The sequence below is a fragment of the Camponotus vicinus genome, unplaced genomic scaffold (assembly GCF_025532165.1).
Source record: "Camponotus vicinus isolate PSW18456_S1 unplaced genomic scaffold, iyCamVici1.0 SCAF_13, whole genome shotgun sequence".
NCBI lineage: Eukaryota > Metazoa > Arthropoda > Insecta > Hymenoptera > Formicidae > Camponotus > Camponotus vicinus.
Genome location: NW_028141949.1, coordinates 7,538,545 through 7,660,440, shown reverse-complemented (window position 1 = coordinate 7,660,440; position 121,896 = coordinate 7,538,545). Strand labels below are relative to the sequence as shown.

General features: G+C 31.1%; 15 protein-coding genes across 19 annotated transcripts; 13 read left to right on the top strand and 2 right to left on the bottom strand.

Moving 5' to 3' along the window:
- Positions 1-8,836: 8,836 nt before the first annotated feature.
- LOC145964098 (uncharacterized) lies at positions 8,837-14,756 on the top strand. Of its 5 annotated transcripts, none has more exons than XM_083086505.1 (9): positions 8,837-8,948; positions 9,053-9,139; positions 10,996-11,115; positions 11,591-11,708; positions 11,916-12,177; positions 12,608-12,698; positions 13,889-14,025; positions 14,366-14,498; positions 14,578-14,756. In XM_083086505.1, the coding sequence occupies exons 3-9, from the start codon at positions 11,032-11,034 to the stop codon at positions 14,626-14,628; spliced, it is 876 nt and encodes a 291-aa protein (XP_082942631.1). In that variant the 5' UTR covers positions 8,837-8,948; positions 9,053-9,139; positions 10,996-11,031; the 3' UTR covers positions 14,629-14,756. The 5 variants fall into 5 exon arrangements, with proteins under 5 accessions (XP_082942631.1, XP_082942633.1, XP_082942630.1 ...); XM_083086506.1 differs by having other exon boundaries at positions 8,846-8,927; XM_083086508.1 differs by lacking the exons at positions 8,837-8,948; positions 9,053-9,139 and adding exons at positions 10,384-10,819; positions 12,321-12,467.
- Positions 14,757-15,859: 1,103 nt separating this feature from the next.
- Positions 15,860-22,385, top strand: LOC145964104 (odorant receptor 13a-like). Its single transcript, XM_083086514.1, has 10 exons — positions 15,860-16,451; positions 16,703-18,635; positions 18,841-18,966; positions 19,025-19,142; positions 20,084-20,345; positions 20,932-21,057; positions 21,173-21,263; positions 21,380-21,516; positions 21,588-21,720; positions 21,830-22,385. The coding sequence occupies exons 2-10, from the start codon at positions 18,492-18,494 to the stop codon at positions 21,890-21,892; spliced, it is 1,200 nt and encodes a 399-aa protein (XP_082942640.1). The 5' UTR covers positions 15,860-16,451; positions 16,703-18,491; the 3' UTR covers positions 21,893-22,385.
- Positions 22,386-24,979: 2,594 nt separating this feature from the next.
- LOC145964639 (uncharacterized) lies at positions 24,980-41,285 on the top strand. Its single transcript, XM_083087615.1, has 25 exons — positions 24,980-26,515; positions 26,570-26,796; positions 26,863-26,980; positions 27,046-27,307; positions 27,790-27,915; positions 28,006-28,096; positions 28,230-28,363; positions 28,432-28,564; positions 31,242-31,361; positions 31,442-31,559; positions 32,098-32,359; positions 32,436-32,552; positions 32,821-32,911; positions 32,997-33,133; positions 33,420-33,549; positions 33,619-33,650; positions 38,894-39,038; positions 39,112-39,231; positions 39,307-39,424; positions 39,800-40,061; positions 40,139-40,255; positions 40,532-40,622; positions 40,700-40,836; positions 41,036-41,168; positions 41,235-41,285. The coding sequence occupies exons 1-25, from the start codon at positions 26,356-26,358 to the stop codon at positions 41,283-41,285; spliced, it is 3,432 nt and encodes a 1,143-aa protein (XP_082943741.1). The 5' UTR covers positions 24,980-26,355.
- Positions 41,286-44,121: 2,836 nt separating this feature from the next.
- Positions 44,122-48,379, top strand: LOC145964084 (odorant receptor 9a-like). Its single transcript, XM_083086488.1, has 9 exons — positions 44,122-44,372; positions 44,453-44,572; positions 44,655-44,772; positions 45,106-45,367; positions 45,451-45,564; positions 47,432-47,522; positions 47,606-47,742; positions 48,048-48,180; positions 48,258-48,379. The coding sequence occupies exons 1-9, from the start codon at positions 44,229-44,231 to the stop codon at positions 48,309-48,311; spliced, it is 1,173 nt and encodes a 390-aa protein (XP_082942614.1). The 5' UTR covers positions 44,122-44,228; the 3' UTR covers positions 48,312-48,379.
- Positions 48,380-51,818: 3,439 nt separating this feature from the next.
- On the top strand, positions 51,819-54,220 carry LOC145964092 (odorant receptor 9a-like). Its single transcript, XM_083086497.1, has 9 exons — positions 51,819-51,962; positions 52,036-52,155; positions 52,231-52,348; positions 52,729-52,990; positions 53,068-53,184; positions 53,470-53,560; positions 53,635-53,771; positions 53,971-54,103; positions 54,170-54,220. The coding sequence occupies exons 1-9, from the start codon at positions 51,819-51,821 to the stop codon at positions 54,218-54,220; spliced, it is 1,173 nt and encodes a 390-aa protein (XP_082942623.1).
- A 1,338-nt stretch (positions 54,221-55,558) lies between these two features.
- Positions 55,559-58,484, top strand: LOC145964095 (putative odorant receptor 92a). Its single transcript, XM_083086500.1, has 9 exons — positions 55,559-55,702; positions 55,779-55,898; positions 55,973-56,090; positions 56,420-56,681; positions 56,755-56,871; positions 57,704-57,794; positions 57,880-58,016; positions 58,235-58,367; positions 58,434-58,484. Exons 1-9 carry the CDS (start codon positions 55,559-55,561, stop codon positions 58,482-58,484), a joined length of 1,173 nt encoding a protein of 390 aa, XP_082942626.1.
- A 1,692-nt stretch (positions 58,485-60,176) lies between these two features.
- LOC145964091 (odorant receptor 9a-like) lies at positions 60,177-69,005 on the top strand. The gene is made up of 9 exons (XM_083086496.1): positions 60,177-60,332; positions 60,679-60,798; positions 60,892-61,009; positions 61,771-62,035; positions 62,103-62,225; positions 62,377-62,467; positions 68,485-68,621; positions 68,733-68,865; positions 68,933-69,005. Exons 1-9 carry the CDS (start codon positions 60,177-60,179, stop codon positions 68,981-68,983), a joined length of 1,194 nt encoding a protein of 397 aa, XP_082942622.1. The 3' UTR covers positions 68,984-69,005.
- Positions 69,006-69,708: 703 nt separating this feature from the next.
- Positions 69,709-72,312, top strand: LOC145964086 (odorant receptor 13a-like). The gene is made up of 9 exons (XM_083086490.1): positions 69,709-69,864; positions 70,195-70,314; positions 70,385-70,502; positions 70,784-71,048; positions 71,151-71,273; positions 71,466-71,556; positions 71,693-71,829; positions 71,997-72,129; positions 72,211-72,312. Exons 1-9 carry the CDS (start codon positions 69,709-69,711, stop codon positions 72,259-72,261), a joined length of 1,194 nt encoding a protein of 397 aa, XP_082942616.1. The 3' UTR covers positions 72,262-72,312.
- A 649-nt stretch (positions 72,313-72,961) lies between these two features.
- LOC145964638 (uncharacterized) lies at positions 72,962-73,860 on the top strand. Its single transcript, XM_083087614.1, has 3 exons — positions 72,962-73,126; positions 73,478-73,597; positions 73,684-73,860. Exons 1-3 carry the CDS (start codon positions 72,962-72,964, stop codon positions 73,858-73,860), a joined length of 462 nt encoding a protein of 153 aa, XP_082943740.1.
- Positions 73,861-80,321: 6,461 nt separating this feature from the next.
- LOC145964089 (odorant receptor 13a-like) lies at positions 80,322-82,846 on the top strand. Its single transcript, XM_083086494.1, has 9 exons — positions 80,322-80,477; positions 80,796-80,915; positions 80,986-81,103; positions 81,386-81,650; positions 81,753-81,875; positions 82,042-82,132; positions 82,279-82,415; positions 82,582-82,714; positions 82,796-82,846. Exons 1-9 carry the CDS (start codon positions 80,322-80,324, stop codon positions 82,844-82,846), a joined length of 1,194 nt encoding a protein of 397 aa, XP_082942620.1.
- A 679-nt stretch (positions 82,847-83,525) lies between these two features.
- On the top strand, positions 83,526-86,198 carry LOC145964101 (odorant receptor 13a-like). The gene is made up of 9 exons (XM_083086510.1): positions 83,526-83,696; positions 84,047-84,166; positions 84,253-84,370; positions 84,742-85,024; positions 85,215-85,328; positions 85,402-85,492; positions 85,651-85,787; positions 85,955-86,087; positions 86,148-86,198. The coding sequence occupies exons 1-9, from the start codon at positions 83,532-83,534 to the stop codon at positions 86,196-86,198; spliced, it is 1,212 nt and encodes a 403-aa protein (XP_082942636.1). The 5' UTR covers positions 83,526-83,531.
- An 884-nt stretch (positions 86,199-87,082) lies between these two features.
- LOC145964090 (uncharacterized) lies at positions 87,083-90,133 on the top strand. The gene is made up of 9 exons (XM_083086495.1): positions 87,083-87,238; positions 87,538-87,657; positions 87,772-87,889; positions 88,246-88,522; positions 88,720-88,848; positions 88,937-89,027; positions 89,103-89,239; positions 89,864-89,996; positions 90,054-90,133. The coding sequence occupies exons 1-9, from the start codon at positions 87,083-87,085 to the stop codon at positions 90,102-90,104; spliced, it is 1,212 nt and encodes a 403-aa protein (XP_082942621.1). The 3' UTR covers positions 90,105-90,133.
- Positions 90,134-90,471: 338 nt separating this feature from the next.
- Positions 90,472-97,176, bottom strand: LOC145964637 (odorant receptor 13a). Its single transcript, XM_083087613.1, has 14 exons — positions 96,967-97,176; positions 96,773-96,889; positions 96,019-96,139; positions 95,566-95,705; positions 95,292-95,424; positions 94,017-94,187; positions 93,399-93,524; positions 93,199-93,319; positions 92,692-92,950; positions 92,113-92,232; positions 91,434-91,524; positions 91,128-91,264; positions 90,593-90,725; positions 90,472-90,522 (listed from the first exon to the last, which is right to left on the bottom strand). Exons 1-14 carry the CDS (start codon positions 97,128-97,130, stop codon positions 90,472-90,474), a joined length of 1,884 nt encoding a protein of 627 aa, XP_082943739.1. The 5' UTR covers positions 97,131-97,176.
- A 115-nt stretch (positions 97,177-97,291) lies between these two features.
- On the bottom strand, positions 97,292-98,883 carry LOC145964636 (uncharacterized). The gene is made up of 2 exons (XM_083087612.1): positions 98,740-98,883; positions 97,292-97,417 (listed from the first exon to the last, which is right to left on the bottom strand). Exons 1-2 carry the CDS (start codon positions 98,881-98,883, stop codon positions 97,292-97,294), a joined length of 270 nt encoding a protein of 89 aa, XP_082943738.1.
- A 5,000-nt stretch (positions 98,884-103,883) lies between these two features.
- Positions 103,884-106,463, top strand: LOC145963853 (uncharacterized). The gene is made up of 3 exons (XM_083086124.1): positions 103,884-104,819; positions 104,903-105,107; positions 105,828-106,463. The coding sequence occupies exons 1-3, from the start codon at positions 104,518-104,520 to the stop codon at positions 106,104-106,106; spliced, it is 786 nt and encodes a 261-aa protein (XP_082942250.1). The 5' UTR covers positions 103,884-104,517; the 3' UTR covers positions 106,107-106,463.
- Positions 106,464-121,896: the final 15,433 nt, after the last annotated feature.

Below are 121,896 nucleotides of genomic sequence, written 5' to 3'. Positions count from 1 at the left end.
TATTAAAAAAAAATCCAGAGACGATCTAATTCGTATGCTGGTTTAAGAAAAACCCAGAGGTGATTTAATTTTGATGCTGGCTATTCGAAAAGTATTCCAGAGGCGATTTAATTCGTGTGCTGGTTATTCAAAAAAAATCTAGAGTCGATCTAATTTGTATGTTGATTATTCAAAAAAAATTCGAGAAACGATCTTAATTTGTGTGCTGGTTACTTTCAAAAATGTTTTACATCAGATACGATTTGCATGTGCATTCTGAAAGCAAAATTTAAACGAAATTTAATTCAGAGATCATAAGGACACTGCCTCAACTAAAAGGCATATTTGATAAGAATAAAAATCCAGATAAAATGAATCATTGAACCGATTTTTACACGTTATAAGAGGATTCTTATTTTGAAAGTGTGCTATATATTGCGATAATTCTTATATAATTGTAGCATGTCATATAGCGACAAAAGCTAACAAATTATTGGAGCAAATTATACTGATCGCTGGCGATTTTTTTTTATGACACCAAGCTTCGAATGTACGATAGCCTACCCGGCTATGTGGTGTCTATTGGTGCCTAAAAAAAAATTACTTTCATTGCCGTTGCCTACAAATAATATAATATTTGAAAAGCTTCGACTTGATAGCATATGCTGTGAAATTTATGCTGCGGCTTTCACTATACTACTATAAACTATAGCCTTAGAAGGAAATCCTTGTAAGGAAAAATATTTCAATAATGTGAAATGTACAAAGCAATATTTTTTTTTAAATTATAGCAGAAAGTAAATTGTCTTTTCCAAAGTGATAAATTATTCATATATCTTACATTTATCATATCTGATCACGATATTCCAATGAATATCGTTAGAAAAAGACGCCTCAGTACAAATATCTTATTTGCATATATCGAAGAAACGAAAAAAATATATATTATGGTTGCGTCTGGAAATGGACGATGAAACCTATTATATTATCGATATAAATCTATCATTTCGATGCTTTTGAGACAAAGAATGTATTATGAAAATACTGAACCTTAAACTATTTATTCGTTTTTTAATTATGAAAATATTTATATTATTTATAAATTTTACATTACATCAATTTGCATAAAACATTTTATATTGTTAGCTTTTGATTATATCGATTTAACAAATGTCGTGCATAAATTGTAATTTGTAGATAGTTATATGCAAATATCTTTTTTATTGTATATACAGAATGTCGCAGAGTACTATACATATACAGGGCGATCCCGAAAAACGATCCGTCTATAAAATGACGTATTCCTGACACCATTCTAAGACAATTTTTCCTTTACCAAAATTTGATTTGAAGCGTAGTTTTTGAATTATTAAAGGAAGTAGTTAACGTATGACGAGTCGAATACAAGAGGCAGGCAAGGGTGGCGCGATTCACCGTCAGACGCGGATGCTTACGCGGGGCGCCTGCTGTGATCAGCTGGTAGCTATACACATACAGACACACATGCGAACACATACATTCTCTCTCTGTCTGTCTGTCAGTCTGTCTGTCTGTCTGTCTGTCTGTCTGTCTGTCTGTCTGCCTGTCTGTCTCTCTCTCTCTCTCTCTCTCTCTCTCTCTCTCTCTCTCTCTCTCTCTCTCTCTCTCTCTCTCTCTCTCTCTCTCTCTCTCTCTCTCTCTCTCCCTCCGATTTTCGATCATTGATAATAAATAGTTAAAAATAAATAGGTGAAATAGATAAATAAATAAATGAATAGATAAAATAGTTAAATAAATATTTAATATTAATATTTTATATGATAATAGTAAAAGTAATAAATATTTTAAAAACACTTATTTAATCTAATTAATTTTTAAATAGATATCATACGATGTATGGATATCACACACATTCATAATAGTAATAATATTAATATGTTAAATGTTTATTATGTTTACCGCATTCTTCAATCGAACACATGATCGCGTTCGATAGCGCCAGTAGTACATTAACCTACCGCAACCTACCATGACAAAAAACTGCTTGCAGTCGCCGAATAATTATCGTCGCATTGTCGCGTCGTCGCGTCGTGTAGTAATGTGTCCGCGCGTGTTTCTTTCATCGAGTGATTTTTAATCGCCAACAGTTATTATTCGACAGTGATTAATAGTGATTAGTGATAGAGTCATTAGTAAATTTCTCGTCTCATCGAGTGAGTAAATAAATGTGATTACGTTAAAGTTTATAAAAGAATACAGTTCATGAAAGAAGAAAAACTTTCAGTTAATAATTTAGTGTGGATTTCTTGTCTTTTGCAACGTGATATCTACGTTAAATTTGAGAACGTACGATCTATCGGAAAATTCATTTCTCCTTCAAGCAATTACAGCAATACATCAAAAGTCATCGAACAAGGTAATGATAACTATTTTTTGACGTTATGTGAAAACAGATCTCGGGAAGTCAGAGGGACAGTGTGTCAAAGGAAATTCGTGGAAAGAGAGGGGTTTTTAGTGGGTAGGGAGTACCGAGTTGGTAATTCGACTTGGTACTCGAGTCCCACATAACTCACTGGATCGACTGGTGGGTATGCATAAAATGCATTTTCCCCTCTCTCGTAAAAAAAAAAAAAAAAAAATTACAGGTGAGTGAGCGAATGAGAGAGAGAGAGAGAGAGAGAGAGAGAGAGAGAGAGAGAGAGAGAGAGAGAGAGAGAGAGACAGAGAGAGAGAGAATGTATGTGTTCGCATGTGTGTCTGTATGTGTATAGCGACCAGCTGATCGCAGCAGGCGCCCCGCGTAAGCACCCGCGTCTGACGGTGAATCGCGCCACCCTTGCCTGCCTCTTGTATTCGACCCGTCATACGTTAACTACTACCTTTAATAATTCAAAAACTACGCTTCAAATTAAATTTTGGTAAAGGAAAAATTGTCTTAGAATGGTGTCAGGAATACGTCATTTTATAGACGGATCGTTTTTCGGGATCGCCTTGTATAAGCGCTTGTGAGGAGCGCAGTAAATTGAAGAAACAAGTCCCATAGCATTTTACGATTTTCGCAATAATAGAAATTATAAAATAAATAAATTATATAATAATATTAAATAAAATCGAACGAATGTGTATCTACGTGTGTGTTTGTGTGTGTGTGTGTGTGAGAGAGAGAGAGAGAGAGAAGCGCTCGGCCGTTCGAGCTATCGCATGATCCAGTGTGTTTGGCATTTTGTCGGCGCGCGGCAAGGGGAGGGACAGCGCGGCGCGGCGATGACGTTGTAACGAATGACAACGGCATGTCCCGCTGTTCTTCCCCTTGCCACGTGCCGACGAAATGCCTAACACGCTGGACCATGCAACAGCTCGAACGGCCGAGCGTTTCTCTCTCTCTCTCACAACACACAAACACACGCAGATACACACATTCGTTCGATTTTATTTAATATTATTATATAATTTATTTATTTTATAATTTCTATTATTGCAAAAATCGTAAAATGTTATGGGACTTTTTTCTTCAATTTACTACGCTCCTCACAAACGCTTATATATGTATAGTACTCTGCGACACTCTGTATATACAATAAAAAGGATATTTGCATATAACTTTCTACAAATTTCAATTTATGCACGACATTTGTTAAATCGATATAATCAAAAGCTAACAATATAAAATGTTTTATGCAAATTGTTTGATGTAATATCGTATTCGTAAAATTTATAAGTATATAATATTTATAAATATTTTCACAATATATTTTTATTATATATATAAAGAGACATAGCTAAATGAGAGCAATGATATTAGAATTATGTTTAATATGTACGCAATAAAAACAGATCTATGCTCTAAAATCGTTGCTTGTGCGAGACGATAGAGCAGTGAAAATGCAACATATTTTTTGTTCCAATAAACACAATTAAACACAATGTAAAGAAAAGCTTTTACATTGCTCTTTCTAAAATATGCATGTCTTTTTATTCTAGACAATACTGTCGGTAACATAACTATAAGTGTTGGTAATGTACCGACACTTTTAGTTATGTTAAAATGAGGGCGTCTACCCGTCGGAGTTTGGCGGCGACTCCGGCATCCTCTTAAAGAAACACACGCGCACATACGTTATTACACGACGCGACGACGCGACAACGCGACGATATTTACCCGGCGACAACAAATAGTTTTTGGTTATGGTAAGTTACGGTAGGTTAAGGTACTAACAGCACTGTCGAACGTGAACATGTGTTTGATTGAAGAACCTACCGTAACTTATCATAACCAAAAACTATTTGCTGTCGCCGGGTAAATATCGTCGCGTTGTCGCGTCGTCGCGTCGTGTAATAACGTACAGAGAGAAGAATGAGAGGTGTCATGGCCCGCTTTTAGGTGATCCCTGAAAGCGATACGCCCTCTGTGGACCTTAAAAACGTGCACCTAAACTACGAAGCCAAGGTGCACGAATGTTCTCAGAGGGTAACATATAAGGTGCACAATTTTTGGTTCTATTCCGTGCTATGTGCACAAAATGTCGGTAGCACCAGTGCTGTATAGCAAGGTGCTTACAATATCAAATAAATTTTAATATAAATGAGAAATGACGAATTTGCGATCCTCTCACACTCTCTCTCTCTCTCTCTCTCTCTCTCTCTCTCTCTCTCTATATATATATATATATATATATATATATATATATATATATATAATTTTTTTTTTTGATATATGAATTTGCAATGAGCAGCGACATATTTTTTCTTAAGAACAATTATATGTTTTTTTTACATTAACTGATTCCTCTTATTATTCTATGCATAAAATTATTAAAGTAAAATAATCGAAAAATGAACATTTTATCAGATATTTTATAATTTATATAAAATTATGTCAACTTAAAGAATCAAATATCTCGTTAACTGTTCAATTTTTGACTATACTATCTTTATAACTTTTTACACAGAATATTGCGAAGAATCGATTTATATAAAAAAATTAGGATGGTTCCATTAAAAAATATGAAGATAATCTTAAAATTTCTAAAACGCTTCCACTTACGAAAACAATATTACTAGCATATCATGGTCCTTTTAATCGTACAATTTTCGTAATTACAATTTTTTCATATCTGTAAAAATAGCGTAGATATTTCAAGTGAGCAAAGTTTTATATACATATATGTGTGTGTGTGTGTGTGTGTGTGTGCGCGCGCGCGCGCGCGCGTGTTTGTGTGTGTGTGTGTGCGTGTATAGCGTATACGAGTTATGTGAGCAAGCGAGAAGGTAATAAGAGAAAGCGAAATGGCAATAAGAGCGAACGAGATAGCAATAGCACGAGCAACGAAGACTTGGAAATAGAGTCTTTCTTGCAGCCTGGCATACTATTTCTCTCTCGCTCGCTCCTATTACTATCTCGCTCGCTTCTGTTATTGTTTCACTCGCTCTTACGTACTCATATACTGTCATGCTCATCTCGTTATCAAATCTGCCGCTGGCAAGCGGCCGATGACAAATTATGACAAATAAATAAGTTAATTATTTTAAGATATATTTATAAGGGTATAGAAATAATTTTAATGGAATAATGAAAATTTTGCGATTAAAATAACAAACACGGTATCAATCGGATAAACGTAGTTAAATATATAATCAAAATTTTTATTATCAGACCAATTAAAAATTATCCGATTTACGTCGTGTTTGATATCATTTTAATCGCAAAAATCTCAATAATTCATTAAAATTACTTTCAAATGGATAAAATAAAAATTAGGAGTTTCAGTTTTTATTTTATAAGATGTTTACATTCGCGAGGAAGCCGAGTCCGCTTATCTTTACGACCTGTCAAGTGCGAGAGCGACAGCGAAACCGCGAGTCGAGAGCGAGCGAGATGACCTATCATCAAAGAATTCCGAAGTCTCTTACAATCGGCTTCTTCACTTCCTCTATCCATTCGCAATTTACGAGATTATAAAGTAAAAACTGAAACTTTTATTTTTTATTTTATCGATATGAAAGTAATTTTAATGAATTATTGAGATTTTTGCGATTAAAATGATATCAAACACGACGTAAATCGGATAATTTTTAATTAGTCTGATAATAAACATTTTGATTATATATATTTAAATACATTTATCCGATTGATACCGTGTTTGATGTTATTTTAATCGCAAAATTTTCATTATTCCATTAAAATTACTCGCATACCCTTATAAATATATCTTAAAATGATTAACTTATTTATTTGTCACAATTTGCCATCGGCCGCTTGCCAGCGGCAGGCTTGATAACGAGATGAACATGACAGTATATGAGTACGTAAGAGCGAGTGAAACAATAACAGAAGCGAGCGAGATAGTAATAGGAGCGAGCGAGATAGTAATAGGAGCGAGCAAGATAGAAATAGTACGAGCAACGAGGACTCGAGCTCGAGAATCGGATTTTTCTTGCGCGCTATTATTTTCCTCTCGCTCGCTCCTATTACTGTCTCGCTCGTTCCTATTATTGTCTCGCTCGTTCTTGTTGCTGTTTCGCTCGCTCTCGATTCTTGGGTCCGCTTATCATTCCGGGCTATCTATCACGACTGCCAAGTGTGACAGAGAAAGCAAGACCATGAGTAGAGAGCGAGCGAGATGACCTATCATCAAAGAGTTCCGAAGTCTCTTACAATCGGTTTCTTCGCTTCCTCTATCCATTCGCAATTCACGAAAATGTAAACATCTTATAAAATAAAAATTGAAACTTTTATTTTTAATTTCATCGGTTTGAAAGTAATTTTAATGAATTAAAGAGATTTTTGCGATTAAAATGATATCAAACACGACGTAAATCGGGTAATTTTTAATTAGTCTGATAATACAAATTTTATAATTATATTTAACTAAATTTATGCGATTTATATCGTGTTTGATATTATTTTAATCTCAAAATTCTCATTATTCCATTAAAATTACTTTCAAATGAATAAAAAATGCATTTAATTTTTTGACATATATTCGTGAATATTATAAATGAAGTCTCGTGTAAGAAACTTCGGAATCTGCGACATCGGGAATTTTTTCATTATTTATAATAATTTACGACTTTAAATTGCCATAAAATAAAAACTAAAGCTTTGATATTTTATTTGATCTTTTTGATTAAAAGGGATTAATGAAATTTTTGAAATTGAAAATTATTCTAATAAAATATTGAGTTTAATGTGATTTCAATCGTAAAAATCAAATTAATTCTAAAGTTATGTTCAGTAAGATAAATTAAGTAAAGTACAATGCAACATTTTATACAATGTAGTCTTATTTTCAAAATTATAGTTTAAATTAGACACTATTAATTTATTAAAATAAAACTATAATTATGAGAAATTAAGAGTTTTATTATATACATGTACACATTGATTTTTACGATTGAAATCACATTAAACCCAATATTTTATTAGAATAATTTTCAATTTTAAAAATTTCATTAATCCCTTTTAATCAAAAAGATCAAATAAAATATCAAAGCTTTAGTTTTTATTTTATGGCAATTTAAAGTCGTGTATTATTATAAATAATGAAAAAATTCCCGATGTCGCAGATTCCGAAGTTTCTTACATGAGACTTCATTTATAATATTCACGAATATATGTCAAAAAATTAAATGCATTTTTTATTCATTTGAAAGTAATTTTAATTGAATAATGAGAATTTTAAGATTAAAATAATATCAAACACGATATAAATCGCATAAATTTAGTTAAATATAATTATAAAATATAATTATAAAATTTTTATTATCAGACTAATTAAAAATTACCCGATTTACGTCGTGTTTGATATCATTTTAATCGCAAAAATCTCTTTAATTCATTAAAATTACTTTCAAACCGATGAAATTAAAAATAAAAGTTTCAATTTTTATTTTATAAGATGTTTACATTTTCGTGAATTGCGAATGGAGAGGAAGCGAAGAAACCGATTGTAAGAGACTTCGGAACTCTTTGATGATAGGTCATCTCGCTCGCTCTCTACTCATGGTCTTACTTTCTCTGTCACACTTGACAATCGTGATAGACAGCTCGGAAAGATAAGCGGACCCAAGAATCGAGAGCGAGCGAAACAGTAACAAGAACGAGCGAGACAATAATAGGAGTGAGCGAGACAGTAATAGGAGTGAGCGAGACAGTAATAGGAGCGAACGAGACAGTAATAGATGCGAGCGAGAGGAAAATAATAGCGCGCAAGAAAAATCTGATTCTCGAGCTCGAGTCCTCGTTGCTCGTGCTATTTCTATCTCGTTCGCTCTTATTTCACTCGTCCTTCTCGCTTCCTCACGTAACTCTCGCATCGCTTTTATGCATATATACGTACATACATACGTACATACCACACATACCCCCACCCACATATATATATATATATATATATATATATATATATATATATATATATATATATACACACATACATCTTTATTATTTAGAACTTTTATTCTTAAGAAATGTGTACGCGTTTTACATTAAAAATAATATCAAACTTTCTCTCTGTAAATATATAAATTATTTATTAATAGCCTAATAAAATATCTTATTTTCAAGTGTTGTAATCATATAATGAATAAATTTCTATATATATATATATATGAGAGAGAGAGAGAGAGTCATACAAAATTCATTAAAATTTATTTAATATACGTAAGCGTCTTGCTATACAGCACTGGTGCTACCGTCATTTTGTGCACATAGCACGGAACAGAACCAGAAATTGTGCACCTTATATGTTACCCTCTGAGAACATTCGTGCACCTTGGCTTCGTAGTTTAGGTGCACGTTTTTAAGGTCCACAGAGGGCGTATCGCTTTCAGGGATCACCTAAAAGCGGGCCATGACACCTCTCATTCTTCTCTCTGTAACGTATGTGCGCGTGTGTTTCTTTAATCGAGTGGTTTTTAATTGCCAACAGTGATTATTCGACAGTGATTGATTAGTGATAGAGTCATTGGTAAATTTCTCATCTTATCGAGTGAGTGAATGAATGTGATTATGTTGAAGTTTATAAAAGAATACAGTTTATAAAAGAAAAAAGAACTTTCGATTAATTATTTAGAGTGGATCTCTGTCCCTTAGAACGTGATATCTACGTTCAATTTGAGTGAAAGTACGATTTGTCGGAAAATTCATCTCTCAAGAAATTACAGCAATGCATCGAATAAGGTAATAATAACTATTCTTTGGTGTTGTGTGAAAACAGATTTTGGGATGTCAAATAAACAGTATTAGAGAAAATTCGCGAAAGAGAGGGGTTTTTAGTGGGTAGGGAGTATCGAGTTGGTAATTCGACTTGGTACTCGAGTCCCATAACTCACCGGACCGGCCTGTGAGTATGCATAAAATGCATTTTACCCTCTCTCGTAAAAAAAAAACTACAATATAAAAAAATAATAATAATTAAAGTGAAAATGTATAATAATAAAAAGTAAATAATAATTTAAGTAAAAGTAATAATAACCAAGTGAGTAAGCAAATGAGAGAGAGAGAGAGAGAGAGAGAGAGAGAAAGAGAGAGAGAGAGAGAGAATGAGAATGTATGTATTCGCATGTGTGTGTATGTAGCGATCAGATGATTGCAGCAGGCGCCCCGCGTAAGCACCCGCGTCTGACGGTGAATCGCGCCACCCTTGCCTGCCTCTTGTATCCGACCCTTTATAAGTTAATTACTTCCTTTAATAATTCAAAAATTAAGCGTCGGACGAAATTTTGCCAAAGGAAAAATCGTCTTAGAATTGATTCAAGAATGTGTCATTTCACGGACAATAGGGTTATTTTGAATCATCCCTGTATACGTGTTCTGTCTTATGATTTGACTTTGATCTTTCATTTTAACTTAATATGATGGTTTCTGACATCTCTATTTATATTATAACTTTAATTATATTTTTATTTTTATAACACATTCTGAAACTTTCTCTCTCTCTCTCTCTTTCTCTTTCTTTTATCAATGGTCTTATTTACAATTTATGTATATAAAACATTTTCTTAGAATTTAATACATAATCGTATGCTAGTTTAATAACTGTTTTGGTTCGAAAATTAGCTTGTTTTTATTATTTTTAATTTTTAATAAAACGACATGTGTCTTATTAAACATCAAGCGTATATATTTTATATTTTTGAAATTTTTTGTTTTTGAATGTTAAAGAACAAGATCGCTGTAATCATAGCAACTATACATTATATTTTGTAGTTTACTCTAGTGAAAATTTATAATTTTTCGTACTTTATAATTTACATAAATTTTTTTTATTCGAAAAAGTCTAGATTGTTAAGATCAAATAATATTTATGATGAGAGGAATTTGTTTTTAAGTAATATCGCGTAATTTGTACGTACCCATACATGTTGTAAAACAGTTGAGAAACTGATCTCTCTTGTTAAGTATTTGTAAAAAAAAATATAAAACAAAATAACAAGAAAGCTGTATCATTATGATAATTCCGGGTTGTCGGAAAACATTTACGAGAAAAATGCGAAAAATGAATTTTTAATCACACTATACACAAATAGGGATCCCCCCTTTATAAATCGATAATAAATGTCTACTTTTCACGACGCGGAAATATTTCACGACAACCGGAAATGATCATAATGATATATCTTTCTCGTCACTATATCCCCCCTACATTTTCCTATAGCCAAATGTTTAACAAGAGAGTGATTATTCTTATTCTGCAATCTTGTAATCGTCGGCGATATGCAAGGGGACATGTTAAGATATTACTATAGAAATCAAATCTTCTTGTCGCAGATGGGTCTTTGGCCTTATCAGTCTAAGGTGTTAAAGATATTGCTACCGTGTTTTTTAGTATTCTCCGAAGCGTCTATTTTTCCAACTCAGGTAATGCGCACGAGCGCGTTATGCATACAATTGTATAATTGTGTCATTATAGCAAACGCAATTAGCTAAGAAATATTGTTCAACATGATTCGATTTTTAATGCAATATATATTCGCAATACACTTCTTTCTTTCTCTCAGTTTTACTGATCGATATTGTGTTACCACCCTTTACAGGTACTTTTGCTGTGTAATGCTTCGAACGACTTGAGTATGGCTGTCGAAGGTATAGTTAACATTATTCTTCTCACTGGTGCCACTACGAAATTACTGAATATTGTTATAAATAATAAAAAGGTAATTCTCGATCTCAGTGAGTAATACATGTGATATGTGGGATATATGTGTAATACATAAATCGCATATATGATTTTTTTTATCAATGATGAATGTCAAAAAATATATTTTAGATGATCTCCAATTTCTGACAGAATTGTATTTTTAATTAATTTATTTTTAACTTTTTTATTTATTTATAATTTATTTATTTTATATATATGATAATAAAATATGATAATAAAATTTATTTGTATAAAAAAATATGATACTAAATACAATTTCATACACATACAGGTATATAGGTTGATCATTCTAGTGTTTTCTATAGTACACATAAAAAATCGTATATATAATTCGACACACGTGAGCTTCAATTTTTATATTTTGTGTACTACTGAATTTAGATGCATCCATTGTATTCATAAATAATAAAAATATTTATTACTTCGTTACATATAATTCTCTCAATAATTCTCTTCTTTATTATTGCAAGTTGAAATATTTGTTAGAACTGATGGATGAACATTGGCGACTTTTTCATAGTGAGTGCGAGCTTCATATTTTGAGATATTATGCTAACATTGCCCAAACATTGACAAAATATTACTCAGGTAACCGGATAATTATTTTTAAAGTGCGTTATATAGATTCCAATAATTTAACAGTCAATTACTATAAATCTGTATATTAGTGCACAAAGATAAATCAAATTTGGAAATAAATTTGTATATTATGGAAAATAATAAAAAATAAGTAAAATTATTGCAACAATGTAATATGAAAAATAGTAAGGTTATTGTAGAAATGTCTTTTTGCAGTGTACATTAACATATTCGTTGCAACGTTTATGTCAATACCGTTAATGCCAAAAATTCTAGATGTCATAATACCATTGAATGAGTCACGACCATCTATATATGTGGTAGCAGGAGATTGGGGAGTAGACAAAGAAAAATATTATTATCCAATCTTGCTGCATTCCTATCTTGCAGTTATAATTAGTACTAGATGTATGGTGAACGTAGATACTATGTATATAGCATGTGTATTACACGGTTGTAGTTTATTTAATGCTATCGGGTAAGTAATCGAGATTGTAAGATATATGTTAAATATATAATTACTTTATTTGTAATATAGTTATTAGATAGTTATTCCAGCTTGAAAAATATCTTCATGCAGATTGTCTGCGATTTTGACAATATTTAATATATTTTTTCAAGCACCCGTCTTGAAAATATATTCGATAAAGTTAAACTTGTAAAAAACGAGATACAAATGAATAAAAAACACTCAATAATAAAAGAATATGATTCTGAAGATTATCACGAAATGATTGCATGCTTAAAAAAACATCAACTTGCGATAGAGTTCGTATTACGGAAAAATTTTATCATTAATAATAATTTTATTTATATCATTCAGTTATGATTACCATATATTATATATTAAATTTTATATATATGTAGTGTAATTTCTTTATAATTAGTAACATTTTTATTATTTTTAGATTCATTAACTTCTTAGACTGTACATTTCGAAACGCGACATTTGTCATCTTGACTTTAAATGTAATGATCCTAAGTCTGGTTGGATTACAAGTAAATTATTGTGTTAATTATTAAAAATGTTTATAGAAATTACTAAAAAAATTCCGTGTTCTGCAAAATTTGATATAGTTCTTGACGTACTGTAGTCTTGTCAAAATTATATTTAGCGAACATAAATTTATATATACGTATATTTATTTATTCAGACATATATACGTACGTACACACACACACACACACACACACACACACACACGCACGCACGCACGCACGCACGCACGCACGCACGCACGCACGCACGCACGCACGCACGCACGCACGCACGCACGCACGCACGCACGCACGCACGCACGCACGCACGCACGCACGCACGCACGCACGCACGCACGCACGCACGCACGCACGCACGCACGCACGCACGCACGCACGCACGCACGCACGCACGCACACACGCACACACACGCACACACACGCACACACACACGCACGCACACACACACACACTCACACTCACACACACACACTCACACTCACACACACTCACACACACTCACACACACTCACACACACTCACTCACACTCACACACTCACACACACTCACACACACTCTCACACACTCACACACACTCACACACACTCACACACACTCACACACACTCACACACACTCACACACACTCTCACACACTCACACACACTCACACACACTCACACACACTCACACACACTCACACACTCACACACACACACACAGGGTGTTCTAAAAAGGTATGTAAAAAATTTAAAATTCAGGAAAATGGTGAATATTTTCAATATTTATTGTAGTATACTCAAGGTCACATTAAGACCAAATGTAAATAAGCCTAATTAAACGATTGTCGTCTACAATAATTAATCCTAAATTTTTCCTTGTGTAAGTAATACAGCTAACAGTATTTTCAACATAACTCCTGAAATAAGCATTTCCGCACCTATGTCCATATAACATTTTTTCATCCTTCAGGTATGAGGAATATCTCCTTAAATTTTTGACATACCTTTTTAGAACACCCTGTATATGTATAAAGTAAATATATGGTTATAAAGTAATATGTAATAAAATAATACATAATAGTAACCTATAATAAAAAAATATAAATTGGTATTGTCTCTATCGTCAATATTCGTATTATTTTGTGAAGGAAAAAGTATAGAAAAAAAAATAGAAAACACAAAAATTTTTAAATTCATTTACGTTGTAGCTTATCAACAAATTCGGACAAATACAAGAAGTAATAAGATTTGCATGCTTAGTCATAGGATCGGTTACTCATCTCTTGAGCATATGTTTACCTGGACAATTACTTTTGGATAGAAGTTTAGAAGTGTTCGATAAAGCGCAAGTATCCAAACCAAATGCTTAAATTTAAGTTACATTAATTATTATAATTACTAAATAAGTAAATATTAATTATACTATAAATATTAATTACTACTTATACAGCACAGGATATTGCAGCAATATTGCGGCAATATTGCAATGTTGTTACAAGGTTAGAACAATATTAATACTATTGTTGCAATATTCTGTGCTATATGGATATAAATATTAATTACTATAAATATTACTATAAATAATAATTATTTCGGAACAATAACACTGTATGATCGATTGAATATATAATTTCGTTTCCACAGTAATTAAAAATGTTGTCACATAAAATATTTTTGTCGTGTAGGTATAATGCACAATGGTATATGTTTTCACTGAAAACGACAAAGTTATTGAGCATACTTCTACATAGAAGTCTGATACCTTGCACATTGTCGGCTGCAAACATGTACATTATGTCGATGACTACGTTCAGTTCAGTACGTTTGTTTTATTTGTGAGAAATATTTCGTATGGTAGCCTTTATAATGTTATAACATGTTAATTCTCCCTTTTAAGGTGATGCAAACAGCCATGTCATATTTTACAACCTTTTTATCAGTCAACTAGATATGTAAACTTGCGTAAAATAGTTGCACTTATGAAAAGCGTTATATAGGAAGAGTGTTTTGATTGTTATATATTATTGTTATAGAATATATTTAAAATTATTATAATAAATGTTAATATGTACTTTACATTATTAAGAGTGCGTATTTCATTTTTAGTATCAAAGTCGTTTTACAGGATGTCAGAGCAATCTCTCGCCAAAAAAAAGCTCTTGTAGCTTACCTCAAGAGCTTTTCAAAACATTATAATAAAGTATTTTTTCATGGAGTACTTTTCGAGTTATGAGGCTTGAAATAATTTCTTAATTTTACATAAACCATAAAATATCTAGTAAAATATTCATTTTTTAATTATCTTATCTTAATACTTTTATGTACAAAATAAGGAATCAATTGGTGTAAAGAAAAATCAATTGTAAAAAAAACACATAATTGTTTCGAAAAAAAATCTTGAGGTAAGCTACAAAAACTTTTCTTTGGCGAGAAATTGCCCTGAAACCCTATATATGTATCAATATCTATATTCGTATGGAAGCAAAAAACATTTACGACGTACATTTATTAATAATTAATGTATAATATTCAACCGTGCTTTCCGACATTGTAAAAAATTTTCAAAGATATTTTCAATGTCTTCTACACTGTCAAAATTGAAACAGATATCAAGTCTTTTTCGTGATGAATGATATATAATAAAAATATTACATAAAGGTTTTTATAGTTTTTGAAAAAATCTTAGTTCGAAAATATATTATATCATTAAAATTTTCGACATTTTTTAATAATTTTTTTATTAAATAAAAAAAAATATCTTCAATTATCTTTAATCTATATGTAAATATAACTGCCAAAATCCTTTATTAGAAAATATTTTATTTTATCTGCTCTTTATATATGTGTTTAAAAATGATAGCTGATTAATTTCAACAACTTCTCGTGGAAAGCCTTGTATGTTTTATAATTATATCTTTTACATAATATTGTAGAGAATTAGAAATGATATTTCTAATTTTATAATGCAATGATAACATTATCACTTACATAAACGAGAAATGGTTATTTACACATCTTTTCACAAAATCAGTATATTTAAGTTAATTATTAATCATTTATTAAAATAAGAACATTTGTAATAACCATAATAAAACGATATTTAATTTTATATTAAAGCGAATATATTTTTTATTTTTTCAGTATTTTATGAATGTTATTGTAGAAGATTTCTATAATCATTTGCCAACTAAACGTATTATATTTTAAGTTTTAATGTAATAAAAATTTATAATTTTATAATTTACATTATTTCTCTTTATACATAAAGTTTTAGGTTAAAATAAGATCAAACGTTTGTTATGAAAAGATTTCATTTTTAGTATTGTAAAACAAGCTGAAACTGATCATTCTTTATTATATTCGAATATAAACGAAATATACAATGAAAGAAATATATTATCATGACAATTTCGGGTTGTCAAGAACCGTTTATTCGAAAAATGAATATTTAATCATAATAATACTCCATAGATCGATATTAAATACTTACTTTTCGCGACGCGCAAACATTTCCATATGCTTTATGACAACCCGAAATTATCGTAATGATATATTCTTCTCGTTACTGCGTCCGCTCTATACTTTCCCTATAATCTAATAAGGGTGTGATCAGTTTCGTCTTGCAACATGCAAGGGGACATGCTAAGATACTATTCTAGAAATCAAATTTTCTTGTCGCAGATGGGTATTTGGCCTTATCAGTCTACGGTGATAAAGATACTGCTACCGTCTTTTTTAGTAGCTGCCGAGGTATCTACTTTTGTAACACAGGTAATGTGTTATTTGTTATGTGTTATTTAATGGTAATTGTTAATTGCAAATTACATATTTTTTCTTCGAAACAACTATGTGTTTTCTTTATATCAATTGATTCTTCTCATTATTTTGTACATAAAAGTATTAAGGTGAGATAATCGAAAAATGAATATTGTACAAGATATTTTACGGTTTATGTAAAATTAAGAAATTATTTCAAGCCTCATAACTCGGAAAGTACTTAATGAAAACTAACTTAATTATAGTGTTTTGGAAAGTTCTCGAGATGAGCTGCAAGAATATGTAATAAAAAGTAGGCAGTTCCATTTAAAAAATTGAAGGTGACCTTCACGTGACCTTCAAGTAACTATTCAAGGTCAAATTAATGACACCGTCTTATGTCCCCCTTAAAATCATATAACTTTTGTCTGAAACATTTTTGCTGAAAATGCTTCGTTGAAGAATTATCGAGGTGCGTTTTCTAAAATGGGACACCCTGTATATACAAAATTATGAAATTCATATATCTTCCAGCTTATTAACAAATTAGGACAAACTCAAGAAGTGATAAGATTTGGATGCATAGCTGTAGGATCGATCACTCATCTTTTGAGCATATGTTTACAACTGGACAACTACTCCTGGACAGAAGTATAGACGTGTTTGATAAAGCGCAAGTATCCAAATCATGCTTTAATTTAAATTACATTAATTAATTACATTAATTACTATAAATTAATTATTATTCCGCAACAACACTATATGATCGATTGAACGAATGTATAATTTCATCCCTGCAGTAGCTAATTTTATCACACAAAATATTTTTATCATGTAGATATAGTGCACAATGGTACATGTTCTCGCTAAAAACAAGAAAGTTATTGAGTATACTCCTATATAGAAGTTTGGTACCTTGCACGTTGTCGGCTGCAAATATGTATGTTATGTCGATGACTACGTTTAGTTCGCTATGTACGCCTTTTTTAGAACACGCGTGATAGATCTCTTGTATAATAATTCTTATAATATTATCACAATATTAGTGCCTTCTTTTAAGGTGATGCAAACGGCCATGTCATATTTCACAACCTTTTTGTCAATCAACTAGGCATATAAACTTCCATAAAATAATCACGTTTATCTAGACTGTTAATTTTTATTATTATTATATATTATTGTTATAGAATATATTTGAAATCGTTATAATAAATATTAATATGTGTGTTTCACATATTAAGAATGCATAGTTCGTTTTTATTATCAAAGTAATCATTCAATATAATTGATATACGATATGTATCAATATTTAAATTCATATGGAAACAAAAAATATTTAAGACGTTGATCGATATGATTTTATCGATTTTATTTAATCGATATGATTTTTAATCGTGCTTTTCGACACGAAATATGAAATAAATATTTTATTCCTAGTTTTCAGCCAATAAAAAACAGTATTTTTATAAATTCTACACAATAAGCGTTTCACATCTTTTCTGAACATATTTTATAATATTTTTTTACTCTCATACGCTGTGTGTCTTACATGCTTGCTAAAACAAAATTTTTTCAGAATATTAAAAAAATTAAGTGCAGCAAAAAAGCAGTATTGCACTGACAACGAAGTTACGAATTTTTTTTCAATGTTACAAAGTCATAGATTTCTTTGATAGGAAGTGTGTTGTATGTATATATCATGCATACACAATGTTTCTTAAAGAGACAAAGGACATTTGAAGTGTTAATCGATAGCATATATATAGTCGCGTATTCTGATATAGGACATGAAATAATCATGCGTAAAATATCATCAAAGCTTTAAGCCATACAGAAAAGGAGGTGCTATTATAAATTTTATATATTCGTTTCATATGTTTTGTGAATAAAATATATCGGAGTATCTTTCATTGATGTCACGCTTATATTATTCGTCTTAAAATTTGCTCGTCGAAACAAAGATTTAACGGAATATTAAAGTAACTATAGATCATATGACATTAGCACTACTCTACTAGTAAGTATTTATGAATTCCTATTCAGTGTAGTAAAGTCATGGATTTCTTTGACACACGTTATTTCAGAATTAACAAACTTTTCTTGTCTTTCATAGGTTTATGGCCATACCAAACGTCATTTATGAAAATTCTAACTCTGTCATTTGCCATATCCGGTGTTACAATAATGAGCTGGCCACAGGTGGATATTCTTAAGATAATAATATATATTGATCGTTAAAAAAATTTAAAGAATAAATATAAAAGAGAAGTTTATTGTGAAAGAATAATAATCGCAATAATAAAGAGTCATATCTTTTTGCATCACAGAAGCAATCTAGAGTACATGTTGTATTCAAGTATATGTGAAATATAATTAATACCACAAATGTATTATTTATTGTCAGATCGCATATTTGCTGAAACATTTGGATAATTTAGATCTAGATGGTATTTTCGAGCTTATGCCAACCACATCTGGTGCATTAATATGCGCTGTGAAAATTATTAGCTTGACTCGTAATTCTGGAAAAGTATGTATGACAATTGCATCGAGCTTGTGAATTCGTTTTTGAATATACATCGCTTCAGTTTAAGGTGCTTCTGCGACAGATATACGAGGATTGGCGTGATCTGCTAACGAGCCAAGAAACGCAGATTTTAACGCGTTATGCCGATAATGCTCGAAAGTTTACATTAGTCTATTCAAGTACGAATTAAATGTATCTGTGAATCAGAGTTGGCAAATTCCACATTTTTGGATAAAATCTATATTATTTGTAAAAATCCGTATTTTTCGGTCCAAAAATTGGTCTTTTTTCTATTAAAAACGTTGAAATAAATAGAAAATCTTTTTATCGATATTCATTAATTGAAAGTGTTATCTAATTTAAAATGCTTTCTAATTTTTATCTAAAATGAAATCAAAATTAAGAAGCGACATGGAAAATAAATTAGTTTTTTATTACAAGATATTGAATAATAAATACGAATTAGATATTGGTGAAAATTTTTAATTCTATTATTATTACATTTTTTTATTAAACTAAAAATTAATATGAAATTTAGTAACATTTATATCTTCAAAGTTTTTATTTTGAAAATTTCACATATTAATTTTAATTAAAAAAGATTGTGTTATTAATTGAATTTTAATTTTTTAATATGTAGTGATTAATATATTTTATTAATTAAAGCAAAAGTAGCTCTTTGTATAAAGTTATATAAATATATGTTAGTGTTATATACATATTATTTTTATAGTTTTTGCCGGTTTATTCCGTTGGATAAAGTCCAACAGTAAAAATCGGAATTTATCATAGTTTTTTTAATTACTGGATTTTTTCGATCTTTGCTATGAATATCGATTAAAGAATATTGTTAACAATATCAGTTGAATTTTTCCTTTTGATAAAGAAAGAACAAAAAATTGTATTTTAATAGATATGTGCGAATTAAAGATAAAATAGAAATGCTAAAATGATAAAATTATGAATGAATAATCGTTAGCACATTAATATAAGTTGTAATTTATAACCGTGATTAAAATTTAATAGAATGTTTTGCTTCCTCATGTTTCTTTTTAAATAAATAAATAAAAAAATAATGAATATTATTCTTCATGATATAAATCGTTCTATCTTTGTCTAGTTTCCATAATAGGATTTGTATTTTGCTATGCCATGTTACCTCTCACCGCGCCTGTACTAGACATCATCTCGCCTCTAAATGAATCGAGACCGAAAAAAATGCCGCATGCAGCAGAATTCTTCGTGAATCAAGACAAGTATTATTATGTGCTTTTGCTAAACACATATATGGGTTACGTTGCATGCGTCTCGATCGCAGTGGCCGCCGATACTATATACGTTACTCTGGTAGAACATATTTGTGGAATGTATGACATACTGTGGTAATTAATTTCAATTATATGCAGGGTGTCTGAAAACTTTTCGCGGCCCCGAAGTGTGAAGGTAGATTGGCTCAAATTAAGAAGGAAACTCCTCTACTGTTTGGCGATATTTGCAATAATTAACGAAAAATTAATTAAAAAAGATCGGCCAATACGCATGGCTAGAAGCGCGCGGCGGCGAAGGCGGTTTCACTGTAACATAATGGCGGCGCGCGGTGAAACGGTGATTGGGGAGGGGAGGAGCGATGAGTGTGTAGGCGCGCGGCGAAGGCTCCTCCCCTCCCCAATCACCGCTTCACCACGCGCCGCCATTATGTTACAGTGAGACCGCCTTCGCCGCCGCGCGCTTCTAGCCACGCGCATTGGCCGATCTTCTTTAATTAATTTTTCGTTAATCATTGCAAATATCGCCAAACACTAGAGGACCTTCCTTCTTAATTTGAGCCAATCTACCTTCACACTTCGGGACCGCGAATAGTTTTCAGACACCCTGTATAGTCAATCTAATCATTATAATTAGGAAATTTACGTGCAGAGAATTATAGATTTTGTAATAGAAATAAATGAAAGTATTTTTTTTCTTCAGTTATCGCCTGGAGAATTTAATAACACACGATGAACTAGAATGGATCCACGATAATCATGTATACGGACATGACAAAATCGGTCAACGCATACGACGCTGCATTCAACTGCATGAAAAAATAAGATTGTTGGTGTGATAATATTTCAAGTATAACACATTTTGATTATGTATTTCCATTTAAATGTTTTCTCTAGACTTTTATTAACTTACTAAACATATATAATAATAGCTATCAATTTAGATTTATAGAGATGATGGAGTCCACGTTCGCGTTATTTCTCCTTTTCGATGTTGGATTAGGATTTATATTGCATACTTCATCGTGTGTGATGGTAATAATCTTTCCAAACTTTAATTATTTTCGAATCGCAATAAAATCTAAATATATTTTTCTCCATTGTTAATTAATGTCAAAATTTTTGAAACATGTCAATGATATCTTTTGTAGTTCGTAGTTCGTATGGGACGATCGGTTGAGATTTTGCGGTACGTGGCTCTCGTGCTTCTACAAAGTTGCCGGTTATTTTTCAACAGTTGGGCCGGGCAAGAAGTGACCGATCATAGCGCCGGAATTTCTATGGCAGCGTAAGTCATTTCGAGAGAAAGAGAGAGAAATCGCAAGTATATAATCTTTGTGAAAATGTCTGTTTTTATAGTTACAATGGAATGTGGTACAATGCACCCATAGAGGTGCAAAAATGTCTAATATTGTTGATCGCGAGAAGCCAGAAGCCTTCCCGAATAACGATCGCCAAATTATATGTCATCAATCTGGAAAGTTTTAGTAAGGTAATAATGCAAAAATATTGACATATAGAAACATAAACACTATTGACTATTCGTACGCTTTATTGTGCTGAAAATAATATTGTACAGAGGAAATAAATATTTTTTTAAGGTAATGAAAACATCAGTGTCCTACTGCACGGTAATAATTTCGCTACGCGAAATGTCTGTGTAAAAATAAGTAACTTTTTATGAGATTTCAATCATACGTTCTCTCTCTTCTAATTTTGCAAACGTCAAGAACTCAGGTGTTTGATGTAGGGTGTATCTTGTATTCATTATATAAATTTAGATAGGTAAATAAATATTATATTTATATCATTATCTATTTTAATATCACGTTCTAAATTTAAATAACAATGTTATCAATGGTATCATTGCAAAAACAGGTCGTTCAATTTTTATGCAAGTGTTCGTTGTGCTCCATCATTCATTATTGTATTCACATTTCTCTATTATTTTTAATTACTTTATTCAATTAAAAAAAAAAAGTTTGAAAGTTATATAATAGTTATGGCACATTCTATTCAATTTTTTAATTTTTTGTTAATTTACCTTATCGCTCTATGTTTGCACATACTTGTTGGACACATGTTTCATTACACGTGTTATAATTTATTTTATTATTATTATTTGTACTAAAGTTATTATATACAAAATGCTAAGTAAGTTATAATATATAAAAGAGGATGGAATTTATAATTCTTTAAGAATTTATTATTATTACATATTGACTATATATTAATTCATAATAATTCCTATTAATTAATTATATAATTATAGTATTTCATTAATTATGTATTATTATGTCTTATTATTTAATAATGGTTTAAATAATAATAATAATAATAATAATAATAATAATAATAATAATAATAATAATAATAATAATAATAATAATAATAATAATAATAATAATGATAATAATAATGATAATAATAATAACACAGGCCCACAAAAAAAAAAAGTTTGCAGTACTTTTGACCAGACATACTTTTTCTTTCGTATTTTTTGACGCTGAATCCGAATCTGCAATAAAAATGTAGCCTTCTCCTGCATATTTTTAACTTTCCTTAGAAAAACCCCATTTTTTACGTTTTTTTCGTGGTTTTTTAAAATTAAAAAAAAATGGAAGAAAGATACGATTAATTTGACTTCAGAATTGAATTCTACGGTAAAAAATACATCAAAAACCATGTCTTGAATATTTTTTTAATGAGATTTCAACCCCTCATACGGCGTTGAAAAGGCTAAAGAACCAGAAAAAGCCAACATTCATTCCAAATTTGATTAAAACGCGATTAAAATTTGATTCTACAACTTTGAAAGAGTTTATAGGCATTATAAATACTACTCTGGGGATTTTTGAGGTCGCTGATCATGAATTTGATGTCAGATTTTTTAAAAGACCACTCCCAGGAGACGTTAGTGGATAGCATACGAGATAAATTAATTGGTTTTTCTGAAAATCGATGTTTCAAATACTATTTTGGCGGTTTTCCATAACATGGTTCATGAAAACAAGGTTTATTTGGACTGTTAATTGTGAATTGGATTTGAAATTCATGATCAGCGACGCTAATAAACCCCGGTATAGTATTTTCAGCTAATTTCAAGAAAGTGTCTCATACTTTTAATGATACTGTAATTGAGATAATGCAATACTTGCTAACAAATCTGAATTTCAGTGGCGAGGTGACGGATACTAGGTGTCAACGCTTTCTCTCTCTCTTTCTCCCCCTCTCTCTCTCTCTCTCTCTCTCTCTTTCTGAAATATGTTTTACCGAATACAATTCTTTATTTGAAAAATAAGTTTTAAGTAAATCTAAATATTCTTCTGCTCGATTTTTATCAGCATAACCGATAGGAATAGATCTTTGCCATCTTAAACATAAAGTGTTAGTTTAATCTGAAGCTCAAGTTGGGGTGAAAGAAGCCCAATCACAATTGTCACTTGTATTCGAGACGTATTATGATATCTCAAACAAGTATTAGTACTCAATAGTGGTACTATCAAAAACTAATTAATTTATCCCGTATGCTATCCACTAACGTCTCCTGGGAGTGGTCTTTTAAAAAATCTGACATCAAATTCATGATCAGCAACCTCAAAAATCCCCAGAGTAGTATTTATAATGCCTATAAACTCTTTCAAAGTTGTAGAATCAAATTTTAATCGCGTTTTAATCAAATTTGGAATGAATGTTGGCTTTTTCTGGTTCTTTAGCCTTTTCAACGCCGTATGAGGGGTTGAAATCTCATTAAAAAAATATTCAAGACATGGTTTTTGATGTATTTTTTACCGTAGAATTCAATTCTGAAGTCAAATTAATCGTATCTTTCTTCCATTTTTTTTTAATTTTAAAAAACCACGAAAAAAACGTAAAAAATGGGGTTTTTCTAAGGAAAGTTAAAAATATGCAGGAGAAGGCTACATTTTTATTGCAGATTCGGATTCAGCGTCAAAAAATACGAAAGAAAAAGTATGTCTGGTCAAAAGTACTGCAAACTTTTTTTTTTGTGGGCCTGTGTAATAATAATAATAATAATAATAATAATAATAATAATAATAATAATATATAATAATAATAATAATAATATAATAATAATATATTATATATTATCAAGAGATATGATAGTGTCTCGTGCCAAGTTCATGCGAAGCATTAGCGCGGCACTCCATGTATCTATACGCGAGTCGGACAGATGAGAATAACTCAAATTATCGGATTTCAATAACGGCTGAACGAATCGAATTCTTACTAGCCTTAATCGATAGAGCGAGTTTGAATAATATAAAGAAAGTATCTTTATTTTTGTGCTGCGTGATCTATAAACAAAGATATTATAACGCAAAATTGAAATATGAAAATTTTTAATTAAGAAACGTCTTTATCATCGTCACCATCATCAACGCACATGTACACAACACATAGAAAGAGAAAACGTACATTTCCTACTCTCGACAGAAGATTGCGCTAGCGACGCTTTGCGATATTAATGACATGTGTCATTAGTGACATGTATCATTAACCGCATTTTGAGTGATAAGTAATAAAGTGCAAGTTAAATAATATAATATTAAATAATATAATAATTAAATAGTTAATTAAAAATTCGCGAGAGCCAGTAAGGTATGATAATTGGAGCACAAGGTAAATAAATATATCTATTTTACAAGCTAAATATAAATATATATAATATAGTAATATATATATATATATATATATATATATATATATATAAAAGGTAAAAAAAATACGTCAAGTACATAAAAAATATGATGATCTGGGCACGCTAAGTTTTCATAACTTACTTCGATTTAAAGACTCCAGAAAAGATAGGGATGTATGTGGGAGGAGGTCGGACGTGTCTATACGCTCATTTGATCAACGAGCAACAGAATCCATCCATGGCAACGGCATGGACACATATCATGTGGAGAGAGCATTCACACATTTTTCAGCCCAACGAATAATTGCTAGAAAACAATATTCGCAGACTAGAAAAATATGTGAGGTGCAAGTGGCTGGATCGGGAATCGAACCCGAGTCTTTCGCTTTCCGACCAACTGCTCTAGACCACTGAGTTATCCAGACCTCACACCTAATGCTGCTTTTTAACACAGTGATATGCGACTCCAGAGCGATGTTGGTATCTTGCTCGATGGATGCAATGCCGATTGCCATGGAGGATCCTTGAAAAGGTCGCTCGCTGACCAAATAAGTGCCGGTGGAGGTATTCGCGTGCACTGCATGCTAGCTTCCGACTGGCCTTTCGTAAGAAACGGCACCGGCGAGCACAACGCCGTAGAGTGACCACATCCCCCAAGATCCCTCTAGTAAATACTAAAATCCCCACTGTGCCAAATAGCAGTGGCGGATGGATCCTAAATAGGGCTGTGGCAAGCCTCCAGAAAAGATAGGGATGTATGTGGGATAGAATATTTTTTATGTACTTGACGTATTTTTTTTACCTTTGTAAGGTTTTTTTAGAGGGATAAATATTTACATAAATGTAATTTATACGTTACCATTTAAAGAACATGAGATTATTTAGAGTAGAAAGATGTATCTTCTTCGATATCCGACACTTGATTCTATGTGTTCATCTGCACATAAAAATAAATACATTAATAAAAAAATTTCTTTGATATACAACAAAATTATATATTATACATATTATTGATTATTTATTAAAGTAGGAAAGCCTTGTATTGTCAGGAAATGTTGACTCTCGATATTGATAATACCAAGAAATAAATAATGGCAAATTTCAATGTCATATATAATCGACAGCAACGAATTATATCACGCAATATACGATCGCCGTTTCATCTGTTGAAACTATAGTTAATGTATAAATCGCGTGTCACGCGAAACTAAACACGTCGTCACTTTTATTTTATTGATAATATGAAATTAAAATTGTAACATTCTTTCCGCGTATTCTTCAACTATAGGGAATATCCATCCTATTAGCAATTCTATTTAAATCGGGGTTTAACATATAACGTATAACGCTTCTTTGCCAATACAACGTATGTTCCAAGGGAATACGAAATGAGCCGCAGACACGGAAACTTTTCTTTGGCGACGAGTTATTAAAAAATTCCTCTTTAACCACCATAGGCTATCAATGGACGCCTTTGACACTAGATATTTTCGTATTAACAAGCTATTGCTATCACATGTCGGCTTGTGGCCGCTTAAATCGTCGTCTAACAAGAACATAATTCTCTATTGTACAATAGTCGGTATATTGACTTTAGCGTTGCCGCAGGTATCTCACAAATTAATATATTTTAACTAGGGACTCGTAAAAGAACTAAGTGACATATCTCCAGTATGAGTTTCTTGCAATTTTTATTTCAATCTTCCCCGTTCGAATTTTTCCCCGAAATTATATCCAAAATTATACAACTATCTTCAAATATATTACGCAGTGCTTTATCAACAGATCGCATATTTGTTCAAACATGCGACAAGTGTGAACGACTTTTACGATGTGCTACCACCTCTCACTGGCGCATGTATATGTCTCATGAAAGTGATTAGTTTGTTTCATAACTTTAACAAAGTAAGAGTGTAAATCCACCCATATCGACTAGAGAATCAGTTCCCATTCTCATTATCGTATCTTCAGTTTAGAACGCTTATTCAACATGTGCAATACGACTGCCGTCTATTAGAGAATCACGAGAATTTCCGAATTCTAAAGGAATACCTCGAGAGGAGTCGAGTGTTCACAATGACCTATTTAAGTATATCATAATAATCTGATTGTTTCTTCGAGCAATCATGTGAAAAGAGACAATTTTCTTTCCAGTTTTTATCAGCACGACAGCGACTAGTTATATCACAGCACCGCTTACGGTACCGATGCTCGACATTATCCTGGCGTCGAACGTGACGAGACCAAAAAAACTGCCGCATTCGGGCGAGTTCTTCGTGGATCTAGAAAAGTATTATTATATTCTCTTCGCGATTACGTGCCTAGGATATTATATATCCTGCACGTCAGTGATCGCGATCGATACCATCTATTTCGCATTGTTGCAACATAGCTGTGGTATGTTGGCCGTATTAAGGTAAGTAAAATGTAAAACGCTGAATTGATTTTATTTATACAGGGTGTCTGAAAACTTTTTGCAGTCCCGAAGTGTGAAGGTAGATTGGCTCAAATTAAGAAGGAAGGTCCTCTACTGTTTTGCGATATTCGCAATAATTAACGAAAAATTAATTAAAGAAGATCAGCCAATGCGCGCGGCGAAGTGGTGATTGGGGAGGGGAGGAGCCTTCGCCTACACACTCATCGCTCCTTCCCTCCCCAATCACCGCTTCACCGCGCGCCGCCATTACGTTACAGTGAGACCGCCTTCACCGCTGCGCGCTTCTAGCCACGCGCATTGGCCGATCTTCTTTAATTAATTTTTCGTTAATTATTGCGAATATCGCAAAACACTAGAGGACCTTTCTTCTTAATTTGAGCTAATCTACTTTCACACTTCGGGACCGCGAAAAGTTTTCAGACACCCTGTATGAGAGAAAACACATACACATGTATTTGCAGTCATCGTTTGGAAAATTGTATTATAAACAACAAATCGAATTGCGTCGATTGTAATGGCATATCTAAGTGGGATAAAGACGTTGAAAATATAATACAATGCATACAGCTACAAGTCAGAATAGAAAGGTTCATATAAATTCACGAGGAGTATTGAAGTTTATTGAAAAATTTTTTGTACAATAAAAATATTACTGCTTTTTTATCTATTATTAATAGATTGATCCAATTAATTGAGTCAACGTTTGCAATGTGTCTTATTATCGATGTTGGTTTAGGAGTTATATTTCAATGTACCGCGTGCGTGATGGTAATAAATATGTAATATTTACTTAATAAATTATTACTTCATATTAAAATATTGCAACATAAAGTATTCTCTCATTCGTTAGTTTAAACTTGATTTAAAACCATAGATCGCATAATTATGCATTATTGTGCAGATCGTAACTCATATGAATACTATGGAGATAATGAGATACGGTCAACTTGTGCTCCTTCAAAATTCTCGATTTTTTTTAAATAGCTGGATAGGACAGGAAATAATAGATCACAGTTCTCAGATTCCTATCGCAGCGTAAGTTGTCAATTTAATGAATTAATAACATTTTATGATATACTTAACAACTAATAATATACTTTCAGATATAATGGAATGTGGTACCAAACATCTCTGAAAGTAAAAAAAATGTTCTTGTTTCTACTAATGAAATCTCAAAAACCGTATCGCATAACTATGGCCAAATTATATGTAATCAGTTTGGAAGGTTACACTATGGTATGTCGAAATTTAATATATATAAATAAATATTATAAATATATATAAATATATATATATTAATATATATATATATATATATATATATATATATATATATATATTAATATACAGGGTGGACCATTTTAACGTTTAATGGAGAATAACTCGAAAACCAAGCCCGGGAGAGAAAAATGTTTCAGACAAAAGTTGTTTGGTTTCGAGGGGGCCATAAGATGGTATCATTGGTTTGACCTTGAAGAGTTATTTGAAGGTCACATGAAGGTCACCTTCAATTTCTTAAATGGAATCTACTATTTGTCATTGCATATTCTTATAGCTTATCTCGAGAGCTTTCTAAAACACTATAATTAAGTACCTTTTCGTTAAGTACTTTTTGAGTTATGAGGCTTGAAATAATTTCTTAATTTTACATAAATCGTAAAATTTCTTGTAAAATATTCATTTTTCGATTATCTTACCTTAATACTTTTATGTACAAAATAATGAGAGGAATCAATTGGTGTAAAGAAAACACATAGTTGTTTTTAAGAAAAAATATGGAATTGTTAATTGCAAATTACATATTTTTTCTTCAAAACAACTATGTGTTTTCTTTACACCAGTTGATTCCTCTCATTATTTTGTACGTAAAAGTATTAAGGTAAGATAATCGAAAAATGAATATTTTACAAGATATTTTACGGTTTATGTAAAATTAAGAAATTATTTCAAGCCTCATAACTCAAAAAGTACTTAACGAAAAGGTACTTAATTATAGTGTTTTGGAAAGCTCTCGAGATAAGCTATAAGAATATGCAATGACAAATAGTAGATTCCATTTAAGAAATTGAAGGTGACCTTCATGTGACCTTCAAATAACTCTTCAAGATCAAACCAATAATACCATCTTATGGCCCCCTCGAAACCAAACAACTTTTGTCTGAAACATTTTTCTCTCCCGGGCTTGGTTTTCGAGTTATTCTCCATTAAACGTTAAAATGGTCCACCCTGTATATAAATATATATATTTATATATAGTAATATACATAAATATATATAATAAATATTGAAATATATGTCATTTATATAATAAGTTATAAATAATCTTTCTCTATTATAAGATTTAAAATATATACGCAAGAAATTAAACTAACCTTTGAAAACTTATCTTTATAATAAACTTATGTATATAATAATGTTCTTACTTAACATTGTGTTACGTTTTTAAGATCATGAAAACATCTGTCTCCTATATTACGTTAATGGTATCGTTAAATTCGGGTGATATATAATCGTCTATCATCTGGAATTTTGCGATTTATGCGTCAAATATAGAAAGAAATTGTGAATAAATATTTCGATGAATAAATATCTTATAAAATATAATTGTCAAATTTTAATTTTATAATAGTTACAATTTTATAATATTCTGAATTTTTGTGCATAAAGAAATATGATTTCTATAAATTTTAATTTAATTAATATATTAATATTTTCAATATAGTTTTTAATTATTGATAGAAAATTGATTAAAGATCTAAATATATCACAAACTATATATATATAATTTATATAATTAAATAAATATTTACTTAAAACTAGTATCACGTCATCATGTAATCCAGAGACTAGTGCTTAAGGCATACATTTTATCACAAGGTAAAAGACAAGCGAATAGATTTTATCGTATATTATAATAAATTTTATACCGCAATAATATATTTTGTAAACAAGTAGAAACAAAAAGTTTAATTAAAATTATTCGAATTATTTTTGTAATCTTAATTCACATTTTAAAATAATATTGCATTATATATTATTCAAAATATTTTTTATGTGCTAATACGTACTTAATTTAATAATTTTTAAAAGATAAATGTTAAAAAGCCTTAACCATAAAATGTTATACAAATTAATCAAAAGATAAATATAAGGTCCATGTTCTCTGTAGATAACTAGTAAATATCTAACTTTTGATAGGAATGATTAATCTGATTAACCATTAATGGATTAGTTTTAATCGTTTTACGAAGATAAATCCAAATGTATATAAATTTAAATATAATTAAGTTAAAACGTTATTCTAAGCACATATTTCTTGAAGTCTTCCTTGTTTCACAGTTTTACAAATTTTATTTGATTAGTAAAGCGATAGAGCGCGAGTAACGTCAACAACAGATATATCTCAACAAATCGATCATAAGAAGTATTATGCACAAAGAAAAAACACAGCTCATTACTCGTAAATATATAATGCTCCATCTCGCATAGATTACCACGTATTTGAACGTCACTCGTTCTCTAGGTTCCGTTTTCTTTTTGAATATATTTCAAAGTGAATAAACGTGCCAGAGAGTTTTCTCCTTTTGAATATATTTCAAAGTGAATAAACGATAAGTTACGGTTAGATGTAAATATCCAACAAGTTACCCGATTTTTTTCTGACATTTTTGCTGTAGTCTAATAATGCAAAATGTCTTTCTACGACAATCGCTACTATTATCTCAATAAAACATTCCTGTCCATTCTCGGCCAATGGCCATTTCAATCGCGACTGGAGGGTAACGTGATGTTCGCCATTACAATATTGTTCATTTGCAGTTTGACAGCTTTAGAGGTGTCAGAAATGTATCATGATATATATAATAGCGATAAGAATTCGAACTGAAACTGATTGTCTTCTCATACGCTGTAGTTATTGGGCCTGATAGCCGGAATAACGAATTTGAACATCGTCATGGAGAATTCATCGCCGTTATTCATCAACAGTCTCATGTTCGTAAAGCTAATCAACTCTTTCTGTAATAAGCATAAAGTTCGTATGTTACATTTTGCCGCGTAAAGTTAATCGAGTCGTTCTGCGATTATAAACCGAACGATTTCTTCGAGCTACAGATGAGGGATCTTCTAGAGAATATCGAAGAGACTTGGAAGATGACACCAATCGGACCAGAAAGTAAAATATTACGGAATTATGCGGAGCAAAACAGAATATTAACGATACAATATGCATGTAAGTGTAATTTTAATCTTATAAATACTAAGAATTTTTGTCGTATCAGCTGGATACTGAATAACATATAGGAATTATTCTTAATATCACCGCTAACTTTTATTGAGTGATTTTTCAACTGAAATATTATAAATATTTTTTTTCTTTCTTTTACTTCATTTTATATTAAATTATTTTATATTATTTATTTTATATTAAATTATTTTATATTATTTATTTTATATTAAATTATTTTATATTATTTATTTTATGTTAAATTATTTTATATTATTTATTTTATATTAAATTATTTTATATTAAATTATTTTATATTATTTATTTTATATTAATTTATTATATATATATTAATTATTATATAATCATTTATATAATTTTATATTATTTATTTTATATTAAATTATTTTATATGTTTCGGAAATATGTAACCTTTTGTTTCGAATTAAATAATATTATCTCTATTAAATTGTCTCCCTTGTCTCTATTAAATTAAAGTAACATGGAAAGAAATTTGTAGAAAAAGAGGAATAATTCATTTCAGTTGCTCTTTATTCTTCGGGGATCTTTTATTCCACGATGCCGATCGTCGTAAGTGGAATATACTCGTTTTTACCAACGAATGAAAACTACACAGCCAGATTTCTATATCGCTTAGAACATGTTCTCGACGTGGACAAATATTTCAATCTCCTGATGCTTCATGGAATTATTAGTATATTTTATATAGTGTCGGTACCGATAGCTATCGATTGCATGTATGTCCTATGCATTCAACATGTCTGTGCATTGTTTGAGAGTATAAAGTAAGTCCGAGACTCTTTGCTTAAAAATATAACGTGTCGAAAGAATTTCTGACCGAGTAATATTCTCACGAAATAGGTACAAGATAAATCGTATACGAGGCTCCGATTTTGTGATACTCAAGCCAAATATAGTGGATGATGAAGCATATCATGTCATAATTGATTGCATAAAATCGTACAAACATGCCTTAAAGTTAATGCTCCTAGTGTTTTTAGATATAAACATCTTTAACTTAAGAGATAGAACTTATAAAGATTATTGTATGATTATTATATATATGATTTACTGATTATTTTATACGATTTTTATATAACTTACAGCTTCCTGCGATAAATTAAGTATCTTTATATCGTTTCCCTTCTTTTTACTTTAAGTTAAATTAAACAAATTACAATTAAAATATTTTTAAATTATGAAATATTTTTAAATTATCTAATATATTTATTTTATTGTTTTACAGATTTTCAGATCTACTCTCATCCGCTTACGCAACATCTTTTTTCTTTTTATTAGGAACTGCAATCTTAAGCTTAAGCTTCAATGCGGCTGAGGTAAATATTCAATAAATTTGAAAGCTTTAAACAATACTGGCCATTTTATTTGGGATATATATATGTAACAAAGATAATGTTTAAGTTGATAATGGTGAATAATCAGTTGGATGAAACTATCAGAGTTGTTTCTGCTATTATGGGACTATTGACACATATATTTTACTTGAGTTTGACGTCTCAACGATTGATCGATCACAGCAGCGAACTACAAGAAGCAATGTATGCATAAGTTGATCACTAATATTAAGAATATTGAATATTAAGAATATTGAAACAAAGTGGCTATTTTTTAAATAATTTAAAAAAATTGAAAGAAAAGAAATGTGTAAAATATTTTGCAATAATAGAAATGTGTGAAAATAGAAATATTTTATAATTACATGTATCTATATGTCTATCATGAATACTTCAACATATTTAAATTTACGATTTATAAATTAGTATCATCATTTGAGCGAATGAGGAATAAAAGGTAAATTAATGTATCAAATTTATGGATTAACAGTTATAGCTGTGAGTGGTACAAAATTTCATTAAGATCCAGACAACTGTTGAGATTCACGTTAATGCGAGCTATTAAACCATGTCAAATAAAAGCTAAGCTGTATGTAATGTCACTGGAAAACTTTAGTTCGGTACGTACATATTATTGTAAACATATATTTTGGCGATAACATGCAAAATCTTTTTCATATTATTTTCAGATACTACAAGTTTCCATGTCTTACTTTACCATGCTCACTTCTATACAATAATAATCGTTTGAAGTAATATAATATAATATGGAAATGTATTAAAGATATTGATTGCATGCTTAATTATTTAATATAATGGATAACTTAAGCACTGGTATAATGCACAATATAATACATTATTAAAAAAATATTAAATTTTAAATTGATGTTCGTTTCTACTTTTATACAAAGTGTGATTTTAATACAATGAATGATAAATATGCATGTATCTCATTATCTTGCTGTCATAATTATTAATAATTGGCGTAATCATATACAATAACAACCATATAATAAATAATAAAAGATTAATAAACATAAAATAGCGTATCTTTATCAAGTAATTAAATCAATAAAATGTTATCCTATAAAATTAATGTTTATTTATTAAAATGGATTTTAATAGACACAATATAATTTTTATTTAACATCATTATTTATTGCACTGATGCTCGATGTTATATTGATGTCAATCCTGTGTGTGTCTAAATGAAATAGAAAAGATTCACCATATTCGAAAGTTCTTTTTGGATCTGGAAAAAATTAGATATATTCCACTAGTATTATGTAATTTATTTAAATTCGTGAAATTTGTTTCAAATTCATTTAAATTCATTTACATAACATATAGAATAAAGATTATCAAAAAAAAAACAATTTAAATTATTATATAAAATTTATATAATTATATAAATTTATTTAAATCTTTTTAATACATACACATATATGCATATCTTCAGCATCTCGTAATTTTCATTTTTTTATTAATTTACAGACACGCATACTTGTGTAGCATCAGTTGATATAATAAATCACACACAGTATATGACATAGATAGATAAGGGAGGGCTTCAGTTGCCTACATTCCCGATTGCCAACTGCTTCGTTTGCGCACAACATTTTGCCGACAGCTTCTTTTGCCAACATTCCCAATTGCCTACATGTATTATTGCACACACGAAAAAAATAAAGAAACGAAAATACGATTGCACACATGATATTATTGCGCACATGACATTATTGCACACATACACATTGCACACATGACATTATTGTTCACATACACATTGCACACATGACATTATTGAACACATAAAATAAGAAAATCATTAACACTTTCCACACACGACTTTATTGCACACATGAAATTATTGTACACATACAGATTGCACACATGATATTATTGTACACATGCACATTGCACATAATCTTAATACACATATGATATTGAACACATACAAATACATTGCACACATAAAGTAAGAAAATGACTTAGCATAATTAGAATCCACGATTAAAAGTGCAGACTGATATTGGATTGCTCACAGAATCCCATCTTAAAATCTTTAATCAATTGGATGATAGGATTTCCGTATGCGACTTACTTTCGAATTCGATGAACTTTTATTTAAGCATATAGTACTAAATAAAGTCGAATGCTATAAGAGCGAATGTGCAGAAACGTTTATTTTTGATATTTTAATTTTAATTATCTTCTTAAATGAATAATATTTAAAATTTCCATTTAGAAAGAAATATTAGAATTCAAAAATATTTTGGACCTAGGACTATACTTTGAAATAAAAACGAATCTCGCTTCGCGTGGAAGTCGAAAACCCATGTGAACAGGAAAATTATAGACTTCATTTCGGGTCGCACTATATTCTGAGTGATCCACTCAGTCCTCCAAAGAATCGAGAACCTTGTGCTTACACAATCGAAAAATTCAACATAATATAAATAACATAATATAAAAATAAAATTTGAATACCTTAAGAACAAAAAACGTTTCTGCCTATTTGCATTTGTGGCATTCGACTTCATTTAGTACGTACTATATGTCTGTAAAAATTGATCAAATTCGGAGATGGATTGCATACGAAAATCTTGCCCAAAGCATCCAATTATACTTTTATTTTCTACATGAAATAATATCATGTGTGCAATGTGCATGTGTACAATAATATCATGTGTGCAATCTGTATGTGTGCAATAATTTCATGTGTTCAATGAGCATGTGTGCAATAAAGTGTGTGGAAAGTGTTAATATGATTTTCTTATTTTATGTGTGCAATAATGTCATGTGTGTAATGTGCATGTGAACAATAATGTCATGTGTGCAATGTGTACGTGCGCAATAATGTCATGTGTGCAATAGTACTTTCGTTTCTTTATTTTTTTCGTGTGTGCAATAATACATGTAGGCAATCGGGAATATTGGCAAAAGAAACTGTCGGCAAAATGTTGTGCGCAAACGAAGCAGTTGGCAATCGGGAATGTAGGCAAACGGGACTCCCCCGATAGATAACATAAGTTTTACCATATGCAGTTATATTTGTAGTCATGTAATACAAAAATTGAAATAAGGAAACCCTAAAAAAACCTTATAAAGGTAAAAAAATACGCCAAGTACATAAAAAAAATCAAAAAATCTAAAAGAATGATAAAAATAAAATATTTAAAAACCGATATGAGATCAATACTATTAGCCAAATACAATAAATTATGTGATATTAATTCGTAATCGATACTAAATGAATTAAGATTACTTTAATTCCTAAAACATTTTTTATATGATGTATATAATTTAAAAAAGTTTTACATAAATTCTAAATCGCATAAATGACCTTCAGATCGAAGTAAGATATGAAAACTTGACGTGCCCCGTATTTAAATCATATAGTTTAAAACAGGAAAAAGCTAGATTTTTGATGGGCCCAATGTAAAATTTAAAATTACACTACGGATCGCGCACGCGCGTAGCTAAATTTCGAACTTATATATCTTGTCTCCTCTGTATTACCTGGAAATCATCACATAGAGATTAGGCAAAGTGAAATCTCTTTTTTTATGAGTTTTTTTATTTTCTCTGCAAGTAAAGTTTAATTGTTGTAAGTCGGATTGAAAAGCTTCGTAGATAGTTTCTGGTCCACAGGCTGCCTGTTGCATATTCGTAGTCTAAAGCTTATTTTATAAAAATGTAAATTGTACTTACTAAATGAAAGGATTAACAAATATATATTGTATATATGTATATTGTATAATCAAATTTTTTTATTTTATTCAAGATATGTAAACGACGGAGCGGGAAGGGGGGCACGTCAAGTTTACATATCTTACTTCGATCTGAAGGTCATTTATCCGATTTAGAATTTGTGTAAAACTTTTTTAAATTATATACATCATATAAAAAATGCTTTAGGAATTAAAGTAATCTTAACTCATTTAGTATCGATTACGAATTAATATCACATAATTTATTGTACTTGGCTAATAGTATTGATCTCATATCGGTTTTTAAATATTTTATTTTTATCACTCTTTTAGATTTTTTGATTTTTTTATGTACTTGGCGTATTTTTTTACCTTTATAAGGTTTTTTTAGGGGATCTCACTGCTTTTTGTAAAAATTTATATTATTTCTACAGAAAATATATGTTAGATTTTTTAAAGATATTTTTTTATGTACTTGACGTATTTTATTTTACCGTTATAAGGTTGTTTCTAGAGGGATATCACCACCTTTTTGTAAAAATTTATATTATTTCTGCAAAAAATATATACGCATTTTTAAAAATCTTTACTAAAGGTAAGTCGCGTATTTTTACAAGGTTTCATTTTCTAGATATTAGAGTTCACTTTCAAGGGGTGATTTTTGAATATTGTTATAATACGATAAATTAGTCTCTTTAGAAGTCTTATCTAACCGCACAGTTTTTATATTTTTGTGATACCGTTTTCGAGATAGATTAGATTTTACCCCCAAGAGGTTTTTGAAAATTGTTATGCGATAAATTAATCTCTCACACGTATACACACACATATACACATATCACACGTATGCACACACATGTACATAAATGGTTTTGTTTCTTAAAGCATTTTTGCACACTAAAGCGAATAATCATATATGCGCGGTATGAACGCAGCTTGAGGGACAAAATCGCTTTGAATGTGTGCGTGCGAAGATATGTTCATGAGTCTGAACCTTATTATGAAGGAAAATGAAAAATGTCACAATTCTGACATGCGATTATCATTTCTCGGGATTGACTGCACCAATTTTATTCAAACTGGTCACAATCGAAAGCTTGTATTCACATTATACAATAAGAAAAATGCCGTTAGATTTTTAATTACGGCTTTAGTTTCTGAAATATTTCAATCGAAAGTTTATGTGACGTCATTTAACGTAAAATTCCGGATAAGCTACTTGGTAGCGCCGCGTCGAGAATAGTGCCTCTCAATGCTCGGATTCAATTTTTTATCAGTTTTTTATGTACTTAGCGTCGCGACGCTACTGCGTCGCTTGATATATATATATATATATGTTAGGTTCTAAGATCGAAAACACTTACTGAGCGAAAAAACCGACAAAAATCTGAAAAGTCAAATCGCGTTGTGGTCGATTTTTCCGCTCAGTGAGTGTTTTCGATCTTTGACCGTGACATATATAAATTAAAAATGTATTATATTGTGACATCTTGTTAAATGTATTGCTTTTCGATTCAACTGAATGCACAATCGATTTAATAATAATTTTTAGAATTAATTAATATATTTAACATTTTTTAAAATATTTAATAATTTCTTATTTTTTTAATTATAATCGATATAAACAAAATAATATGTTAATATATTATATTAGTGAAAAATAATATTTTGAGTTAAGAACAAGACTTTTTATTTTCAAAAGTTATATTAAATAAATTTACTACGATAAAAAAGTTTTAATTTGTCGTTGATATATATCAACTATTTAAGATGTACTCTGACAATATTTTGGAAATTATTCTTTACCCTGACTCTATCTTGATTGATCCATCAAACGCTTCATCTTTAAGAAGATATAAGTAAATAGTTCGAACTTTACTTGCACAAATATCTATCGTATTACCTCTTTGATTATTCCTCGTTCCCCATGTTCATTTAAATTTTATGAATATCTTCGTTTTGTAAAGCAAAAGATATATAATTTCAATCGCAATCGTATTTTGCCGATTACAAAGAATTGCGCGATTGATTGCAAAAACAATTTATTATTTATACATATGTAATGCCTTGTGCTTCGCAGAATCGCACATCATAATATATTCTCTCGCGGTTTGTCTACACAGTGCCAGATTCCTTTTTGAAACTATCCAAAGAAACACACGATAAATTACGCGAATAAGCGATTGAATATATGACAAGATATTTAACCCTCTGTCATATAGTACTTTTCTTTGATGGTTTGATAAAACAAAATGTCTTTCTACGACAATCGCTATTATTATATCAATAAAATGTTACTATCTCTCGTCGGCCAATGGCCGTTTCAATCCCGAATGGAGGGAATCGTCATGCTTGTTATAACATTGTTTCTCAGTTGCAGTTTCACGTCCTTGCAGGTGTTTAAAATATACCAGATACACACGAAAGCGATACATTAGATTCGAGATTGACTATCTGTTTCCGATATAGATTTGGGGTTTGATAGCTGGGATAAAGGATTTAAATATTATCATGGAAAATGCTTCACCATTATTTATAGACGTTTTCATTTTCATGAAGCTAATTAATTGTTTATACAATAAGGATAAAGTTCGTATATTACTTTCTGTCGTGCGAAATTAATCGGGTTGTAATTTTGAATCGTGCGATTTCTTCGAGCTATAGATGAAACATCTTTTGGAACATATCGAAGAGACCTGGAAGAGGATACAAGTAGGACCAGAGAATAAGATATTACAAAATCACGCAGAACAAAACAGAACGTTAATAATAAGATATGCATGTGAGTAATGTTTGAAGAATTTTTATAGTATTAAATAAATATTGGAGTATTATATCAAAAGTCTATGATATTTCTTAATGTCAACTTTTACTGGATATTTATATTTCAATCAAAACATCTTCTACTACATTATCAACTAATTCTTTTCCTCTGTTATTTTCTCTAATGATTGTAAAAGATTGAAATATTTGAAAGTCTTCAGTTTTAATAGTTTTCGTGCTTTAGAAATTAAATTTTTTTTTGTATTGGCTTTCAGTGAAAAAATTTAATAAAAAATTTCTTTTTTTCTTACATTTCTCTTTAAAAATTCTTACTTTTTCTTTAAAATATTGTTATTTTTGGAGCAAAATGTGAAGAAAAAATTACTCGTTATAGCAATATTATACATGTTGGGTGTCCTTTACTCTGCAATGCCCATCATTGTTAAAGCACTGTACTGGTTTTTACCTACGAATGAAACTTACGCGACCAGGTTTCTATTTCGCTTGGATCATGTTCTCGACGTGGACAAGTACTTCAATCTATTGATGCTTAATGGAATCCTCGGTATACTCTTCTTAATGTCGGTGTGGATAGCTGCCGATGGTATGTTCATACTTTGCACTCAGCATGTCTGCGCATTATTCGAGGCTGTACAGTAAGTCGAATACCGCGAATAAAATTGCAATACGCGAAAAAAATGTCTATAAACAGAATTAAATTTCAATTAAATAGGTACAATGTGAAGCGCATACAAGGCTCGGATTTTGTTATAGACGAGCCGAATATAACGGACGATGAAGCGTATCACGTTATAATTAGTTGTATCAAATCATACAAATATGCATTAAAGTTAGTTTCAGTAACATCTTTAAATAGAAATACGTGCCATTTAATTTAATGAGAAATTAAAGTGAAAACATACAATACTTCCATACAATGTTAATTGTTTTGCTGTTTTATACATAGCTTACGATATGTATTTTTGTAATTATGTAATCATCTTTTATATCTTGTTTTAATTATAATTATGTATATATATATTTTTTTAATGCGAAACGAGATTAACGAGACGTTGCATTCACTTAAATAAATCAATATATATTTGTTTCATTGTTTTATATGAAGATTTTTTGAGCTGCTCTCATCCACCTACGCAACACATTTTCTTTTTTTGCTAGGAAACGTAGTTGTAGCTGTAAGCTTCAGCATAGCTGAGGTAATTTTTCAATAAATCACTATTTGCATTTCCATTCAGTACAATGAATAAAGTCGCATATTGTTTATATTGTTAAGTTAATAATGAGGGATATTCAATTGGATGAAACTGTCAGACTCATCGCTTGTAATGTCGGATTATTATTACATATATTTTATCTAAGCTTGATGGCTCAACGAATAATCGATTATAGCGACAAATTTCAAGAAGTAATGTACGCATATAAAATAATCATTAAAATGTTGAAAAATGAGCAAATTGCATTAATTTAAAATAAATGTATAAAAGTTAAACACATTTGCGAATAACGAATTTCATATATTTATTTACATATAAGATTTGCAAATAAATGCCACTAATTGTTAAACAAATGGCAATAATATGAGTAATTAATCTGTGGGATGCATTAATAGTTACAGCTGTAACTGGTACAAGATTTCACAGAGATCCAAAAAACTATTGAGGTTTACGTTATTACGAGCTTCTAAGCCGTGTCAAATAAAAGCTGGCAAAATGTACGTAATGTCAATGGAGAATTTCAGCTCGGTACGTAGTATTATTTAAATAATTATTTGTTATAAAATACAACTATTTTTGCAATATCCTTTTCAGATCGTACAAGCCTCCATGTCTTATGTCGCGGTGCTCACATCGTTGCAATAATTATTGTATAATATAGTTATATAGTAGATTTTCTATTGTGCTATAATGAAATATATTCTTTAAAAAGTTGTAAATTTTATGCCGATATCAATTTATTTTTATGCAAAATACTTTTTTTTAATACAATAAATAATGTAAATATACACATAAGCATTTCATTACTGCAATTGACATAATTATGTTTAAACCAATTAAAAAATTAAAACGTTATAATGTTGCGGAAGGTTTTACTATGTGTAAACTACAAAAAAAAATCTTCAATGAATATACATGTACAGGGTATCTCTAAAGTCCGATCCCACTCCTGGATCTCGGAAACGGCTTTAAATATGGAAAAATGTTTTAGACAGAAGTTGTTTGACTCGAAGGGAAACATAAGATGCCATTGATTTGACCTTGAATAATTGTTTGAAGGTCACATGAAGGTGACCTTTAATTTTTTAAATGAAACCTCTTATTTTTTATTACTTATTCTTATAGTTTATCTCGAGAGCTTTCCAAAACATTATAATAAAGTATTTTTCGAGTTATGAGGCTTATAAAAATAATTTCTTAATTTTACATAAACCGTAAAATATCTAGTAAAATAATCATTTTTCAATTACCTTACCTTAATACTTCTATGTGCAAAATAATGAGAGGAATCAATTGGTGTAAAGAAAACATATAATTGTTTCTAAGAAAAAATATGTAATTTGCAATTAACAATTATTTTTTTTATTAATTTATAGACAGGTATGCTTGTAGCATCAGTTGGTATAATAAATCACACACAGTATATGACATAGATAGATAACATAGGTTTTACCATATGCAGTTATATTTGTAGTCATGTAATACAAAAATTAAAATAAGGAAATAAATTGCAGCAAAAGTTTATCTTAATTTATGCTTTAACTGTAAATTTACAAAAATATTATAGCACTTCGTTAAATTTATTATTTTTCATTTCTATTCAAACCAATTCTTATATATAACTTAATCAATTGATGTACAAAATATTTTTTAAAATTAATTAACTTTTACTGAGAAATTAATTAAATTTATATTAACTTTATTTTGTAAAGTTTCAATAAAATTTAAAAGATATATATAAAGTTAAAGTTTAAATAAAATTTAATATTTTCTAAAAAATATTTAAAATTTTTAAAAGTAATAAAATTTACTATAAAAATTAAAAAAATATTATAACAAAAGATATATATATATATATATTAGTGAAAAATTAAATTTTTTTTATTATAATAAATTTAAATAATTACATATACATATATGCACACACATATATACAGGGTGTTTCATTTTAATCCGACCAGTCGAATACCTCGAAAACCAAGCCCGGGAGAGAAAAATATTTCAGACAAAAATTGTTTGGTTTCGAGGGGGCCATAAGATGGTGACAATGATTTGACCTTGAACAGTCATTTGAAGGTCACATAAAGGTCACCTTAAATTTCTTAAATGGAATACCCTATATATTTTTGCACATTCTTGTAGCTGACATCGAGAGCTTTCCAAAACACTATAATTAAGTACCTTTTCGTTAAGTACTTTTTGAGTTATGAGGCTTGAAATAATTTCTTAATTCTACATAAACCGTAAAATATCTAGTAAAATATTCATTTTTCGATTATCTTACCTTAATACTTTTACGTACAAAATAATGAGAGGAATCAATTGGTGTAAAGAAAACACATAGTTGTTTTGAAGAAAAAATATGTAATTTGCAATTAACAATTCCATATTTTTTCTTAAAAACAACTATGTGTTTTTTTTACACCAATTGATTCCTCTCATTATTTTGTACATAAAAGTATTAAGGTAAGATAATCGAAAAGTGAATATTTTACAAGATATTTTACGGTTTATGTAAAATTAAGAAATTATTTCAACCCTCATAACTCAAAAAGTACTTAACGAAAAGGTACTTAATGATAGTGTTTTGGAAAGCTCTCGAGATAAGCTACAAGAGTGTGCAAAAATATATAGGGTGTTCTATTTAAAAAAATTGAAGTGACCTTCACGTGACCTTCAAATGACTCTTCAAGGTCAAACCAATGATACCATCTTATGGCCCCCTCGAAACCAAACAACTTTTGTCTGAAATATTTTTCTCTCCCGGGCTTGGTTTTCGAGATATTCGACTGGTCGGATTAAAATGAAACACCCTGTATATATAGAAAACAATTTAAAATATACTCCATTTAATACTATTTTTGCTTTCGCGAAGTGCACGAACCTTTTTACATACATAAAATTTAAAATTTAAATAAAATTTAGAAAAAATAAATTTATAAAATCTTATTATTGATTTTTATAAACTTAATAATATTTTACAAGATACGAAAAGTTACATACCTTCTATCTTACATACCTATATCGTCTTTTTATTTTTTTCCTCTTTCCTGCAAATAATATCTATAATGATACCCCAATGAATATAGTTAGCTAATTAATATTACAGGAAAATATTACATTTAATAGAGAAAAAGTTTCAATAATTCAAAGTTTCCTATGATGTTGATTATAGTTAAAATTAATTAATATTTAATCGTTTAAAAAGATAAGTAAACGGTTCGACCTCCAACTGCAAAGCTTGCACTTCTCTTACTATCTCTCATTCCACATGTTCGTTTAAACTTTACGAATTTCGCTTACTTTAGAAAGCAAGACAAATATAATTTCTTTTGCAATCACATGTTGCTGCACAAAGAGTTGCGCGACTATAAGAAACGATTCATTACTCATACATATGTAATGCTCTTTTGTGCTTCGCGGTATACATTATTACATACAGTATTTCCTCGCGATTTTTCGTCGTGCTAGGTTTCTTTTTGATCTATTTCCAAAGAAATAAACGATAAATTACGCCGCGATTGAATATTCGACGAGACATTTGACCGTCCGTTACAATATTTTCCTTTGATAATATGATAATACGAAATGTCTTTCTACGACAATCACTACTATTACATCAATAAAATGTTACTGTCTCTCATCGGTCAATGGCCATTTCAATCTCGACTCGAGGGTAACATAATGCTCGTCATTACGTTGTTTTTCACTTGCAGTCTGACTATCTTAGAGGTGTTCAAGATGCATCTAATCTATACGGTGGCGATACAAGTTAAATTTGAGACTGATTGTTTCTTCATAACTTTTTGTAGTTATGGGGCCTAATAGCCGGAATAACAGATTTAAGTGTCATCATAGAGAATGTTTCGCCGTTACTGGTGAACAGCAGCGTTTTTATAAAGCTAATCAACTCTTTGTATAATAAGTACAAAGTTCGTACATTACATTCTACTGCATAAAGTTAATATAATTGTTATTTATAATTATAAATCGAATGATTTCTTCGAGCTGCAGATGAAAGATCTCCTTGAACACATCGAAAAAACTTGGAAAATGACGCAAACTGGACCAGAAAGAAAAATACTAGAAAGTTATGCGGAACAAACCAAAACGTTGACAATACAATATGCAAGTGAGTAATTAACTTTATAAAAATTTAACAAATATTTATTATATTGTAGTTGAATATTCAATAATAAAAATTTAATATTATTTATCGATATTGCTGTATATAAGTTTTATTATAAATTTGCTTATAAAGATCATTATCTCTTTCAATTTTCTTTTTCTCAAATCATTATAATACATCTGAATCGATTTGGAATATTTTATGGAATACAACAGTTTTATCACGTTACAATACTTTACACATTGGTCTTCTACATATTAAAAAATCTTTTTATTAATGTAATATTTGGAATTTTTCTCTAAAAAAATTTGAAGAAAGAGAAGTGATTTGTTTCAGTCATAATTTATGCAATGTGGATATCTTACTCTACAATGCCATTTGTCATCAAAGGAATACATTTGCTTTTACCTTCAAATGAAACATACCCAGTTAAATTTCTATTTCGTTTGGAACATGTTCTCGACGTGGACAAGTATTTCAACCTTTTGATGCTTCATGGAATTATTAGTGTATTTTATATAGTGTCGATACCGATTGCTATTGATACCATGTTTATACTTTACGTTCAACATATCTGCGCATTATTTAAAAATATATGGTATGTCCAGTCTGTGAATAAAGTTGCAAAAAAAGTTATAATTAAATTTTTTGTGCAAACTAAATTATCTTCTGATTAAATAGCAACATGAAGAATATACGAAGCTCAGATTTTGGGATGCTTAAGCCGGATATAGCCAATGATGAAGCCTATCATATTATAATTAAATACGTCAAATCCTATAAATATGCTTTAAAGTTAGCACCAATTTTTTTTTTACTAACAAGGGAAGTTCGGCAAGTCGAAAATTCAAAAAAATCTGAAACTTGGCATAATTTTAGAGTAATATATCCTAATAACGAAACCATTTTTTGTTGGTGCTAAAAAACGGGTTTAGGGGTATAACCAACCGCTAGAAAATCGATTTTTGCGTTCCGAAGCGAATATCATCGAAACGAATAGAAATATAAAAGATTTCTATGTTCAAACAAATGTTTACAATTTTATGGCTTTAAATGTACTTTACAATTGCGTACTTGGATTTTTTAAAAATGATAAAATTTTTCAAAATACCCCCACCACTCAATATTTTTTATATTTTGAAAACATTTTTAAATTATATATATTTTAAAGCTTATGTGTTACGCCAAATTCAACCATGAATATTATAGTTATGTTGCGGAAATTAGTTCTTGAGAAATAAAATAAAGACGCACGCTACTTGCCTACTACACTTATTTGTTCGCTGTTTCATAACGACTTATCTTATTGAGTGGTAGGGGTATTTTGAAAAATTTTATAATTTTTAAAAAATCCAAGTACGCAATTGTAAAGTACATTTAAAGCCATAAAACATTTGTTTGAACATAGAAATCTTTTATATTTCTATTCGTTTCGATGATATTCGCTTCGGAACGCAAAAATCGATTTTCTAGCGGTTGGTTATACCCCTAAACCCGTTTTTTAGCACCAACAAAAAATGGTTTCGTTGTTAGGATATATTACTATAAAATTATGCCAAGTTTCAGATTTTTTTGAATTTTCGACTTGCCGAACTTCTTTTGTAAGAAATGAATGCAGCTTTCACAATAGCTTTAAATGCTTAAATAATTCTACATAGAATATTATACAGGGTGGCCCATTTTAATCCATCCAGTCGAATATCTCGAAAACCAAGCTCGGGAGAGAAAAATGTTTCAGACAAAAGTTGTTTGGTTTCAAAGGGGCCATAAGTTGGTACCATTGGTTTGACCTTGAAGAGTCATTTGAAGGTCACGTGAAGGTCACCTCAATTTTTTTAAACGGCACTCCCTATTTTTTATTACATATTCTTGTAATTGACCTCGAGAGCTTTCCAAAACACTATAATTAAGTACCTTTTCGTTAAGTACTTTTTGAGTTATGAGGCTTGAAATAATTTCTTAATTTTACATAAACCGTAAAATATCTTGTAAAATATTCATTTTTCGATTATCTTACCTTAATACTTTTACGTACAAAATAATGAGAGGAATCAATTGGTGTAAAGAAAACACATAGTTGTTTTGAAGAAAAAATATGTAATTTGCAATTAACAATTCCATATTTTCTCTTAAAACAACTGTTTTTTCTTTACACCAATTGATTCCTCTCATTATTTTGTACATAAAAGTATTAAGGTAAGATATTCGAAAAATGAATATTTTATTAGATATTTTACGGTTTATGTAAAATTAAGAAATTATTTCAAGCCTCATACTTTAAAAAGTACTTAACGAAAAGGTACTTAATTATAGTGTTTTGGAAAGCTCTCGAGATAAGCTACAAGAATGTGCAAAAATATATAGGGTATTCCATTTAAAAAAATTGAAGTGATCTTCACGTGACCTTCAAATGACTCTTCAAGATCAAACCAATGGTACCATCTTATGGCCCCCTTGAAACCAAACAACTTTTGTCTGAAACATTTTTCTCTCCCGGGCTTGGTTTTCGAGATATTCGACTGGATGGATTAAAATGGGCCACCCTGTATATATGTGCGTGTATCTCTGTGTATCTGTGTGTGAGTTAAATTAAACTAATTATAAGTTTAATTATAAGTTTATAAGTAAACTGATATATTTTTGCGTCATTGTTTTACAAAAGATTTTCCGATCTTCTATCATCTACCTACACGACATGCAACTTTTTCTTATTAGGAAACGTGATAGTATCTTTAAGCTTCAGTGCAGCTGAGGTAAATACTTCATAAATTTGAAAACTTTGAATAATACATTCTTTCTATTTTGCAATATCTAATAAAATCACGTATTATTTAAGTTAATAATGATGGCCAATCAGTTAGATATAATTCTCAGCATCATGGCTTCTAATGTGGCACAACTGATGCATATATTTTACTTGAATTTAATTTCTCAACGACTGATCGATCACAGCAGCAAACTTCAGGAAGCAATGTATGCATAAGTTAATCAATAATATTAAAAGAAATATTAAAAGGAGAAGTGAGAATATTAAAACAAATCTTATATTTATTTAAAAAAAAAAATTTATTTAAAAGAAAAAGTTGAAGAAAAAAAAATGCGAAAAAGTAGAAATATTTTTCAATAATATATAATATTTTATAATTTTATACTCTGTGTATCTGTGTGTATTATACATGTATATTATTATACACAAATTTGAATGATTTATAAATTAGTATCATCATTTAAGCGAATGGAAAATAAATAGTAAATTAATGTATCAAATATATTAACAGTTATAGCTGCGATTGGTACAAATTATCCCTAAGATCCAGACATCTATTGAGATTCATGTTAATGAGAGCTATTAAACCATGTTACATAAAAGCTGGTAAAATGTACGTAATGTCACTGGAAAACTTTAGCTCGGTACGTACACATTATTACAAACGTTTGACGATCACTATTTTGACAAAAATGCAAAGTCTTTTTTATATTATTTTCAGATATTACAAGTTTCTATGTCTTACTTCACTATGCTTACGTCTATGCAAGTTTAATTATTTAATAATAGTTAATTTAAACACTAGTCTAATTTAATGCATTATTACAAAAAATTGCATTATTAAAATGCATTATTAAAAAAAATTTTTAATTTATTAATTTAAATGATATTAGCTACTACTTTTATATAAATTATGATCTTAATGAATGACAAATGTATATGTGTATCTCAACATTTCGTCACAATTATTAATAATTAGAATCCTAACACATAATAAAATATTGATAAAAATAAGAGAATGAAGCAATTTTTTCAATTCTATTAAATAAACAGAGTTATAGTTATGCTATTATACTAATATTTCTTTTAATAAACTGAATCCAAAGATTCATTTAGACAATTTTATAATATCTCATCTCTCTCGTATATTTAATTAAAAACTTAATAATTTATTTGCAAAAATAAAATAGAAAATATTTATTTGTATATATGCTTCCATATTTAATTAATATATATTTAATGAATATTAATATATATAAATTTATAATTTACATATACTTGTATTATATAAAGAGATTATCGAACAAATTGATAAGATCTTCTTCTTCTTAGTCCTTTTGTTCGTGTCCGAACATAGTGATAAGATAATTATATAAAATTTAAATAAATTTATTTAAAATCTTTTTACATATGTATATAAAATATTTTCAAGACATCGTAAATTTCATTTCTCCATCAATATACAGGCGTAAACGCTTGTAGCATCAGTTAGTATAATAAATCATTCACACACACAGTATGTGACATAGATAGATAACGTAAGTTTTACCGTATGTAGTTATATTCGCACTAATATAATACGAAAATTGAAATAAAGATATAAATTACCGCAAGAGTTCGCCTTAATCTATGCTTTAATTCTATATATATGTCAGGCTCAAAAATCGAAAACGCTCACTAACAATAAGTGGAAAAACCGACCACAACGCGGTTTGGCTTCTCAGATTCCGTCACAACGCGAAATTCGTGTCGTGACGTTTTCAAAAACGCTCACGACGTTTTTTGGCACATTCAAAAAGACTACAAAGCGAAATTTGTTTTAAAGTTTTTTGATAATCGATCAAAATGCGTTCTGGCAATGTGAAAATACCGCAACGCGTTGTGGATGCTTATTGATGTAGCCACGACGCAATTTAAGACAAATAGCAACCTATTATCAACAACAATTTCTGATTATTAAAGTTCCTATCACAACCCAGACAACACACATGTCCAAAAGACATTTAAAAGACGACTTAAAGACGTCTTAAAGTCCTCTAGACGTCTTTAAGACATCTTTTGGCCTTCTTGTGCTGTCTGGGAATACTTTATATACTCGTCAACAAAATTATCGCATAGGTAATTTCATGTCAAATTTTCGCATAACTTCAAATAAGTATAACTCCGTCAAAAATGGTCGTATTTGAAAATTTTTTTTTCATTTTCAAGCTTAAAGCCTCTATTTTGAAAATCATTTGTCAGATTTAGAATTTATCCTCCCCCCCTCTCGTCATCTCCTCAAAAGTAAGAACGTGTTACATCTCCAAAAAATTGCATGCTTTGACGCATTCCACGGGGTGGAATAAATTTTTTTCGCAAATTTCATGATAATCATCGTAAAATATGGACTTTTATGTGTGAATTAAAAAAAAAATTTTTTTTGTACGATTTTTTTTCGCGGAGTTACGACATATCAAAGTTACCTATACATTTTTGCGCCAAATCCGACTAGCAACCTCCTCGTGGTGCGCATCGGGTAATGCTAATGCTGGCGGTAAAAGAACAAACATGTATAGGTAACTTTGATATGTCGTAATTCCGCGAAAAAAGATCGTACAAAAAAATTTTTTTTTTAATTCACACATAAAAGTCCATATTTTACGATAATTATCATGAAATTTGCGAAAAAAATTTATTCCACCCCGTGGAATGCGTCAAAGTATGCAATTTTTTGGAGATGTAACACGTCCTTACTTTTGAGGAGATGACGAGAGGAGGGGAGGATAAATTCTAAATCTGACAAATGATTTTCAAAATAGAGGCTTTAAGCTTGAAAATGAAAAAAAAATTTTCAAATACGACCATTTTTGACGGAGTTATACTTATTTGAAGTTATGCGAAAATTTGACATGAAATTACCTATGCGATAATTTTGTTGACGAGTGTATGATTAAAGTAATTATAGTATTAATAAAACTGTTTATTTTTTTATAATTCTCAATCAAGAAGACAAATTGTTGTCAATTGTTTTATTTTATGAATCCTTGATACCTATATATGAAAAAAAATATTCAGAATCGAAATTAGATTTGGGTTAGGTTACATATTGCGCATCAATAAGCATTTTCACATTTCCAGAACGCGTTTTGTTCGATTATCAAAAGAACTACAACGCAAATTTCGCTTTATGATCTTTTTGAGTGTGCCAAAACGCGTTTTTGAAAGTGCCACGACACGAATTTCGCGTTATTGTGGCTGAATCTGAGAAGTCAAACCGCGTTGTCATCGGTTTTTTCACTCAACGTTTTCAATCTTTGAGCCTAGCATATATAAATTAAAAATGTATTATATTGTAACATTCTGTTAAATATATTGTTTTCCGATTCAATTGAATGCACAATCGATTTAATAATATTTTTTAGAATTAATTAAATCAGAAATAGTAAAATTTAATATTTTTTAAAGAATTTAACAATTTCTCCTTTTTTAATTATATAATCGATATAAACAAAAAATATGTTAATATATTATATTAATCAAAAATAATATTTTAAATTAAGAAAAAAATTTTTTATTTTCAAAAGTTATATTAAAAAAATTTATTATAATAAAACTTATTATAATAAAAAAATTTTAGTTTGTCATTGATGTATATCAACTATTTTAAGGTCTCTGTTTGACAATATTTTCGAAATAATTCTTTACCTGGATTCTTTACCTTGATAGATTCATCAAACGCTTTATTTTTAACCCTTTCGTGACCAGTGGAATATATAATATATGCCCCACATGCACACTATTTTGCTTCTCCAAGTTCACTGGAACGGCAGTGTGCTAGAAACGATAAAACAGTTATTACAGTAACACAGGAAATAAAAATTAATTCTGTCACGAAAGGGTTAAGGAGATATAAGTAAATATTTTGAACTTCACTTGCAAATATCTACCGTATCACCCCTTTGATTATTCCTCGTCCTACATGTTCATTTAAATTTTATGAATGTCTTCGCTTTGTAAAGCGAAAGGTATATAATTTCATTCGCGGTCGTATTTTGCCGATTACAAAGAGTTGCGGGATTGATTGCAAAAACAATTTATTATTTATACATATGTAATGCCTTGTGCTTCGCAGAATCGCACATCCTTATATATTTTCTCGCGGTCTTCTCTACAGTGCTAGGTTCCTTTTTGAAACTATTCAAAGGACCACACGATAAATTACGCGAATAAGCGATTGAATATTCGACGAGATATTTAACCCTCTGTCACATAGTATTTTTTTTTGGTGGCTTGATAATACAAAATGTCTTTCTACGACAATCGCTATTATTACATCAATAAAATGTTACTATCTCTCGTCGGCCAATGGCCGTTTCAATCTCGAATGGAGAGTAACGTAATGCTTGTTATAACATTGTTTCTCAGTTGCAGTTTCACGTCCTTGCAGGTATTTAAAATATACCAGATAAACACGAAAGCGATACATTAGAATCGAGATTGACTGTCTGTTTCCGATATAGATTTGGGGTTTGATAGCTGGGATAAGGGATTTAAATATTATCATGGAGACTGCTTCACCATTATTTATAAGCATTCTCGTTTTCTTGAAGCTAATTAATTGTTTATGTAATAAGGATAAAGTTTGTATATTACTTTCTGTCGTGCGAAATTAATCGGGTTGTAATTTTGAATCGTGCGATTTCTTCGAGCTACAGATGAAACATCTTTTAAAACGTATCGAAGAGACCTGGAAAAGGATACAAATAGGACCAGAGAATAAAATATTGCAAAATCACGCAGAACAAAACAGAACGTTAATAATAAAATATGCATGTGAGTAATCTTTGAAGAATTTTTATGGTAATAAATAAATATATTAGAGTATTATATCAAAAGTCTATGATATTTCTTAATGTCAACTTTTTTTACTGGATATTTATATTTCAATCAAAACATTTACTACATCATCAACTAATTCTTTTCCTTTTTGTTATTTTCTCTAATGATGGTAAAAGATTGAAATATTTGAAAGTCTTCAGTTTTAATAGTTTTCGTGCTTTAGAAATTAAATTTTTTTTGTATTAGCTTTCAGTGAAAGAATTTAATGAAAAAATTCTTTTTTTCTTACATTTCTCTTTAAAATTTTTTACATTTTCTTTAAAATATCATTATTTCTGGAGCAAAATGTGGAGAAAAAAAATTACTCGTTGCAGCTACATTATATATCCTGAGTGTCCTTTATTCTACAATGCCCGTCGTCGTTAAAGCACTGCACTCGCTTTTACCTACGAATGAAACTTACACGACCAGGTTTCTATTTCGCTTGGATCATGTTCTCGACGTGGACAAGTACTTCAATCTATTGATGCTTAATGGAATCCTCGGTATACTCTTCTTAATGTCGGTGTGGATAGCTGCCGATGGTATGTTCATACTTTGCACTCAGCATGTCTGCGCATTATTCGAGGCTGTTCAGTAAGTCGAATACCGCGAATAAAATTGCAATACGCGAAAAAAGTGTCTATAAACAGAATTAAATTTCAATTAAATAGGTACAATGTGAAGCGCATACAAGGCTCGGATTTTGTTATAGACGAGCCGAATATAACGGACGATGAAGCGTATCACGTTATAATTAGTTGTATCAAATCATACAAATATGCATTAAAGTTAGTTTTAGTAACATCTTTAAACAGAAATACGTGCCGTTTAATTTAATGAGAAGTTAAAGAGAAAACATATAAAACTTCTGCATAATGTTAATTGTTTTGCTGTTTTATACATAGCTTAATTTATACGTTTTTTTTTTGTAATTATGTAATCAACTTTTACATCTTGTTTTAATTATAATTATGTATGGAGATATATATTTTTTTAATGCGAAACAAGGTTAACGAGACGTTGCATTCACTTAAATAAATCAATATATATTTGTTTCATTGTTTTATATGAAGATTTTCCGAGCTGCTCTCATCCACCTACGCAACACATTTTCTTTTTTTGCTAGGAAACGTAGTCGTAGCTGTAAGCTTCAGCGTAGCTGAGGTAATTGTTCAATAAATCTTAATTCTATTTGCATTTTCGTTCAGTACAATTAATAAAGTCGCATATTGTTTAAGTTAATAATGATGGATATTCCATTGGATGAAACTGTCCGACTCACCGCTTGTAATATCGGATTACTCTTACATATATTTTATCTAAGCTTGATGGCTCAACGAATAATTGATTATAGCGACAAATTTCAAGAAGTAATGTACGCATATAAAATAATTATTGAAATGTTGAAAAATGAGCAAATTGCATTAATTTAAAACAAATGTATGAAAGTTAAACACATTTGCGAATAACGAATTTTATACATTTATTTGCACATAAGATTTGCAAATAAATGCCACTAGTTGTTAAACAAATAGCAATAATATGAGTAATTAATCTGTGGGATGCATTAATAGTTACAGCTGTAACTGGTACAAGATTTCACAGAGATCCAAAAAACTATTGAGGTTCACGTTATTGCGAGCTTCTAAACCGTGTCAAATAAAAGCTGGCAAAATGTTCGTAATGTCAATGGAGAATTTCAGCACGGTACGTAGTATTATTTAAATAATTATTCGTCATAAAATACAACTGTTTTTGCGATATCCTTTTCAGATCATACGAGCCTGCATGTCTTATGTCGCGGTGCTCACATCATTGCAATAATAATTGTATAATAAATAATTATATAGTAGTTTTTCTAATGTGCTATAACCAAATATATTCTTCAAAAAGTTGCACATTTTATGCCGATATCAATTTATTTTTATGCAAAATACTTTTTTTAATATAATAAATAACATAAATATACATATAAGCATTTCATTACTGCAATTATCAATAATTGACATAATTGCTTAAACCAATTAACAAATTAAAACATTATAGTGTTGCGGAAGATTTTACTGTGTAAGATATGTGAACATTTTCTTAATGAATATATATATATATATATATATATATATACACACATATATATCATATTACATACACACATATACACACATAAGTGCGCTTTATTTGATAGTATTTTCACTTTCAAGTTTGACTTAATATCTTGAATGGTTGATCAAACGTTTTGAAAAGTAGCATTATGCGAAGTATTTTCTAAATTGTTAGTACATATCACAATGACAAACTAAAACTTTTTTGTTACATTAATTTTTCTCTAGAGTTACTTTAATAAAATCTTATCCTTAAATTAAGGTATTACTTCGGTTAATATATTAAATTTCTTTAAATCGATATATTATATAAAAGATTCTTAGAAAATATTATAAATTATATTAAAATTAATCATTTTAAAAATATTAATAAATTGATTGCATTCAAATGAAAAATAAAATTTATACCTATTTTAAGATGCTATAATACAATATTTTTAAATATAAAATTAAAACATAAATTAAGACAAACTTTTGCAATAATTAACATGTATTTCTTTATTTTAAATTTTCATTACGTTATCAGGAATAACTATATACGATAAAATTTACGTTCTGCATCTATATTAACTTTACATAATATTCGATAGAAAAGAATTTAGTTAATTAATTATTAATATTACAGAAAAATTCTAGACGCGATAGAATCAGAGTTTTGTATAATATTAATCAATTTGTATAATATTAAACGTTTTAAGAAGAAAAATAAACAATTTGACAAAGCTAACGTAACTATATCTCTTACCATCCCTCGTTTAAATTTTACGAACTTTGGTTACTTTCTGAAGCAAAGGATATATAACTTTATTCAACAGACATATTTCGCCAATCACAAAGAGTTGCGCGATTGATTGAGGAAAATGACTCATTATTTATACATATGTAATGCTTTGCTTCGCGATATCATGTGCATTATTATGTATTTTCTTGCGGCTTTTTCGTTATGTTAGTTTCCTTTTTGATCCAAAGAAACACACGATAAATTACGCGAATAAGCGACTGAATATTCGACGAGATATTTAACCGTCTGTATTTTCCTTTGGTGGTTTGATAATGCAAAATGTCTTTCTACGACAATCGCTACTATTACATCAATAAAACGTTACTATCTCTCATCGGCCAATGGCCGTTTCAATCTCGACTGGAAAGTAACATAATACTCGTCATTGTGTTATTTTTCACTTGCAGTCTGACTGTCTTAGAGGTGCTTAAGATCTACTAGATACATACAATAGCAATACATTAGAATTGAAACTGACTATTTGTTCCTAATACTGTAGCTTTGGGGTTTGATAGCTGGGATAGGTAATCTAAGTATTATCATGGAAATTGCTTCGCCATTACTAATAAACAGTATCATTTTCATGAAGCTAATTAATTGTTTATGCAATAAAAATAAAGTTTGTATATTACTTTCTGTCGTGCGAAGTTAATCGGTTGTAATTTTGAATCGTGCGATTTCTCCGAGCTACAGATGAAAAATCTTTTGGAGCACATCAAAGAGACCTGGAAAAGGACACAAGTAGGACCGAAGAATAAAATATTACAAAATTATGCAGAACAAAACAGAACATTAATAATAAGATATGCATGTGAGTAATCTTTGCAAGAATTTTTTTGATCATATTAAATAAATATTACAGCGATATATTGAAAGTCGATGTACGATACTTTTTAATGTCATTAGAGATATTTATATTTTAAAATGGTCATTAAATTTTTTCTATTTTGATGTTTTTTTTAAATCGTTATAAAGGAGATATTTAAATAATTAAATATTTAAATAATTAAAATAGTTTCTACTCTTAATAATCGCGCTAACAAATTGCCTTTGTATTGACCTTCAATGTATGAAAAAATTTTTTCTTTTTTTTTACTAAAATATCGTTATTTTGGAACAAGAAAAAATATCTCGTTGCAGCTATAATTTATACGTTGACTATTTTTTACACTATGATGCCTATCATTGTCAGTGGATTGTACTTACTTTTACCTACGAACGAAACCTACACGGCTAGGTATCTATTTCGCTTGGAACACATTCTCGACGTGGACAAGTACTTTAACCTATTGATGCTTTATGGATTTATCAGTGTATTCTTCATAGTATCGGTGTGGATAGCTGCTGATGGTATGTTCATACTTTGTACGCAGCATGTCTGCGCATTATTCGACAGTATACGGTAAGTCGTAAACCGAATAAAATTATAATGTGCCAAAAGAGATCCTAAACAGAATTAAATTTCTATTAAATAGGTACAATATGCAGCGCATACGAGGCTCGGATTTTGTGATGGCCGAACCAAATAGAGCAGACGATGAAGCGTATCATGTCATAATTGATTGCATCAAATCATACAGACGTGCCTTAAAGTTAGGTGACATCTTTAAATGTAGAGATACGTGCCATTTGATGCAAGAAATCGTAGAATACAGAATTTTTATGTAATATTAATTGCTTTGCTACTTTATGTGTCCAGCCTAATTTATACATGCCATCTTTGTATACACATAATACACAAATACACACACACAAAGATATATATATACAGGATGTCCCAAACCATCCGTACACCCCTTTTAAAATGAAAATAAATGGCTTTTACCAACAATCGCGAACAATTTTTAAGTAAATCCGGATCGGAAGTGAATTTTTTTAGGGGAACATAGTACTTTTTATTACAGATTCGAATTGTACGTGAAAAAATAAGAAACTTTTGTATCAAACGTTTTTTCTAAAAGTGCCTCTGTCAATCTTAAAATTAAAGTAAAATTGAGTTTCATCACAGTTACATTCAAGGTCAATTTTAAGATTGACGAAGGCACTTTCAGAAAAAAAACGTTTGATACAAAAGTTTCTTATTTTTTCACGTACAATTCGAATCTGTAATAAAAAGTACCATGTTCCCCCAAAAAAAATTCAACTTCCAATCCGGATGGCGTATTTCCGGTCGGAATCAAAAGTTGAAAATATCACCATTTGATAGAGCGTACCCGATTTACTTAAAAATTGTTCGCGATTTTTTATAAAAGCCATTTATTTTTATTTTAAAAGGAGTGTACGGATGGATCTGGGACACCCTGTATATGTATATACATATGTATATGTATATAATTTTATGTTAAACACATACAAGTTTAACAACATTTAACAATATTTAAATAAATCAAAATATTTATATATATTTCCTTATTTTACATGAAGATTTTCCGAGCTGCTTTCATCTACCTACGCAACATATTTTCTTTTTCTATTAGGAAACGTAGTAATAGCTAGTAGCTTCAGCGCGGCTGAGGTAATTTTTCGATAAATTTTACATGAAGCTTAATACTATTCGCGTTTCCATTTAGTACGATTAATAAAGCTGTGTACTGTTCAAGTTGATAATAGCGGATCTTCAATTGGATGAAATTATCAGAATCGTCTCTTGTAACATTGCATTATTGCTACATATATTTTACCTAAGCCTGATGTCTCAACGAATGACTGATCATAGCAGCAGATTTCGTGAAGTAATGTATGCATATAAAATAACTATTGAAATATCAAAAAACACACACAAGGGAATTGCGTTATTTAAAAAAAATATGAAAGTAAAATGCACTTGCTATTATGATATGCATATATTTCATAATTACTTACATACATTTATTCATATGATTTATGAATTAATGTTACTATTTGATAAATACATGATAATTGTATAAGAAATTAATTTGTGGAATGCATTAACAGTTACAGCTGCAACTGGTACAAGATTTCACTGAGATCCAAAAAACTATTGAGGTTTACGTTATTGCGAGCTTCTAAACCGTGCCAAATCAAAGCTGGCAAAATGTTCGTAATGTCAATGGAGAATTTCAGCTCGGTACGTAATATTATTTAAATAATTATTTCTCATAAAATACAACTGTTTTTGCGATATTCTTTTCAGATCATACGAGCCTGCATGTCTTATGTCGCGGTGCTCACATCATTGCAATAATAATTGTATAATATAATTATATATGATGGAGTCTTTTTAATGCGTTATAATCAAACATATTTTTTAAAAACTTGTAAATTTTATGCTGATATCAATTTATTTTTATATAAAATACGAGCTTAATACAATAGATAATATAAATATATATGTATACAAGTATTGCAATTATCAACAATTAACATAATTGCTTAAAACAAATTGTGAAGATTAATAAGCGTGAGAGTGCATGTATAATATTTTTAAACTTATTTAATAAATAAGAAATTAGAACACCGAGGTATTGGAAGATGCGCGTAAATCAAAATTTTTCACATTGAAAAAAAAATATACAGGGTGTCCTGAAACTACCGCGAGATATTTTAAAGGCAGATTCTCTGGCCAATTTAAAAACGATTTTTCCTCAGCAAAAATGTCGAGGGAGATCATTATTTTTTGCATATTCCCAATTTTTGTCATCATGTATCTTTCTAACTAAGCCTTAAATTAAAATTCTATTAAAGTAAACTCTACCTAAAATTAACTAAAGAATGTGACTTTATTAATATTTTATTCCCATAAGGCTTAGTTTGCGAAAAACTCTTTATTTTCAATCGTTTATAACTCGAAAACTATTAGTGCCGCGACATTTTCGTTGAGGTAAAATCGTTTTTAAATTGGCCAGAGAATCTGCCTTTAAAATATCTCGCGGTAGTTTCGGGACACCCTGTATATATGTCATATTGTAAAACATATCATATTACACACATACACACATAAATATTCTCCATTTGATGCTTTCGTTTCCAAGTGCACTTGATACCCTGAATGATCCATCAATGGTTTTGATTAATGCAATAAATTTGACGTACAAACTTCAAGAGTATAGTAAATAAACCAGTAAAGAAAAGAATTAAAATATAGACAAGAAATAAAAGACAAGAATTAAAATATATATTGATAAGAATAACCTGGATTTTTTATCGATTTTTTTATATTTCCGCTAAATCTGAATTTTCAGCAGTTATAATACGTACTACCAATATATTCGTGAAAATGTGAAGAGTTTTATAGCAATTGCTTTGCTCAAAATCCTGCAGGTACAATTTCAATTTTATGGGAGTATTTTTAAAATTATGAAATATTTTTACATTATTATATTATATAATCTTTCTGATCTTTCTATCTCTTATATTCATTTTATAATAAATTAGTAATAAATTCAAAAATACTACGTCCGTTTGTAAATCAAGTGCATTTTGTGAGAAGCTATCTCCTCAGGAATATCAGGTTCTCGAAAATATAAAATTTGTCATAAATTCTTTAACGAAAACGTGATTTGAATAAACACATGACTGAATCGCGATACTATCATAAGGAACTATATAAATTGAACAATTTTTCGATAACGACAAAAAAGAATAAAGGAGAGAATATTCTTATTACAAAGTATAGATGCAAACTATAAGATGTCACTGACTCTCTAAAATCAATCGCGACATAAACATCAGAGATATATTGGTACAATGAATATTCGATCGCGCCTAAGTCTTTCATCATTCTAGCAAGGGTAATCAGTCCTGTAAATATCTGCAATTTCTCGTGACTATATATTTCACGGACTATGTCTACTTTATTCCCTTTGAGAGAATTTTTGATTAGATTAAAATTTACGGACGATATCGGCAATACAGCAGTCGTAATCGAGCGGTGAAAATGGATACACCAAATAATATCTTTCAGTCTCGACAATACAAATACAATCGTATATTACTTTCATTACTGGGGCAATGGCCCTTTCAAAAGAAAAGAGACAGGTGGATTGTCTTTCTTGCCGTGTCATTTATTGGCATAACGCAGTTCATCTCTCAGGTACAATCGCATATTGCGATTTTTACATTATTTTTGTCGATTTAAAAAAAAATATATATATATATATATTTATTTATTTATTTATTTATTTATTATATTTATTTTTTATTATATGTATATTTTTTTAATATATATATTTTTTTAGTATCTCTTCTTTTTTTGAAAATTCATATCCTTAATAATATATGTTAATAATATATCTTTGAAAATATATATCCTTAATATAAAACTATTAATTATATAAAATTACATTTTTAAAAACAAGAGAGAAATATAAACATATCTGTAAAATATAAAAATATTGAGGATTATTATTAACGATGTTTTTATCTGGCTTAAATTCAAGATACTCGCTTTAGTGACGTTACACGGTGATCTAGATGCAACACTCGAATGCGTAGCACCGCTTTTAGTAAATTGCCTTTGCGTCGTTAAATTAACAAATTTGTTTTGCAATATGAAGGGGGTATGTAGAAGATCTCGCGATATATTGTTCTCGATAGTTACATATAATATATATACAATTACATTATTAAAGAAAGGATATTTCAAGCCGTAGATCAAGATACTTCTTATGCACATACAAGGAGATTGGCAATCGTGGAACATTGACAGCGAATTTAAAATTTTGTATAGATTCGCCGAAAGTGGAAGAAGCATTACAATCGGTTATGCCAGTAAGAAATAATAATAACTACTAATTTTGCTACATATTAAAATCAGATGGTAGAAATTAATAGTGATAAAAAAAGTTTAGATAATAGTTATATTAAATAGTTATATTAATAATATATTTCGTGGTATATGCAGTTAGCACACACAATTTAGATATTTATTAAAAATTCTTTTAATAATATTTGTCTATATTTAAAAAAAAATATATATATATATATATTTATTTATTTATTTATTTATTTATTATATTTATTTTTTATTATATGTATATTTTTCTAATATATATATTTTTTTAGTATCTCTTCTTTTTTTGAAAATTCATATCCTTAATAATATATCTTAATAATATATCTTTGAAAATATATATCCTTAATATAAAACTATTAATTATATAAAATTACATTTTTAAAAACAAGAGAGAAATATAAACATATCTGTAAAATATAAAAATATTATTTTTTATTATATGTATATTTTTCTAATATATATATTTTTTTAGTATCTCTTCTTTTTTTGAAAATTCATATCCTTAATAATATATCTTAATAATATATCTTTGAAAATATATATCCTTAATATAAAACTATTAATTATATAAAATTACATTTTTAAAAACAAGAGAGAAATATAAATATATTTATTTATTGAATTTGTTTTTTTTTATTAAAATCATTAAGTAGCAGATTAAGTATTCAAACTTAATTTCAAACATTCAAAATTTTTTCAAATATAATTCTTCTAAATAATAATGCATGGAGTTTAGGTGGCATGTGTGCTTTCGGCAGCCTATTCCCGTTCTTGGCAATAATTCCGAAGATAATTGGCAAAAATGTAACTTCCAACTATTCGACGCGGCCAGTAGGATTTCCATATCATGTCGAATATTTCGTAGATCTCGATAAGTATTATTATCCCGTGCTGATTCATAATTATTTAGCCACCGCCATTCGACTCACTATCATAGTCGCATCCGATACTTGCGTGATTATTTTGGTTCAACATTGTTGTGCATTGTTTTCAATCATCAGGTATGATATAAACGATATAAACGAATTTGATCAAAATGAAAGAAATTTATAGTCTTCGTTTCATTAGATATCGTATGGAACATATACGAAAGGTCGTTAAAGAAGACAAGCAATTCGTTTTTCTCGAGGAAGATGATAAGGTTTACAAGAATTTCATATATTGCATTCGAAAACACGAGGATGCCATACAGTTAGTACTCATATATATGTTTATATAATTGCATGAAAAACAATCGTAACTTTTTATTTAAATATTATAACATTAAAGAATAAGGAGGGGAGGGGGGCGGGCTGAGGAGACAAATTTATCAAATTTGCTAAATATTTTCTTTTTTAATAAGATTCGCGAATTGCTTGGAGGCTATTTACAAACAGGCGCTCTTTGTGGAAGTCGGTTTGATTGTATCAATGATGAGCTTATCAGCTCTACAGGTTTGTATTAAATATATGTATACAGGGTGTCTGATAACTTTTTGCAATCCCGAAGCAGGGATGCAAGATCTTCTCCGCAAGCAACATGCCACGCGTAGTGGAAAGGGTAACGGAGATGTGAGCGTAAGCGTACGTGTGAGCTCGGCGCTTCGGCGAGCTTCGGATAGAAGAAGAGGACAGAATACAGTTTTCTGTCTCTTTCTTACCAAGCAGGCAACGAAAGCGACGAGCGACGCGCGACGCGGGATGCTGCTCGCTCTTCGATATCTCAATATGTTTCTCTCTCACAGCTTTTCTTTATGTTTTATATTTTTGTTACAAATATATATAAATATGTACATACATAAACGTATAATATATTTATAATATATATATTACATATATATACACACACATACACACACGTTTTGTAATATATTAAATGTAATTAATTTTTTTATATATTTAAAATATGAAATTAAGAAAAATAATGAGTGCCGACTTTCCACACCATCCATGAGGTATCACCAATGGCGCGTTAGGTTTTTTATGTGGACCTTCGCCTGGAGCCCTATTATACCACATTGCATTATTTTGTCATTTACAAGTATGGTGTCTGTTATACAGACAAAATATTTTTTATACTTTAGTTTATTCAAGTATCTGGGTGTCTGTTATACAGACAGACACACACACACACACACACACACACACACACACACAAGATGTTTTTTATATTCTTGCTTTTACAAATATGGTGTCTGTTATACAGACAAGATATATTTTATATTCTTGCTTCTTACAAGTATGGTGTCTGTTAGACAGACAAGATGTTTTTTACAAGCGTAATGTCTTTAATAAATTTATTATTGAGATGAGGGGCCAGCTATGTCAGTATCTGCAGCATGTATCCTTAAAATACTTTTACTTTTCTTAGCAGCGGGAGCATATAATTTGTCCGTTGACGTAAGAGATAAATGCTTTTTGTCAATTTTCATTTTTATAGCTGTTTTGCCCCTCGTTTTTAATGCCGATTTAAATACACAAATAGCATTAACAGTAGTTGACGAAAACTTGTTACGGTTTTTCGTTTTTAAATTATTTAAAAAAGAAAACATTCTTTCTGGATCGGCATTTGAATTTGGAAGAGATCTTATAGTACTTATAACATTTGTTAAATTAGGATATTTAGTAAAATTATTGTGTCGATTTTGTAAAATTTTTTTCCACATGCTGTCGAAATTTAATTTAGAAAAGCTTTGTTTTTCTTCCATTGTAAAATCTAATGGTAAAGCAATCCATCCTTTTTTTAAACCATTTTCATCAAAACCGCAATAGTTTTAGCTATAAAAGAAACATCATTGAATGATGTTTCTCTATTATTATCAAATAAAGTTATGTATGGTCAAAAAACTTGTAACTTTGATAAAAACATATTATTTATAGGTAATCTTTTACGAATTTCTTCCGCAGCAGTCACATAAAATGTTAAACAGTTCTCTTGAACAATTCTAACTATGTTTATGTGACCTTTAAGTGTTAATTCGTTTAGATATTCTTCACATTCTGATCTCAAAATAATTTCATTTATAACTTTTTGATTTTCTTTTAGTGAGAATATAATATTTGTAGAAAATGGTTTTAAATATTTTTCTTTTAAAAAATTTCGACAGATTTGGAAAAGAAAGTTTCTAGATTTTGGATGTAATAAATGAATCCTTGTTTCTAATGCTTGAAAGAATGCATTAAATGCATTAAAGAAATTTAAAACGTATTTTAAAAACAGGAAATAAGCTTTCATCTCTACGTTGTCCATCATAGACAATAGATATTCTCCAGAATTTGTTTTTTCACTTACATTCAGTAAGTAGGTAGTTCCTTTCTTACCATTTCAGTAAGAAAGTATTTAATTGTATCCCAAGATTCAAGAAGCCTTTCGATGCATAAATAATGCGAAAGCCAGCGTGTATCACATAATTTCAATATTTTGCGATTTGTTTCTTGGAAACACTCACAAAATTCCCGAAAAATAGCTGTACGTTTTGGACTGCTATTGAGATAAGTAGCAATTTTTTTTAGAAATTCCTCGCAATATGCAGGCATTTTAGAACAAGCAGCATGCGCTGCTAATGCAGAAGAATGGCATGGGCATGAAAATGTTAATAAATGTGGACATATTTCTTCCAATTTTTTTTTAAACGATAAATGTTTTTCTGTCATAACAGATGCATTATCGCATGATAAGGCTACGATATTTAAAAACGGTATCTGTAATTTCCACATTTCACATTTAAATGCCTCAAACAACTTTTCTGCGCTTGAATCTTTGGCACCAATATCGATTAATTTAACTAATTGTGAGTGAATATCTAATGTCTCTGGATCAACGTATCGAACAAGAAAAGTCATCCATTTATTATTTGTTACATCAGATGTTTCGTCAATAAAAATTGTAAATTTTGTATTTTTAAGCTTATTGACGACACGATCTGTTTCGACCGGGCACAAAACATTTGTAATAATGTTTTTACATTTTGTTCGGCTCATGCTCATGCTTTTTAACACATTAGGATCTTCTCCTATACGTTGAAAAAAACTGAGGATTTCTTTTACAGTTTGATGCGAAATATTTTTATCAGCAATTAATGCAGCATACCGAATTTCTGCTATTTTCTTTCGCTCTTCAAACGACAAAAGTGAATCATCTACTACGTTTACATTTTCGTTCGTATTCTTTGTTTCTGTTTTAATTTTACATATGTTTATGTGCTTTCTATATGTGCTTTGGATTCTGCGTGACAATAAATTTTCGACAAATCCTAACCATGGATTTATCACAAAATGAACAAAAAAATAAATTTACGTCATGTGACACTTTGCGTAGCCATGGCTTAAATAATTCAATATCTAGCCATTGTTTTTTAAATTTACATTTTTCTGATGTTTTTTTATCTGAATTGTTATTATCAGTATTTAAAGATGAAGTATTTTCTTTAATATTATTTTTATGACTCACAGAATTCGCATGTCTCAAAACATGTGTATTGCACGAAATATTTTTATTACATATTGTACAATGATACAAGCTCTCATCAAAAGATACTTTGCGTATCCAACAACATCATGCAATCGGCATTGCATCCATCGAGTGAGATACCAACATCGCTCTGGAGTCGCATATCACTGTGTTAAAAAGCAGCATTAGGTGTGAGGTCTGGATAGCTCAGTGGTCTAGAGCAGAGCTGTCCACGTTTTGCACTTTTCGGCCGATTTCCGTGAGTCAACGCCTATCACCCCCTCCTTACGTCTCGAGACCTTAGCAACTAGCCATCTAACAACCGTAACCAAGACGCGCGGTCTTGGTTACGGTTGTTAGATGGCTCGTTGCTAAGGTCTCGAGACGTAAGGAGGGGGCAATAGGCGTTGACTCACGGAAATCGGCCGAAAAGTGCAAAACGTGGACAGCTCTGGTCTAGAGCAGTTGCCCGGAAAGCGAAAGACTCGGGTTCGATTCCCGATCCAGCCACTTGCGCCTCACATATTTTTCTAGTCTGCGAATATTGTTTTCTAGCAATTATTCGTTAGGCTGAAAAATGTGTGAATGCTCTCTTCACAGGATATGCGTCAATGCCGTTGCCACGGATGGATTCTGTCGCTCGTTGATCAAATGGGCGTAAAGACACGTCCGACCTCCTCCCACATACATCCCTATCTTTCTCTGGACATTTCTCCAACATTTAATTCGCTCATCATTGAGCCAGTACTCTGAAAAGCTTCGCTTAGATTTTTTTTTAATTCATCGCACATTTTTATGAAATAAAAAATAGGCAGAAACAAAGAATTAAAGAAGAGTGAATAAAAGAAGATAAAGAGTCAAAAGGATAAAGATATATAGAAATTTTAAATAATTACTCACAATCGGGATCGTGATAGTCTCTTGAACACCAAGGTTTCACAAGGCACGTATATAAACAAATGAACAAATGCCGAGTGTGCCTCATTCTTAGTACACGAAAGGACGGCGATAAACGGATTTGGACTGAACGTCAACATAATGGCTCGTAAGTAAATCATTATATATTTGTACACGGTAAAAAACATTTTGTATTTCTGTAGATTTTTCTTGTGTAGAAATTTTTGTGTTAAATTTTTAACATACTCTTATGTTAATGTAACATATTGTCGTTGTGTTATTTTGACTTTTCTGCATTGAATTAATATTCACCGTTTCTAAGAGTTAAAACAACACAATAACGTTCAAATGTTACATTTTTGTGTTAATTTTTTACATATTACTTGTGTTATTTATTTACATATTTGCCTTCTGTTAAATTAACATTAAAATTAGAGTGAATAAATTGGGACATGTTAAATTTAACACAAAATGTTTTACTGTATAAAAAAATACTAAGAAACTCATCTTTTTAATTTTTCTAAATTTTAGAGGAAATCAATGCAGAAATGGGCGTGCTCGCTCTCCAAGAGCCAAATATGCAGCAACAGCAGCAGCAACAACAGCAGCAGCCGCCGCAGCCGCCGCAGCCATCGCAGCCGCTGCAGTCGCCGCAGCAGCAAAATAGTATATTATTTTTTTATATATTTAAATTATATTTTATCAAATTATATATATATATATATATATATATATATATATATATGCATTATTATAATTTATTAATTTTTTTCAGAAAATAATCCAAAAAAAAAGAGGAGGCGGCCAGTCCCGTGCCCGGTGGTATGCCCGGCGGAACCAGGGCACCAGGGGCGGATGGGGCGTCGCCCGAAATAATCGAGGCAGGGGAGGCGGACGAGGCCGAAGAGGCGGCCGAGGCCGAGGAGGCGACCGAGGCCGAGGAGGCGACCGAGGCCGAGGAGGCGGCCGAGGTCGAGGAGGCCCGACCATTATTAAAAATTACTATTATTATTAAATTATAAATTATATTAAATATTTTCATAATTATTAAATAACTAACAAAAAATAATTCAGGGAGTATTTATTTTTACTTTCCCATACTTTCTTCCTTTATCCTTTTTTCCTCCTAAAATATATTATAAAACAATGTGGTATAATAGGGCTTCAGGCGAAGGTCCACATAAAAAACCTAACGCGCCATTGGTGATACCTCATGGGTGGTGTGGAAAGTCGGCACTCATTATTTTTCTTAATTTCATATTTTAAATATATAAAAAAATTAATTATATATAATATATTACAAAACGTTTGTGTATGTGTGTGTATATATACGTAATATATATATTATAAATATATTATACGTTTATGTATGTACATATTTATATATATTTGTAACAAAAATATAAAACATAAAGAAAAGCTGTGAGAGAGAAACATATTGAGATATCGAAGAGCGAGCAGCGTCCCACGTCGCGCGTCGCTCGTCGCTTTCGTGCCTGCTTGGTAAGAAAGAGACAGAAAACTGTATTCTCCTCTTCTTCTATCCGAAGCTCGCCGAAGCGCCGAGCTCACACGTACGCTTACGCTCACATCTCCGTTACCCTCTCCACTACGCGTGGCATGTTGCTTGTGGAGAAGATCTTGCATCCCTGTCCCGAAGTGTGAAGGTAGATTAGCTTAAATTAAGAAGAAAGGTCCTCTACTGTTTTGCGATATTCGCAATAATTAACGAAAAATTAATTAAAGAAGTTCAACCAATCCGTGCAAGTATAAGCGCGCGGCGAGAAAGGCCGTCCTACTGTAACTTGATACAAGGCGCTCGACGAAGTGGTGGGCAGAGCTTACTCACTAAATATAACGCTGAAACGCCGCGCGCCTAGTATCAAGTTACAGTGGGACGATCTTTCTCACCGCGCGCTTATCCTCGCACGGATTGGCTGATCTTTTTTAATTAACTTTTCGTTAATTATTGCGAATATCGCAAAACAGTAGAGGATCTTTTTTTTTAATTTAAGCTAATGTACCTTCACACTTCGGGATTGCAAGAAGTTATCAGACACCCTGTATAAATCCGCGCAATTTTGTGAATTTATTTATTAAATTCCATCCGTTTCGAAACATATAGGCGACCAATGATACCCTCACACCACAGGTCGCTGTTCGACATGGCGGATATATAATGGCTCAATTAATACACTTATTTACTGTATGTTGGTTAGGGCAACAAATAATCGATCATAGCGATCATGTATATACAGCAATGTAAGCCGGAATATAGATTTTCTGTCTACTAAATTTTTTAAGATGCAAATTATAAATATATAATAATGTAACAGAAGTAAATCACAATATTAATAAAATTTTTAACATTAGTTATCGAGGCGAATGGTATGAATCATCATCCAAGTCTAAAAAACTTTTAAACATGATAATGTTGAGGAGCATCTCACCTTGTACATTGACTGTTGGAAAAATCATGGTCCTTTCTCTTCCCAGTTTCAGCGCGGTAAGAGATATCATGATTTACTTTATATAATGATCTTCCTTTTAACAAAAATACTTTCTTTTTCCAGGTCGTACGTGCATCTGCTTCGTATTTTACAGTCCTACAATCTGTACAGTAAAGTATAAAATTTTGAAAATTTCTTTTCTGAAAGGTGTAAAATTGTCGATGTAAAAATATGTATAATACTCTGTTATTTAAATGATGATAAATAAAGTGCTACTCACATTTATGATAAAATAACCGAAGAATATTAATATATGCGTGTATCTTATTATTTTGATAAAACATTACCATGTTTCTAACGCTAGATTTCTAAGATAATAATTATGATTCAATGAAATATAGTCATAGTTGTGATGCGTTGAACTCGACAATATACCGATAATACCAAAATTCTTATTACAAAATGTAAGTACGGCCTATAACTAGAGGCGTGCAAATCTGCTCTCACTCCCGCTCGTTCCCGACAGCGAGACTGGATTCTCGAGACTCAGATTATCGGGAGCGCTGTTATCGAGAATAGAGGCTCGAGAACGAGCGAGTTCCGAGTCTCAATGCTCTATTAGACGGAGTAGGGATAGAAATCTATCTGACTATCTATCTATAACATCATAACTGTATAAAATCAATCATAAAAGAACATTACAGATATCCCTATGATTAGTGTTCGATCGCTTTCATCTAGTAGAATCGTCAATTCGGTATATAAGCGTTGACAATTTTTCTAGTGATTATATTTCACTCGCTATATCCATTATTTTTCATCTGTGAGAGAATTTTTTATTAATCTGAAAAATCGTGAGGCAATGTCGGCGATACAGTAGTCTCCAACCAGTGCTGAAGATGGATTCACCGAGTGATATCTTTCAGTCTCGATTATATAGACTTAATCGTGTACTGCTTTCATTACTGGGACAGTGGCCTTTTCAACAGGATAGACATAGGCGAGTTATCTTCGTTACGATGTCGTTTCTTGGTATAACGCAAGTCATCTCGCAGGTAATCATTCTATTCTGCTGTGATACTAGTTTATAATCACCCGCAAATCATTTTTATATATTTGTGCAGAAAAATATTTTCTATTATTTCATTGACATATCGTAAAGATATTTTTACAAAAAAAAAATATATATATATATATATATAGATTTATACAAAGCATATAATTTTATTAATTAATTTTATTATTAATAAATTTAAATTTTATTAATTTATTTAAAAGGATTATGTTGAAAATTATTAAATTAATTCTGCGTTTATATTTTTCGTAAAATGTACGTTTTGCATCGATATCTTTTCTTGATCTTGACACAAATTATTGAATTCAAGGTATTCGCTTTAGTAACATTACGTGACGATTTAAACGCAACGCTTGAATGTATACCACCCCTCATGGTAGATGTTGCTTGCATCGTTAAAGTGATAAATTTAATATGCAATATGAGAAAGGTATGCATACAATCGGTATATTAAACGCGCTAATTTCACGTTTCTAAATGAATGAAATTTCAAGCCATAGATCAAAATACTTCTTATAAGTATACAAAGGGACTGGCAATCGTGGACTATCCAAAGCGAATTCGAAATTCTGTATAAATTTGCGGAAACTGGAAGAAGCATAACAATCGGCTATGCTAGTAAGATATATGGAAATCACTATTACATGTATTTTGAAATTAATAGCACAATCACAATGAAAAAAGCTTCGCTGATAGTTAAACTAATAACAATTAATTTTTATGCGCAGACTCATGTAATAATTGTCAAAAAAATTGAGATACTTATTAAAAATTAATTTAAATATATGCTTCAAATATAATTTATTTCTCAGAAGGATTATTTTCAAATGCTCTTAATTTAATTTTTAGTGCGTTAAAAATCCGAACATAATTTTTTTCTAAGCATTGCTTAAATATAGGTGGCATGTATGCATTCGGCAGCCTATTTCCGCTAATGGCGATAATTCCGAAGATTATCGACAAAAACGTGGTTTCCAACTATTCGACGCGACCAGTAGGATATCCATACCATGTCGAATATTTCATAGATCTCGATAAGTATTATTATCCCGTGCTGATTCATAATTATTTAGCCACCGCCATTCGACTGACTATCATAGTCGCATCCGATAGCTACGTGGCTATTCTGGTACAACATTGCTGCGCACTGTTTTCAATCGTCAGGTACGTATTTGATAATATAAATTGACTAAGCAAAATGAATTTCTTCTTTTCTGAATTTCTCTGAAAATGAATGATGAATTTCTTCTTTATTTCGTTTATTAGATATCGACTGGAGCATATACGGAAATCTATCGAACAGGATAAAGAACTCGCTATGTTCGAGGAAGATGATAAGATTTACAAGAATTTTGCTTACTGCATTCGAAAACACGAAGATGCCTTGCAGTTAGTAATTGAATAATTAATAATTAGTATTTAATTAGTAATAATTAGTATTTAATTAGTAATAATTAGTATTTAATTAGTAATAATTAGTATTTAATTATTAGTAATCGTCCAATAATAAAGGAGAATTTAAAACTTCTCAATTTACATATTTTAAAAAGAGATAATTATTGAAATTTTTCTATGAATAAGGTTCGCCAACCTTTTGGAAACTGCTTATTCAAAGGTGTTTTTCATAGAAGTCGGTTTAATTATAGGGGCTATGAGTTTGTCAGCTCTACAGGTTTGTGTTGAGAAAAAAAGAAATATATATATATATATATATATATATATATATATATATTGTGAGCACGTTGTGATAACATAATGTGCGATTTTGTAAGTTCTAGTTATGGTTAAAATCGCTTCGAAACTTTTAGGCATCCATTGATAGCCTCACTCCAGAACTCGCCCTTCGACATGGTGGTTACATAACTGCTCAATTACTGCATTTATACATCGCATGCTGGTTAGGACAACAAGTGATTGATCATAGCAGTCGTGTATACACATCGATGTAAGCTAGAATGTAAAATTTCCGTTCACAAAAAGTTTTTTAATGTCACAATTAAATGCAACAGTAAAAGAATAAATAAAATGTAAAAAGTTCTCATTACAATTTAAAAAATATATTAAATAAGATTTTTAATATTAAAATACAAATTTTGTACGTCTTAATATTAGCTATCGAGGCGAATGGTACGAATCACCACCGAAATCCAGAAAACTTTTGAACGTGATGATGCTAAGAAGCACTTTACCTTGCACGTTAACTGTTGGAAAAATCATGGTCCTTTCTCTTCCGAGTTTCAGTGCGGTAGGATATATATTCAATTTAATCTACATAACAATTTTTCTATTTATTGACCAGAATATTTTGCGAATTTGCATTTTCTAGATTGTGCGTGCGTCCGCTTCATATTTCACCGTCTTTAGATCTGTACAATAATTGGAAATTTTTTTGGGAGGTATAATATTATTATTGGATTATATAAGAGGATTATATAAGTATAATATTATTATTGGATTATATAAGAATGTTTAACATTATGTTGTCTAAATTATAATTATGTGTTATGTGTTATATAAATATATTTATGTGAAAACAATAAATTAGGATTAATTTACGCGCTTCGATTCTGATAAAACATGTATAGTTGTCGTGACTAACGAACATCCAGGAAATCTTCAACAATAAAAACCTAAATATCCTCTCTATGAAATAAAAAGCATTATTCTTCAAAGCAATCAGCATTAAACGACTGTACTATTTCGACTCATATATATAATGTGACTTTTTCTACATATGAGTAAAATTTTCATGTTCCTTTTATTTGAGTCAAATATACTACGATAATAATTTCAATCCAAATAGTCATTTGGATTATGTCTCTTGTATAATTACGTAATTTACAAACATGATTTTGCAATTTTAAGAATTAGTCTTGATTAGTCTATATCGGTCTTGTGGCACAAATATGTTAGTGACACGAGTTTTGCGTGATGTACGGCAATTGCAATTTAAGCGGAATTATTGATATAGACTACCTATTAATTGTCTGCGACAATCGAAGTTAAACAAGATTCTTGATGAGATATTTGCAATCTATGCGTCATTCTTGCAATAGCAGCGATAGATAAAAGACAGCATGGATAATATCGACCAATTTGACCAATTCTTCAAAAATTCGCATTACGACGTTATTCGCCTGATACTAAGTATTAGCGGTCTATGGCCTTTTCATACGTTAAAAGGACGCTGGGTGATATACCTCGCAATGATACTCGTACTCGGATCTGGATTTACATTTGAGGTAAATTAAAGACAAATGTTTTGTCACATTTTCAAGTTTTGTACACTTTTTAATTTTTGCTTATGTCTACTGTCTATCAAAAATTATTGAATTTAAATATTACAGTAATAATTATACTGCTAATTAACGACATTTATACTAGAATATATGTATAGATAGATTTACATATCGATTTTATAATCTATTTTAAATATACTTGACAACATAATTTACAATCGGACAATTAACATGTAATGTTAATTGTCCGATTGTAAATTATATTGTCATGTTCAATTAACATTACATGTTATTACAATGTGTTATATATGATTATTATACATTTGCTTGATATAAATCACATGAGAAATATAGATATTAGGATTAATGGGTATTTGGCATGATACCTTTGAACTAATCGATGTCCTGCCAATATTATTTCTCGGTATAGTGACCATAGTTAAAATGATTTATGCAGTATATACGTTACCAAAAGTAGGTAAACAAAAGTGATGAATGCTAATAATAAAAGTACAGATAGTAACATATATGGTTTTTGATCGTAAATTTTCCTTGTATAGATAAAACTACTTCTAATAAATATGCAAGAATATTGTCTTTCCTCAAAGTTGGATGAGGAGACTAAAATATATAATTCGCACGGGTTATATGGACGAAAATTTGGATATATTTATATAAGTGAGTTTAATAGTGCAGTGCACAATAATATAGTGCAGAAAAACAATATAAAAATTTAATAGCTATAATAAAAATTTAAATAGCTTTTTAAATAGATTTAAATAGATTTTTATATAAATTCAGTCTTCTAAATAATTTTAAAATTTATATAAAATATATTTATACAAAAAAATATATTTATTTATTTATTTAGGATAATGATTCCCTTCTCGGGATACATGTTCTGTGTTTTGCTTAAATCATGTTTTACATCTACACCTTTTCTATATTAATTTATACACTTATTTCTTGTCTCTTCAGTTTTTCTCTCTCTTTCCTTTTATTGCACAACTTCAGCATCCATTCTATTCCTTTTCCGTCTTCTGCCATTATAAATTCTTCGCTCGGATTGGCTGCTCTTGATTCCGGGCATTCTCTTAGTATATGATGCCATGATTTCTCTCTTTCTTCACACAACCTGCACATTTTCTTGCCTTCCTCCTCCCAGTATCTATTACCTTTCCATTCGTTTCCGCATCTGAATCTTGCGATTGTTTTCATCTTTGTGCCTTTTCCTTTCCACTCCAAATATTTCGCTCTTTCACTTGTTTTCCACCTGTTGTATTCTTTCGTTGATTTCGATCTCTCCATCTTCCTTTCTCTCTCTTCCAATTTTTTCTCTTTGTAGTTGGTTGTCCATTCTTCTGTCGTGTATTTTCCCTGTTCCTCTCTTGCTTCTCTTGTCCACTGGTTTAATCTACCCTCCTCGTAAAACGTCTGCATCCTTCTGCCCCATTGTGTCCCCTCCCATTCTATATTGCTAATTTCACTTCTGCATTCTCTCAGTATTTCGTTGTCAGTCATTCCTTTTATTTTTTCTTGGTATTTTAGTGCTCTTCCTCCAGCTTCTATACTGATTTGTTCTATCTTTGTTTCTTCTCTGATTATATAGCCTGGCGTGCATCTATCTAAGCCTAGTATCCATCTTATGTATCTTTCTTGAAGTGCTTCAATCTCCTTCCATTCCTTCCATCCCCATATTTCGACTCCGTATAAGAGTATGCTTTTGACCATGACATTAAACATCATCATTCTCCTGTCGAAGTCTCCTCCAAATTTCCTTTCACCTATCCCCCAAATCTGTGCCATGGCTGCTGCTGCTTTTCTTACTATATCTTTTATGTATGCTTCATCGGTGTTGCATTTCTTAAATGTAAATCCCAGATATTTGAACTCCTTGACTTCTTCTATCTTGTTATCCTTCCATTTCCAGTTCCTTTCTTGCTTAATTCTCTCTTTCTTACAAAAAACCAACATTTTTTATTTATCTGCATTTAAAGTCAGTTCCTTTTCCTCTAAATATCTTTCTAGGCTTTTCAGCATTTTCTTCATTTCTCTTTCCGTTTCCGCCATCATCGCTAGGTCGTCTGCGTACGCCAAAATATATATTCTCCTTCTTCCCAGTTTCACGCCTCCATTCTGCCTTTTCTTTAGAAAGTCCTCCACGTCCGCGATAAATGTTATGAACAGGAGTGGGCTCAATGGACATCCTTGCCTCAGCCCTCCCTCTGTCCAGAACTCTTCTGTGCATTTGTCTTCTACGATTACTCTGTTGATCGTTTCCTCATAAATATCTTTTATTCTGTCGATTAGTTTCCTATTTATACCGCGTTCCTCCAGAACTGTCCATAGCTTCTTTCTGTTTACCTTATCGAACGCTGCCTTCAAGTCTGCAAAGAAGACGTAGAGTTTTCCCTTCTTTTTCGTTATCGTTTTTTCTGCTATTATTTTCAGTGCAAATATGTTGTCTACTTCTCCTTTTTCTGAAACCTGCTTGCGTTTCTGGGAGCAGCTTTAGTCTTTCAACTTCCTTCCTCAGTTTTTCTTCCAGGATTATTGCATAGATTTTGTACGCCGTGTCTAGTAATGTTACTCCTCTGTAGTTTTTCACTTCTTTCCTGTCTCCTTTTTTGTGTATTGGGTATATTATGCCTACTTTCCATCCTCTTGGCAGTTTCTCTTCGTTCCATATTTTTCCTATTATTTTTCTCAGTTTTTCTTTTGTTTCCTCGTCTGCGTTTATCCACACTTCGTTTTTGAGTCTATCTTCACCTGTTGCTTTCTTTTTCTTGATTCTTCTTACTGCGTTTTCCATCTCTTCTTCTGTGATTCCCTCTCCCTCTTCCTTTGTTTCTTCCTCTCGTGGTACTTCATGGTTGTCTCCTGCTTCTTGCTCGTTTCGTGTATCGTTGTTTCCTCTCGTTTCTCTTCCCTCCAGTAATTCCATAAAGTGTCTTTTCCATTGTTGTTCCTCAATGCTGTCATCTGGCTTTTCTCGTCGACCTCTCTCCTTCTTTATGTATCTCCATATTTCTGTTTCATTTTGTATCTCTGCGATTTTGGTCTGCTCTCTCTCTCTTTCTTCTTTCTTTTTCGTTTCGCAGAGCTTATTGTGTCTTTGTTTTTCTTCTATGTATTCTGTTCTCTCTATGTTTCCTTTTGTCTGAGAGATCGATTCAGTTTCGTTTTGCTGTTTCTGCAGTCCTTGTCCCACCAAGGTTTCTTTCCTATATTTTGCGTTTTGTTCTTGCCCTTCTTTTTGTTTATTGCTTTTCGGATTTCTTCTGCCAGTTCTTCCCATTCTTCTTGGATTTCTTCTTTTCATGCTTTCCTCTTCTTGAGATTTTCTTGGTATATTCTTATTCCCTCTTCTGTCCAATCTTCTATCTCTATCTCTTTTACTTCTTCTCTATTTCTTGTCTCCTCTGTTGTCGCCTTCAGTTCTATCTCTAACGGTTGGTGGTCTGATTCTGTCCTTTCTCCTATCCTGAAGTTTTTTATTTCTTCCCATGTTTCCGCATTGCAAATTGCATAGTCTATTACTGAACTTCCTTTTGCTCCTGTGAATGTCCATTCTCCCTGATCGTCGCCTTCCTTGTTTCCATTTAGTAAACCTAGTCCCATCTTCTCTATTTTTTCCAATAGGTCAATTCCTTGTTTGTTCCTTATTTTATCCTTCGAGTACCTCTTACTTCCTTCTTCTTCTCCATCCCATACTAGTTCTCCTTTCTCTGCTGTTCTAGCGTTGAAATCTCCTCCCACTATCATTTTCTTCCATCCTTCACCTTCAATTATTTCTTCCAGTTCCTCTAGTGTCTTCTTCTTTCCTTCTCTATTGTAGATTGAGATAATTTTCCATTTTTCTCCGTTGATTTCTACACTGTAACTGATTATTCCTTGTGTTTCTATTTGTACTTCTTCCATCCTGATGTTTTTCTTCACTCCTGTTATCATACCTCCTGCTCCTCTGCCCTTCTTTTTGTCTCTTACTGCGTACTGTATTACCCAGTTGTATTCTTTTGGCATCAGGGCTTCCATTTTTTTCCATCCTTTCTCTTCTATCCATGTTTCCGTGAAGTTAATTATGTCAAATTCTCGTACATAGTTCCAAAACTCTTCGTCTTTTTTTGCGATTCCTGCCGTGTTCCAAAACATTGCCTTAATCTCTATTTGTATTTCCTTACCGACTTTGCATTCATTTATATTATGCCAGGCCGTTATTGTTTTATTGGGTTTGCAGGACTTTGCCTGTTCTGAAAAAACTCTCTCAGTCCTTCCTCTTCCTTCCATATGAAAGTTCTTTCGTTGACCATTAGTTTCTTGTAGCCTATCTTCACTTGGTCTCCTCGCTCTCTCTTCATTTTCGCAATTTCTGCTATCTTTTTTGCACATCTCTTTCCTTCTTTGTTAAGTCGTTGTCAATGTACAGTTTCTTACCTTTCAACTTACTTTTCTTTGCCAGTATTTCTTTTTTCTGTTGCCAGCTTTTTAGTTTCGCTATAAGCATTCCTCCTCGCTGCTCTCTTCTTATCCAGTACGCGTCCTCCACGTCCGCCTCTACCTGCAGTTCGTGTCTCATTATATGTTCTGTCGTTCTCTTGGGTGAACCTTCTCTCGGTAAATCCTCTCCTTTCAGAGTGATATTGTTCCTTCTTTCTCTTCTCTCTCTTGCCTCCTCTTTCTCTTCCAGTTGTATCATTCTTGTCATTTTCTTCTCTAATTGTTCTTCTTTGGTTTCCAGTTCCTTCAATCTGTTTTCCATTATCCCCCTTTCTCTCTCCCACTCCTCTTGTTTCTTTTTCCATTCATCTCTTAAGTCTTGTAATTCTAGTCTTATTATCTTATTTTCTTTTTTTTATCTCTTCTGTATCATTCTTAATTGTTAGTATAATTTCCATTAATTTATCTATTTTGTCCATGTCTAGCCCTTCTTCGTTTTTTATACTCTTCTCCTCTTGCGTCCTTTCTGCATCTGCTGCTTTTTCTATTCTTTTAGTTGGGGGTGACCTGCTCACCGCTCTTGTTTTTTGAAACTTTTCAAGGAGTTCCTTCTCTGCTCTTATCCTGTCTTCCTCTTCTTCCCTCTTCCTCTTAAACGAGTCAACTATCGATTCGAAACTGTTAGCCCTTTGTCTTCCGAGATGCTCTGCGTGGGTCGGCCTCCCTTTTCGTTTCTTCAAAAAAAAAAAAAAATCTATTTAAATCTTTATTATTGTTTTTCTGTACTTATACACATACATATATATACATACATACATATATAATTTATAATAATTATCGATATTTTTGAAAAGGCATTCGACTTTTTATAATAATAATATATTTATTCGATAATAATCATCAAAAATTTGACGTTTTATATAAATTAGCTTTGCTAGTCAGTCACGTCATCATGTTCCAATCTGTAACATTATTGACCAAGTTTATCAACACAAAATCCAAAGAGAAGGATACGTCGTCAAATACAACGCAAGGAATCCAAACGGGAATATCTTATCCCGTAAATTATATGATCCATGTAGACACATATTACGTTTCAATTTTCATACATACGGCTGTATGCGAAATGTCTTATGTGTTTCTAATAGCTACATTCGATATCCTGTATGTAACATTGGTTGAATACTGTTGTGGATTATTCGAAAGCTTGAGGTAAATATACAGGGTGTCTGAAAACTTTTCGCGATCCCGAAGTGTGAAGGTAGATTGGTTCAAATTAAGAAGGAAGATCTACTGTTTTACGATATTTGCAATAATTAACGAAAAATTAATTAAAGAAGTTCAGCCAATCCGTGCGAGTATAAGCGCGCGGCGAGAAAGGCCGTCCTACTGTAACTTGATACTAGGCACTCGACGAAATGGTGGGCGGAGCTTACTCACTAAATATAACGCTGAAACGCCGCGCGCCTAGTATCAAGTTACAGTGGGACGGTCTTTCTCGCCGCGCGCTTATACTCGCACGGATTGGCTGATCATTTTCAATTAATTTTTCGTTAATTATTGCGAATATCGCAAAACAGTAGAGGACCTTTCTTTTTAATTTAAGCTAATGTACCTTCACACTTCGGGATTGCAAAAAGTTATCAGACACCCTGTATAAATCCGCGCAATTTTGTGAATTTATTTATTAAATTCCATCCGTTTCGAAACATATAGGCGACCAATGATACCCTCACACCACAGGTCGCTGTTCGACATGGCGGATATATAATGGCTCAATTAATACACTTATTTACTGTATGTTGGTTAGGGCAACAAATAATCGATCATAGCGATCATGTATATACAGCAATGTAAGCCGGAATATAGATTTTCTGTCTACTAAATTTTTTAAGATGCAAATTAGAAATATATAATAATGTAACAGAAATAAATCACAATATTAATAAAATTTTTAACATTAGTTATCGAGGCAAATGGTATGAATCATCATCCAAGTCTAAAAAACTTTTAAACATGATAATGTTGAGGAGCATCTCACCTTATACATTGACTGTTGGAAAAATCATGGTCCTTTCTCTTCCCAGTTTCAGCGCGATAAGAGATATCATGATTTACTTTATATAATGATCTTCCTTTTAACAAAAATACTTTTCCAGGTCGTACGTGCATCTGCTTCGTATTTTACAGTCCTACAATCTGTACAATAAAGTATAAAATTTTGAAAATTTCTTTTCTGAAAGGTGTAAAATTGTCGATGTAAAAATATGTATAATACTCTGTTATTTAAATAATGATAAATAAAGTTCTACTCACATTTATGATAAAATAACCGAAGCATATTAACATATGCGTGTATCTTATTATTTTGATAAAACATTACCATGTTTCTAACGCTAGATTTCTAAGATAATAATCATGATTCAATGAAATATAGTCATAGTTGTGATGCGTTGAACTCGACAATATACCGATAATACCAAAATTCTTATTACAAAATGTAAGTACGGACTATAACATCATAACTGTATAAAATCAATCATAAAAGAGCATTACAGATATCCCTATGATTAGTGTTCGATCGCTTCAAACCTTTCATCTAGTAGAATCGTCAATTCGGTATATAAGCGTTGGCAATTTTTCTCGTGATTATATTTCGCTCGCTATATCCATTATTTTTCATCTGTGAGAGAATTTTTTATTAATCTGAAAAATCGTGAGGCAATGTCGGCGATACAGTAGTCTCCAACCAGTGCTGAAGATGGATTCACCGAGTGATATCTTTCAGTCTCGATTATATAGACTTAATCGTGTGCTGCTTTCATTACTGGGACAGTGGCCTTTTCAACAGGATAGACATAGGCGAGTTATCTTCGTTACGATGTCGTTTCTTGGTATAACGCAAGCCATCACACAGGTAATCATTCTATTCTGCTGTGATTCTAGTTTATAATCACCCGCAAATCATTTTTATATATTTGTGGAGGAAAATATTTTCTATTATTTCATTGACATATCGTAAAGATATTTTTACAAAAAATATATATATGTAGATTTATACAAAGCATATAATTTTATTAATTAATTTTATTATTAATAAATTTAAATTTTATTAATTTATTTAAAAGGGTTATGTTGAAAATTATTAAATTAATTCTGCGTTTATATTTTTCGTAAAATGTACGTTTTGCATCGATATCTTTTCTTGATCTTGACACAAATTATTGAATTCAAGGTATTCGCTTTAGTAACATTACGTGACGATTTAATCGCAACGCTTGAATGTATACCACCCCTCATAGTAGATGTTGTTTGCATCGTTAAAGTGATAAATTTAATATGCAATATGAGAAAGGTATGCATACAATCGGTATATTAAACGCGCTAATTTCACGTTTCTAAATGAATGAAATTTCAAGCCATAGATCAAAATACTTCTTATAAATATACAAAGGGACTGGCAATCGTGGACTATCCAAAGCGAATTCGAAATTCTGTATAAATTTGCGGAAACTGGAAGAAGCATAACAATCGGCTATGCTAGTAAGATATATGGAAATCACTATTACATTGTGTTTTGAAATTAATAGCACAATCACAATGAAAAAAGCTTCGCTGATAGTTAAACTAATAACAATTAATTTTTATGCGCAGACTCATGTAATAATTGTCAAAAAAATTGAGATACTTATTAAAAATTAATTTAAATATATGCTTCAAATATAATTTATTTCTCAGAAGGATTATTTTCAAATGCTCTTAATTTAATTTTTAGTGCGTTAAAAATCCGAACATAATTTTTTTCTAAGCATTGCTTAAATATAGGTGGCATGTATGCATTCGGCAGCCTATTTCCGTTAATGGCGATAATTCCGAAGATTATCGACAAAAACGTGGTTTCCAACTATTCGACGCGACCAGTAGGATTTCCATACCATGTCGAATATTTCGTAGATCTCGATAAGTATTATTATCCCGTGCTGATTCATAATTATTTAGCCACCGCCATTCGGCTGACTATCATAGTCGCATCCGATAGCTACGTGGCTATTCTGGTACAACATTGCTGCGCACTGTTTTCAATCGTCAGGTACGTATTTGATAATATAAATTGACTAGGCAAAATGAATTTCTTCCTTTCTGAATTTCTTTGAAAATGAATGATGAATTTTTTCTTTATTTCGTTTATTAGATATCGACTGGAGCATATACGGAAATCTATCGAACAGGATAAAGAACTCGCTATGCTCGAGGAAGATGATAAGATTTACAAGAATTTTGCTTACTGCATTCGAAAACACGAAGATGCCTTGCAGTTAGTAATTGAATAATTAATAATTAATAATTAATTAGTAATTAATTAATTAGTATTTAATCAGTAATTAATTATTAGTAATCGTTCGATAATAAAGGAGAATTTAAAACTTCTCAATTTATATATATTAAAAAGAGATAATTATTAAAACTTTTCTTTGAATAAGGTTCGCCAACCTTTTGGAAACTGCTTATTCAAAAGCGTTTTTCATAGAAGTCGGTTTAATTATAGGGGTTATGAGTTTGTCAGCTCTACAGGTTGGTGCTGAGAAAAAAAGAAATATATATATATATATATATATATATATATATATATTTATATATATATTGTGAGCACGTTGTGATAACATAATGTGCGATTTTGTAAGTTCTAGTTATGGTTAAAATCGCTTCGAAACTTTTAGGCATCCATTGATAGCCTCACTCCAGAACTCGCCCTTCGACATGGTGGTTACATAACTGCTCAATTACTGCATTTATACATCGCATGCTGGTTAGGACAACAAGTGATTGATCATAGCAGTCGTGTATACACATCGATGTAAGCCAGAATGTAAAATTTCCGTTCATAAAAAGTTTTTTAATGTCACAATTAAATGCAACAGTAAAAGAATAAATAAAATGTAAAAAGTTCTCATTTCAATTTAAAAAATGTATTAATAAGATTTTTAATATTAAAATACAAATTTTGTACGTCTTAATATTAGCTATCGAGGCGAATGGTACGAATCACCACCGAAATCCAGAAAACTTTTGAACGTAATGATGCTAAGAAGCACTTTACCTTGCACGTTAACTGTTGGTAAAATCATGGTCCTTTCTCTTCCGAGTTTCAGTGCGGTAAAATATATATTCAATTTAATCTACATAACAATTTTTCTATTTATTGACCAGAATATTTTGCGAATTTCCATTTTCTAGATTGTGCGTGCGTCTGCTTCGTATTTCACCGTCTTTAGATCTGTACAATAATTGGAAATTTTTTGGAGAGGTATAATATTATTATTGGATTATATAAGAGGATTATATAAGTATAATATTATTATTGGATTCTATAAGAATGTTTAACATTATGTTGTCTAAGTAAGGATAAAATATATTTATGCAAAAACAATTATAAATTAGGATTAACTTATGCGCTTCGATTCTGATAAAACATGTTTAGTTGTCGTGACTAACGAACATCCAGGAAATCTTCAACAATAAAAACCTAAATATCCTCTCTATGAAAGAAAAAGCATTATTCTTCAAAGCAATCAGCATTAAACGATTGTACTATTTCGACTCATATATATAATGTGACTTTTTCTACATATAAGTAAAATTTTCATGTCTCTTTTATTTGAGTCAAATACACTACGACAATAATTTCAATCCAAATAGTCATTTGGATTATGTCTCTTGTATAATTACGTAATTTACAAACATGATTTTGCAATTTTAAGAATTAGTCTTGAATAGTCTATATCGGTCTTGTGGCACAAATATGTTAGTGACACGCGTTTTGCGTGATGTACGGCAATTGCATTTTAAGCCGAATTCTTAATACAGACTACCTATTGATTGTCTGCGACAATCAAAGTTAAACAGAATTTTTGATGAGATATTTGCTATCTATGCGTCATTCTTGCAATAGCAGCGATAGATAAAAGACAGCATGGATAATATCGACCAATTTGACCAATTCTTTAAAAATTCGCATTACGACGTTATTCGCCTGATACTAAGTATTAGCGGTCTATGGCCTTTTCATACGTTAAGAAGACGCTGGGTGATATACCTCGCAATGATACTCGTACTCGGATCTGGATTTACATTTGAGGTAAATTAAAGACAAATGTTTTGTCACATTTTCAAATTTTGTATACTTTATAATTTTTGCTTATGTCTACTGTCTATCAAAAATTATTGAATTTAAATATTACAGTAATAATTATACTGCTAATTAACGACATTTATACTAGAATATATGTATAGATAGATTTACATATCGATTATATATTCTATTTTAAATATATTTAACAACATAATTTACAATCGGACAATTAACATGTAATGTTAATTGTCCGATTGTAAATTATATTGTCATGTTCAATTAACATTACATGTTATTACAATGTGTTATATATGATTATTATACATTTGCTTGATATAAACACATGAGAAATATAGATATTAGGATTAATGGGTATTTGGCATGATACCTTTGAACTAATCGATGCCCTGCCAATATTATTTCTCGGTATAGTGACCATAGTTAAAATGATTTATGCAGTATATACGTTACCAAAAGTAGGTAAACAAAAGTGATGAATGCTAATAATAAAAGTACAGATAGTAACATATATGGTTTTTGATCGTAAATTTTCCTTGTATAGATAAAACTACTTCTAATAAATATGCAAGAATATTGTCTTTCCTCAAAGTTGGATGAGGAGACTAAAATATATAATTCGCACGGGTTATATGGACGAAAATTTGGATATATTTATATAAGTGAGTTTAATAGTGCAGTGCACAATAATATAGTGCAGAAAAACAATATAAAAATTTAATTGCTATAATAAAAATTTAAATAGCTTTTTAAATAGATTTAAATAGATTTTTATATAATTTCAGTCTTCTAAATAATTTTAAAGTTTATGTAAAATATATTTATATATGAAAATCTATTTAAATCTTTATTATTGTTTTTCTGTACTTATACATATACATATATATACATACATATATAATTTATAATAATTATTGACACATATATAATTTATAATAATTATCGATATTTTTCAAAAGGCATTCGACTTTTTATAATAATGGTATATTTATTCAATAATAATCATAAAAATTTGGCGTTTTATATAAATTAGCTTTGTTAGTCGGTCACGCCATCATGTTCCAATCTGTAACATTATTGACCAAGCTTATCAACACAAAACCCAAAGAGAAGGATACGTCGTCAAATACAACGCAAGGAATCCAAACGGGAATATCTTATCCCATAAATTATATGATCGATGTAGACACATATTACGTTCCAATTTTCATACATACGGCTGTATGCGAAATGTCTTATGTGTTCCTAATAGCTACATTTGATATCCTGTATGTAACATTGGTTGAATACTGTTGTGGATTATTCGAAAGCTTGAGGTAAATATACATATAATGAATCTTGCATTATAAAATCACAGATGTACGACATCTTGCGAAAATTGTACATATTATGTGCATGAATAATCAAATGTTTATTTGCAACAAAGTATTTGCTTTAAACCAAAGAAAATTTTATTTAAATTTTGTTAATGTATTTTTTAAATACTTGGACAATATTAAATTTCAGATATAGATTAGAGAATGCATTCGACTTCGAAAACAATGGTGGTTTGATATTAACACAGAATACATCTTATTCAAATATCGTATACTGTATTCGAAAACACACCGAAACGATGCAGTGAGTATATTTAAATAGGTATTAATATTTCGATCGAATAATAATAATCTCAAATAATATCTTCACGCATTAGATTTATTGCTATTATGGAATCGATATACACCTTACCTTTCTTTGTACACGTGGGGTCTCTTGTAATATGTTTAAGCGTTGTAGGATTTCAGGTATATACGTTTGATGAAATTTCTATGACACGTTTTACATATAATTTTACATCATGCACAAAAATTATTTAATATAAATTATACAATACAATTAATTTAAAATTGAATATATAATATTATCATATATATATTATTCATATTATGCTATCTTTTTTTAGATGATAACAAACACGGAAAATATAAATAATTTTATAAAACATTATAGTTATATGAATGGATTATTAATCAATGTATTTTTTGAAAATTGGCAAGGTCAAAAAATCATAGATTCCAGCGAGAAAGTATTTCAATCCGTGTACGTTTTATACAACATCTAGTAATAGCTTTTATAATATTTTTTTATAAAATCGCGCCTCAGACTGCAATGAAAATGTAAAAATGTATAGTAAAGTCGTCAAATAAATATATGGAATTATAAATAAATACATGGAATAAACCATGGAAATCTTGCGAAATTTGCAGATATAACACAAAATGGTACAATATGCCAATAGCGACACAAAAGCTTCTTATAATGATAATGATGACAAGTAAAAAACCATTGAAACTCACTATTGGTAAACTCTTCGCATTGTCATACATAACTTTTAACGCGGTAAGTATAATTATTTCATGCAAAACACGTGCTTTATAATAATAAAAGAAATTGTTTAAGGTAATACGCACATCATCATCATACTTCATGCTATTGCGCTCTCTACAATAAACATTTCAAATACAATTCATATTTATATTAATGCTTTAATAACTGAGGAGATATTACAGTTTATGTAAATAATTTAATAAAATCCTGAAACAATTGTTATATAATTTTTCCAATAAAAAAAGTTTTTTTAAAACAAGAAACTAATTTAACTTTTTGAAAATTGTCATACAAATATTTATTGACATGAGCAATTTTTCATAATTACTATTACTATTTATCAGTAATTTTTTTATAAGTTATAAAATTTTAATAAATAATATTAATATTTAGCAATAATTCATGATGAAACTATATAAGTCACATGTAGAAGATGTAATACTTGAATAACTAAGACTGCATGCAATAGACTCGAAAACTTTTATTAACAGCAATAAAATAAACTAATTGAAATACTTTTCACTTTTATCACACGATGTCATTTCTTTCAAGGCATGAGAAAAATTAAAATCTGCTAAAAGAAATTTGTAGAATAATCTTTTCTATAATTTTCAATTCATACGATTCTCTTTCATAGAGTTTATTGAAAATCTACTTGCAACGGTACCAAGATATAGAGAGAATCGATAAGAGTTCCTTTTAATCTCAAAATTCTGTCTTTTATTTAATGCAATCAATGTTTGTATTGTTTCGCAATCTGCAAAAGAAATACTTTAATCCTCGATACCTTTAAATATAGCCAACTGCACATAATTTCGCAATCGATCGCAAATAGCCCCTAACAGCTTGTTTCCCAGCGCGAATGTGTTGACAACATGTGCATGTCGCATACACATGGCAATCAACATTAAACGGAATTTTTTATGAGAGACAAACCTAATCCAGACCTCCGCATAAGTTAAATGAATTTCACTCGCATCAAACTGTCAGCGGCAAAAAAGAGTAACATGTGTAATGTCAACGATTTCTTCTGTCAGTCGAACTACAACAATCTCCGCATTCTGTTAACTATTTGTGGTGTATGGCCCTTTCAAGAGCTACGTAAACGTTGCGCGATGTACATCGGATTTACGTTTCTATTCGTATCCGTGATGATATTCGAGGTACATCGGGAGAAAAAAAAAGAAAAAAGAAGGGGCGAGTGTTTCATTATTTCAAAGAATTGTGCACAGATTGTAAAAAAATATCAGTCGCAATTTTCTCAAATAAATGTGCACTTCAGCTTCCTTGTAATATTTTGCGCGAGAGATAATTTTTTTCTTTTTTAAATATTTTTATATGAAATGGGAATTAAAAATTCAACCGAGGAAATGCGACGATTTTTTACACTTTGTACACATTACTGTACGAAATCGAAATTATATTAATCTCCGAAATTCTAATATATTTGTGGCAAACACAGCTGCTATGTTTGTTCAAAGTCTGGCCTGATTTTTTCGAAGTGTTCGACTGTCTGTCGATGCTATTTTACTCCATAACATCAACGTTTAAATTGATCTACACAGTTTATAAATTACCTAAGGTGTGTAAATAAAGGCGGTGCTTTCGTCATTTTAATTAAAAAATTGAAGCACAATTAAGATAACAATAGAACGTTATCGAGTGACATCGTATTTAAATTGACTTCGAGCTTCAGATCAAGATGCTTCTGATGAAAATACAAGAGCATTGGTGTTCTCCGAAGACGGACCAGGAAACTAAAATCTTGCGTTCGTACTTACTATTTGCGCGAAAGTTTAGCTACATTTATGCAGGTAAATTCATTAATTCAATAATATAACAATAATAATACAAATTAAATCTGATCAGAAGCAAAACGTAAAATGTAAATTTGAAAAAGTATTTTTTTATTTTTAATGGACTCTACACATAGAATTTTAAAAATATATCTTTTAAAAAACTTTGTGTAATTTTGCACTTACGTTCTGTAGTAATTAATTCCAGAAAATTACTCGATATTCAATTTTTTAAATATTTCACTTCTCGTAGAACATCTTTTAATATATCGATAAAACGATACGTTATAATAAATATATGTTTTATTTCCATCCCCCAACGATAATCATTTATTAAAGTCTAGAAATCTCTTTAATGTTTTCATACCTATCAGGTACTATAGTTGGCCATGCCGTGATTTTCGCACTGACGCCTTTGATAACTAGATTTTTCTACGAGACATCCATTGGAACGATCGACGCGTCAAATCAGACGCAGGAGGCACAATCTACCTATCGCATCAACTACATGCTTGATTTACAAATGCACTACATCCCACTTCTCATACAATGCTCCATATGCGAGGTATATTACACGATATTACTGACTGCGTTCAACGTCTTGTATTTGGCGTGCGTTCAGCATTGCTGTGGATTGTTTGCAGCTCTGAGGTAAGTTTGATGGATCCGCGAAAATATTAAATTCTCTTTTCTCAAGATTCTCAAATTCATTTAAATAAAATTCATGTACTCATTTAATGTATTTAAATAAAATTTATGTACTCATTTAATGTATTTAAATAAAATTTATGTAGTCATAATTATAAAGCATCGATTTTTCAACATTTGTGCACGATATTGAATTTTAGATATCGTTTGGAAAGGGCCTTCGAATTTGAAGACAATGATATTGATAACAATTTAATAACGGCATTCGCGCGGAATAAATGTTATTCGAATATCGTGTACAGCGTTCGAAGGCACACAGAAGCGATAGAGTTAGTATACACTTGTATATGTGATAATTCAAATCATTTTCATAAATAATCAATAATAAAAAATTGACGTGTCTGCGCATTACGCTAGATTCGCCACTGCTATAGAATCACTCTACAGATTACCATTTTTCATACACATGGTAGTTAATGGGTCATTGTTAAGTATCGTAGGATTTCAGGTAATTTATATTTAATAACTATGTGTGAATTCACAAATATATACAATCACATGTATGTGATAAAAAAATTTCTAGCTAATGACAAATAAGGAAAACATCAATCGTCTTTTGCCATACGCTAGTTATCTCAACGCGCTTATGCTTAATACGTTTTTTGAAAATTGGCAAGGTCAGAAGATCATAGACTGCAACGAAAAGGTGCATGAATCCGCGTACGTTTGATATAATATCCGGAGTACATTTTTTTCAGTAAAGATTATAAATCGTATTGTGTTCGTTACAAATATAGATAGTGTAGATACGCGAATAAATTAAATTTATACAGGATGTCTGGTAACTTTTTGCAATCCCGAGGTGTGAAGGTAGATTGGCTCAAATTAAGAAGAAAGATCCTTTACTGTTTTGCGATATTCGCAATAATTAACGAAAAATTAATTAAAGAAGATCAGCCAATCCATGCGAGTATAAGCGCGTGGCGAAGCCGTGGGCGGAGCTTACTCACTAAACGTAACGCTGAAACGCCGAGCGCCTAGTATCAAGTTACAGTGGGACGGCCTTTCTCGCCGCGCGCTTATACTCGCATGGATTGGCTGATCTTCTTTAATTAATTTTTCGTTAATTATTGCGAATATCGCAAAACAGTAGAGGACTTTCCTTCTTAATTTAAGCCAATCTACCTTCACACTTCGGGATTGCACAAAGTTATCAGACACCCTGTATATCGTAGAAACTGTATGAAGTATCAATTTATCTTTCGCACCAATGCATCCATCAAAAATATATTTAACTTGAAATCTTTTAGAATAGATGGACAATAACGCAGTTTATGTTTGCAGATACAAATTACAATGGTACAGAATGCCTGTAGTATCGCAAAAGCTTTTGATAATGATCATGATGAGAAGCAAAAAGCCACTGACGATAACTGCAGGAAAACTTATCGTGTTGTCCTATGTAACCTTTAACACGGTGAGTTTGCAAGAAAAATCCCTCTTTCTATCTCAATAATATGAAATTTTATTTAAGGTAATGCGTACAGCTTTCTCATATTTTACGCTTCTACGGTCTGTGCAATAAAAATGTAATCGTGATAGACAATTTAGGAGACATATTAGCGGCCAACATGATTTAATAATTCATTCATTCATTAGAAGATATGTATCTTATTATAAACTTTCTTCCATACAAATATTTTATGTAGCTAAATTATATGCCTTTTCTTTCCTAGATATTAATACTAATCTGGCCAACAATATTTAGATTATCTAAGTGTTTAAGTTAGATACTTCGATTGTCGCGCATCTTTCTCACACAGGTAATCCCTCTCCGAGTTCTAATTTATTAATTATACAGCTGTAACTCACGTAATTGTCGAGCAAACGGATATTGCTTGCAACTGTCATCATTGATAATAGTAATAGATAAAGTTTTCTAGCTGCAACGCTCACTGCATAGAACAGAGGACGGTAAAGTAAGAGAACGATGATCGTACGACCTTAAAAATAAAGAAAAGATAATAAATTAAGATTTGTAGCGTTAAATTTTATTCGAAGAAACTCGCTTACTGCAGCGAAGTTCTCCAAGTTCAGAGTGTACAATTTGCCTGCAGTTATCCTAATCGGCATGCAACTCTTCAATAACATAATAGCAATCACCTTCTTCACTCTTAGTGAAGATTGATACCATTTTCCGTCGGTCCTGAAATATCGACGTGTCAAATAATGTTTTTTTTTTTATTTTATAAACGATCTATTTTATTTGAATCATTCTAGCAAGTCTGTGTTTTTGTAATGCAATACTATAAATCGAGTATACTAGTCTGGATACATAGTGCACCCTCACAGATTTCGATTGCTTTTAAAATATAATGTAATTAATATAATTAATTAATTATTATAAAATTAATATAATATTAATTTATTTATTAATTAATTATAAAATTATTATAATGAATAACATAATATAAAATAACATAAAATTAATCTAATATAAATTAATTTATTAATTAATTATAAAATTAATATAATGAATAACAATGTTAGTTACAGCCAAATCGCTTTTAGCTACAAAGAGCGCAATTGTGTTTACAGCGATACTCACGTGTATGCAAAAATTTTATCGGTATAGTCTGATAGTTGTTGACCCGGCCAGCTTTCGAGAAAAAGAACGGAAAACAAGCATACCGTGAACGACATGAATCGCAAAGCCTCCTTTAGATCGGTTAACTTTACCACTGCCTAACTCGTAATAAGAACTTTTTTATCATATTTACATATATTAATATAATTATAAATATTTTATCTTGAGCAAGATAGTGCAATCTTAAAAAGATAATATTTAAATCTAAAATTTTTCAATTGATCAGTAATTATGTTTGCGAGAGTTTGTACTGTTTCCAGCACTAACCTGGAATATTGTGAAAGTCATGCCCATCATGTTAAAACCTAGTTGAAAAAAATATGATGTCGTATTCGCTTTTTCGACACGCTTAGCGTACCTTAATGTAAGAGAAAAATTAATACAATTTATATAAATTTATATAAGAACGTATGTGAATTTAAAATATAAATCAAACATATGTATTAATCCTGAACAATATTTATATCAGAAAGAGAAATTAGATTAGATCATAATTAATTAAACAAAGCAGATAATATTAATCTATTCATATATGTAAATTTATAAATTTCTATTTTCACATACATTTACACATATGCGTGTAAGAAACAAAAAAAATATATTTATTTGTTTATTTAAAAAAATATATATTTATTTATATGAATTAAAATATATTTAAATAAATATTTTTTTAAATAAATAAATATAAGTAAATAAATTATAAAATATTAAATTATATTAATTAAAATATATATAAATAAATATATTTTTTCAAGTAAATAAATATAAATAAATATATTTAAAATATATTTATTTATATTTATTTATTTAAAAAAATATATTTATTTATATTTATTTATATAAATTTATATATTTATATATTTATAGCTTTATATATTTATTTATATAAAAAATATGAAATAAAAAACGAAGAAATATATAAAGCATAGTTCAAAGATATACTAACTCTATTATGTGGTTGTGCAGGATTACACAATTTCTCACATTTCTATACGATGAAGCCTCTTTGCTCGGATGCAATTCTGTGCTTAAGGAGGCTGTATCAACAATCCGTGTTAGTCGATATCTAAAAAATGCTCATTAATGAACGTATCTTAGGTATAACCGAGTCCAAAGATGTTGAAATTTAATCATAAAGATAGCCTTAAAACATTAAAAACTTTAATATCGCTTATTCTCGTGATTGTAATTTTATGTTAATCTACTGATACCGTACTGGATGAGATGAATTTGAGGAACGTACGCATTAATAAGACATTCTATGGATAATGATAGATGTTTATTACACAATCTCTTTCTCCCTCATTCAACCGACTTACATGACGAGAAAATGTATTGCTCCTATATATTATATAAAAAATTTATATAAAGGATAAGAAACGCGTGTTTCTCACACGAGATGAGATAAACATCGTCGGAATTTCTCGCAGAGAGATATTTAGATGCAAATTTCTCGAAGTATGAAATGCACTTCGGATGAGAATGCTGTTCGGTCTTACAAAGTGTGCCATTATTGCGGAGTTACCCTAAGATCTCGCACATCCCGCACTCGTGCTGTACGTGAAACACCAACATCGAATCGATCGCTACGACGATCGTGACGAAACCGAGGGTGCCGATGTACGAGTGCACCAGTAACGGATAGTAATACTTCTGCGAATCTATAAAGTATTCCGTACGAAACATCAGAGGCTTATCGGAAATGTTGTACAGACCCATATAACTGGCAGTGTTTATTATCACCGGTACAACCAGAAAGGGAGTCATCGATCCGTACAAGGAGACTGTAAATAATGCATCAATCAAGGGTCGCACCCTACGACTCGTGTCGATCTGCTTAAAGGATATACGCGATATATTTTTTATTTATATTTTATTTTTTCTATTTAAAATATTTAAAAGTCAATTCTATTTAAAATATTTAAAAGTCAATTATTTTTTTATGCATAAATTCTATACTCGCATATAATCGATCGAAATGTGATTCTGGAATCTCGAAATAATGTCGTGGAATTTTCGATGTGATTTTTACCTGCGTAAGCAATCGTGACTTTTCTGCCCATCGCGTAACTTTTACACAGGATATCGTACTCGTAGCTATATTTTGAGTAAATATTCCAATCCTCCGCCATTATAATCACGAGTCTTTTCATCTATATTTACGAATACTTATGCTTAAATACCGTATAACGAGGCATATGAATGACGTCGAGTCTTCGGAAAGAAACATACCTGTTCATGATTGTATACATAGTTAATGTGTTTACAGATGCACATTAAACTAATTACGAAAGGCGACGAACCTTCCATAAACGCATCGGTATCACTTGCGAACCACGCGGCGATCATGCCACCGCCCTGCAAAATTTCTCAAAGTTGGGACTCTCTACATTTAATATTTATTTAAGATCTTGCAAAAAGATAAATTCGGAAAATCTCTTTGAAAATACAATACGTATATTTTTTGCAATTTTAAATTCATCAAAAAATCCATCCATCACATTGTCCTCGAAAATAATAATTCGCACTAATTTAAAATTTTGAAGTAAGCATAATTATTATATAATTAATATATAATTAATATATAATTAGTATATAATTAATATATAATTAATATATTATTAGTATATAATTAATATATAATTATTATATAATTAATTGGATTTTTAAATATAATTTTTTTAAATATAATTTCTGATTTGGAGAGAGAGAGAAACATTTTTTGGTTCACCTTTTTATAGATGTATTATTAATTAATGCAATTTATAATCTATACTCTTTGTGTATGTTATTTCGTTATATATTTAATATTTTTATTCTTAAGAAGTTTAGGAGGTGACAAGGATTTACCTGAACAACAGCCTGAGAGAAAACCGCGGGTACGAAAATGCTTTGGATCAGAAATTTTTCCCAAATCTCCTGATACGGCCACTGGCCGATGAAGCACATTAACATCTGATTGATACGCATATACTGGCCTTGAACACTATCCATGTCGACTACTCCGTAGCAAGTATGACACTGCACTGCACTTGCGATCGGACAAAAAAGGCGCAAAAGGGGGCAGAAGCCTCATTAGGCATTCCGTTTGGACACGACGCGTAATTGAGAAAAATAGTACCGCAGACGCGGAATGGGATCGATACACATCGTAACATATACTTAAAGGGGGAGATAAATTCTCGGCGCACCGTACGTCATATTCTTTTTTGTAATCGAGTACGATACAAGGGGTCGAGTTAAAAATTCTATTCCGCGGAAAGTTAAAAGTGCATACACAACGTTTCGCTTGAATCTCGCGATTGTTCCTCGTACAAGCAGAGGTCAATGCGAATTTCGCTTTAATTCACTTCCTATCGTCATAAGATTGTTCTATTCAATTTGTCCTGCTACCTTTTTGCGTTTTTTCGTGGAATACGCTTTACACGATAATGCTCCGATTAATACTTGCTGCATGATACATGTAAAGTTAAAAGAATCATTCGCAACTCGATTTTTGAGAGATGGAAATATATCATCTATCTATGTCAGACTTGAATTATTTTGAATAATCAGATAACGCATAAGACTAATTATTACGACACAGATATAAAAATGCTTATTGAAAATAATGGTATTTTATAAAAAACTATATTTATGCATATGCGATATAGTGATGTAAATGCAATGATTTGTTATACAATTCGCATTTATTTAATAATCTTGATATACAATTTTGACAAATAATTTATTAAAGCGATTGCTTTTCATTTCAGATTAAATTTTTTAGCTCATGGTCGTTAATTGCTGTTTCTTGATATTATTGATATTTCAACATTGTCAACCTTCAAAAGGGAGAATCCATTATTGCGCCGAGCGTAGGAAAGTGAAATATGATACAGCAGTTTTCACAATCTTGAAGAGAAAAACGATCGACGTTGTAAGTACAAAAAATTAAAATATAAAATTGACCGATTATATATAAAATTAAAAATTGATCTCAAGAAATGTATTTTAATTATATCGAAGAACGGATATAAAATGTAATTAATTTTTCCGAATATTTTAATGAATATTATTATATTATATAAATATTATTATATATCCTGTGTCGTCTAATTACAAGCTCGAAACGAATTATCTTACCGTAGCGTATGTTTCCATGCATAAAACAAACATACCGCCGGCCGTTAATACACAAGGCGAATGAGTCTTCATCATCATGAAAAGAACGAGCTTTTTCGTTCTAGGAGATGCATCGTACCAGTTTAAATTTACTCTGCAATTATAGAAAAATTTTCTAACAGCTTTACTGAGCCATTCAAATTTCCAATTGTTATCCTCATGCGTTATAAGTATCATTTCCCGTTCACAGAATTTAATAGTAAGTATCTTATTTTTTTACGTATAATATACGTACAGACTAGTATGAAGGAGATATCCGCTATAATCCATTAATTTCTGAGCATTCAAACATTCCAAGCATAGATGGAATAGTAGCGCCCACGACACTGCTATTAATTTAAAAAGTTCAGACGGATCGTTCAATTTTGTCACAGCCTAAACAATAATTATATTTTGCAAATAGAAACTGAGTAAACATTCTATCTCAAAAATAATATTATAAATATCTAAATAATAATTTAACATATGTAATAAATCGAATAATGATATTTAATTATACTATATGCGATGGAAAGAGAGTTTATGTGCCTTTAATATACATATATAAATAAATCGTGGATTCGCGATATTATTTATCCAATTGTTTATATTTAACGATCTATTGCTAAATTAATTGACGATATTCATTATTGATTGATTACCATAATAATAAATTACCATAATGTAATAATAATAATAATAATATTACCATAATAATAAATATGAGACACACACATACCCCAACACCCGTGATGCTTATAGCTATCATATTAAGTCCAGTATGAAACAAAATATATTTGGAATATGCAGCTTCTATGAGATCGACGAGCCTTGATTCAAATATAAGAAAAATGTGACACACTCGATATTATAAAAATTGACCAATTAAGAATATTCGTGGGATTATTTATTTGTTTTAATATTTAGAAACAAACGAAGCATTTGATTCCTCGTCGGACATTGGGACATTTGTCACTAATGACAAATTTAAAAGAATATTTTAAAATTATTTTGTAAAACTCATGTTCGATAGTCGAAACAAATATTTTACCTGTGTTATGTATTTTATCTACAGAAATATCAATTAATTTTATTTGAAAAATACTTTTTCTTTTTCTTTTAATTGTCATAAATATTATTATATTAATTATATAAATAGTATTTTTTAATAAATAGTATTATAATTAATTTTTAATTAATAGTATTTTTTATATAAATAGTATTTTTTAATTATCATAAATATTATTATATTAATTATATTGATAGTATTTTTTTAAAGGTAAAGACATATAAAATAATAATGTATAAATATTATTATAATTAAAATCCATTATAAATATTATTCTACAGCATGTATAACAAAACTTTTGTCAGAAGTCAAAATTGACCCAGATTTCGTCGTTCGAGGAAATATTCAAGGGAAAATAAAAATCGCAAAACAAATGTATACAAATGATACAAACCTTATAGCAGCTCTATGATCATGAACACATTGTATCATATTTCGATATGCCTTATCCTCCACAACCGAAAGATTGGCGTCTGTCAATTCCCCTTGTAACGCTCGTTTTATTCGTGAACTATTAGAATAACGATGATCAATCTAAGAGACAACTCTTTCACCAAATCTCTCTTTCTAAAGAAGACAATTACTCACCCGGTTATGATAAACATTCCGCAAGCGTGTTGCACAAATATCACTAACATGGCATCGGTCGCGATGATGGAAGTGACGCAGATTAAAGCGGTGAGATACCCGTGAATTAAAATCGGAAAGTAATATTTATCCATATCGACGTAATATTCGACTCTGTGCAACATTGGTCGAGTTTCATTAGCAACGTGAAGAATTAACGCCGGCAAAGGCGTCAACATAAATATTACCATTATTATATATAACGTATCTAGAAAGAAAATGTAGACAAAAATATAGACAATTGTTGATTGATTAAATAAATATCAAAAATTTTTTATATCGTCATTTACTGACAAATGTAAATAATCGAGAATTTTCTGCCGCTGTCCGCATACTTTTGAAGAATTTTTATATCGCTAGAGTTTCTTAACGAGCGAAAATCAGCTTGTATTTGATCAAGCAATGTTCTCATCTGTATAAATTTACAATTGTGTAAATTATTTTTGAGTGAAAGATTTGTGTTGACAGTATGTTTGGAATATACAGGGTGTCCTAGACCACCCGTACACCCCTTTTCTTTCAAAAACTAAGCATTTTAGAGAAAAACGTTTTCGACAAAAATTGTATGGTTTTGAGGGGAACATAAGATGGTGTCATTGGTTTGACCTTGGATGGCATCGTTAAGGTGAGGTCAAGGACACCTTTAATTTCTTAAATGGAACCACCTATTTTTTATTGCATATTCTTATAGCTTATGTCGAGAGCTTTCCAAAACACTATAATAAAGTATTTTTTCATCAAGTACTTTTCGAGTTATAAGGCTTGAAATAATTTCTTAATTTTACATAAACCATAAAATATCTATTAAAATATTCATTTTTCGATTATCTTACCTTAATACTTTTATGTACAAAATAATGAGAGGAATCGATTGGTGTAAAGAAAACACATAATTGTTTCGAAAAAAAAATGTAATTGTTAATTGCAAATTACATTTTTTTTTTCGAAACAATTTTGTGTTTTCTTTACACCAATCGATTCCTCTCATTATTTTGTACATAAAAGTATTAAGGTAAGATAATCGAAAAATGAATATTTTACTAGATATTTTATGGTTTATGTAAAATTAAGAAATTATTTCAAGCCTTATAACTCGAAAAGTACTTGATGAAAAAATACTTTATTATAGTGTTTTGGAAAGCTCTCGACATATGCTATAAGAATATGCAATAAAAAATAGGTGCTTCCATTTAAGAAATTAAAGGTGTCCTTGACCTCACCTTAACGATGCCATCCAAGGTCAAACCAATGACACCATCTTATGTTCCCCTCAAAACCATACAATTTTTGTCGAAAACGTTTTTCTCTAAAATGCTTAGTTTTTGAAAGAAAAGGGGTGTACGGGTGGTCTAGGACACCCTGTATTACAGGAATAAAAGCGATTCCGAGAGAAGTACATGATAATAGCACCTACCTCATTCACACATAACATGGAATTCATTATTTTCGTTATACCTGATATGTCAATCATTATCGGAGTAAGGCACTCGATTACGATTTCCATGTCGTGAATATAGGAGAACATACTGCAAAACTTAAACGAAGTAATCAATGCGATTACGAGGACGGAAAATAATTAAATTAAATCCAAATAATAAAATAATAATAAAGTAATTAAATAAGTAAAGTAATTAAATAAAATTAAATCCAATACAAGCAGATAAATGAGATAGTGATGGTTTACGGATTTATTTTTCCGAAATAAAAGCTGTACAACATTAATCGTTACTATACCTTCGTAAGAAGTTGCGAACAGGCTATAGTCGTTATGACAATAGTTATAATATAGTTCGTCTTGGACGATTGGTAAGGCCATTGGCCAATTGCTGACAGCAAAATTTTATTCACTCTGTAGTTACGACCATCGAAGAAATCCATTTTCCTTAAGTTAGAGCATTGAGAGAGAAAGCATCATAGGAGCCCTTTGATCCCTACCATGTCCACTAGTCATATCTTACTATGTTAACAATTCTTTATGTAGCTCGACTTTTGCAACCATTCTGCCAATTATACTTATAGCCAATGCAAATGATTGCTGAATATAGCTAATACTGTAGTTTGACGTTCGTTTATGTAAAATAAAATCATCAAAATTTCCTATCACTTTGTCTCTATTACTCATCATTTAAATTGAAAGTATCAATTTTCAGGATGTTTCTTCATCTGATATTGTCTTGAATCTCTTTCTTTATTACGCATCGATGAACTGAAGAACATATAGAAAGAGCAAAACCGAAAACACTTAATCAATATATCCATTATTGTCAAGTAACGACGATACATGAGCAAAGGCTTTGCTTTTTTGCATAAGGAAAATTTGTAGAAAAAAATGTCTGATGAAGAATGTCAAATGTCGCGACATGGATATGGGAAATTGCAATTTAGTATGTATAATTATTTCTATAAGAATATATAAAAATATAAATATATAAATTTAAAAGAATTATATATATAAATTAAAAAAAAAATTATAATATAAATAATATAATTATCAAATATCGAATTAAATAAAGCAATGTTATGTTATCGTATGTTATATTGTTATATTATTATTGTTATATATTTATGTTGTTATATACATTCCGTGTGATGTTATACAGGGTGTCAACAATAGCAGAGTTTTACGCTACTCTTGTACGTAAGTACATATTTAAAGGTCTAAGACAGATCGCTCTGATTGTGTGCGTGTGTGTGGATGTCCTCTTCCTCTTTATATCCCACTTTTTTGCGAATTTTACAAAATGATATAGGACCTTTCTTTTTAGTTTGTTAATCTAGCTTCGCATTTCAAAAATTATCTCTGTATTTTACATATATATGTAAAATACATATTTCTGGGAGGACCTTCCTTCTTAATTTGAACCAATCTACGTTCACACTTCGGGACTGCAAAAAGTTATCAGACACCCTGTATATTATATGTATAACATACATATACATCTACAATCAATGTATCATTATATTATTTTCGAAAAACTCTTAAAATAATATTTTTTTAAACACACACACACATATGTGCGTTTTAAATATTATATATAATTATATATAATTACTCCGTAAAATGTACCGCAAATAATGTGCGACGCAATTCGAATATCATAACGAAATTTTAATAGGTTCAGGATTTTTCCACGTGGTTATAGTGCCATATGGCTTTCGAGAACGATTTGTTCCCGAAAGTGTCGAAACTGAAAACAGCAATAGTCGATCTATCACGCGCTCGTCACGCACTCCACCCTATGGATAAAGTTTTTAATTGGATGTGGAATTAAATAGAAAGCTGACGAAAGGTTAATGATTGTATGACGAGGGTACTTTTAATCATGGTTGAAGTTTTAAAAATTTATCCGCTATCACGGAAAAATATACGTGCATAGAATTTCTTTTTCAATATATATTTATAACTAAATAGTTCGCAATATATCTTTCGAAAAAAATCGCATATTGTTTGTCGGACATGTTTAAATGTCCATTCGGTATCGATTAAATTACTTTGCTCGTCCGATTGCAAGGTGTGTTTCTCCTCGAGTGCACTCGAGTTCCCTTCCCCTCGACTTTATCACGAAATCTCCCGCCTCACCAACACCTTACACCTTCCCCCAAACTGTATCGCGATTCATATAGAATTATTAAAAATCCTCTATCAACGACATCGCAAACGCGCACGTGCGTACGTGAGAGATAAAGAGAGAGACATGTGTAATTAATTTTCATCCAACGTCGCTTTTATTTCATTTGCAACGAAGAAATCGAAAGACAGCTGTACGCATCGTTCTTCGAGTAAAAAAATATTTCATTTTCTGTCAGATTTCGTCATCATAAGCTTCTTATTGATGCTTTCTATATTTCCTTGTCTCTGCTATTAATTATCTTATAATTTAATTATCTTATGCTATTAATTATCTATAAATATAATTTAATTATCTTATGCTATTAATTATCTATAAATAAAAATCACACTTTCAGGAACTTTTCTAAAATGTTTGAGACGTTCTTATGTTATTATTTTTTACTCTAGTTTAAGAATAAAAATTTGAAGTTTGGAATCATTCTATCTTCGGATCTTGCTGCTGACGTTGGCACATCTCAATCTTATGATAGAAAATCGAACATGAAGATTTTGTTTCGGATGCAATCTCTTGGAGAGCTTCCTTCCGGCGCCGTGCGCATCTTTATCCCGAAATCTCCCGCCCTCGGTTGGTCGGCACCTTGCGGCTCCTCTCGTTATGCTTTCGTAGACGGATGCCACGCGCGCCGAGTCTGGGCCCGTTCCGTTCCGTTCCGTTCCGAGGGGTAGGTCCCCGAGGGAGATGGATATCGCTAATTGTCTCAAGGCGAGTGGGCCTTGTGATGGTAGCAGCACGCGACCGTTGTATTCTACTGTCTTTTCCCTCCCTTTCCTTCTTCTGTCGATCTTCTATTCGCATCATCCGCTTTTACAATTCCTCTATCTACAAGATGTTCAATCGATCGCGTATCGATAGTGATTGATCATGTGAGATACTCAGATATTCTTGATATTTTATGAACGCATTATATCGCCATGTGTCATGTATTATGATAAAAATAATTGACAATAATCCAGAATAAATGAAATTGAAAATAAATAATGATTATAAGAAGAAAAAAACGTACATTAAATTATTCAATGATATATTATTTAAAATCGTGCAAAATAAGAATTATATACCGACATAATTTTCATTTTAAAATTCGAAATTTTGATAAAAATGAAACATCCTTTATGTATATACAGGGTGTTTCATTTTAATCGCCCCAGGCAAATATCTCGAAAAATATGGAAATTATGAAAAAATGTTTCGGACAAAAGTTGTATGGTTTTGAGGGGGCCATAAGACAGTAACATTGGTTTGACCTTGAACAGTCATTTGAAGGTCACATAAAGGTCACCTTAAATTTCTTAAATGGAACCTACTATTTGTCATTGCATATTCTTGTAGCTTATCTCCAGAGCTTTCCAAAACACTATAATTAAGTACCTTTTCGTTAAGTACTTTTTGAGTTATGAGGCTTGAAATAATTTCTTAATTTTACATAAAGCGTAAAATATCTTGTAAAATATTCATTTTTCGATTATCTTACCTTAATACTTTTACGTACAAAATAATGAGAGGAATCAATTGGTGTAAAGAAAACATATAATTGTTTCGAAAAAAAAAATGTAATTTGCAATTAACAATTACATTTTTTTTTTCGAAACAATTATATGTTTTCTTTACACCAATTGATTCCTCTCATTATTTTGTACGTAAAAGTATTAAGGTAAGATAATCGAAAAATGAATATTTTACAAGATATTTTATGCTTTATGTAAAATTAAGAAATTATTTCAAGCCTCATAACTCAAAAAGTACTTAACGAAAAGGTACTTAATTATAGTGTTTTGGAAAGCTCTCGAGATAAGCTACAAGAATGTGCAAAAATATATAGGATGTTCTATTTAAAAAAATTGAAGTGACCTTCACATGACCTTCAAATGACTCTTCAAGGTCAAACCAATGGTACTATCTTATGGCCTCCTCGAAACCATACAACTTTTGTCCGAAACATTTTTTCATAATTTCCATATTTTTCGAGATATTTGCCTGGGGCGATTAAAATGAAACACCCTGTATATCAGCTGTTCATATTTTATCTCAACTTTCGGAATTTAAAAACTATTCAATTCTATCAAAATATCCTCTCTCTTTTTACTTGTCGCTGCCTTTTTGATTTTGCGATAAAAACTTGAGGAAACATCGGTGATTTTGAAAAATTCGATTCTATCTGATATGACAATATTATACAATTTCGAAATAATGGATAGAATCTAATATTTTTATTTAATAGGATATTAATCCTATCTTTCTTAGAAATAATAAATTCAAATAAATCGAGACGAAAATACATAAAATTGTTTTTTTATCACTTTAATATCTATCTAAGTTTCCTGTACGAATCAAAAATTCTAACGCTAGAATACATTTTTATGTAATATCGATTTATCGATCCATGCGATCATTTGAAAAGAAAAATCTTGATTAGCAATGGATCGTAATTGAATTTAAAACCTGCAATCGTACGCTATTTTAGTCTATATATTTTCAGATTATAAAGGACGAGAGAAACCGCGTTTGCGAGGATCGTGATGCCCGGTTTCCTCTTCCCGTCGCGGTTCATCTTCGTTGTTCTTTTCATACTGCCTACACACAAATGTGGCGAATATAATACACATATAGTTATTACACGTGGCGTGGTTTCTATTGTGAAGGCATCTGTCGTTCCGCCATCGGTCGTCGTGACGAACCGAACGCTGACAACGGAGGAAGAAAAAAGGCGGGAAATCGGAAATTAAAAATTAATTACATATCGCCGCATTACTTTGTCATCGGATCAACGTCGGAAAACTCATAAGGAGTATCCGCGATATTGTAATGGACTCATCATCCGCGTAAGTATTCGACAAGTTCGTAACAATTATTTTCGGATGAAAAACTCGACACGCTTCTCAATCAACTTCTAATCAACATCGCATAAAAATAAAAAATTATCGATATTATTTTGTCAATTTTCGCTCTTCTTACATCTTTACTATAGCGATAATAAATAGAATATATTTTAAAATCGGCGCATTTTTTCTCCTTTTTGTTTAAGGCCACCGACCGCTTTTTGGCGAACCGCGGTGGCTCGCAGCGCGGGCGTGTCTGTGAAGCGGTCATCGGACAACCTGAGGAGAAGAGGGGTGCAGAAGGAAGCCGAATGAGCCGCTGCCAGGTGTACGCATCGTTTATATGGATAGGTAGAAAACAAGGTGGGTACCATATGTTGATCTGCTGACGGACGCTCCGGCACGCGCCGAGCGCACTCAAACTCGAGCCTTTACACCGCGAGGATCGGACCTACCGGTGTCCACCCTGGTGCCCTTTTACCGATCCAACTCGACGAGCGTCTCTGACAGTTCACTCTCGACGCTTCTTTTTCACGAGACCCGCGGGATAAAAAAATTGGAAGTGGACGGAGGAAGATTATCGATGAAGAGATTAACGCGAGAGAAATCGATCGGGTTTCACGTAGGAGGTGATGTGCCAGATAATAAATTTGACATTTGACATTTATACTATTCATATCTCATTAGATATACAATTATAATTTAATTGGACGAGCAAATACGACAATAATTTTGCGATAAAAGGCCAAAGAGAAAGACCAAATAAATGTGAAATTATTTACTGCAATGTATATTAACACTAGCACTAGAAACATATTTTGATGATACCTAAATACCATTACTTGGTTGCGTTAAAAATTCAATAGAATGTGAATCAGCAGTGATGGATGGTGCTCTAATTCTTTCCTCAGCGTGACATCAAGAAAATTTGAAGATTGCAGAAATATCATGAAAATTCGCTCATGTGAAAGGTATTTCCTCGCCTTTTGCTACAAAACCCATTTAATGAAACAACTTTGACGAAGCATTCTCGCTGAATCGATTTAAAACACCAATCTACAATCATGGCCCTGCTGTCGAATCATCACTGCAATTACCAGAACACCCAGTCCGAGATGCTGACACCCACGTACGCCAATTCAGCGGGGAGCTACGACCCCCTGTATCCATCACCGTACAACTCTCCGAGCTATGATTCCACCAGAATCGCGTATAGAGATAACTGCACGCACGAGAACGAACTTACGCCGCGAAGGGAGGTCGAGACGTTGGATTACACCAAGGACGTAGTGTCGGAATACACGAAGACCCCGGAGGGATACGATCGAGGACCTTATGGCGTCCTGACGCCCGTCACGCCGCAGAGGTAATCACTGTAGACTTTATCAGGAGTTTTGTTAGGAGAGGAAATTTAGTGCAGAAATCGTCATTCTCTCGGAAATTTATTAGATACGAGCCGCCGCATTCGATGGATCAGACAAAATCGCCGCGATCGATGTTGTACGAGGAAAGTTCGATGAACTATCATACCCCATCCTACTGCTACGAGACTCCTCCGCAGGAACCGAGGTATCAGCCCCTGGAGAATAGCAAACCAATCATCACGATCGTAGAATCTCGCGCCAGTTGCTGGGAACCCATCATCTCGACACAGGTAACTATTAATTTATTAATTTATTAATTCAAATTATAAAACTTAATAAAACGATCAATTATGTCATTCTGATAGGAACTAGTAATTAATTTTTCGCTAATAAAGACATCAGTCACTGGATTTTAAACACTATTTTATAATAATCGAATAAAAATATTTCATATGTGCATTGTACAAAAATATAATAATATCAATAATTTTTATTTTAAAAATACTTTTTCTTCTTTTTTGATTATTATATACAAGTAATTTTTTAAAAAGAAAAAAATATAATTTTAAGAATATAATATATATATGAAATTAAAATTATATAAAACTAAAATTATATAAATTATATAAAATTATATAAATTTATAAATTTATTATATATAATATATTATTATATATATAATTATATAAAATTATATAAATTATATAAATTATATAAAATTATATAAAATTATATAAATATTTTGCGATATAAAAGAAATTTTATTACAAGTCAAAATTGACTCAGCATCTGTTCATACTTCAAGAGTAAAATATTTGAAAGCTTAATCATATTCATTAGCCTTAACTATTTTATAAACAATTAATTCGAAATAAAATTTAATAGAATGCCCAATTTTATTGCCTTGAATTAAGTATTATATAAGACAACATTTATAGTGATTAAGCAATAATTGAAAATATATGCCAAGTACATGCGATTCATTTGCTCGAACCGCGAACTTTTTCCAGAAAATGCCGACGACACCGCCGGTGAGCCCGCGAAAAGGTCGGCGAAGATCGCGCGACGTCCCACCGTCGCCAACGGTACTCAAACGTCGTCGTCTGGCCGCAAATGCACGTGAAAGACGACGCATGAACGGACTGAACGACGCCTTCGACAAGTTGCGCGAGGTCGTGCCGAGCCTTGGGACCGATCACAAGCTCAGCAAGTTCGAGACTCTACAGATGGCACAGAGCTACATAGCCGCCTTGTGCGATCTTCTGCAGAGGCACGATAGCAAGAGATAGAATGGAAAACGCAAGTACCATTATATGTATGTTTTATCCTCTGTTTGCTCTAATTTCATGTCATCGAAGATGAATATTTGATTACTTGAATCTCATCTTCGAGAAAAAAGTCTTATGTATAACAATAATCTAATCAACTGTTCCTTTTTTATAAGAAAATCTGAATACAATTTTTTAATAATTTTCTTAACTTTAAAAATAATTTTCCCCCAAGGTTCTAAACAGATGGATTAGACTATTGTTGAATTGTGAACTATTCTAGAATTGAAAAGCCAGTCATAGAAGTTTAATACGTTTTACGAACAGCCAATGTTTTATGAATAGTTAATTAATTGTAGAAAGCGATAAATATGTAGTTACTAATCATTAATTTATTATATAACTTTAGAATATAAATCAAAACGCACAGATTATATTTCAATAAATATCCAAAAATGTGACAAGCCATTTACGGCATATATTGTAATAAGACTGAAAATTGCATAGTTAGCCATATCATCATAAACAATAATTTGTGAGTGATTTTACTAATAACTATCATTATCATGCGATAAGTGGCGATAATTTAATTATATTTGTGTTTAATTATATTTTTAATATACAATATGATATGCTACAAATTTTTGCAAAAAATATATATTTTTTATAATCTCTTATAATTTGGAATATTTCTAATTTTCATATTAAATTGAAACATCAAAAATAACTAGTTCTTTTTTTAGGTAAATATGTGCGTTTGTATTTTATGATATATATTATATTTTAAGAAGACGAAACAGCTAAAGATCCAAAGAGTAAGCGACAGTTTAAAAATGTATTAGATTTAATTGTAAGATATATAGCTAATTTATTACTCTATTAATATTTCAATTTCACTAAAGCTTAAAAAATGTAATTTTTTTATTATTTTTCGATGATATTAGGCAAAATTAAACTATAATTTCTCTCTCTTATTATATTAGTTCTTATAAAAATATTTCTCTAGCTAAGGAAAGTTTTTATGTATAAGATTATTGTGCTATTCTCTTTGACGAGTCATAAAACTTGTAAATCGTTCATTGTAAATTTATTATTACTATTGTATCTAGTCAAGAGATTATTACGATTATCAACTTTAATAATATCTAAAACGCCAAAGAAATTTAAAAGAGCAAGGACATTGTAAAGAATAATAATGGCAAAAAATTGTATTCAAAGAGTTATTGTATAATCGACCAAAGATTTTTATAAATAAATAAGAAGCGTTATAAATGTATTAAATAAGCAGATATGTCATTACATGTATCTCGTAAGACAATTGATTTATTAGATTTATAGAATACAGAGATAATCATAAGATGTTAATTGTAATAAATAACATGATTTTGTATGATTTTGTACACTATTGTAAATAAAAACCTATGCAAGAAAAATCAGATTAAAATATAATTAATAATTGACATTTTCTGCAAAATATCAGAATTTCAGATAAAAGATTAATCAGATAAAAGATCTATGAGCAGTCGCCATCTTGTGTTATACATGGAAAATATCTGCGAAGAAGATACTTTCATTATTTGCGCAAAACATTTTTTTTCGTTCTACAATAATATAATTTTTTGCAATGATATAAATTCCATCACAGAGTTGTAACAGAATTTTATTTCATCATAATAGAACTTTGTTCCGTCACTAATAACGTAAAATAAATACTGTAAAATATCGATCGCACAATAAAGTATTAAAAAAGAAAAAAAATATAATTATAGATAAAAAAATATTTCCCGAATCTAATGTGATTAATAATGATATCGATCTGTATGTTTAAAATTAAAGGAAAAGAATTCAATTATAATGGATGGTTTTATTTTATTTCATCAATTTTTTAAGCCACACGAATTGTGTCGACTAATTAAGCAGAGTGAATCGCACGATGTCATACCGCATACACTTCCGGTCATCTCGTGCATAAACGTCGATTTTCCGGTGCTGCACGCGGGCGCGTGACCGGCACACGCACTTGTTGCTCACCTTTCCCTTTGAAAGTCCCCTCTCTCTCCCTTCCTTCCGGATACGAGCGATTCCCGCGCACTTGCCTCGAATATTCGCCTTCGTTATTTTCAGTTTTGTCATCGCATACCGCCTTCGACAGCGGTTACTTTCTCTTTGGTATGTATAAGTCGCGGATGACATGTATTTATTGCAAAATGTGTCTTTTCGATACCGTGAGAATTCCTTGCCATTGCGTAGACGCTATCCCGTATATAATTTTGCTCTAATTATTTGCGTTCTGTTTATTATTCTTCGATTGTGTGTGTGCTTTCTTCATTTCCGAAACGACTGAACAGACGAACGCAAATTAATGTAACGTTGCGCATATGACAACCGACAGCTGTTGCTGATACTACTCGGGTACATTGTTCTCGCAGCATGTGTAAATATAAACTACATACATGTATATTATTTATTTATTTATTTATTTATTTATTATTTATTTATTTATTTATTTATTTATTATTTATTTATTATTTATTTATTATTTATTTATTATTTATTTATTATTTATTTATTTATTATTTATTTATTATTTATTTATTATTTATTTATTTATTTATTTATTATTTTTTTATTTATTATTTATTTATTTATTTATTATTTATTTATTTATTATTTATTTATTTAACAGCTGTATATTCCATCAAAAAAAGATTTATTTGTCATTGAATCAATGATGTATTATGTCATGTATTATGTGTATAAAATTATAGCTAAGTCAAATTCTCGAAATGTTCTTTTTCCAAAATGAATGCATTACACATGAAGAAGAGAAAATGCAATAATTCGTAATAATCTCTTTTTTTCATTTATAATAAATCATATTTCTATTCATATTTATATATTGTATCAAACTAAAAAAAATAATAATAATTTTTAAAATATAATAATTATCCCGTAATATTAATATTATTATTATTATTATTATTGCTTTTCAATGTGTGATATTCGTCGTGATACTAATCTACGATATCAAAACGAAATAAAAATAATGCTCCCTTTCTTAAATGACCATCGAATTTCAGAAAGGGAATGTCACTCGTACCCGGATGCTTGTCGAACAACGTCCGGGGGCGAGCGGACAACATTCCTTACGACGATCTCGACGATGGCCCTAAGAAGGCGATAAGAGCCATCGAGAGAACGAGAAGGGAACGTGCGGACGTGAAACGACACAGTGAGACGTCAGAGTGATGTGCACGCGTGAGAATATGACGCGGCGTCCTTAAAAGGCGTTCGCTTATACTCTTTGATTGATCCGGTCGAATGGTCAATTAACGCACGTCGAATGCTCTCGTCGGATCGGTTATCGCGCTGGTGCCGGTGATCAGCTCGATGTGTCTTTATACGCGAACTCTCTCTCGAGTCCCGGGGTCTTTTGGCTGTCCGTCTTCGACGCGAGGTAAAAAAAGATCGGAAATAAAAAGTAGGCAACGCACGTCAACAGATAGTTCTTTGTATCGTCGATAAAAAGAGCTGAAATTTTTTCCTCCATTTTTGGGAAATGTAGCGCAAAGAGAGGATAATAATTGAATAAATATTTATAGCGAGCGATTATCTCGTTGATACAAATCTAGAAAAATGACAGACGAAAGTTTCTAAAGTTTCAACGTCCTAAATTCGATGTTTCCGTTTCGATATGAAAGATGAAGATGGAACGAGCTGTCCAAGTCAATCCGCGGAAAGAAGGGAAGTAGACGGATCGAAATACAAAGTCCCTCGATTGAGCCCTTTCCTTCCGTTGGATTGGCAAAATCGAGAAGAAAAAAAGTTTCGAGATACGTAGGCGGACAGCGGCACGTGCCCCACAATAGAGCTCGTTAGCGATTTCGTATGATTTCCTTTTTCGTTTCTTTCTCTAGATAGACGTCCACCTTCCTGTCGTAAATAAGGATCCCTTCCAGCACCAGATGTCCAGTAATTAGCGATCATTAATTACCTGAACGAACGGACCAGCGTTCGGCGCAGTTACTGAGAGAGAAAGAGAAAGAGAAAGATCTCCGATATATCTACTAAACGCTAAGGTAATTTAAACATAAGAGATTTTTCATTCTTGGGAGGAGGAGAATACATTATATATAATTAAATCTAAAAACATATTCCGTGACAATTTAACACTTTTTTATCAAATCTCGTGCATCATTTCATTGTGAAATAAGTAAAAAAATAATTAAAATTTAAAAATTAAATTTAAAAATATTATTTTAATAGTAATAACAAAATAAGCTAAAAAGAGAAGGAGAAATAATGACTTCGATATCAATAAAATTTATATTGCGATATAATGATAGATTGACATATAGTTTTTAACTAAGCCTATCCGAGGAGAAAAGCTAATATCCCGTTAGAAAGAAGGGCGCGGATATGTTCCCAAAGAGACAGCAGGGAAAAAGACTGCGAGACAGATTTTGACCGAGTGGTCACTAGGCTGTAGGGCGTGACCAGAAACGGTCAAGCATCGAAAGGATCGCTGAAAATCGATTTCAGGCACAATTTGCGCCGATCGCGCCCTTTCGACCGGGAAAACAAATTGACTCGAGAGATTCGATTATCCTTTTTCTTCATTTTCCTCGCGTTCCCGCTCGTCCATATCGATATTCCGTGGATTGTGCCAAAATTCAAATGGATGTACGTTAAAAGTACGTCGAGAGGCCCCGATGATTATTATCTTGAAATCAAATTTAGATCGCAACGTCCATCCCGCGTCCCGTGGGAGACGATGCGATTCGTTCCAGGCTGCAGGTACAGCCGAAGAAGACGAGCCGGGAACCAAAAGTTCCCCGGGACACCTTTCGTTACCCTTATGGTGTCAAAGTCGGCACCCCGGACGAGATCAATTTTATAGCCATCTGACTCCGTGTCGGACGAATTTTTCCATCATCTACGATGTGAATCCGTAAACTCGTTAATCCTTTCGACGATCGGAGAACGATCGTTGACTAACAAGAGGACGCGCGGAACCAATTACTAGAATCAGTCTAACTCGTTTGGAGAATCGCGTCGAAATTCGTCTCGTGGATTTTTCTGTGACTACGTCTTCAAATAATCTATTTCTTTAAAAATAAAGAGAGTAAAAAAGATCTTAAATCTTATTAAATCTCACAGAAAATTTAATCTTATTAAAAAATCTCACAGAAAACTCTCTCTTAAAAATAATTCTCTCTCTTTCTAAGAAAGGAATTACTTATTTACGATATCGTTAGTGGTTATTTTTTAATTTAATTGATTAACTCTCATGGATTTTTCAGTGACTACGTCTTGAAATAATCTATTTCTTTAAAAATAACTCTCTAAGAAAGAGAGTAAAAAAAATCTTAAATCTTATTAAATCTCACAGAAAACTCTCTCTTAAAAATAATTCTCTCTCTTTCTAAGAAAGGAAATATTACGATATCGTTAGTGGCCATTTTTTAATTTAATTGATTAACTCTCATGGATTTTTCAGTGACTACGTCTTCAAATAATCTATTTCTTTAAAAATAAAGAAAGAGAGTAAAAAAATCTTAAATCTTATTAAATCTCACAGAAAACTCTCTCTTAAAAATAATTCTCTCTCTTTCTAAGAAAGGAAATATTACGATATCGTTAGTAACCATTTTTTAATTTAATTGATTAACTCTCATGGATTTTTCAGTGACTACGTCTTCAAATAATCTATTTCTTTAAAAGTAACTCTCTAAGAAAGAGAGTAAAAATTAAATCTTATTAAAAATATCCCAGGAAACTCTCTTTTAAAAATAACTCTCTCTTTCTAAGAAAGAAATTACTAATTGTTTACAATATCGTTAGTGGTCAATTTTTAACTTAACTGATTAACTGCTATAAATTTTGGATTTAAATTGAATATTATTATACTTTTTATTATAGCTTTGACCAATTTATAGGACCAGTTATAAATTTCATTCAACTGGATGCTTTAAGCGACCTTTAAGGATATCTTAATATTTATCGTATTGACAAGCATTAAATATAAAAACATTTTATTTGAAAAAAAAAATAAAGCTAGAATAACGTGTATATGAGCCGATGGACGTTTTAATGAGCAGTCTGTAATCTCCGTATCGATCTGCTTAGTCACTTAACTTCATGCCTTTCATTAAGGAAAAGCGTGCTGAAAAATAAACGAGCGCTTTGATACACCGACTGATTAGTTTTGCTCGCTAGTTATTAAATTAGTCCTCGGGAAAACTCGTCGAAACGTGATTGTGCGTTTTCCTTGCTTATTGGCGACAATAACGTCAAGTAAAATGAACGAAAAGTACTCAAGTATGCAATTAACATGTTTAATCGATTCTCAACAAAGAGTCAAAGGAAAGAAAGAGAAAAGAAAAAGAAAAAATACCCTCAAGCGAGAGCAATCTGATAAATCATAAGTATTGCTCTATATCGCCGATATAATAATCTGAGTTCTCGGTAAAGATGTCCCCGGAGGAGGTGCGTTCAAAGAAACTCGTTGCTCAGCCAGAAACTGCACGAGATAGCCGGTTTTCGATCGCCATTCGGCCGAACATTGGGCTCGATCAAATATTCTTTATATATAATAAAATCCCTCTAAAAAAACCTTACAAAGGTAAAAAAAATACGCCAAGCACATAAAAAATATTCCACCTTGTATACAATAAAACGTTTAATAAAAAAAGTCCCTAAAAATAATTTATAAAAATTTTCCCTCAAAAAATATATATATAATTTTCCTAAAAAAATAAAATATAATTTTCTCGTTAAAATATTAAATATTAAAAATCTGACAGAAATTGATTTACGTCTCTCATCACTTTAACGCGTTAATACTTTTGACAGGCGATAAGTGTGTTCCATCAATCTGCCGAAAATATTTCTCAACATATATATATTTGCAAAAATTTGTCGATTAATGTGAAATAAATGCTTCTATCCTCTCGAAACACTTGTGGGATTTGATTTTGTGTGCAATAAAATTAATTTCTCACTTTAATTCATTTCATACAGCAAATTTGCGAATTTCTCATTAGAAATCGAAGAGACATCTTTGAAAAAAAATAATTATGTAATATACAATAATAATTGTATAATAATAAAAATAATTATATAATATATAAAAATAATTATATAATAATAAATATTATAATTTACGCGATTGAACAAATGTTCAATCAATGTTTGTTGACAGATGTCATCGAAATTGTATTAAACATCGACATTTCTCACTGGATGCATTCCTTATATGTAATATAAAAGTAATCTTATAATTATCCATATAAGGCACATAGAAAAAGAAGTCGCTCGAGACGATAGAAAAACGCCATATATATATACGAGATGAAAAGAAAGAAGAGTCGCGTCGAAGATGAGTCGCGTCACGCAGATCTGCCAGAAATTATAGGAATAATATAATGGCGCGTGGTACGCAAGTGAGAAGTAAAAAGGAAAGGGTTAAGGAGAAACCATATATTACTAAACTCACCATCAGTTCACGAGCTATTCAGCGCCCGACCGAGCGCTCTATATGTTAAATTAGGTGAGGACTTTTTTTTATTATTTTTATTATTGTCAGTTGCAAGGAATAAAATAATCAATAGATTAACGTACCAGGAGATCTATATATCGCTCTAATCAAGCCGAAAATCTCTTCTTATAGAGGCAAATCTATATGAAAATTAATAAAATTTAAATTTAAGTAGAGATATATTTTTCTCTCGTATAAAAATGATAGAAATGTATAGTCTTTTCTTCTCTCATATTATATTAAATGACATTGATAGCTTGAGAAACGTGATGTCGATATCTATCGATATTCAGAATACATATTTCACATCAACTTGCTGTGCAATTATTTGCAAGCGACATTTTCTGACAAAATATACATTTAAAAAATATACATACCTAAGAAATATTCAATTTATTTTGCAAGATTGTCGAGAATAAAAGTGGTAGTGAAAAAAATTAACTTCAGATCTAGAAAGATGTTTTCCTCGATCGAATATTCAATTTATTTTGCAAGATTGTCGAGAATAAAAGTGGTTGCAATGAAAAAAATTAACTTCAGATCCAGAAAAATGTTTTCGTCGATCGAAGATCCATTTCGCCGATATTCATATTAATAAGAAAAAAAGCTCCGAGGATCCTCTCGCGGTTCTAATCATCCGTGACAAGCCACGCCACATTGCCATATGCCGTGCGCGATATCGTTGCAATTACGTCTCGATCGGTATAAATTATTACCTTGGCATTCGTACGCCCTGGCATTACCGCCGCCGTGTCTCTGAACTCGTGTCACACTCCGCACGGCCGCGACTGCCTAAATTATTGCGTTCGCGGACGCCATATTATCGGCACGCGCCCTGTCCGAAACATGGCGCACAGATGACCACTATGATGAATACCCCTCGCGCGCCGAGTATTCACGATGAATCCCAAAGGACCGATCGGCGGCACGCCGCTCATCTTCTGCTGGGACAGATTGGCAAAAGGACATCTTGGCGAGGATTCATCGCGGTCGGGCAGTCGTCAGACACGCTCCAGCCAGGGTCTGATATCAATTCCTGTCCAATAGAATTGCAATCTATAGAAAAAAAAATTAATACTTAAAATGGCAATTTTTAGAAAATATTGAACTGCAAAATTTTTTAGAAATCGAAAATAGTAAATTATATACGAATCAATTTTGTCTCTGCATTTTTTTAATCGCATCTCGACCACGGACTTTTCAATAAGTTCGAAAATGAGCGATCGGCATCTAACCGGGACCGATCTAACCTGTCATTAAATGATTGTTAGAGGGGGTATACTCGTTGTTATCGGGCCTGGCAATTAGGGGGTAGTTAGCCCCGTGCGCGCACCCTCGTTTACGGTGGCCGACCACCGCCGACACTGCTGCTGTCATGCCTCGCCGGTCAGGATGTAACCGATGCAACAGATGACACTGACTTTTCGATTGCCCTATCCTCATATCATGACGGGCACGGGAGCCCCCCGTTCATTTATTGCTCCTCGGCCAGTCGGCTCGTGCCATGTGGCGATCCCCCTCGTCCACACGAAACGATCGCCCCGAACGACGACGTGTCATCGGTACGCCTAATTTACGATCACATCAAGACTTAACTCATTCTAATATTTTCCGAGTATTCGATCGATACCGGATCCTATTTAAGTATTTAAGCTTTAGTTAATCAAGCTTCTAAAGAGTATTCCGATTTCTACAGTGTCTGAGATAGAGCATAATTCCTTTTTAAATAAAGTTTTAACACACTTTATTTAAAAAAAGAGATATATTCTATTTAAAAAGTATTATTTTAAAATAACGCGCAACAATAAAATTATAATCTGTAATTATGTAATTAATAGGGAAAAAGATTTCTCTTGAAATACCGTGAAAATTTTCTTGATTTTCTGAAAAGTAGCTTCACTTAGGGGAGACCGGGGACAAAAGTAACATTTTTTGTATTTTAGGTCACTAATTAATTATAGTTAGAGATATAAAAAAAAGATTATATGTTAAAAAACTCCATTTATTGCTCTATTATCATACCTATGTTTCAATCTCAAATGATAGATATTTAGAGCTACTATAATTTTTCGCAAGTACGTTAATTGTTACTTTTATCCTGGGAGCCTGGGACGAAAGTAACATAGTCTGGGGATAAAAGTACCAGTTCTTATTTTCGGAAAAATAAAATAAATATGACTTTTTTCAATTTAAGGCAACTTTTATTATAATCTTTTATTAAGCAAGATAACTTTTTTATAAATTTGTATTATATTATATTAAAATAAAAAATAAAATAAATATTTATTTTTTTATCATCTTTGAAAAACTTAAAAGAAATAATCTTCGTTAAGCAAAATAATTATAAGTAATATCACACTAGTCTTGTACTTTTTTAAGTCTAAATAAGTTTAATTCTAAATAATAGTGTAAAAATTGCATGATAACTACTTATACAAAAGAGATTGGTATCTATTCCAAATCACAATTATGGCATATGTAATAAGAATCGCCTTTGGTACAGTTATTATGGGACCAGCCCTTACTTTAAGCATTGAAACATGTTACTTTCGTCCACAGAGTGTCGTGTTACTTTTGTCCCCAAACACATTTTTTAGAATAAAAGCATTATAATCTAAATATGATGCAAGACTTAGCCAAATCAACTATAAAAACTTATGAATACATTTTAGAAGAATACACCGGCCAATAATTATGTCAATATATACACTTTAATTAGGCATAGATACAAAAAAACTAAAACAAGAAATACTTAGGTGAATAATGCAAATACACTAATTTCACTTCTGCATGTGCAACCGGCGCGATCGTTCTACAACAATTAACTGAAAAGGAAGAGAATCGGGGCATACGCGTTTGACTATATAGTACAAATTATTCAACATATTGTGTAGTTTATTACGAGGCTTGTTACTTTCATGACGTTGTTACTTTTGTCCCCGGTTTCCCCTATTCTAAAAATAATTTTTTTTTAAACAAAGGTGCGTTCGTTGATCAGTAGAGATTTGAAAAGATTTATCTCCCGAGTTGTAAGAATTGATGTCATCCCAAGCTATTTGGTAAAATACCGTAAACTCTGCCGATCTTTTAAAGCCTCGCGATTCGTCTGTCGGCACTTTCTCGTAACGTTCGCGCCTACACGACGATTTGTCGACGTTCGACAGAATAGATCCATTAACGGACTGGCCGATGAAAATTTATGAAGAGATCCGTTCCCTTTTTTTCTTCCGTTCGGTTGCGACTATTGCCACGAGGGTATATCGCGATGACAGGTAACCTCTTGTCCCTGTCTCGTTGCCCTCCGATAATGGTCCAACGATTTGACGAGTAATTTGCAGTCGCCTGATCGCGCCGATCATAAAATACCGCTATCCTCGACTTCAAGGCTCCGACAAACGACCTAGACTAAGTAAAGTGCTGTGTTGAGCTGCCAAGTGTTACTGTAGAATGACCATTTATCTGTCTCTCATTCTCCCGCTGGCTTTCACAGATCGAAATCGATAATTATCGATGACTGCGTCCGCGATATATGATCACTGCTTTCATCATCATCAATGGCAGTTTTTGAGCTATCAATTATTTGTGACGTTAATTCAAAGCTAAATTTTGTCTTCCTCTCCGACAAAAAATTAATCGATTTCTATAATTAATCTAATTTCTTTTCTTGTTTCAGAAGAACTTTTATATAAAGCCTTTACGAAGGTGCCAGGATAAGTATATAAAATGGACGCTAGGATTAGACTGGAACACTCCAAGTTATATTGTTAGGGAAGAAACAAAAGGACAACTTTTAAGAATAGAGACGGGTAAAAGAGCTGTTAGTTTTGAAGAAAAAAATAGGGAGAAATCGAACAATAAGATATTGATAGAATATTTTAGGGAAGTAGAGAAAAATAAGGAAACCCAAAACAGGTGGGAAATAGAGAAATATATTTTCGAAGAAATGGAATGTCAGGAATAGAAATTAAAAGATTAAAAGAGGAAAGTTTCAAAGTAATACAGAAACTAAGCGAAAGAGATGTAGAGAATCCAGAACATTTAAGAAAACAAGGTCAGAAAGATTTTCAAAAGATTATAGCGAGATTTAGATGTGGAAACGAAGAACTCCGGAATAAATCTTGCGTGAACAGAAGAAGAAACTGTGTAGAATATATCAGAAGGAAGTAGAAACATTAGAGCATTTAGCAACAAATTGTACAGAAGATACGAGGAATACTAAAAGAATGAGTCCAATTTTAGGAGAAAAGGGAAAGGGTATTAGTTGGATGAAAATAATTCTAAGGTTAAGAAAAGAGAATAAAACCAAAGAAAATTTATTAATTTTATTAAAGATAATCTAGAAGTAATTAAAATTATTTAGAATAAGAAACAATATTATATAAGTTAAGCATATTATAAAGTCTGCAATGTACATTTTATGTAAAACCCCTTTCAATGCTGAAAGGCAAGAAATAAATAAATCTATCTATCCATAAAGCTTTTACGATTGATCGGCATCAGAAGAGATCATAACCCACGTTATGGTACAGTGCATCTGAAATACAGGGCGCGACACAACATGCTATTGAAGAAGGGTAAGCCCCGCTGGCCTCACCGGGGTGTGGATTCTCTCTTTTTCTCTCTCTGTCTCTCTTTCTATCCTACAATTACACCTCACGTGCCGGTCGTGTGGCTCGTCAGCCGTGCCATGCGAGCGACTGTCGAACGTCAGGCACGTCGTCTCCTGTTCGTGTGGCTTTAATACCGCGCATAATGTCGTATTCCGGTGAGTCATGTGCGAGAAATCGCCGTTGCCGACGCGACGGAGCGCGACGGCACGCGGCCCGACGACGACGATTCTCCCTTCCACCCCCACCACCCCTTTCCTCATCGGCATTCACCCTTCTCTTCCTCGCGATGCATCTTCCTCGCCCGGACGCCCTCGGTCGGGCATGTCGAATGCATTTCGCGGCCGAGGACTCTGGCCGAAGATTTGACGGATTCATTCTTCAGCGGCTCCCGGTTCATTTAATCTTCCTTCGCGATCAAAATTGATTCTCCCCGTGACATTAAAGATTCGAGATAGTTAGCGTCTTGTAAGGAAATTATATCAAATTTTATTAATATTAGATCGATGAGAGACCACTCTGCGATATAATCAGCTGATTTCTATGTTTCTATAATAAAAATGAAGTTTTGGAAATAATTTAGAATTAATTAATTTAGAATTAATTAATTTAGACTTTTCTATTCTTTCTTTTCGTGACGATTAATCTTAAAAAAATATTGTCTGCATTTTTTATTGACTGTCATATATGCTCTTTAATTTGTTGGAAGACTGTCTTAAGAGGATCCTAAACTGAACGGCGAACTGTTACACGATTACAGCGTCCTCATCTAATCCTCATCCCGTATCTCTCTCTATCACGTTATTCATAAAGAAGATGCATTGCTTTTTCCACTTTACTTTACCAATATTTCATGTACGGACTGAAATTTTCGGAAGAATGCCATTTATTAATTAGGCAATTAAATTCAGTTTTTATAGTTCGACAATGTTCTACGGTGCAGTACACAATCGTGAAAGTTACTGTTTTATGCATAAAAGCTATAAACTTTTATAAGAAGCTAATATTTATACAAGTTGACAGCTCTGACGCCATGTTGATTTAAGAAGTCGATAAATAAAAATGTAATTTTATACTTATTTTCTTTCTCAATATAAAATCTCATACTGTATAGAGTTTTCACGTGTCCGTTTGCGTGTATACTTAAATTCTGGAGAAGGATTTTTAATTCTATACAGGCAATAAAAAATGGCACACTTCCGAAAATTACGGCGTTTTTGTCGATAAAACAGACGACTTTAGGATCTCCTTAAAGTGATATAAGTATAATTCTGACCAACAGTTATCACGAAAAAAGTTTTACGTCTAATAATTTAAAAATTGTGCTCTTACGTTAACCGATGAACCGAATCAAATCGGAATGTACCTAATCGATTTCACTGAGAATTTTGCAATCTTTTTCATCGGGAGGTTACGGCTATCCGTTCGTTAGAGCGTTTTTTGAGAAAATTTTCTCGGTTAACCGTATATGTACGCCATGGCAACGTGACTGGACGAAATTACGTAGCCGTTGTTCTACGTTTAGAATTTATCGTATATAACGGGAAGATGATGACCGTACGATTATCATAAGTATCATCTGCCATCTCTCTCTCTTTCTCTCTCTCTCCCTCTTTCTATGCATTCGCGACGTTCGTCTCGCGATCGAGGTATTGTTGGCTCACAATTTACATTCTTACACCCACGCTAATGTCACGTATGCAAACATCGATTTGATGCTAATCGTTCGAATAACGAGTTAACGCCGATCTTTCCCCTTCGCGAGGGAGAAAGAGACTCGTGTTGACGAGAAAGAAAGTCGATACCACTTATTACGCGAAATTCCCTTAATTCCACGAGGTAAATTTAAATGGATATTCGGTTTCAATATTGCGCCATAAACCGTAAAGCGAAGAGAAAAAACATTTATCGTGTAAAAATGTCTACTGATATCCGATAAAGATTATTTTACGCGATCAAGACTGATGTAGAACGATTTAACAAAATAGGTAAAATAAGCAATTAATTAAGCCGAAAAGATAGACGAGGTCTCGATTTGACATTCAGTCTCCTCGGGAGGGAAGCAATCGATGCGATCGTAAACGCGTTAAAGACGACGTATTAAACACAGTTACGAGACGAGAGGACGTTGCGCGTCCCGATTATATCTGTCCATAAAAGATAACGATCATAAAAGACCGATAACTAAATAGAAATCCCTAATGGCGCTGGCACGGTACTCGAGCATTCGCGCGCACCAGGTACCAATACGAGGTACCTGGCCGACGCAGGTACTCGACCGTACGAGAGCCGATTCCAGGTAACGGTGCTGCCACTTTAGCATATATATGTTTATACGCGTATATCTATCGAAATAATAACGACGTTTTATACATATAGCAACCATTGTACGAACGCAGTGTCCAATCAGGAAGCAGGCAGGAGATTTATTTGCGGTCGCGATAATGGCATCAGATTATCTTCAGGTACCAGAGGCGCATCGGTGCCTATATTTTCCGATTTTTTCGGATTTACACGACCGCGCGAACAGTGGAGAAAGTAGGAAATTTGAATTTCCACATTTGATCTCCTTCATTATAAAGCCAAGCTCACCTCCACAAACTTCAATTGAATTTAATTAAACGCAGAATCTTGGGAGGGAATTATAATAATTACACATGGCAGAAAGTAATACTTCCTAGTAGCCCAGCTAATTACATCGTCTCTTGTCGTTCAACATTAATATAAATGTTAGCTTTCCGCGTCGAAGACTATCGCACCGTATAACGCTTCGTAAATTGTTCAATTTATGGCGCACCGAGCTTTATGATGCAGCTGATATTACAGCAAAATCATGCACAGCGAGAGAATTACAGTCCCATCTGCTTCCGTTATTATACAGGGTGTCCTAGACCATCCGTACACCCCTTTTCTTTCAAAAACTAAGCATTTTAGAGAAAAACGTTCTCGACAAAAATTGTATGGTTTTGAAGGGAACATAAGATGGTGTCATTGGTTTGACCTTGGATGGCATCGTTAAGGTGAGGTCAAGGACACCTTTAATTTCTTAAATGGAACCACCTATTTTTTATTGCATATTCTTATAGCTTATGTCGAGAGCTTTCCAAAACACTATAATAAAGTATTTTTTCATCAAGTACTTTTCGAGTTATAAGGCTTGAAATAATTTCTTAATTTTACATAAACCATAAAATATCTAGTAAAATATTCATTTTTCGATTATCTTACCTTAATACTTTTATGTACAAAATAATGAGAGGAATCGATTGGTGTAAAGAAAACACAAAATTGTTTCGAAAAAAAAAATGTAATAGTTAATTGCCAATTACATTTTTTTTTTCGAAACAATTTTGTGTTTTCTTTACACCAATCGATTCCTCTCATTATTTTGTACATAAAAGTATTAAGGTAAGATAATCGAAAAATGAATATTTTACTAGATATTTTATGGTTTATGTAAAATTAAGAAATTATTTCAAGCCTTATAACTCGAAAAGTACTTGATGCAAAAATACTTTATTATAGTGTTTTGGAAAGCTCTCGACATAAGCTATAAGAATATGCAATAAAAAATAGGTGGTTCCATTTAAGAAATTAAAGGTGTCCTTGACCTCACCTTAACGATGCCATCCAAGGTCAAACCAATGACACCATCTTATGTTCC

Excerpts from the sequence above, each read along its gene's own strand:
- LOC145964098 (XM_083086508.1), top strand. The coding sequence starts at position 10,676 with ATGCAAGGGGACATGTTAAGATATTACTATAGAAATCAAATCTTCTTG. Across the intron at positions 11,709-11,915 it reads ATTGACAAAATATTACTCAG|TGTACATTAACATATTCGTT; the intron begins GTAACCGGATAA and ends GTCTTTTTGCAG. Across the intron at positions 14,026-14,365 it reads TTAGAAGTGTTCGATAAAGC|GTATAATGCACAATGGTATA; the intron begins GCAAGTATCCAA and ends TTTGTCGTGTAG.
- LOC145964091 (XM_083086496.1), top strand. The coding sequence starts at position 60,177 with ATGGATACACCAAATAATATCTTTCAGTCTCGACAATACAAATACAAT. Across the intron at positions 60,333-60,678 it reads TAACGCAGTTCATCTCTCAG|ATACTCGCTTTAGTGACGTT; the intron begins GTACAATCGCAT and ends CTTAAATTCAAG. Across the intron at positions 62,226-62,376 it reads AAACACGAGGATGCCATACA|ATTCGCGAATTGCTTGGAGG; the intron begins GTTAGTACTCAT and ends TTTTTTAATAAG.
- LOC145964638 (XM_083087614.1), top strand. The coding sequence starts at position 72,962 with ATGGATAATATCGACCAATTTGACCAATTCTTCAAAAATTCGCATTAC. Across the intron at positions 73,127-73,477 it reads GATCTGGATTTACATTTGAG|ATATTAGGATTAATGGGTAT; the intron begins GTAAATTAAAGA and ends TGAGAAATATAG. Across the intron at positions 73,598-73,683 it reads CAGTATATACGTTACCAAAA|ATAAAACTACTTCTAATAAA; the intron begins GTAGGTAAACAA and ends TTCCTTGTATAG.
- LOC145964090 (XM_083086495.1), top strand. The coding sequence starts at position 87,083 with ATGTGTAATGTCAACGATTTCTTCTGTCAGTCGAACTACAACAATCTC. Across the intron at positions 87,658-87,771 it reads CAGTTTATAAATTACCTAAG|ATCAAGATGCTTCTGATGAA; the intron begins GTGTGTAAATAA and ends TTCGAGCTTCAG. Across the intron at positions 89,240-89,863 it reads GAAAAGGTGCATGAATCCGC|ATACAAATTACAATGGTACA; the intron begins GTACGTTTGATA and ends TTATGTTTGCAG.
- LOC145964086 (XM_083086490.1), top strand. The coding sequence starts at position 69,709 with ATGGATTCACCGAGTGATATCTTTCAGTCTCGATTATATAGACTTAAT. Across the intron at positions 70,503-70,783 it reads CATAACAATCGGCTATGCTA|GTGGCATGTATGCATTCGGC; the intron begins GTAAGATATATG and ends GCTTAAATATAG. Across the intron at positions 71,049-71,150 it reads GCACTGTTTTCAATCGTCAG|ATATCGACTGGAGCATATAC; the intron begins GTACGTATTTGA and ends TTCGTTTATTAG.
- LOC145964101 (XM_083086510.1), top strand. The coding sequence starts at position 83,532 with ATGGATAATATCGACCAATTTGACCAATTCTTTAAAAATTCGCATTAC. Across the intron at positions 84,167-84,252 it reads CAGTATATACGTTACCAAAA|ATAAAACTACTTCTAATAAA; the intron begins GTAGGTAAACAA and ends TTCCTTGTATAG. Across the intron at positions 85,329-85,401 it reads AAACACACCGAAACGATGCA|ATTTATTGCTATTATGGAAT; the intron begins GTGAGTATATTT and ends TTCACGCATTAG.
- LOC145964636 (XM_083087612.1), bottom strand. The coding sequence starts at position 98,883 with ATGGATTTCTTCGATGGTCGTAACTACAGAGTGAATAAAATTTTGCTG. Across the intron at positions 97,418-98,739 it reads GTTCGCAACTTCTTACGAAG|ATGAGAACATTGCTTGATCA; the intron begins GTATAGTAACGA and ends AAATTTATACAG.
- LOC145964637 (XM_083087613.1), bottom strand. The coding sequence starts at position 97,130 with ATGTTGCACAGAGTCGAATATTACGTCGATATGGATAAATATTACTTT. Across the intron at positions 94,188-95,291 it reads GCATGGAAACATACGCTACG|TGTCATACTTGCTACGGAGT; the intron begins GTAAGATAATTC and ends AGTGCAGTGCAG. Across the intron at positions 92,233-92,691 it reads GGGATGTGCGAGATCTTAGG|ATATCGACTAACACGGATTG; the intron begins GTAACTCCGCAA and ends AGCATTTTTTAG.
- LOC145964089 (XM_083086494.1), top strand. The coding sequence starts at position 80,322 with ATGGATTCACCGAGTGATATCTTTCAGTCTCGATTATATAGACTTAAT. Across the intron at positions 80,916-80,985 it reads TAATATGCAATATGAGAAAG|ATCAAAATACTTCTTATAAA; the intron begins GTATGCATACAA and ends TTCAAGCCATAG. Across the intron at positions 81,651-81,752 it reads GCACTGTTTTCAATCGTCAG|ATATCGACTGGAGCATATAC; the intron begins GTACGTATTTGA and ends TTCGTTTATTAG.
- LOC145964092 (XM_083086497.1), top strand. The coding sequence starts at position 51,819 with ATGTCTTTCTACGACAATCGCTATTATTACATCAATAAAATGTTACTA. Across the intron at positions 51,963-52,035 it reads GCAGTTTCACGTCCTTGCAG|ATTTGGGGTTTGATAGCTGG; the intron begins GTATTTAAAATA and ends TTTCCGATATAG. Across the intron at positions 53,772-53,970 it reads GACAAATTTCAAGAAGTAAT|TTACAGCTGTAACTGGTACA; the intron begins GTACGCATATAA and ends ATGCATTAATAG.
- LOC145963853 (XM_083086124.1), top strand. The coding sequence starts at position 104,518 with ATGGCCCTGCTGTCGAATCATCACTGCAATTACCAGAACACCCAGTCC. Across the intron at positions 104,820-104,902 it reads ACGCCCGTCACGCCGCAGAG|ATACGAGCCGCCGCATTCGA; the intron begins GTAATCACTGTA and ends GAAATTTATTAG. Across the intron at positions 105,108-105,827 it reads AACCCATCATCTCGACACAG|AAAATGCCGACGACACCGCC; the intron begins GTAACTATTAAT and ends AACTTTTTCCAG.
- LOC145964095 (XM_083086500.1), top strand. The coding sequence starts at position 55,559 with ATGTCTTTCTACGACAATCGCTACTATTACATCAATAAAACGTTACTA. Across the intron at positions 55,899-55,972 it reads GTTTATGCAATAAAAATAAA|ATGAAAAATCTTTTGGAGCA; the intron begins GTTTGTATATTA and ends TCCGAGCTACAG. Across the intron at positions 56,682-56,754 it reads GCATTATTCGACAGTATACG|GTACAATATGCAGCGCATAC; the intron begins GTAAGTCGTAAA and ends TCTATTAAATAG.
- LOC145964639 (XM_083087615.1), top strand. The coding sequence starts at position 26,356 with ATGGACGCCTTTGACACTAGATATTTTCGTATTAACAAGCTATTGCTA. Across the intron at positions 40,837-41,035 it reads GACAAATTTCAAGAAGTAAT|TTACAGCTGTAACTGGTACA; the intron begins GTACGCATATAA and ends ATGCATTAATAG. Across the intron at positions 41,169-41,234 it reads CAATGGAGAATTTCAGCTCG|ATCGTACAAGCCTCCATGTC; the intron begins GTACGTAGTATT and ends TATCCTTTTCAG.
- LOC145964104 (XM_083086514.1), top strand. The coding sequence starts at position 18,492 with ATGGATTTCTTTGACACACGTTATTTCAGAATTAACAAACTTTTCTTG. Across the intron at positions 18,636-18,840 it reads CAATAATGAGCTGGCCACAG|ATCGCATATTTGCTGAAACA; the intron begins GTGGATATTCTT and ends ATTTATTGTCAG. Across the intron at positions 21,058-21,172 it reads CTGCATGAAAAAATAAGATT|ATTTATAGAGATGATGGAGT; the intron begins GTTGGTGTGATA and ends CTATCAATTTAG.
- LOC145964084 (XM_083086488.1), top strand. The coding sequence starts at position 44,229 with ATGTCTTTCTACGACAATCACTACTATTACATCAATAAAATGTTACTG. Across the intron at positions 44,373-44,452 it reads GCAGTCTGACTATCTTAGAG|TTATGGGGCCTAATAGCCGG; the intron begins GTGTTCAAGATG and ends AACTTTTTGTAG. Across the intron at positions 44,773-45,105 it reads GTTGACAATACAATATGCAA|TCATAATTTATGCAATGTGG; the intron begins GTGAGTAATTAA and ends GATTTGTTTCAG.